At 40.0% G+C, this 127,601-nt stretch overlaps 5 protein-coding genes across 6 annotated transcripts; 1 reads left to right on the top strand and 4 right to left on the bottom strand.

Moving 5' to 3' along the window:
• Positions 1-22,905: 22,905 nt before the first annotated feature.
• LOC146714608 (uncharacterized) lies at positions 22,906-31,451 on the bottom strand. Its single transcript, XM_085451012.1, has 3 exons — positions 31,274-31,451; positions 30,145-30,918; positions 22,906-28,482 (listed from the first exon to the last, which is right to left on the bottom strand). Exons 1-3 carry the CDS (start codon positions 31,320-31,322, stop codon positions 22,997-22,999), a joined length of 6,309 nt encoding a protein of 2,102 aa, XP_085307138.1. The 5' UTR covers positions 31,323-31,451; the 3' UTR covers positions 22,906-22,996.
• Positions 31,452-40,817: 9,366 nt separating this feature from the next.
• On the top strand, positions 40,818-54,961 carry f13a1b (coagulation factor XIII, A1 polypeptide b). The gene is made up of 15 exons (XM_085451010.1): positions 40,818-40,989; positions 45,349-45,573; positions 46,594-46,782; positions 48,398-48,646; positions 48,758-48,876; positions 48,955-49,062; positions 49,149-49,323; positions 49,886-50,024; positions 50,326-50,429; positions 50,603-50,691; positions 50,856-51,009; positions 51,643-51,918; positions 52,122-52,282; positions 52,978-53,114; positions 53,308-54,961. The coding sequence occupies exons 2-15, from the start codon at positions 45,387-45,389 to the stop codon at positions 53,447-53,449; spliced, it is 2,229 nt and encodes a 742-aa protein (XP_085307136.1). The 5' UTR covers positions 40,818-40,989; positions 45,349-45,386; the 3' UTR covers positions 53,450-54,961.
• LOC146714606 (protein mono-ADP-ribosyltransferase PARP14-like) lies at positions 54,820-69,656 on the bottom strand. The gene is made up of 13 exons (XM_085451011.1): positions 69,436-69,656; positions 69,219-69,343; positions 63,535-65,049; positions 63,214-63,450; positions 62,618-62,842; positions 62,477-62,531; positions 62,169-62,315; positions 60,678-60,887; positions 60,417-60,593; positions 59,677-60,303; positions 58,676-58,812; positions 57,437-57,617; positions 54,820-55,464 (listed from the first exon to the last, which is right to left on the bottom strand). Exons 1-13 carry the CDS (start codon positions 69,605-69,607, stop codon positions 55,178-55,180), a joined length of 4,095 nt encoding a protein of 1,364 aa, XP_085307137.1. The 5' UTR covers positions 69,608-69,656; the 3' UTR covers positions 54,820-55,177.
• A 1,954-nt stretch (positions 69,657-71,610) lies between these two features.
• Positions 71,611-85,977, bottom strand: LOC146714605 (protein mono-ADP-ribosyltransferase PARP14-like). 2 transcript variants are annotated; one of them, XM_085451007.1, is made up of 12 exons: positions 84,547-85,977; positions 84,226-84,462; positions 83,752-83,976; positions 83,610-83,664; positions 83,296-83,442; positions 79,617-79,679; positions 79,356-79,532; positions 79,095-79,271; positions 78,353-78,982; positions 76,391-76,527; positions 75,301-75,481; positions 71,611-72,722 (listed from the first exon to the last, which is right to left on the bottom strand). In XM_085451007.1, exons 1-12 carry the CDS (start codon positions 85,759-85,761, stop codon positions 72,436-72,438), a joined length of 3,531 nt encoding a protein of 1,176 aa, XP_085307133.1. In that variant the 5' UTR covers positions 85,762-85,977; the 3' UTR covers positions 71,611-72,435. The 2 variants fall into 2 exon arrangements, with proteins under 2 accessions (XP_085307133.1, XP_085307134.1); XM_085451008.1 differs by having other exon boundaries at positions 78,353-78,973.
• Positions 85,978-95,617: 9,640 nt separating this feature from the next.
• LOC146714604 (protein mono-ADP-ribosyltransferase PARP14-like) lies at positions 95,618-106,233 on the bottom strand. The gene is made up of 14 exons (XM_085451006.1): positions 105,986-106,233; positions 105,768-105,892; positions 102,228-103,742; positions 101,907-102,143; positions 101,305-101,529; positions 101,114-101,168; positions 100,805-100,951; positions 99,995-100,057; positions 99,734-99,910; positions 99,470-99,646; positions 98,724-99,353; positions 98,247-98,383; positions 97,109-97,289; positions 95,618-96,216 (listed from the first exon to the last, which is right to left on the bottom strand). Exons 1-14 carry the CDS (start codon positions 106,155-106,157, stop codon positions 95,930-95,932), a joined length of 4,128 nt encoding a protein of 1,375 aa, XP_085307132.1. The 5' UTR covers positions 106,158-106,233; the 3' UTR covers positions 95,618-95,929.
• Between the last annotated feature and the right edge of the window lie 21,368 nt (positions 106,234-127,601).

Below are 127,601 nucleotides of genomic sequence, written 5' to 3'. Positions count from 1 at the left end.
TGCTGGTTCGGTCAATATTGTTTGCAGAGAGATAAAACAGCTTTAGAATCAGCGCAAAAAAGGGCATAAACGCTGGCTTTTTTGGGGGGGAGATGAAAAAAACAGAACTTTGGTTTTTAGTTTGACAGCAAACCTTTTTTGGCATTATCAGGTTGATTATGAAAGGGGTTCAAAAGTTCAAGAGGTTGGGAAGGGATTCCCCTTTGGGCAGATGTAAAAATCATCAGTAAAGGGACTGCAGTTTCAGGCTGCAGAGCACGAGGATACAAAGTTCAAACAAAGGTCTTCCTTCTTTACTGTGAAAGAAACAAAAATAAAAGCAGAAATGAAAATGATCAAGCCAGCATTCCTCTGCTGGGCATGAATGGAAGGTCGTCAGTGTTCAGTCTGAGCACTCCTGGTGATTAAAAATGCTGAAAACATTTGATAGATTATTCAAAATGGTTTTTTTTTACTCAATTTGTGCTGCAGCTGCTTATTAGTTTGAGGTCACGGTGCGTATTATTTCCACAAATATGTAAAAGATTCTCCCAATAATATTATTGTTTCAATGTTTAAAGCTAGATTTCCCCTTCAGTTTGTATTATTCTATTGAAAAGTCATTATTTTATAACTGATAAAGACCCATAAAGTTCAGTATAGTGATCAGAGCAGCTTTAACTAACAGTACTGACTCAAATGTGAAAATGTGATACGCTGCTTTCTCAGATACAGTAAGAGGAGCCGGGCTAAGATGTTTTTTCTTCAGCAAGTGTGTGATCCTCACCTCCCCTGGCATTCCCTGCAGTGCCAACGCTGAGGTCTGCCACCCTTCCTCTCCGGCTCCTCTTACCGGGGGTCTCGATGTCGGCGGGGCACAGGGCAATAGATTTTGATGCCGTCTGGCATGTCTGGGTTTTCCTGCACTTTCAGTCAGTCCGCGTGAACACACCTACAGCTTGGTGCACGTCTCGTTCCTCTTGTGCGTATAGTTGCAACATGTGGTGCTCGTTTACACTGTCACATGATCTGTATATCAGTAAAACGTGTGGATGCTATGCGTGTGCGGCTTCACACGGTCACTTCTGTCTGTTTCCAGCTTGCGCTGATGGGTTATGACCCATAAATTCAGGCAAGTCAGGTGAGGGTTTCTCCAGATACTTGACCCAAGGTCGACTTAGCAATTGTGATCAAAGTGTGAAAAGAAGTCTGGGCATGAGAAATCAGGGTTGAATCGCACCCTGGACCTGGAGTCTAGCTCCTCTGTTCTCAGGTGTTTTCTCACCTCAGATAATTCTAATGTGCAGAGAAGAGAGGAGCGTTGAGAGGGTGTTTTCATAAAATCGGTGGACAAAGAGACACTGTTAGAGGGCTATTGTTCTCTCACGTTTCTCTCATCTCAAACACCGGCGAGTCACAGATTTCAAAGCAAAGTAAAAGTTTCCCCGGAGACAAGCAGAGTTACATATTATCCAACATTTGTGTGTAACAACTCCAGAGTTGCGGATATGAATATGAATATATGCACCGAAAATGAAGCGCGGCACATGACAAGACAGAAACGTGCAGGGTGAAGATACAGAGCGGATCATGGGGGAGGGTGATGAGCACTGCAGGGTTTCTTTTGAGAGAGGGGGGAAAAGTTTATTGTAGAGAAAGCAGCTTTAATATTTGGTTTGTCCCCACACATATTTAACTTTATAAAAATGACTCAGAGGTACAGCATGTGCACCATATAGATGGTAAAAAGGAAAGAAAAACCGATAGAGCAGCTCGTGTTTCTGCTGTCTTCTACTGTGCTCTCACAGTTAATCAGATGTCCCGACATAACCTGGGGTGCACCGCTACGTCACCGCTGCTGGATAGCCGGTTAATCCACTAGAGGCCAGCAAAAACGACATTTGCTGCTCCTGTTATGTTGCCCACGAAAGTTTAGTTGAAATTAATAGTTGCAAAGATGACGGCTAAAAAGACGAGACACTAAACTCTACATATATATTACTACAGAGCTGTTTTGGTGTAATCTTTTAAGTGCTTGTTGAGAGATAAAGAGTCATCTTAGTGCTCGTGGTGTTCAAAGGTTATGCACAAAAGGACCTCGTGCAAAAGGACACCTGCCATTTGTCTGTTTTTCAGATTAATCTACTGTTGACTTAGATTTGTTCTCAAAAGTTGTCACCCTTCATGCTAAACTAAACTAACCAGTTGATGGTGAAGAGGTTTAGAAAACACCTCATTATTTGGCACAGAACTTTCCTGGGTTTACTCAATCCATTAATCTTTTGGTTAATGTGACAATCAGTTACACAGAGACCTCCAACCGCTGAAGCTGGGTTGGACTTTCATCCAACCCAGCTTCACTGTGTCAGGAACTAGTTACAGCTATACAAAAAAACAAAATTTTCAAAGGAGACCAATTCTGAGAAAAATTAACTGCACACCATAATTCAGGAGCTTGTATAATCACATTTAGCAACTACTTGACGTAACCTGAAGTAATTGTTTCTTGTAAGTCTCTGAGTCTCTCACATCTTTGTAGAGCAGTTCTGTCCCACTCTTCTTTACAGCATTACTTCAGTTCACTGATGTCTAGTGACACTCATTTATGCACAGCTGTCTTAAGGTCCCACCACAGCATTTAAATCAGGCTCAAGTCTGGACTTTGACTGGACCGTTGCCTGTGTTTGGGATCATTTTGCTTTTACATGACCTCACATTTGAATCTAGAATACTTTGGTATACAGAGTAGTCCATGGTTCGAGTCAATGACTGCAAGGTGCTTTGGCTGCAAATAAAAGCCAGAATCATCACCCCTCCACCACCGTGCTTGACAATTGCTGATAGTTGTTTGTGTTGATATGCTGTGTTAGTTTTTTTTCCTAATGTGGCACAGTGCATCATTGTCAAACTTTAACCTCCAAGGACCTGGCGTCCACATATGTGGACATCACATTTTGGGTTATTTAGACCAAAATACTAAATTTTGCTCTACAAGGGCCTGATATCCACTTACTAGGACGTTATACTGCTACTGTTCTATCAAAATTTTAAACGAATATCCTCATATGTGGCTCTTATTTTTCTTCAAAACAAAAATAAGGTAAAAAAAAAAATCTGGTAATTCGTTGTTTTTACATTCATCAGGCCCCAATATGCCCGAATATCAAAGAGAAATTAAAAATGGCTGTGGAAGAGTTCGGGTCTTAGGAGGTTAAAGGACATTGTCGAATACTGTGAAAACATTCTTTTTTACATGATGGTCTGTTTTTATGTTGATGACGTCTTACTCACTCCACCTCATATTATAATCCCAGACATCCCCATTAGGATAAACTATATATTATATGTATTATAGGCTGCTAAATGCCCCTTTTGCCTGTTATCTAAACGTCATTCTAATAGCACCAGCTTTATTATGTTATGACTTTGTAATTACACAATATTTACCCTTTATTACAGCACTATTATGAAAATATTACCCCACTATTCCCAAGTGGGCTCTACTGTAATGTCCTACCAACAATTCCTTTGGTGTTGCTACTCCTATGCAGCAGCAGCTCCATCACATTCTGTTCGCCCGTGCAAATGTCAGAATATCCTTTACCCTCCACATCATCTGCTCCCCGCCAGGTCCCTTCACCCTTCAGCAGCTGCAGAGGAACCGCACGCTTTTATATCACTGCGATTTTGCTCTCAGGCAGTGAGAGGAAATGACATCTCACCTCACCTACACAGCCAACAACACGGGCTTTTAAAAACCTCCCCGGTCCTTTCCTCAGCTGTGTCCTCTCCAATATTACACCACCAGCCTAAGAGCTGTGCTCCCTGCTCTGCTCTGACCTAATGGGCTGTAAAGCATTGAGGGCGGGGAGGAGGGGTAGGGGGCTGGCTATCTCACACCTCTGCCTGTCTGTTTTCTCCTGTGCATGTTCCATCTTTTCATATTTTCGGTTCAGTATTTGATCCTGGCTGTATTTTTCCTGTGAATTTGCTGGTCTACAATTAATCAGAAGAAGAATTCGCCCACAGGCATGCGCTGGGGTGAAGCTACGCGTTTGATGCTTAGAAATCGAACATTTCACATGTTTGAAGAGATCACAGTCAGACTGGGTTCAGCCTTGGGATCATGGTTGGGGAGAGAGTTCATTTACTATTTGCCCCCCTTTTGTGTAGATGTTACCCCTTTGTAGCTTTTTCTCCTCATTAGCAGCTTTAATGTGGGAGATCAATTAATTCACTGCATGACTGAAACAGCACAAACCGATCACGCTGGAAATGCAAGAAGTGATTTGATCCAGGATCATATCAGTCTAAAAGAAATGGAATTTGTTACTTTAGGTGTTTGTGTCGGTATAATCAGCTCATGTAGTCAAATGCAATTAAAAGGAGCAACCAAAACCTGTATGCCTACTAGATCTTTCAAGACCTGATTTGCACTGGTCTGAAACCCTTTGCTGGTCCATCTATTGAACCAGACTGACCTTGAAATCCATCTTATGAAGCTGTCCTATGTTAATATCACCAGACCAGTCCAGTCTGGGCTCTATGATTAGCTTTCTGTCCGCTGGAAAGAGGGTTTGGTTTGACAGCTGTTTGTCGCGCTCTTTAAATGCTGACCTTGCACAATCACAGTACAGGGAAAAGCCTTTAAGTGGCCCTACAAACTAACTGTATTAATAGCAGGACAGCCTCTTCAGTCTTTCTTCCGGCTGGATGGGCAGAGTGGCAAAGATGGCATCATTAGACAAGTCAGCTCAGCCAAAGGCATCAGAAAAGAGATCTCATGATGGATTATAGTGGAACTGAAAGCTTATACCAAGGGGGACTTTTGCCCGCAGGACACAAACAGCAGCACCTCAGTACTGGTCTAGCTCAATGGTCAAAGTTTGAAGATGATGCCTGGTCAAAGGAGCCCTCTCACATTGGCCTGTTTTTGTTAGGCTTCTGCGGGCTAAAATGACCTGACAGGACTTGATGCATTTCGCTGCCCGGAACATAAGCGATCTGAAAACGTGGAGCTATTTTTGCTGATGTTAATTTGCTCTGTGTTAGGGCCCTGGTTCACAGCTCGGTCAGCCTTCCCTGATACTATATTCCCGTTTGTTTCTGTAAAGGTTCTCCCGTCACATTGCATTTAGGTCGAGATGCCTGTGAACTGTGAAAGAACCGCACGGAGGGACTCGGCCACGCTGAGGCTCCCGGGTCCTGACGTCCGCCGAATTCAGGGGAAGGTTACTGTGCTGAGGGAGTGTTTTTATAATCATGCCTGAGTTTGCTGAATGAGGAGTGCAATTAATCCCTGTGTCATTAAAAAAAAAGTAGAGTAGAAATTTTAACATATATGTTTGCATTCTCATTAGATTATAGAGCCTTAAAAAAAAAAAATATATATATATATACTTTTAATAACAGTTAATAAAATATTAACAGCAAGAAGAATGCAATAAAATATGAAGGTGACTGTTTTGTAAATTTAAAAAAAATACAAATTGTTATTTAAAAGCAGATATTTGTATCCAAAAAATATATTTCCACGCAATATTTCTAAAATAATTCTAAACATCATTAAGCACTGCAAGCTCTTTAAGGTAAATAAGCTGTCTTATTATTTAAAAAGTATTGGTTAAAAATAGATAACAACAAGTCAGGCTGTAAATTGCCACTAAATTATAAATTATTATATTTGTTTGAGAAAAAAAAATAATTACCTGATTTCTGTCTCCAAGCAGCAGCAGCAGGAGCATCAGCAGCCTGAATGTGTGTCCTCTCAGAAAAGGCAGTCTCCTGTCTTTATACCAATCTCTCCTCAGTGGGCAAGCTGATCCCTTCATTCTGCGTCTCGTTAACTCTGATTTCATGAATAATTCATCACACAGTCAGAATCACAAATGATAATTGGTTGCCTTTTTTTTTTTTTCAAATATATCACAATCACTATTATTGTTATTATTCCCATCTCTGCTGCGGTGCAATTAAACACGAAATTAAATTAATGTGATGGTGAGAAAAATATTTTTCTAATAGCCCTGCATTAACCCTCTTGTTAATTTGAAAACACATTCTGGGAAATTAATTTCAAATTTGAGCACAGTTTGCGAGGGGAAGACGACAAACTCCAAACAGCTAATTTAAGTATTAATTTGTGTAATAGCTCTGCTTATTTTTGCCAGTGGATATATGCTAATATTTCTTTTCGAGCCAGTGTGTTGGGGAGGAGCCTCAGAGGATTAAATAAAGTCAGCGTGGAGCTAAATATTGAAAACAAATTCTGATCAGCATTTTATGTGTAGGAAGAAAAAAAAATGCCAGAAGTTGTTTTTCTTCAATAGTCACTTAAGGCCCATATTAGAGCTGCTACTTTAGCCCGCTTCCTTCACTTTATGTCCCTTGGTAATTCTTTAATGTCAAATTAGCATTCCAGTGGAGCACTCACAAACACAGAGTCGCATTAGTGTGTATTATGTGAGTGTGTGTGTTCTCCTTTAAAACACCCGACGGCTGAGTGTACGCCTTACAGTGATGCGATTAAACGGAGGTTAACACGTGTTGAGTCTTAATCCAAACATAATTAGGTCACGTTAAGTTCATGACGGAGTAAATATATTTCCTGAATGTACTTTTCTCCCTTCTTTCACACACTTTTATTGTTTTTTTGGGGGGAAGGAGAGGTTCGCACTGACATAAAAAAGACACTTCAGGTTACATTTAAAATTGATGGAACAACTACACTTACTGCTCGATGCTAAAGGCCCAGCTGGTTTACTGCTACTTCCTTTCTGCGTGCACGGATATGGATGCTAGCTGCATGAAACGTTTCATATGTCGCGACCCTGTTGTATTTCTTATTAATTTGAACTTTTATATTTCATAAGATAGTTGAATAAATGATAGTTTACCTTTTTCAGCGTATCACGTAAATCCAAATTCACAACTTGACCACTTTTACAGCTACTACGGTGGGTTTTTTTTGAGACTTTCAAAAGATTTCAAATAAATAAAAATGATTTCAAAACCTTTCGGAGGTTAGTTTCACAATATATAAGATTGCCATGAAATGCTGCGTCACAGGCAGAATAGGGACCAAATGCAGGGTTTTGAAGACGCTGAACTTAAACTCAGCTTTTTTGCTGGAACTGTGTTGAAAATGAAGAGCAGCGGGCAGGAATTCAAAATTAAGCTGGAATCCAGGCAGACTCAGCACTGAGGGAGGACATCACAAAGGATGAGGGAAGAGGCAGACAATAAATACACCAAGTAATGAAAGAAGAGTAAACAGGTGGGAAACACAGCAGCAACAAATAAGGAAATAACAAGGCAGCAGAGGTAAAACTCAAAACAAATTGCGCGAAACAACAGACTACCAAAATAAAACAGGAACTAACCAACAGCAAGACACCGACAGTCAACATCGAACATCAAACATCCGAACTTAACACAAAAACAAAAGGTAAACAAACATGGAGACAAGACTGACTTCTTAGAGAAGATATTAAAGTACAAAACACAGAAACAAGACTGGGACGGAATAGAAACAAATGGGATATCACCAACCTAATCTAAACCACCATCTAACAAAGGTATAAAAATTTAACAAGAATAAAAAGAACTAGGAATGACTACAAAATTAGAAGGAGCAAATAATATTGAACTTGAATTCTCTAGCCCCCAAACCCCCAAAGAATCACAAGTCAGATACCAAGAGACCATGACAGAGATAGATAGATAGATAGATAGATAGATAGATAGATAGATAGTACAACTGACATATATTGACTTTTAACTAAACAAAACACCCATTATATTAATCAATAGTATATAAGTAACCCATATTTTTACTTGTTAGAAGGAGTATAATGATCTACAAACTTAAATGATCCCCTTCCTTCCTGCCTAATCAATCATAGCAATATTCATCTCACTATCAAATGACCTGCCTATGGCCCATATACTCTCAGTAATCACTATGTACTAAAACATTTATGTTGTGTTAATATTTGCTCATTTATTAATATTATCATATTCATTCTGTTATATTGTTTCAGAACATTTTAGAATGGAGCACCTGAGTTCACCTCTATTAAGAACACTTTCCACAGAGTGTTCTTCAGCAGAACCGGGTTAATATATCAAACCCCACACGTATCGTTGTAGTTCTCTGATGTACGGTGCTGCTGCACATGTTCCCTTCAGGAGCGTGTGAATAAGATGCGTTGCGATGTGTTGGAAAAACACTTGTAATAGTCCAGGTGTGTGAGAGGATTGGGGGACCGAGACCTGCAGAGCAGTAGAAAGGCGTCTAGTTTGCGTCAGACTGCATCAAAATGCACCTGCAGCAATGAAAGCACCCCCTGCTCTCTCGTTCTCGTTTTTATCTGTCCGTCAGATGGCGGTGGCAGCCGCAGGCAGTTACCATGGCAACAGAAGCAGACATAGAGGGGTGTTTCCTGTGTGATGAGATTTGAACTCTTGACCTCTGCCTTTAAAAAGAGAGAGAGAAAGAGAGAGAGAGAGAGAGAGGAATGGCAGTAATGGATATGGATTTATCTATGGGCTGTAACTATGTTGCCTCTGACACAGCTTGGCACCCCATATGCCACCGTTTGCATTTTTCATGATGCGGGCCTTCTTACTCGCAAGCATTTAATGATTTACTCTGCTCGCCAGGTTTAAGGCTCCTCTGCAGCGCACGTTCACTCTGCTTTTGGGCTCTTTAGAGTCAAACCTCTGTCCCCTCCAGCAGGTTTTTTGCAGCCATGTTAAATCTCTGGCTCTGCTGTAGACGAGGATCGATGCAATAAATGTAGTGGAAACAATGCACTGCAATCGAATGCAGAATGGCTGAACCTGCTGAATGGGACACTCTCACAAACATACGTGCACAGACACGCACACACACGTCTGAACCCGCTGTAGATCTAATTTGACAGATTGGGATACAAATATAATGGCTTTGGGCACAACGTGAGTCACAGCAAAGCTACAGTAACCATAAGGGCCTTCTTCTGCATGCTTTTCAAAGGAGACAATATGCAGTGTGCAGAGGCACTGTGACATCTTACATACACAGACAAGAAGCTGGATGATTGTCTCTTTTGGTAGCATTTATGTTGTGTATTTAGCAGCAGATTTGCGCTGTATCCTGTAATCATTTCCTACGAGTTCACAGGAGACTTCAGGGATTATTAAGCCATCATTGTTAAAACTGGCCTCAGGCTGGACTCTAGGAAAGAATCCAAAAACTTCAATTCGTCTGTTATAATTTATTTAATTAGGTTTCTTAAAAAATGTAATCCTATGTATTCCTATACAGTCAACTACTTAGTTTACATATAGTAAGTCAGAAAGTAAGTAGTGTTTTCCTCTACTGTTGCTCTGTGATGATCTTTCTCTCTATTTCATGCCTGTTTACTGACTTATTAAGATTAAAACTGCCTAAGCTGCTAAAACGTTAACTAAAAATGGTGTTATTTTCATAGTTGGCCCTCTTATTCACTCTAAATCTGGGTCAGTTCTACAACAAACGCACAAAGAGACAAACCCATTTTTGTCCGGCCACTGAGCTGATTATTTCCCCCACCCATCAGCCTTCCCAGCGCACAGAGGCATGACAGGCCTTATACCTCTTGGTTTAAACTCTCTGGTTCAGGGGGTCTTGTTTTTATAGTGTTTGAGGTAAGCGACATCTCGCTCAAGGACATAATAAAAGACACATCGGGTACTGCAGGGGTTGAGGAAATGATCTCACCATTACAGGATTGCTTCTTTTACCACAAGGTTGCCATACTGGATGTTTCAGATTTGAATGTCATTTGCGTCCCTGACAGTAGCCTTGACGTGGTTGCGGATCAAAGTGTGAGGAAAATATGCGATTCAAAATGAGATGGTATTTGTTTGAAAAAAAGCGACATTGACCCGCGGGTGTGTGGCGCTATAAAACGAATCATTTTTTAAAAACCCCGTCATTTATCGCTTATAAAGTAGAAGGTGCTGGAGACATACCCTGATGACTTCGTATAAGGTCATATTATAATGGTGTTTCAGGTCAAGGTGGGTTGGAGTAGTATGCAAAAGACTATGTTGGGTTGGTGCCAAATTAAAAGAAAATACAGGGAGATATGAAAGAGTTATAGAAACGCTAACTAACTATGAATTCCAGGCACCTAACATGAAGTTAAGGTCAGTGTTTTTCCTTCTTGGAATTCTGAAACCTTGAATTTGTGAGGTTTGCTGTGTTTTCCCTTAAATAAAACTCTGCTGGATGGATGAAATAAAACTGACATCATTTCATAATGATCATCAAGACTGAGCTCTTATGAGGTCATGGGTACTGTTCATAGAAAGCATGGCAGCGTGTGTGACATCCTCACCTTAGATTTTAGCTACAACATAGAAATAATCAGCATCATGTTCAGTAAAATGGCTTATTAATGTTCTGGCCATGTGTAGTTACTGGTATTTATTGTCTCACCATTGTTGATGTATTCAGATTATGATGTGGAAAAAAACAAGGGTGTTTGATGTTTGTTTCTTCTAAAATGCTTCTAACAAAAAACTTGGGGTCAGAGAAGTGGTAGGACAACAGCTTAATCTTGTGAGTCCATTGACTTTATAGGTGTCTGTGAACTTGTGGTTGTTGACTCAGGCATTAAATGTGACCCTCATCATGCGTGCCAAGACATTTTCAGTTAACCAGCTAGAAATTTTTCTGCTTGTGTGTGTGTGTGTTAATATCTTCTGTAGTAAGACAACTGAGGGTGGTTCATTTACTACAATCAGTGGAGTTGGTGTTCAGCCGAACGATTTAGATTTTTAAGACTGCTATTTTTCCTTCATGAACATCAGATGAGCTTGCTTGCGAAACTTGTTTTTGTGCATTTTATTCTTTTATTAATTAAACCAAAGCAATAATAAATCTAGAACATGGGAACAATGAGAAACACAACAATTTATACTCAATTATGTTATCTGAGTAGATATATATGAATGAACAACTGAGCTTTATATAGAAAAAACCTGCTCATCAGATACATGGAGTAGATGTTGTCTGGCGGTGTGATTGCAGCCATTTCACAACTGTCAATGAAAACATTGAATTAAAAAACAAAACCAAATGGATTTGTTTTTCACAGTAATAATGTGTTCAGTTTCTCTTGTTTGAAATTGCTGTCCAATCGTGACCGTGTTTTACTGAGGGAACAATGTTGTCTCGTCTCTTTTCGCTGAGATATTTGGTGCATATACAGGGAGTGCAGAATTATTAGGCAAATGAGTATTTTGTCCACATCATCCTCTTCATGCATGTTGTCTTACTCCAAGCTGTATAGGCTCGAAAGCCTGCTACCAATTAAGCATATTAGGTGATGTGCATCTCTGTAATGAGAAGGGGTGTGGTCTAATGACATCAACACCCTATATCAGGTGTGCATAATTATTAGGCAACGTCCTTTCCTTTGGCAAAATGGGTCAAAAGAAGGACTTGACAGGCTCAGAAAAGTCAAAAATAGTGAGATATCTTGCAGAGGGATGCAGCAGTCTCAAAATTGCAAAGCTTCTGAAGCGTGATCATCGAACAATCAAGCGTTTCATTCAAAATAGTCAACAGGGTCGCAAGAAGCGTGTGGAAAAACCAAGGCGCAAAATAACTGCCCATGAACTGAGAAAAGTCAAGCGTGCAGCTGCCAAGATGCCACTTGCCACCAGTTTGGCCATATTTCAGAGCTGCAACATCACTGGAGTGCCCAAAAGCACAAGGTGTGCAATACTCAGAGACATGGCCAAGGTAAGAAAGGCTGAAAGACGACCACCACTGAACAAGACACACAAGCTGAAACTTCAAGACTGGGCCAAGAAATATCTCAAGACTGATTTTTCTAAGGTTTTATGGACTGATGAAATGAGAGTGAGTCTTGATGGGCCAGATGGATGGGCCCGTGGCTGGATTGGTAAAGGGCAGAGAGCTCCAGTCCGACTCAGACGCCAGCAAGGTGGAGGTGGAGTACTGGTTTGGGCTGGTATCATCAAAGATGAGCTTGTGGGGCCTTTTCGGGTTGAGGATGGAGTCGAGCTCAACTCCCAGTCCTACTGCCAGTTTCTGGAAGACACCTTCTTCAAGCAGTGGTACAGGAAGAAGTCTGCATCCTTCAAGAAAAACATGATTTTCATGCAGGACAATGCTCCATCACACGCGTCCAAGTACTCCACAGCGTGGCTGGCAAGAAAGGGTATAAAAGAAGAAAAACTAATGACATGGCCTCCTTGTTCACCTGATCTGAACCCCATTGAGAACCTGTGGTCCATCATCAAATGTGAGATTTACAAGGAGGGAAAACAGTACACCTCTCTGAACAGATTAACAAAGACTAACACTGAGCAGTGCTGATTTTCTAACACTGGAATATTTCTAACATTTTGAGTTATTTTCCAGTGTTAGAAAATCAGCACTGCTCAGTGTTAGCCTTTGTTAATCTTCAAAACTGACTAGGTTACTTTTAAACATATAACACTGTCAAAAGTGTTAATTTAACACTCAACAGTGTTGTATTTAACACTCAGAGGTGTGGACCCATATAGACACTCTCTAGTGTTAATTTAACACTGGAGATTTTGCTGTGTAGAGTCCTTGTATCTGATTATTTCTTTCTTTGTTAACTATAACTAGTTAACACAGACCTTCATTCAAACATAACATTCAAACATCTACACATAGATAACTTAACAAAGAACAAAACTGAAATTCTATCTCTATACACTTTGTCATCAGCAGCCTGTCACAAAAATACATCATTTGTATTTCTTTAGTTGAATTTGCAGTGATTGTCAAAGATGATGCAGTTTCACAGGAATAAAATAGTATTTTTTCACCAATGAGGTTATTCCCATCTGAAAGTCATCGTCTTAAAACATAGGAAGGAAAATCATTGAGAGGAGGTAAGGAAAGGGATATGGAGGTGAGTGTCTACAGCCATGTGGAGGCTCTGTCATGATTCGTTGCTACATTGCAGTCAGTGGTGTTGGAGACCTTGTCAAAACTGATTTGATCCACCATGTAATACCATCTGGAAGTTACATGTTATTTTCAAAACTTGTTAGAATTATACAATCTCTGCCTTTTTTAAAACTGCATTTTATGTATGTTTGTACATGTTTCAGTAAATTACTGCACCTATTTCTCATCTTTCTAGCAAAACATAAAGAAATACGAGTTGGCTCAAGACTCTTGGACTGTAGTTGCATGGATTTATCCACAACATGCAAGCCACCGATACTGTCTACTTAACATGTAACACTTTTGCACACTAAGCAGTGGAAGAATAGTTCTTCTCAAAGTGACTTCAGCGTACATGCAAAATTAATCTTTAATCTCCTCACCCTCAACCCAGAGCTGTCACTTATCAAAATTTCATAAGAGTAATCGAGATAAAACTAGAAGAAAAAAACCCCTCCTTCCCTGTAATCCCAGAGGAAAGGCGAAAGAAAACGTTTTCAAGGTGTTACATGGTGCCAGACAGCTCTCCAACTTGGCTTTTCTTCCCAGATATGCAGCCACTAAAATATTCTGCAGGGGCCAGGGAAGTGGTCTCTGTGTGTGTATGTGTGGTTCATAGTGCTAAGCCTTTCCCGCGTAGAGGGTGGATATTTTGTTCTAAAATGCAATTGAAATTCTTTATCTTTGAGAGATTAAGAAAGGAAGGAGTTCAAATAAGGTAAAAAGCGTCCTTGTCCTGTTGCAGAGTGGAAAAGAGAGTGAGGGCATGAGTAATAAGTCGTGTAATACCCATTACTCCATCACAGAGATCTGGTTTTTTTTCTGCTCAGTCTTATATAAAGTAGCTACATAAGGTTACCAGGTCATTCGAGGATATGCTGGATTAGGCATGTGGTGTGTGAGTTTCAGTGTGTGTAACTGCCAGTGACGCATCAGTGCACAGGAAGAGGCAGAGAAACCGCTTGCAAGTGATGCAAATACGGTAGAATAAACACTGCCTACAGCTGTACATTCACGCTCGCATCGCTACGGTGTATACTAAGCTGTAGTGCCTCTGCACCTCACTGTACAATACCTTGTGCAATACTTTTTGTAAATAGTCAACAGTGCAATAGACTCAATACTTGAAATGTGCAATTCACTTGTATTTTTATTTTTTATTCCTATTTATTCTATTTATCCCCTTTGTATATTTTATTTATATTTGTCTCTGTATTTATATATGTGTGTGTGTGTGTGTATATATATATATATATAACAGTTCTGTAACTGTAACTTCGGTCGTTGCTGTGCTTTTTTTTGGAAGTCGAATTTCCCAGAGGAACCCACCCGAGGGATTAATAAAGTTCTATCTTATCTTATCTTATCTTATCTTACATCGACAGCCATTACGCAATAAGCGAAACACATTATAGAGCGCACAGACTGTACAGAGCACATACTTGCACACACGGGGATTTGTGCGCTCATCCTCTGTGAATTTTTGACCCCTGCTCCTGGGCATTCAGACAACATCTGTTATTACGTGATCTAACTTTGATGTATTAGGCGAACATGGTAGTACTGGCTTCTCCAAATGCGGACAGAACCTCTGCCAGATGATTAAAGGGGCAACGCAAGCAGAGCCTTGAAGTGATGCAAATTGACAAACTATGAAAGAGAGGAGGAAGAGAAAAGAGAAAGATGCCAACGTGGGTGGAAAAGGGAGAGGGTGGGTGACACAAGAGTGCCAACAGATTCCACGCATAGACGTGTAGCTCTGATGGCTCTCTTCATCTTTCATCTATTTCTACCAAGGTTAGATCACTAAATTGCACTGCTGCCCCCAGAAACCTCAGGGGTCAGGGGACTCAGGTTTAAAATGCTTTATAAGTCAATCAAATAAATAGGAAGAAATGCATCTGGCTCATATGTGGAGAGCTTGGTGGGCATTTTACATGTGAATGTCTAAGGACATACAGCTTTAAAACCCATCCATGCTTTCTTGTCAGACACATCCTGACCTTCTGTTGAACACAACTCACAGCTCCAAGGAGGCCACTCAGACAGAAAGGCTGAATGTCAAACATGGACTGAAAAAGCTTCAGTACATTTCTAATGTCTTAAACTTCTGTTGTCCCCCTTGGTTTTATTTTTTTGGGCAAAATGTAGAAAATATGTCTGAATATTTCAGATAATTTCTCCTTGTATGTATGGCCAAATCAAGCAACCGATTTGTGTGGTGCAGCAGCACGAGTAGCTGGCTTGGCAGTCACTGATGAAGACACTATGAATAGATGGGGATCTTTGTGATGCTAACTTTGTGGCTGTTAGGTTTCCCTCCACCCATTGCCGCCCATATAGAGGCGACTACAGAAGTAAAACAGATATTGAGCAACCAGCCATGACTGAAACATGAAAAGAAATAGTACACGTGAACGAGCTAATTCAGGTGAGAACAGAGAACCATGAGACAGAAGGAGGAACGGTTAGAACAACACTCAGGGAACTAAACTCTAACCTGCCGGTGTCCTGCAGGTTTTAGATCGCACCCTGAGTTAACACACCTGAATCAAAGGATTAGTTCATTACCAGGCCTCTGGAGAACTTCAAGAAATGCTGAGGAGTCATTTAGCCCTTTAAATCAGCTGTGATGGATCATGGACACATCTAAAACCTCCAGGACACCGACACTCGAGGCCCTGATGTAGAGTAAATGGCAACAAGAACTCAAATGCAATAAGAAATAGTGACCAATATTCTGTAACGACAATGAAACAGGAAACACTTTATCTGTTGACTGAGGTCTGTCTGTGTAGGCTCTTTTCGGCTGCAGTTTCCTGTCACAGTCTGAAGACATGCATGTTTTTGAGATACTATGTTTTGGTTTCAGGATCTTAAACAGACCTGAAACACTTCCCTTCCTGTCATGTGTAAATACATAACTCCTTGCACTACACACCTGTTTGTTCTCATTTCTGTGCCCCACACTCCGCCCCCTGTTTTGTAGTTTTCTCAGCATTGTCAATCACTCTCAAATGAGAGCCACTGCTGTCTTCAGTCAGCATCCCGGCTATCATCATTTTCATCAGCATCAACATTTGGTGGTTGGTCTCAGTGGTAGTGAAAGGCTAATTGGCCATAGGTGTGAATGTAAGTGTTGTAACCCTTTGATAGACTGGTAACCTGTCCATGGTGTTCCCAGACTCCTCCGCAAAGACAGATGAGATAGGCTCCGGCCCCACCACGGACCTGAAGTGAAGAAGAAAAAGAAGAACATGGGTGGATAGATTGGCTGATTATAAGACAAACAGAAAATCTTTATTAACAAATAGAAAACCCCAAACTTTAAAGAAAAAAAAGACTGTCACCAAACCCAGTCAACAAGTGGCATTTGTCAGGTCAAGTCAAACCAAGCTTTGAATCTATATCATATTTAAAACAACCTCAGGTGACCAAAGTGTTGTACAGGCTGTGCAAAATATACATACAATTAACAACTGTAATTCAACCAGTACAGAATAAACCTAAATGAAAACATCACCGCATACACCAGTTTAGAAATAAATTAGACTATGCTCACGTGATAAAAAGTCATTTATCTTGCTGAAGAACAAGTGAAAGCCTCCGTTTCTCATCTGTTTTTAAGCCTGGATCCAGGAACGTCTTTCTTCACCACCTGTCAAGACAAAAGTTTCAGTGTGTGTAAAAAAGTTTCTCTTTGACCCAGCTGGCCAGATCCTGTTCAGCTTATTCAAGTCAAAGTACAACTATAAAAACATTTGTAGGATGTTCCACATAAGAGGTTCTGTCTTTAATATGTAAAAACTAAAATATTTTATTCTTGCTGCAATCCCCACTTTTAGGAGTCTCTCTGAATAAATAAAAGCCATATGTACATACTCTTTTTTTTTTTTTTTTTTTTTACAGTGAGTGGAAGTAAATCATATCCTGATGATGTTTTGCAATGTTTTTACATTCAATGAAGCCTTGAAGGAAGAATGAATTACAGCCCTGAAAAAAAGATCCTCTGTGGACGCATCATAACTCATTCAGCCATAAGAGGGAACCGAAACACACGAACGATACAGCTCGCCTGCTGCAGATACAGAGTGATGTACATGTGCATGAAACTGCTTCAAATAAAAAAGCAGTAAACGAATGTTGCCACATTTTTACATCATTTTAGATAATTCGACACTCTCATGTGTTACACCAAAAGTTAATAACATTTAAAAAAGAAAGAAAAATGCAAATGTCTGCCCCACAGAGCACCTGTAGTGTGCAAGTTGTTGAGTTTGTCTATACTTATACTTCGCTTATTTAGCTTCTTTACCTTGTGCCACACTGGATATGAATGCTGTGAGTTTGACTCGTAACACGCTCTGACAGCTGCTCGCGCAGGACTTGATCAGCCAATCATTTGCCTCCTGACAGGTTTTCAGCCAATAGGGTGACATTAAGCCCTCGGGGTGGGTGGGTAGGTGGTGGCGGTGGTGGGGTGTGGGTCTCATTAGCTAGATTCCAGGACCTGGCTGTGGCCCACTGGAAGCGCTCAGCCAGAAAGGATGCAGTCCAGAGGGGGATTCAACATTTGCAGCATCATCTCCTCTTCCTTGTTCTCTCTCTCTCTCTTCTTTTGCTCCATCTTCAGCAGACGAGAAGGAGGAGGAGGAGGAATTTGAACTGAAGCACAAAGGAAAAAAAATGGCAGCCTCTTTGATTTTTTTTTCTGAAAATCATAAACACACTGTCATTTAACAATCATAATCTCCTCATTTTACACATTTTTCTGTTATAATTAGCTGGTTTCTCCATATATCTACATAGCTAATGCCAACAGTGCCTGCCGCTTGTGCTGTTATGTGTTGTTGCACACTAGATCACTGTACAGTTTGATTTTTTGATAACCAACTCTCTCCAACATCCAAAATATGAACAATTCATACACGATAAGTCGACTCTGGTTTCAAGCTCAGCTAAAGTGGCTGCTCTCTGAGACATCTGGCCACCTCTTTACTCCGGCAGGAACATTTTGTGCTTTTGTGGTGCTCCTTTACACTACAACTATTTTGGGTACATACTCCAGAGGGCCAGTGTGGGACCATGGGTGGTTTATGTAACCGTGTGGAACGGTCCCTCTCATTTCAAAAGACTAACGCTATCTAAATGCATCCCCTGGGAGGTGGCTGGGGTGGGGAGAGTCAGTAGGGAGCGCAGATTTGGATCTCCTCATGGTCCATCAGGTTCAATAAGGACCGAGGGATCAGTGCTGACCTTTGCAACCACAATCACGCAGATACCTACATTTCAAACTGGAAATGCAACATAGGAGTCATGCTTTCTAATAAATCCCATTAGTTTCACTTCAATTAATCACTAATGGGCAATTTAGATTTGATTTAAAGATGCAGCTATAAAAACGCTATAAGACCAAATGGATTTGCATAATTGAATCAAAAGCGTGGGGTTTCATGTCAACAGTCACAAAAGGAAGAAAACTGGCTTGAAACTTTAAATCAGTGCGTCATGGTGATAAAGATACGCTCATCCAAAGCATTCGTCACACATGACCAAAGCATCGGATTCTTTGTTGCGACTAATCATCCTCGAGCACGGTGAAGAAATCCCTATCTTGTCTTCCAGGTATTCGATCCTCGCGGTGGCTTTGTGTTTTCTGAATGGCACTTTTTTTTTTTAGCAACAGCAAATGTGCAATCACAACATGAGTTGTCATAAACTGGCACCAGGCTGCCGTGCTAATTACGGTGAATCCGAATTAAACCTGGAGTATTAAAGGCACTTGAATATTAATGGAGGTGTTAAAGCGGAATCACATTTATTTCCTTCCCGGGTCAAGTACCGAAAAGAAAAAAACAGTGCTGGAAAGACCATTATTCAAATGAGAGTGCACAGACCTTAATAGAAATCAGCCAAACCATTAACTTCTGTTTTAACGCAGCCCAGTAATTTTGTTTCCAGCATTTGTGGACGTGATTGACTGAGCTGTTCCTGTCTATTGTGGTGGATGTAAATGTGGCCCTCTTCCATATTTCCCAAAAAGCCTCATTCAGGTCCTTAAAAGGTTCCAAATAAAGATAAACTAGGGTTAGCATTTTGCCTTAATCTGAAATAATGCCAGCTAAAACCGAAATGAGTGCCCAAGAGTTGTTTCATCAAGCACTGTTTTCACCATTCAGTGAGACAATCCTGATGTGGAGCACGTATTCACATTTGAACTCACAGATATAGTGGTGATTTTTGGATGGCGAGTGACCTTGAATGGGAAGAAGAACAGGCGTGATGGATTTCCTGGGGTCACAGTTCACATAATAAACATATTTTATATGCTTCTACTTTTAAAATCCTAAACTTGTAGATTATTTGTTTTTCTCTACTAGGTGAAGGCCTATTTGTGTTTTCTGGAAGGCAAGTACCCACATGTTTGTACACAACCATCTCTTAAGTTTTCAAGAGTTGGTACAAACATGAGAAAATGTTCCCTAAGTTTCCTAAGTGAAAATGCTTTGTTTTTGCCGGAGGTCAGAGAAGAATGGTCAGACTGCTTTCACATGATTGGAAGGAAACAATAATTCAAATGACCACTTATTACAACCAAGGTATGCAGAAGAGCATCGCAATGCACAGATGGGCTGGGGCAGAAGACCGCATCAGGTACTACTGCTGTCAGCTAAGAACAAGAAATTCAGGCTACAGCGGGCACAGGCTCAGCAGAAGTGGACAAAAGAAGATCGGAAAAATGTTGCTTAGTCTTGATTTTTGTTGCAGCATTCAGATGGTAGGGTCAGAATTTGGTATAACGGAGTGACAGACCATATCTATCCATTTACAACCGCAATGTACCCATCTTTTGATGGCTGCTTCCAGAAAATAGGTGCACTTCTTGTCACAAAGCTCCGATCATCTTCAGCTGGTTTCTTAAACCTGACAGTGAGTTCACTGTACTCAAATGACCTCTACAGTCTTCAGAGCTGAATCTTCAGAATCTTCAGAGCTTTTGGGTGTGGTGAAACGGAAGATTCGCATCATGGACAAGGAGCCAACAAATCTGCAACTGTATGATTTTTTTCATGTCAATATGGACCAAAATCTTGAAGGGATGTTTCCAGCATCTTGTTGAAACTGTGTCATGAAGAATTAAAGTAGTTATGAAGGCAAAAGGTGGTTGAACATGGTAGTAACAAGGTGTACTTAATAAAGTGGCCGCTCAATGTATAATCACAGCAGTTTTTAGTCTGTAGGACAACAAAGTCTTATGTCAGTTTGTGAGATCGTTCAAAGATTGAGTGCTTTCAGAACCAAAAGAGCAACAAAGTCCATGATAGAAAGCAAATTTACAGGACTATTATTTGTTTGCTACAATATTTATGTTATACACGCACTAAGACATATGTGGTAAAGCACTAAATGCTGAATCTATCTATCTATCTATCTATCTATCTATCTATCTATCTATCTATCTATCTATCTATCTATCTATCTATCTATCTATCTATCTATGGCTATTACCATTTTTTCAGAAATGCACTCCAATCAATGCAAACTTATAATCAATAAATCAAGTGTTGTGATATTATAAATAATATATGTAATGATAAATCTAAAGGATTTACAAATGAAAAAGAGCAATGCTTGTGGGATATTATAGCTGGGTTTGTGTTGGCTGCCTCATATCTTTAAGACATTATGCTAAATGTATGAAAATTATGTCTCTATCAACTTTAATTTGACAACTTTTTTCTTCCTAATTTCCCCCCAGACGCTTTGAAAGCAGGCCTACCCTGCGGAGATGATCAAAAGAGCAGCGCTCCATCTTGACACAACACCCTCTCATCTCGCCTCTAAAGGCAGCTCGCATTGAATGGACAGATTATAAAAACATTGCTGCCATGTTAGCTACAGACCAGCACTCCCACTACATAATTATTAGCCTGATGATTGCACACAAGTGTTTTTGGATGCTGCATCTGGCTCGGCGGATGATGGAAGTTGTTGTATGTATCCACCCGCATTTTTCTGGTTGTCAAAAATTGCATTCTGAGAAAGCCGTACTTCTCTCATCAAGAGTCATAATTTACTTGTCAAAGCAGGAGTCCTCTCAGCATGTGGGAGGCTCCCTGGGGTTATAATTGCGAGACGGTTTGGTTCTCCTGAAATGCCTCCAGGCAAGACGGAGCACGGGCCTGCTACTCAGGCTTTGTGTACTCTTTCCTTTTAAAAGTAGCCATTTACACAGAAAATTGTAAAACACGGTAAAAAACGAATATATATATATATATATATATTTATATATATATTTATATATATATATTTGAGTAGCTTCACTATACTTTCACCATCAACTCCTTATAATCTGTGACTTTCAACACTGATTACTTTGGTAATCTCTACACTGACACAAGGTCTCCACCTTGTGGATGAAGTATGAAAGTGACTTAAATGCTGCCTGCAGGTCAGCCAAGGTTCATCTAAAAAAAATCATGCTCGATTATCTTATATATAGAAATATGTAAATATACATGTGTACGTGTGAGACCATGTTGGATAATTTTATATGTATATGTATTTATCCATCCAAACATCCATCTTCTTTTGCTTATCCAATTCAGGGTCACGGTTGGGCTGGAGCCTAACCCAGCTGTCACAGGGCGAGAGGCAGGGTGCACGCCGGATAGGAGATATATACTGTGTCTATATATCACTATCTATGTATATATATATATATATATATATATATATATATATATATATATATATATATATATATCCTGTGTGATTGACTATATATATATAGCTTTATTAAGAGATATAAATAGCATGATCTATAAGTTTAACATGATGAAACACATATAGATGAACTTTAGCTGACCTGCAGGCAGCATCCCACGTGTTTCAAACACACCGGTGTCGTGTCGTCGTACATTTTACTCTTACAATTTTTTAACAGCCATAAAGGTTTTAGATTAAGATTTCACGTTTATCCAATAAATGACAAGCTTTTAAAACACTTTGTTCTTTATCGCTAGCGTGACCTCATAAAAACAGGAGACCACACACTTTCACCGAGGCTTAAAATTCCCCTGACGCCACGCTCAGACTGAATCCCTGGATCCAGAAGGATATAAAGGGTGATGAATTTCACAGTCCTCTTAAGAAAATAAAGATATTCCCAAGCGTCCTTGTGTCACATTGATAGGTATTTGTGAAGCTGTGATGTCAAATGTTCAGTTTTGCCTTATGTCACAGTGAGAAAGAATACATTAAAAAAATTCCTAAGCTAAGACCTATCTCCGAAAATATTTCCGTCCACATCCATCCATAACTTTCTGAGTAATCCTGGTAAAAGACAAACTACCAATCATGTAACCTCCTACACACACAGTCAGTTTGTAGTTGTGGCTCTAAATGTCAGCTCAGTCTCATGGCTAATCCTGAGTTAGTCACAGAATGTGGTGCTTGTTCATGTGCGCACACACAAACTGCCTTTTTTGTGACAGTCAGCACAACTTTGGACTAAATGTGTTTCAGTGGGATGTGTTTTTTTCTATGTGTCACATATTTTTTCACATCGCACTTATCTTATGATAAATCTAACCCAGGCGACACAGAGAAAAGATTTTTAAACTTAGAGGCATGAGCTCTATTTTAACCCGAATCATTCTAAACCTGGAGATAAACAAATACCAAAGTATAAATGCAGCAGACCTGTTTGGATCTAGCGGTTAAATGATACTTGCTTTTTCAAACTACAGTTATTGTCCCACGTGAATCAGTTTATCAGTTCATTGTGTGGCCTGACACCCATGAGACTGTGTTATAAATGCAGCAGCTCGATCAAACACTCTAAACTCGAGGCTTGAAAAGGTAAAACTAATCAGACTGATTACAGATTATCTGTAGCAAAAATCCGGATGTGAGAGCTTATTCTTCCTTTACTCACATTTATTCAAATATTTCTACATATTAGGAGGAAATATACATTTTAACATTTTTATTTTTTGCATGATGAATTCAATCAGTTCTGTAAAAGTTTTACACCGGAAACTGCTCTCTGCTGGGCAGGGTAACAATGTCATCCATCTTGTCGAATAAGCCTTCAATCGCGGCGTTATTCTTTTTGCTGGTCAGCACATGGTACCTGCCCCCGCAGCGCTCTACGAGCCCCATCAGTTCTCCGTTCCTGAGGATGTGCTGCTCTGCGCTCTCCCCTAAAATCTCCCCCCATGTGAACAGCACCAGGGCGCGCTGCCAGATCTCCTGTCCGAGCAGGCTCATGTGCTCCTCCACGGCTCGTCTGTACTTCTGCGTGCAGGTCAGGAAGGCCGGCATGAGCAGCAGGACGACGTGGGGACCCGGGTGGCACCAGGAGATGCTGTCGAGAATGCCTTTCAGCTGAGAGGCGTTTGCCTCGTCGGGTCCGTCTCGCCACCTCAGGCTGAGCGGCTCTGCGACGGCGAGGCGCCTTCCGGCTATTTGGCCTTTCCACGACCTGAAACTAGAGCCGCTGAATTTGGGCGCTTCTCCACCCAAGATGGTGACACCAGCAGGGGAGCAGGAAGACCAGGTCTCTCCCAAAACCATCACCCTCAAATCTGACCCGGGAGAGCCTTTGCTGTTTGCTCTTGTGCGAGGTCGAGACAGGAGCTTCAACTCGCCGATCACCTTTGCACTTTCGGCCGCTTCTTGTCTCACTTTTGTCTTCTTTGTCTCCGTCAGCGTTTCGACTTTTAGTGTTTCAAGATGACAGTTATTGCTCTCTGCAGCTGACAAAGTTGTTTTCATCCTCTGATCTTCATTATCTGAATCTTTTCCTCTTCCTCTTTCCCTCCTCTCGCTGACCTCTCGGCACTCTAAAGGCGAGCTGTCTTCCGATCTCTTATCATCAGTCCCGTGTTGTCCGTTCTCCAAAACGCTGTGCTGTCTCCGGTTCAACTCTTCCTCTCGCTCTTTGAGGTTCTGCTCCCACGTGCTCAGTTTTTTCAGCGACTCCTTTAGATTCCTCTCCTTCTTGCGAAGCTCTTCCTTCAGCAGAGTCATTTCCCTGCCCATCTCATTCAACTGCTGTGTTGTGTAGTTCACGTGCTCGTTCTGCATCTGCAGCTCCGACTTCCAATTGAGCAACTCCTGTTCTTCGTTCTTCAAGTAGTACTCCCTGTCTTTCAGCTCTTTCCCTTGGTCTTTCAGTCCTCTGACCTTCTTCTGTAGATCGTGACCGTGAGAGCTTAGCTCCTTCTGTCTGCCCTCCAGGACTTTCAGTAAGCTTTCCAGCTCCCTCTCCATTTTCTCAACATTCTGCGCCTTCTGCTGCACTTCTTGCTCGTATTTATCCTTCTCCTCTCGTTTCTTTTGTTCTTTTCTTTGCAGACTGATTTCCAGTTCTCTAAGTTCTTGTTCTTTACTTTCCAACTTTGCCTGTTTTTCGCCAAGCTCCTCCTGTTGTGCGTCGACGTCGCAACGTCTTTTGCTCAGCTCTTCTTTGCTTCGTAGCAGAACTTGCTCCCTTTCACTCACTTCTTTCTCCCTTCTTAGGAATTTCTCTTCGAGCTCCTCATCCCTCGTTCTCTGTTCGCTTTGTTTCTCCATCATCTGCTTCTCAAAATGCTCTCTCAGCTCATTCATCTGCGCCTTAGTCTCATCTTCTCTCTCCTTCACCATTTCTAGCTCCACTTTTAGTTGGGCACTGGCGTCTTTTAAAGGCCCCAGCTCCAGATCTTTCTCTCTTAGCGTGATTTGGATTTCCTCGTATCCTCTGAGATATTTCCTGACCTCTTCGTCACTCTCCTTCTTCACTTCCTCACACTTAGCTCTGAGGTTGTCAGTCTCTTTTCTCATCATCTCATTTTGCTCCTGCAGCTCCTCAACTCTCTTCTGACTTAACTTGTATTTCTCTGTGATGACTTGAATGCTCTTAAGCGTTTCTTCCTCTAGCCGACTTATGGTGCCGTCCTTTTCCTGTGTGATTGACTCAATATCCTCATCTTTCATCTTGATCTCCTTTTCGTATTCCCGAATCATGGCCGTCATCTCCTTTTCCATTTTCTCAGTGAGTTCCTTCAGCTCTGACTTTGTCTGCTCGATTGTTAGCCTCAGCTGGAAGGTCTCCTTCTCATTTTCCCTGTCTCTTTGCCTGAGGCGGTCAAGCTCTTTCTCTTTCTCCTGCAGTTTTTCTGTCATTTCCGCATCCTTTTCCCTCTCTTGGTCTTTTTGCCGCTGCTGTATCTCGTCGATAGCGGATGTTTTGCGGTCGTTGCTTTCTTTCAGCTCTTCTATTTCTCTTAAGGAGCTCGCACATGTCTGTTTTGCCTCATCAATCTCGCCGTCTCTCTGTGCAAGAAGACTTTGGGCTTGTGTCAGTTCCTTTGTCTTCTTGTCGATGATCTCTATCAGCTTGTTCACCTCGTTCGCCGCTTTCTCATCCTTCACCTTCTGCTCTTCCTTCCATCGTGTCTCCCTGGAGTCGGCCAGCTGTTTGGCGCCTTCAATGTCAGCCTCCTTCTCTTTCAGTTTTCTCTCCATGTCACTTAAAAGCTGCCGTCTCATCTCCTCCATCTCTCGTTCTCTGTCTTGCAGCCGTTGCTCTGCCTCTTTCTTTTGGCTGAGAATGATTTCCCCTCTTTCTTCTTCCTTTCTTTGCAGGATCTCATCAATATCTTTAATGTGCTGTTTTAACTTTTCTATCACTCGGCTGTTTTCTTCCGCAGATTGCTCCATCTGTTTCTCGTGATTTAACTTGTCTCTTTCTCTTTCCTCTTCTGTCTGCTGCAACCGTTGCTCGAGATCCTTTACACGTTCTTTCAACCTTTCTAATTCTGCCTCTTGTTCCTCCAGCTTTTGCTCCAAAGCTTTTTTGTAGTTCAAATAAACATTTTCTTTCTCCTCCATCTGTCGAAGCTTCTCCTTCATTTCCATGAGTTTGGATTTCATCTCCTCTGTTTCCTTTTCCTTTTCTTGCAGCTGTTGCTCAGTCTCTTGCATGTTTTTTAAGTGATCCCTTTCTTTCTCCTGCTGTTGTTGCATTTTTTCTTTCATTTCTTCCACAAACGCTTTAAACTCCTTGATCTCTTTTTCCTTCTCCTCCAGCGTTTGCTCCATCTGTCTCTTGTATCGCTCTTTGTCCTTTTCACTTTCTTCGATTTCGTTTTTAAGCTGACACTTTAACTCCTCTGTTAGCCGATCTCTCTCTTGCAGTTTTTCCAGAACGTACTTTTCATGGTTCTGATTCAGTATTTGCTTTTCTTTTGCATGCTTTAGCTTTATCTCTTCAACTTGGGCAGCATAGGTTTCTTCCAAGTCTCTTATCTGTCTCTGTCTTTCCTGCAGTTGTTTATCTATTTCTTTTGCAAACTGTTGTTTCAGCTCTTCGGTCTCCTTTTGCCTTTCTTGCTCTACGCTCCTTAGTTTTTCAGTGTACTGTTGCTGGATCCTCTCCACATCCTCCTCCTTTTGTTTCACATTTTTATGAACTTCCTCCTGGTGTTGGACACTTCTCGTCTCCATCAGATTTACCATCTCACTGATTTTTAGCGTCATCTCTTGATGCTGATGTTTTAAGGCCTCTATCTCCTTTTCTTTCTCCCTCATCTTTTGTTCCAGTTCTCTTTTGTGGTTTTGATGAATCATCTCTTTGTCTTTGTCATTTTCCAGCATCTTTTCTTCCATTTGTGCACGGCACTTTTCTTCTATATCTGCTATTGCTTTCTCTTTGGCCTCCACACATTCCTTCTTTTCTTTAGCAAACAGCTCTTTCAGCTCTGCGGCCTGCCTTTGTTTTTCTTGCTGTATGTTCTTTATTTCATCACCGTGCTCTTGTGCCATCCTTTCCAAGTCATCAGCTTTTTCTTTCAGCTTCTTTTCATATTCTTGCTGTTGTTGAACTTTTGCTGTCTCCATCATTTTTTCTATTTCATTAATCCTTGTGGCCATCTCTTCCTCGTGCTGCTTCCTTATGCCTTGTATCTCTGCTTCCTTCTCCTGTATTTTTACCTCCATCTCTTTCTTATGCTGTGATTTGATTTCTTCCAATTTCCTCTCCATATCTGTCTCATGTTGTTTTACGTTATTGAGAGTTACCTGTTTTTCCTCCGAGGCTTTCTTCCTCAGTTCTTCCATCAGTTTGTCTTTTTCGAGCACTTTTACTTCCATCTCACTCTTTAGTTTTTGTTCCATCTCTGCCGTCTCCCTGTTTTTTTCTTGTACTGTTCTCTTTAGAGTGTTCTCATAGTGGGTTTTAGTCCGGCTGATTTCTGCTATTAAAGACTCGTGTTTTTCAGTCCAGTCAGATATCTCTTTGTTGAGGAGCTCTATGGTCTGCCTCAGTTTCTCATATTCTTTCATCCATTCTTGTGTCTTTGCTCTAAAAGCATCCTCCCTTTGTTTCGTCTCATGTTCCTTTTCTACGCTGGCACGCTCAAGGTCGAGAAGCTTAATTTGCTGCTCCTCGGTTCTTTCCTGCAGTTCCTCAATCTCTCTCTCTTTTATCTCCAGTTTGTAAAGCAGTTTTTCCCTTTCTTGTTGAGCTTGGCTCAGTGCTATGCAGATTCTCTCCTTTTCCAGGCTCAGATCCTGAATTTCTTTCTCTCTGTCCTCTGTCAGCCATCGCATCCTGTCCTCCAGCTCACCAAAATCGTTCTTCCTCTCGCCGACCCTCATGTCTTCATCCTCCGCTTCTTCCTTTTGAATGTCAGCTTTTCCTGGAGATTTCACCTTCTTCCTTCTATCAAAGAACCATCTGATGCTCTTCATCTCCCTGTCCCTCATGTTCTTCAGCTCTGCCTCCTGACGAAGCATCTTATCTGCCATCTCCTTCAGACGCTGGTTGAACTTTTCGTTTCTTTGTTGGCTCAAATCCCTGACTTCTTGAACCAGACCGGAGAAAGCCTCGCATCTGTTCATTGTTGCCATCTTTTCCACTTTCTCTAGCAGCTCTGTCACCTTACTGGAACCTCTACCTCCTCTTCCTCCACCATCTACACTGCTGATGACGTGGTATCGCCGCCTGCACTTCTCCAGAAGCAACTGCAGGTCCCTGCCTCCACTCTGGATGTGCTGCTCAATATCCACTCCCTCTCTGAGCTGATCTCCATGGGTGAACAGCAAGATTGTGTGTCTCCATACACCTTCTCCCAGAAGTTCCAGATGTTCTCTCACATGTCCCGCTTTCACCAGTGTGTCCACCCTCAAAGTCAGCAGGAGTGCATGAGGACCTGGAGGGCACAAAGATACGCTGCAGACAATCTCTCTCTTCACTCTCTCTGGAGTTGCACCTGCCACACCCGCCTCCCAGCCCGGCGTGTCCACCACAGTCACCAGCCGCATGGCCACCTCCGCTTGTTGACGAATGCACTCTTCTGTTACGGCTCCTGACTGGAAGAACCCTGGTTTTCCAAGGATGGTGTTCCCAGCAGAACTTTTTCCAGTTTCACGCTCGCCCAGTAGAACCAGTCTGATCTCAGGAAGACGTCGAGGGGATTTGGAGAAAGACTGGTGGGCGTCCAGCTCAGAACCCTGTGGCCCATCGCCTGACAGGAAAAAAAGGGGACATTTTCAGTAAAAGAGAACTATTTTAATGCCATAACCCAGCTGTAATCTCCAAATATTTCATGTTTTTCATTTAATTTTTAATTTTTTTTGTAAAAAAAATTGCCCAGAATAATCGCTCAGGCTACATTCACACGTAAACGGGTATTTTTTTCCACCTTAAAATAATTTAAAAGTCATATTGAAAAATATCTCCATCTCCATGGATCTCAAGCACTAACTACAGCATCCCAAAGCAAGAGGTGGGGATATAACACTGACTATACTGGCCAATCAAAAGACAATAATCAGAATGTTGCAATATAAAACTCTGTCTTCTTTGTCTGTGTGTAAATGAAGACATTTCTGAAACACTTGAATGAATGAAATCTCTATTTTTTGTACAGTAAACAAAGCTACATTTACCTGAGTACTCTACGTGTTAGTACAGGCTTTATTTCTTTACAACTTGGGACTGACTTTCTCTGCTGTGCAGGTAACAAGAGAGACGTTCATCAGAGCTTTCAAGAGGAAAATCAGGTAAAACTCAGCCTTACAATAAAAACTGTAATTGTAAGATCCTATAGTAAGACAAAAACAGGCTCTGTAAGCCTGCGGAGATCTGTGTGACTCCCTGTAATTTTGGTTATAGTTAGTAGTGTTACCACTACTTACACACTAGAAAACATAGAGCCACACTTGTGTTTCTTTTCACTTTAAATCTAATAATCACATTACTTTAGTGACTTCAGTCTCTGTCAGCTTCTGAGCTTCATCCTAGCAAATACAACCTACCTAAACACAAATCAGCACTGTTATTTAGAGTTGTATTTCTGGTCTGTGACGTTTTATTTGTGCCAAAATCATGCACAATGTCTATGTCTGAACTGAACACATTGAAAAAACATTTGACAATCACTTTTTCACTTCAAGCTGTAAAGATGGATACACTCTGTGACGACAGTGATGGCTACTTCTAGCAGGATAACAAACAATTGTCACTGGTTTCTTGAACATGACGATGGGTCCACTGTATTTAAATGACCTCCCAGTCACCAGATCTCAATTTAATAGGGCACCTTTGGGATGTGGTGGAACATGAGGTTAATATCGCAGATGAGCAGCAACTGTGTGAGCTTATCATGTCAATATGAACCAAAATCCCTGAGAATTTTTCGAGTACCGTGTTAAATCTGTGTCACAAAGAATTAAGGCCGTGCTGAAGGCAAAAAGGAAAACGAACCTAATACTAGCACTAACTAATGAAACTAATGCAAAACCTTTAAAGTGATGAGAAGTCACTTAGCAGTGCTGTTTCTATGTAAAGATAAACTCTAAATCCTGACTGAAGCTCTTCCTACAAACACATTAGGTCCATTCAAGGTGGGGGTCAAACATGGTGCTAGCAAGGTGTACCTAATAAAGTGGCTGGTGCAGACAGTGTGGATCTCAAGATAATTTTGGCACAAACTAAACTTTGTGTTTGCACCTGATGCTTGTTGAATATCATCATTTATAATTCCTCCATCTTTGTGATGCAGTGACGACTGATATTAACTTTGTTCTGGTCTCGATCAACCTTTTTTCTGGGCCTTCTAATCATATGAAATGATTTCATGAACTTAAGAAAACTTGGGAAGTGTTATAAAAATAAACAGACTTACTAATGAGAGTGGCTTTGATGGTCCCTCTCTGCATCTGCGCCTCCATCTGTCGCTGTTTCTTTCTCCTCTCCCTGGCTCTCCTCTTCCCATCGGCCTCCAGCCCCAACACGACGGTATCCATCTCTAAATGGTTGTTTCCATCCCTCTTCTTATCTACCATCTCCTCCAGCTTCCTTATCAGCTCTTTAACCTGTGTCTCATCTCCTTTGCTCCGGTTATTCACAACATAGTATCTGTTTCCACACTTCTGCAGGAGTCTGTGGAGCGACGGGCCGCTTGACACGATTCGTTGCTCCATGGTGCCCATGCCCAGTTCGTCTCCTCTGGTGAACAGCACCATAGTGTGCTCCCACACGTGTTTCCCCAGCGGCTCCAGGTGTTCCTCAATCTCTATGATGTAGTCATCTGTCACAGAAGCACAGGCCCGCACGGCCAGCAGCACAGCGTGAGGCCCGGGAGGACAAAGCGACACGCTTCTCAAAGTTTCTCTCCTCACCCAGTTTGGAGTGCTATTAAGCGGGTAGTACCACTCCCACCCAGGTGTGTCCACCACTGTGAGTTTTCGCCCCACCACATCAGCTCGCCTTTTCACACACTCCTCTGTGGGCTTCCCGCTTTCAAATCCCCCCACTCCTCCCAGTATCGTGTTGCCTGCGGAGCTCTTCCCGGTTCCTTTCCGGCCAAGGAGGACCAGCCTAAGTTCCTGAAGAGCAGGGGGGCTACTGTCTGAGGCAGGGGGGTGTTGTGGCTTCATGGTGGCCTGCAGGCTCTCATCTGTGAAGAAAGGGAGAAGTACTTCCTCAATGCACCGCACCGGATAAGCTGAATGACACAGACACAGAAATGCGATAATAGTCAGACATCTGCTCACTACTTTACTCTTAAAACTGCACCTGAAGCCCTCAGTTTCAACACCCAGTGTTACCCAACATCTGTAAGAGGACTATTATACTATGCTTGCAAATTATATACTGATTGTAACACATTAAAGCACATCTGCATCATCAAGTGAGACTGTTTATCATTGTCGTTATCAGTCTGTCTTCAGTGTCACTCAAAGGGGCCAGAGTGCAAGCTAAAATAAAAATTACTGTTTTATAAAAAAGTAAAAGATCTACAAGAAACTCACCACCGTTTGTGCTTACGGCCGGACTGCAGTTCTCATTAGTCATGTCCATTGCCCCTGCGTGCACTTTCCTCCTCTTCTTCCTCTTCCTCTTTTTTAGTTCCTGTGTTTTTTTCTACAGCAACGATTTCTTCACCATCATTACGAAGGGAAACACAAAAAAACCCTCCCCCGCTTACTAAATAACTGACCCAAGCTAATGATTGCAGTCACACAAAGTGAACAAAGACTGTCTGAGGGAGGCAGACTCGCTGCCTCACGTGACCTGTCTGTGGTTTTTTAACTTGCTCTCATTGAACACGACAGGAAGTCAGACGGGTGGCACGGTGAGCTTTTGTGACAGTCCATGTTTGCAAAGTAAACGCAGGCAACACGTCTCTGCTCCTGCATGCCGCACACAGATGCAACGGTTCACACATGTATGCACACGGTGAACATACACAGAACATGCTTCTGCATGCACACATGAGCAGATGCATGTGTTATCTTGAGAACTGCAGAGCTCCTTACCGTCAAATGGTGCTCTGTGGTTAAGAGTGTGGAACTTCGGTTTCCTCTACCCATGAGCGACAAGAGACGACTCGAAATAAGATAACTGTCATCGCCACAGAGGTTTTTCATACTGAGGAAGCACATGCAAACTTTAATTTAAGATCCCGTTTTATAAAGCACAAAGGATGAAGACAGGTTTGCATTTATTTAAGATGCAGAATTTTAATGTTTGTTTTCTACTTCAGAAACGTGTTGCTAACTGAAACTAACTGTGTCGAAGAAGGAAGAGCACGTTTCATCACGTTTATCAGAGCACCACGATGCACTATGTTCCTCATTTTACTGACGGCTACACTACACTAAACTGAAGCCGCCAACCATCCTACAATCACTTCCCCATATTTACATCATGCAAATTCAGAGTGAACTCGGAAATGGCAGCTGAGAGAGAGGAAAAAAAACAACTAAAAAGAGCAAATGTTTCCGCTGTTAGTGAGTAAGGTTTTATTTAAATAGCGCTTCTCAATAACGACATTCACAAAGTGTTTCACAATACAGAATAAGATGCAACAATTAAAATAGCATAAACAGATAAAACTAAATAAAGGCAAGCCTCTTTCTTTATTTTAGAAACATGAACAGCTTCAATGAGTCTTACGTCCAACGGAAACAAGTGCCATGATTTGGGGCCCACAACCTCAAAACTACAGTTTTGGATGTTGGTACAACCAACAAATATTGATCAAACCTTACAGATCTAGACCGGTGGGTCAAAAATGAGGGCCAGCAAAGACTTCAACCTGCTGGACAGCTTTGGAAAAGGAGGCCATAAATCTTTGGACTTTTAACATCAAGTTTTATAGACTAAAGCCAGTTATGCTACACCAAAGTAGTTAAGTAATAAGTAATTAAATGACAGAGCTGAAAACCAGTTTCTGTTTTTCACTGTCTAAACATCTTTACACTGACAGAAAGTGCAGTTTCATTCATCCCACTCCAGATCAAAGTGCGCTGTGTGTGGACCTCAATGTACCATGAGTGTGACATCCCTGATTTAGACATGGTGGGCTCCGATGACTAGTCTTCAAACAGCATAGAGAAAAACTATGATGATTGTCATGACAGCTGAACAAGCTGTTGATTTAGATACTGACATACAGAGCCATGAGAAAGACTCTGCTCCAACTACAGTTTTCTTTAGTAAACTGTTTTTGGAACCATTTATTTTTTCCTTTTTTCAGCACTGGCACAAACTCACTGAGTCGTAAACTTTATTTATAGTTAATGAAGAATAACTTCCATCACTGTTTAAAATCAACTGTGGACTACACATACAACGCATGTCTTGAAATAGTGTTTATTATTAGCTGTTTTCTGGTTTCATTATGCTTCTGTGTGGTTTTGGTTTCATTTATTACTTTAAATGTATTTGTATTTAGTATTTGTACCCTTTAGGCCCTGCGACAGACTGGCGACCTGTCCAGGGTGTACCCCGCCTCTCGCCCTATGACAGGTGGGATAGGCTCCGGCGCCCCCCGCGACCCTGAAAAGGATAAGCGGAAGCGAATGGATGGATGGATTTGTACCCTTTAGTCCTTGTATTTTAGTTCCGCTGGCTTTTTGTGTTTATGGAGTTTATTTAGTTGTTAAAGCATTTCCCTTTGTCTTTCTGTGCTCTCTGGTAGTGGTTCATTTGTATTTAGCATTCAGTATTCTTCCCTCCTCCACATCCTCTCCCCTCTGTTTGATTTCACTGTGATTCTATGTTCTTAGTTTTATGTCTGTTTTTTGTTGGTGGCTCGGGGTTTTGATTTTTATCTTTTGTTATACTTGATTTCTAGTTGCTGTTCATAAGTTTTTTTTATTTATGTATCTCTGGGGCTCCTTTTGTACACTGTAGTCTGTCTCAGTATTAAGTGGTCATCTCTTGGGTATTTTCCTGTTTTTACTTTGTTAGCAAGTAGTCTCTGGTTTCTTTTTTACAATTTTCTAGGGATGAGTTTGGTTTTTTTTAATTTTCTGGTGCTTGGTTCTTGTATTTATAGTAACAGTAATCCCCCTGCTCTCCCATATTTCTTCCTCTATTGATTCACTTATCTTTCTACATTATGTTGTTTTAGTTGTTTCCATGTTTTAGTTTTACTTCCTCTTCTGGCAAGATTTGGCACAGCTGTGCATCTTTACCCTCTGGTATTCCTGTTCTCAGTGTTGCTTTGTCCATTTATCCCTGGTTATTTATTTTCTGTGGTTTTATGGATCTGAACATCTTGACCTTAAGTTGTGTCCAAACTAGAAGTGACATGGTGACCGGGTTGCACAGAAACTGAATGACATTCACAGCATCGAGCAACTATGGGAAAATGAACCGCTAATGTTGAAGAACTGAGATAAATTACAATCAAAATCCATGTGAGCGACTGAAGTAAAAATGGTAAATGGTAAATGGCCTGCATTTGTATAGCACTTTTCTAGTCCCTAAGGACCCCAAAGCGCTTCACACTACATTCAGTCATTCACCCATTCACACACACATTCACACACTGGCGATGGCAAGCTACATTGTAGCCACAGCTGCCCTGGGACGCACTGACAGTAATTCACTTCACTACCAATTACAGTGAAGAATGGCTCTGATATATGACCTTGTTGTAAATACCAATTTGCTGACAAATTGACATCTGGTCACACATTCCAGACTCTCCAGTCGCTCACCTGGAAGTTGAGAAGTTTATCTTGGCTCTCACCCACTTCCCATTACCAACACTTATTTCTTCCTTACTTGCAGAATCTTATTCACGTTCTGTGGTTTCTGGTTTCCATGTTGCTTCCAGTGAAGCTTAAGAGCCTCCTCTAGGCAACTGAACTCGTAATGTCTACAAGTGACTGTCCATCAGCTTCAAAGTGATGTTTGACCAACAAATCAAAGCTACAGCCATACTAGGAGGGATTCATAATGATATGAACACCAGAAACTACAAAGAAAAATGGTGGCATGGTGACCGCGCAGGTCAAATACAGTGGCTTGCAAAAGTATTCGGCCCCCTTGAATTCCACGTGAAAGACCAATACAAAGTGGTGTACATGTGAGAAGTGGAATGAAAATCATACATGATTCCAAACATTTTTTACAAATAAATAACTGCAAAGTGGGGTGTGCGTAATTATTCAGCCCCCTGAGTCAATACTTTGTAGAACCACCTTTTGCTGCAATTACAGCTGCCAGTCTTTTAGGGTTTTGCAAGCCACTGTATTCCTATAACTTCCAGATGAGTGAGTGAAGCGATTGCCAATGAGTGTAGGATAAAGACCTGGTAGTAAAAGACATTGAAGGATTACCTAAGCAACCGTGTCCTGAAATATCCAGTAGCATCCAACCACCTTCAAGTGATGGACAACGATTTTGTGGGTCTTTCGGGCTAACTGACAACAAACTTAGGCGATATGATAGAAAAGCTAGAACAGCTATTAAATGGGCCTCACAGAGAGATTATGTTCCCAGTTACACAAAAAGCAGGAGAAAAGAACTGAGATTCTGAGATGAAATATTGAAATAATGGACTGAACAGAATTTTTCCCATTTCTTCAGTTTGTTCATAGGCAGACATATTATACATGCTGTATATATTTTATTTTTACTTAAATATAGTATGAGAGAGAAGCTAGATTAGCACAGAGGAAAATAACAATTTAGCTTTACCCCAGGTCAATCTGAAATACGGGATGCATTTATTTCCTAACAGTTGTTGTATTGTGTCCCTGCACCTTGGCTGTGTGGCCTCTCTGGGTATACACACATGGTACACCATGTTCTCCTGTCCTGTCCAGTGAGCACCATGAAAACACACACAAATATTAGATCATGTTCTTTATGATTCAACCTTTCCTCCAGCACTGCTCAGGGTTAATAAAAACAAACCCTGTTTATGGAAAGGACTGAATCAGCCATATTGATTTGGCACCATTAACCCAAGCGGAGCTGTTTTGAGGTCTGTTAAGTGTTCTGCGAGTATTACCATGATGGATGCCTTTTGACACGCGCGCTGCTTTTTGTAAATGTCAAATGAATTACTTTTATTGGACTTCCTGCAGCAGCGGCAGCAATCCCATCCAAATGTGAGGCTGTCCAGCATCTAAAAGAGTCCATATCATGAATAAAAAATCAGCCCGAAAAATTCCACCATCTGTGCTGGAGCTCTCTTTAATGTATCATGTAAATTTCCATCGGCATTTGCTGATTAGTTTGCCCCTGAAATTAACTGGTCAATGGAGAAGATAAGTGCTAGTGGTGGAAATGGGAAACACAGAAATGTACAGTGCCATGTTCCCTCTGTAATTTTAGTTGAACCGTGAGGCTTGTGGGGTTTCATTTTTAAAGTAAAAGAACTGCGGCCAATAAAGTTTCTTTTTATGGCTGATTTAAGAGTGCACGTCTTTCCAGCTCTGAAAATTAAACCATATTTTATGGTTTGAGTACCACTGATGGAAAGTCTTTCTCACGTATTAATGAAAGAGATATTTTGTTCATGTACTAACCATCCACTCCTCGGAAGTTTTGACTTCTATTGTTTTTGGACTCATTTGTTGCTCTTTATTAACCTTTGACACAATATCAGTGCCAGTATGGAAAACTGTTTACATCTAGTGACTCCACAGCAACATGTTAATGCTAGAGCAGGCTAACTGTGACTGCGAGCAGCCACAGATGTAGCAGTGTTTGCAAAGGTGGTAATACCATATTAGCAAAAATAGCAGTGGTAACATTAGCAGAATACAAACTGGAACATAGTGATGTGTCGGTTGCGAACGAAACGGCTCTTAGAGCCGGATCTTTGACATGAACGACGCGAGCCGGCTCCTTATCGCGAGCCGTGGGTTTTTTTTTCCTTCTCTCACCCTCTCTCTTGCACTTTTTTTCTGCTTTACTCCACACGCGAGCCTTGTGCTTTGCACTGGGAAGAGGGGGGAGCGGCTGATAGGTTTGTAGCATAAACCTATTCACTGGAACGTTAAGGACAATTTAATTACACAGCAAAGCAAGACACGAGTAGGCAAAGTTCTTTATCTTTCTCGTGCACAGGAGAGAACTGGAAAAACGCCGTCCCTTCGCTTGACCCCAGTCGCTCTCATCCGCTCCCCTGTAACACTGCTCTTTTATTGAGGTTACATGAATATGCATAGGTTCATTGACATACGACGTCTACATACACACAAAGAGTACCTTACCTGTGCGTTGTGTAAGTGTGTGTGTGTGTGTGTGTGTGTGTGTGTGTGTGGGGTCAGTGTGTGACCACATAAAGACTTCCCTAAACCTGCTGGTCTGGAAGTCCAGCAGTTCATCTAAACAAAAGGCACTTAGACTAAAACAGATATAGATACGTTTATCCTACCACAAAACAATAAGAGAAGGTACGACCTCTCCCATGCTCCTAGGATGTGGGTGTGAATGCCAGAACACTCTGGAATGCACACAAAGTTGCAGACTACTAAAGTAGTCTAACTACCCCTAACCCCTAACCCTACACATCCAATCACTAAACAATCGATTATACACCTCTAAGCATATATGGTTAAATATTTCTTAATACAAATGACAATAATAAAATCTAAACCCATCAGAGGCGGTAGTTACACTCGCAGTAGCACAGGAAGAGAGCGGGAGGGAAAGAGAGAAAGAGAGCCAGGGATAACAACGTCACTGTCACAGTACGGCTGTGTGCAGGCAAGAGTAGGACCCAAACGCAAACTCACAGAGTCAAAAGGTAAACTCAAAAAACACAGCTTTATTGCTGGCGTGAAGTGGGACACGAAAAACAATACAAAGTAAACTAACCTGGGAAAACTAAAGCACAAGGCGCCACAGGGAAAAATCACACAGCTATGAGGGAGGACGCAACACTGACAAAGAGAAACTTGGGGCTTAAATACACTGAGGGATAACGAGGGGGAATGAGCCACAGGAGGAGAGCACAGCTGAGAGTAATTAAGCAGGACGAGGCAAGGGAAGCAAAACTAGAAACATTAACATAGAACAGACTGTGAAAGTAAAACAGGAAACACACTGACGGAACTCAAGACATGTGAACTTAACAGGCTGGGGGAGACAGAACATAGGGATCTGAAACATGGAACAGAAAGGCACAGAAGATCAACATGAACATAACAACGCCACAGGGGAAGAGTAAAACTGAACACGATGAACACAGAAACACCAGACCTCTTCACAATAAAACAGGAAACATAATGAGACGTAGACAAACTTCACAATGAAAGACGCAGACATGAAACACATGAAGAGCAGGGGAGATTTACCATAGTTGGAAACACGAGGGGGAAATAATAACTAGAACACTTAAGCATGATAACAAATGAACTTAGGAACCTGAAGGGCTTACATAAACTAAAACATCAAAATGAACTAAAACTCAAAACACTGGGTCATAAGACCCAGGATTGTGACAGTCACATTGGAAAGGTATAGTAATCATCCACAACTATTTTCAGTTGCGGATGATAAAGGATTCAGAAAGTTTATTCATGCAGGCCCGTATGACAGAGAATGTGCATCTTCTTTTTGTTTTCATATTTTAATTTATATTTAATTGTGTTGTGGTTTGCAGGTTTAGTTAAAAGTTGAACTGTGACCAGTTGGTTTTTGTATTATATGATTTATTTATTACATTTTATGTGGAGTGAATAAATAAAAGTATATTTACGGTGGCCCCAACAGACAAAACACGTAAAAACTTAGAAGCACATAACAACTCCGAAGCACCTACAAACTCAAAAACACGTAAAAACTCCAAAACACAACAGAAGTACTCCAGGATGCTGGGCGCAGTGCTGAGCTTTTGTTACCCAGAGGCTACACAAGCCAGCAAGTACCAACGACCGGATTTGGTGTGTGGTAGTAACAGGTAAATGAAAGTTTTTTTTAAATTATTTGAATATATATGAGTGCTTGTGTATAAATACACAAGCACTCATATAGTGCTAGAGCACTTTCCTGTGTGCAGTGTGTCTTGTTTTGCTTCCCCTTGTCTCGTTAGGTCTGATTTGTCCCAGCTGAGGGCCCACCTGTTCCCAATCCTCTCTTTATCTTTCTGTGTATTTAAGTCCTCTGTCCTCCTTTGTTTAATGTCAGGGCGTCTGTTGTCTTTTGCGCCATGTCTATGTCATATCAGGTATCTTTGTATCCACGCCAAGTTTCATGTTTAGAGTTTTTCATGTTTTATTTTTAGTTTCCCCAGTTTAGGTCATTGTTTGTTCTCGTCTTTGTTTGACATATGCATTACTTTGTATTTTTCCATCAGCCATATTAAACGGCTCTTTTTTCTTGTTGACTCAATTACGTTCTACGTTCTGTCTGCACTCGGGTCTACTGTTCATACTTCACACAGTCAGCTACTCAGCCAGACAGTAACAAAAAAAATGTATGCAACTTGAGATTCAACAAGTGTGAGGCTGAAGCAGTGTAGAAATGTCCCAACAAGTAAAGCAAGTACTTCCTTAGTTGCCTTAGTGTTAAAATAGGAATTTTCACCCAGTGATTCCAGTGGATCATTGGGCTTTCAAGAGTTAAAATGTTCCCATGAGCCAGTTTTAGAAATGATAGAATAAATAGCTTTGCCATACCGTCTAACCTTAGCCTTTTTTAAAAACCCCAGACCACGCGCTTACAAACATAACCAGGTATGTTTTTCTTCCCCCAAGCTGACCAGGCTTTAACCCCAGTTTTTCACATCAGGATTTTTCTTTCACATCTGATATGGTTTCTACATAAACTTTGAATTCCTGCCAGCAGAGAAAATGTTAGGCTTTTTTCTTGGAGTCATTTGACAAACCAAGAAGCTTGATTTGTGAAGCTATTTATTATATACATACAAATATACTTTAAACACAGCACAAACAGACTGAGATGGCAAATACTTTTTAGTGGCGTAGCAGAGTTATCATAACCTTGAAATAATAAAAAACCAAAGCCAACACTTTCAATAAAACTAGCACATGAGCAAATAGCAACAACAAACAGAGTCACCGCTATTAAAAGTGAATGAACATGCAGCACAAAGACCACATCTTATACTGAGTAAAAGGGTTATATTTAAAAAAGAAAGCTAAAACAAATCACATTTAATTTATAAACACACTGAAATAGACATCCTCCATCAAAATGCTTTTGAACCAACAATGAACCGACATAAGTGGGAGGAAACTATAAATAATTTACAATGCTAAATTAATACATAACAAACATAACACAAGGTCGACAGCTACTTTTTGTGAGTTAAATTTACTATTAATTTCAGAAGCACTTATGTTTAAGTCTAGAGTGAACCTTCTAGGTGTACAGTACTGTGCAAAAGTCTTGAGCCATTCTCATTTCTTTATATTTAGCTTTGAAAGTGGGAAAAAGGTGCAATGATTTAGGGATAGCACACAAAGTGTCTCATTCTGTGTGTTTTTCCATCCAGGTATGTTCTTACTGCTTTGACAGTATGTTTGGGATCATTGCCATGATGAAAAAGGAAGCTTGTCAATCAGACAAAAATGTATAAATTTTCCTCATTTTTTAAAGATCACACTGCCTAACAGAAACTGTAATAATACCTTTTTGATACTATTGTTATATGTTTTAAACTGCATGATGTGTGATGTAAAATGAGCTAGAAAAAGGTGGTTTTATTTGAAGCATTTCTGAAAACAAAATAAAATAAAAACATTCTGAATTGCTACTCTGCAACGTACTGCATCTACTTTTATGACTGTAAACAGCAACATTTAAGAAGTGTTGTGTTTAATAACAGTTTCCGCAGTGTTCAAGGTAGAAAGAGTTAAGTGCAGGTTTATTCATGTGAGTCCTCAAATATCTCAAACCAGAAACTTAGTCAGTGACTTTATGTGCCTGAGCCGCATCCATCTGTGGGTTGTATGAAGATGGTACATTCCACATCCTGTTTCTAAGCTGGACAGCACAGTTACACGTCTTTCTCTGCAGATGTCTCACACACACACACACACACACACACACACACACACACACACACACACACACACACACACGCTCTTTTCCTTCCTTCAGTGGGGTATATAAGGAGAAGCAGAAGACTCCTGCATGGGGCAGCAGCAGACCGACTCCAACAAACAACAGCTTTCCTCTACAACTTCAGCTGAGGTGTGTCTGTGTCCGCTCCACATTTTGAGCTCTTTCCATATACGAAGATTGACTGGTAAGTAACAGCTTTGGTGAAACTATTTTACTACACTAAAATTCCTTTGCAATTTGGCAAATGTTTGTTTATAACTTCCAGATGTGAAGAAATGTATTTCCATCTGAGAGTCATTTAAGAACTGTTGTTGTGCAATCACAACAACTCTGAGTGTGTCTAACGAAGCTTCTAGCACATCACTATATGCCCTATCATCACTCTTACTGATACACTTTGTTGCATTTTAATTTAGTTATGTTTAGTGGGTCACATTTTCACATTTTCCACCAAATTAACTAAATGTAATAACCAAGTGGTTATAACCTGAACATTATCAGTGGGCAGTAACTGTGAGAAAATGACCAGAGTTATTAATATATGTGCAAATGAAAAAACTATAACCAGAGGTTAATCACTAACTATGCACATGCTGCGTCTACAAACCCTTTTATGCATCCCAGACTTAGTCTGCTTAAATAAAGGCTTTAACGAGAGTCTTTGGCTCTTTTCAGGGTTTTATTGTTTTACCTGCAGGGTTTTTTTTTTCTGTGTCAGCAGTTGCCCCAAAAACACTGAAAAAAACAAACACATTAAGCACTCCAGTGTTATTCGAAAACAGAGAAGTAGTGTTGTAAAGTAACAAAACAGGTTTAATTATGATTACAGCTATTCAGTTTATGACAGTTTTGCAGATTCACTTCAGCATTCACAGTGTCATACTTTATCCAATCCACTAACTTTTTGAGTTAGGTTAATTGTGTCCTTTTTGCTTTAATATATTCATTTGGTGGGTATTATTACTCTCCCAAGTTAATATTTTACTAAATATGACCGTATAATAGCTCAGCTGCAAAAAGAGAAAAGGTAATGACCACTGTGGTGACTAATCAAACTGCTGGATTCAAACTTGGCCCTAGGTGTGAATAAACCAAAAGGATGCAAACAGACACAGTTGGTCTACTCAGTGACTCATTAAATCCACAAAACAAGAAACAGGACAAAAATGACATCAACCCTTCAGCCCAGATGGGGGTTACCAAAACCCTGCTTGCAACAGGCAGAGTGGGCTGCCACTGCCGTGCAGGAAGGCGTGCAGCTAGTGCCATAAAGATTACATAAGTATAGGAAAGGCTGATTTAAGCATTATATACACAAGTGCTGCTTTCATAAGATGCTTGCAGGGTGCACACTATGTGGAGTCTGTGGTAAAAACACCTGGCTCAGAGTAAAACCCACTGTTGTATAATGTGGGGGTGTGTGCTGGATGACTCATCATACAGCACAGTGAGCGCTCTGTTTTCACCTGAACCACCAGTGGCACAGATTGCCTCATTGGGATGCCTTGGAAAGACAGAGTGATGCAAAGTATCATTAAGCCCAATATAGCCTACACAATTTGAAATATCCCATGCATTATGGCACAAAACGTAATGTGGGAGGACCTCTTGGAGTGGGCATGCTGGTTGAACCTTTCATCCCCAGTAAGAGGAAATACATGTCAAACAGCTCTGCTAAGTTATACCTCTGTTTGTTTTTTTGCCTTTACTCAAGTCTCAAGTCTAAAAGCAAGGCTCTTAGCAACAGTAGTTGCATGATTAAGCCAAAAACAACCCGAAGCCTCGAGGGCGTGAGGGGTGTGACTTTGACATTAAATGGATTCAAAAGGTCAAACATGCAAGTTATCTCTTTATGCATCATAAAGCATAAAGCACAACCTGATATTCCAATTCATCCTCATCACAGTTCTTACTCTGATGACTTAACCTCTCCAAGCAAAGAGTAATTTACTGGGAACTTCCAGGTGAGCCGGTGGATATCCAATCAAATAATTCCTATCCTGGCCACCATCTATTGTTTATGAATGCAGGTCATTTTAAAAAGCTAACAAAAGGCACATTATCATCAGACAACAACCACTGCATTTGAGATTGGAGTTCAGCAAATGCAATCCTCATTTTACTCACTGTTTACCAGCATGCAAAAAAGCCTGCTCTGATGTGATTGGCTAATAAAACACAGACCACAAGTGGCTGCTGAGAGAAACCACACATTTCCAGTAATGAAAAGCTTCTCCTTTGTCCTTAGATTATGTATGTGAATGCAAAGAGTAGCAAGCTTACCACCATAATCAGAGAGCTTACATTGTCAAAAACAATGGGCGTCCCAGGGGGGCTCAACCCACCAGCTCTTTGGTTGAAACAGAAACAGGCTGAACTACGGGGCTGCAGAGTGTGCTGTGTCTTCCTGTCTAATGGGCCTCTATTTGCTCTTAAGTTATAGAAGCTGTATCTTTACATCTTTTCTCTCATTATTGATTAAACAGCCAGGCTCTGTTAATCCACAGCTTTATTTCCTGAGTTTTTGTATGAAGGTTTTGATATCTGAACTAAGAGTGACTACACTGCTAAAGCAGGAAACTCTCATGAGTGGGCTCAAACCACAAAGGTAGCAGCCGAATGTGCTGACCTATTACCAAAGAAACAACCGCAGTTTGAAAACACTGAGGTCACAGTGTGGCTCACTATTAGCACCACGAAGACACCTCTATACGTGGATTAACCATGAATTAAAAGCAAAAAGTTATCGATTTTCACCAGTGGCATTGTGCTTTATGTCACAACCTTTATGTAATCTGACCCGATGTTAGCAAAAAACAACTTTGAACAAATACAGACTGTTCCCTTTTCTATAAACTCAAACAGACTCAACCTTTTGACCACCAGTGACAGATATGACTGGCTCAGTAAGTTAGAATATGTAAGATATGGATATAAAATGCCCCAAACCACCTAAAGATTCAGATTTAAAAGTAAAAAAATATATAAATATCACAGTAATAAAAGCATGCAGTTACATTTCAAACATTTGGGGAAAAAACTACTGCCACTGTATAACATACAATCACTGGTACTACTAGTAGTAATAACACATACCCCCATTTTTAAATCTCCTCGTAATGATTTCAGGAGCTTTGCTTTTGTTTTCTGCCACAGCTCAGCTTCATGTACCTTTATCACCTACAATGTGTTGTCTGTCTTTCAAAACACTTTGCAAACTGACATGTGAATAAAGTCTATTGATATTATTGCCAAACTAAGTAATCTTACTTCAGTAAACACACTGAAGTAAGATTCTTTGTGGTTTCCATTCATGACTGGAATAAGTCCTTTTCTTTTAGACATGATAAATGCTCTGTGCTGAAGCTTATGTCATTTTTTCCACGTTCTGTAACCACAAAAACAAACATTATTTGTGGAGTGAAAATAAATCATAAAACACTAAAATTGTCTTTCATGACCAGGAGCTTGCAGGAATGGGAGTGACTATAAACCAAGTCTCTATCCAAGCCACAAACACACATGCAAGCCATGTGTGACATAAAAGATATAACCCGAAAAGTATTTATCGAGGCATGTGGAAGGTTTGGTTACTGTCATGGTCCTGGGCCATGTTGGCCCAGTGTTCTTAGTTTCCTTGTATGTTTGTATTTTATTCCATGCTTCCCCTGCCCTTTATGTCTAAGTTCTCCCCGTGCTCTCTCTTCCCCCTGTGTGCCCTCTATGTATTTATGAGCCCTCGTCCCCTTTCGTGTTTATTCCATGTCTCCCCTGCCTGTTACGTTGGTGTTCTACTCGTGCTCTCTCTCCTCCTGTACTTCCTGTTTCACCTCTCCCGTCAGTGTTCAGTTCACCCCGCCCTGTCTCGTTATGATTATCAGTGTCACCTGTGTTCCCCGTGTGTTCCCACTTCCCTCGTTAACCCTCTGTGTATTTCTGTCTGCGTCTCCCTCTGTTCAGTGTGACGTCGTCCCTCATGCCGTGTGTGGATCTCCCTGTGTCTCTCTAGTTTGTGGTTTCCCAGTTTAGTTTAGTTTGTATATTTGTTCTGCCAGCGAATAAAGCTGAGTTTTGAGTTCATTCCCTCGTGCCTGTGAGTCCTGCGTTTTGGGTCCTACTCCTGCCTGCCGCACGGCGATTCGTGACAGTTACACCCCAACTTCATCTTAGCGTGTGATCTTTTTGGACTTTAATCTATCTATATATGTATGAAAATCTTTCCCCAATTTTCCAGAGGTGGAAGGCAGATCAATTTGAAAACAGGCCTTTAGGAGCTTGACAGATGAATTGGAAAGAAAATAATTTTACCAACAGTAAATAAAACAAGATGGTTGTAGTTGTTGATGGTAATGGTGTCGGTCTTTAATTCTGTTATGGAGGTGAGCACATTCTTCTTCACTTTCTTTATGTTCTTACAGATTCTGCTTCAGTCTGTGGCATGTGCCCAGATTTGGACTTGTTTAAAGTTGCATGACACTGACTCTACTATTTCACCCAGCATTGCTAATAATTTAGTATTCACACATCCTCTCTTCCCTCCTAGTTCCTGTCTGAAATCACCCACCCTGAGCAATCACTATCATGTCTGATGAAGCTACCATCGCGGCTCCTTCTCCTGCTCCTCCCGCTCCCACTGGACCTCCTCCCAAAGTGACAAACCGTGGCCGCGCCGCAGCTCCTGCTGCCAGCGCCAACTCTGAGACAAGCGACATCCCCGAGTATGAGTACTTTATTCAACCAGGCCCCAGGGGATACCCTCCTCTGACAGGTGAAGGAGGAATTTCATGTTTATGTATGTGATACGTTTCTTGAAAATATGCATGCATTGAAGTGAGAAAAAAGTTCAGTAAACCCAAAGGGGAAGACGCTTGTCAGATCATGTAAAGAACTGGACGAGTCTGTTCTTCTCGACAGTAAGCTGTTATTTATAGAAAATTTAAAAAAAAAAGTTATTTGATGACACAGTGGGTCTTCTGTGGAGAAGATAAAGCCCCTTTCCTGTCAGTTTCCAGTACATTTTACGCATGACTGACACATGAATGACGTCCAAAGGGGATAAATTCTGCTCACTTCCTGCTGCATGTCACTGCACTGCAGTCTGAATTACCGTCAAAGAGCTGCACACACAGAGATATCCAGATGTAACAGGAATTTATGAAAGCAATGACTGGAATTACATCAGTAAACAACCGCAAATGAACAGTCGATTGAATTTCCCTATTGGCGCAACACTTATGTTTTTAATAAGGAGAGAACAGTTCAGACTGTGTTCCCAAAAGATAGCTTTTCATCACATAAACTGTTGACTACGACCATCCAAAGGCTTTCTGTGGGAGGCAAAGCACAAAATAAGAGTGACCTTTTCAATGCCGAGAGCAGGACTGGGGAACCACTGAAGTGTAATATTAAGCCAGAGAAATAACCAAGTTAAAGTTTTCAGATAAGGTCATTTGAGGACTTTCAGCTCAGCCGTCCCCACTGCAAGTGAATAAGCTTGATAAAGTTTTGAACTTTTGAAGAACATACTGGGTTCTGAATATCATGTAGGTCAGAAATAATAAAAAAAAAACTAAGTTTTTCTAGAAAATACAGTTTTTTTCTGGAAGCATGATCAGCAGCATCTGATATCCACTTTCTCTACAGATGCTTCTCTTCATTTTCTGTCACTCATCTGATTTCCTCCAAAGTGGGGCGATCACTGTCCTCTTGTGGTAGGAGACAAAAAAAAGAAACATTGAGAATTTATGCATCCTGTGTCTTCTCTCTTTGTTTCTCCCTGTCTGTTCAGAATATCTGGACATCAGTGAGGTGGACATGATGAAAAGGCCCGATGAGAGCAACAAGATAGCTCATCACACCGCGCTGTACCACTCTGACTATCTAATCGTGCGCAGAGGACAAGAGTTCCAGGTCAAGATCACCTTCAGTCGTCCCTACAAACCTGCTGAAGATAAGTTCGCTTTGGAGTTTGTCATCGGTGAGTTAAATCCACTAAGTACTACTCTTATCTGTGGTCCCCATGGAGCAGGTGGTAACGTAGTTTTAAAGTAAACAACTAAGGGCTTAAAGGTACTTTTTGTAATTACCCTTTACAGTATTTAACTAAAAACACTACCAGGGGACAAAATTTTACCAGATAGATGTGTTGCAATGCAAGAAACTTGATTCAGATGCAGATCAGATTCACTTTTTAGGATTTCCTTACCTGGATTATTTGGCATGCATCAAGCCGGGGTGTCGACATTTTCACATCTGTGCTTCTCTTCAAGTTTAAATTTTTCTTTTCAACCAGCCTGATCTGTTTCTCTCCTAGTGAGGCCTTAAATTTCTTCCAGGCCACTGTGACAAATAAAAATTCAAGGTGTTCTTTAAATGAAGATTTCACTGATTCGCTGCACCATCTAGTGGTACAAAGTGGTATTACATGCAAAAGTCAACACGTCTCTGTCGCCGAACTGCAGAGCCCCCCCTTCGGATGATCTGATATCCTCGTGTTGGTGTTGTTCCCAGACCATCATGAAAATGTTGTTCCAGGTTCAACATTGCAAGTGACCAATCACATTGTTGTGACGTTATTCCTTTGCGCGCCAAGCCATTCGTGCATTTATGAAATTCCAATGTTGCAAGGACAATATTAATTCTGCTTACTGTTTATTAAAGGGTTACGGTTAGGGTTAGGGTCAGGGTCCGTTGATCGGCGGACAGAGGCGGTTTCACGCAGCTTAAGTACAGTTTTTTGTTTTACGCCGGTTTTTCCCGAAGTCGCAAAGGTATGACGTCACAACATTCTGATTGGTCACTTGCAATGTTGATCCTGGAACAACATTTAGTATGATGATCTGGGAACAACACCAACACGAGGATATCAGATCAACCGAGCTCCTTCAGTGACAGACTGCTGCATCCTAGATGCATGAAGGAGCGTTTCCACACGTTCTTTCTCCCTGCAGCTGTCAGACTGTACAATCAAAACTGCTCCCACCAAACACAGATGTTTACATCAGCGCTGTAATTTTATCAACCGATTCACACTACAACCTGGGTTTGCCTCTTATCTGTATTTAATTTTATTTAATTTTAATAACGGTACAATACTCTGTTTTTTGGTAACTATAGTCCTTGATGTAAATATATAAAAAATTGTGTATGTTTCTATTCTGTGTCCTGTTTGTTTGTATATGTGTCTTTCTTGCTGCTGTTACAACCAAATTTCCCCTTGTGGGACAATTAAAGGATTGTTCTATTTCTATTCTTGGTGCTACCTCAGTTTTGCATCCTGTTAATAATGTTAGTTAAGTTTGGAGTATTTCTAAATAGTTTTAGACAAAAGGCTTTATGTGTCTTTGACCCAACACAGCTGATTTAAATGGCTACATTACCTCCTCAACATGTCTTGAAGTTCTCCCGAGGCCTGGTAATGAACTAATCATTTGATTCAGGTGGGTTGACCCAGGGGGGATATCTAAAAAAAAGAGTACAGTTTTTTATTATTATTATTGCTTTAGGAACAATCAGAGCAGACCTGCATAAACATAAATCACCAGAATATATTTACTTAAAGGTGATGATGTAAATGTTTGCTGCTCCCTCAGGCTCCAGCCCTCAGTTCAGCAAGGGCACCTACGTCCCTGTCTTCCCCACAAAGCAGCGTCAGACCACTTGGGAAGGCCGCATCACAAACACCTCTGACAACGTGGTCACCATGGCCATCACCCCAGCAGCAAACTGCATTGTGGGGAAGTACCAGATGTACGTTGCCGTGGTGACACCTTATGGCATCCGCAGGACCAGGAAGGAAAGCACCAGGGACATGTACATCCTCTTCAATCCCTGGGTGGCAGGTGTGCTGTGTTGTTTTCTTTTTTTATGTGTATGTCTTTGAAAGTCTGAACTGTAACATCCCAGTTTGGCTTTCGTCCTACTCAAGCACCCCACATGTTGTCTTCCCTCAGAGGATGCTGTGTTCCTGGATGATGAGACGGAGAGGCAGGAGTGTGTGATGACCGAGATGGGGATCATCTATCACGGCTCCTATGATGACATTGCTGAGAGGGACTGGAACTATGGACAGGTAGGAGAAAACAAGACTGAGGCACTTCAGGGCTTATCAGTTAAGTCTTGTGACTGACCTGAGGGTTTTTATGCCTAGTTCAACTATGGAATCCTGGATTCCTGTTTGTACATCATGGACCGGGCTGAAATGCCCATCACCAACAGAGGAGACCCCATCAAGATCGTCAGAGTAGCCTCTGCCATGGTGAGAGCAATGCTAATATGAGTGCTGCTTTCCCGTACCCTGTGTTTAATCAGTGAATATCTAAAGCCTTGTCTTTTTCCTTGCAGCTGAACTCTCGGGATGATGAAGGCGTTTTGGTGGGGAACTGGAGTGGTGATTACACCTATGGAGTGGCACCCACTTCCTGGACCGGCAGCACGGACATCCTGCTCACCTACAACAGCAGCAAGATGCCTGTCTGCTACGCTCAGTGCTGGGTGTACGCTGCTGTTTTCAACACCTGTGAGAGCTTTACTGGATCTAAGTAGCTCAAAAATGACTCTCCATTTCAAACTATTTATTTATTTATTTATAAGAACTCTGTGGGGAAAAACAAATCTGTTAAGGAAGGTTCAGCATAAGATATATATATATATATATATATATATATACAGCATAATGGCCACTACTCAGTGACTGCTCTGGTTGGAAAAAGAAAAGGGAAAGCCCTTTGGCTCCCTTCATCTTTGACCTCACGAAAAATGTCCATAATGAGTTTATGGTCTCTAGTTCCTTTAGATTCTCAGTCAGGTCCAACCCTGTCTTGGTATGTCTGATTTTATTAAAATACATAAATAAATAAATAAATAAACAAAAATATAGACTAAGATAACTGCCAAAATCCTCAGTTTGGGGGTTTAAACATGATGTCTGCTCATCATTGGTTGATGTCACAGTGGGTGCCTTTTACATACAGTCTCCTTTGACTCTGCACCAGCTCACTCAGTTTAGAACCACATTTCTTAAGCTCTTGACTCCCGCCCTTGTTTTTGATTTGACTGTAAATTCTGCCTCTGCATTTCAGTCTTACGCTGTCTGGGCATCCCATCTCGGGTCGTCACCAACTACTACTCAGCTCACGACAACGATGGAAACTTGAAGACTGACATAATCATGGATGAAAACGGCAAGATTGATCGAAACAGAACCAGGGACTCCATCTGGTACTGAAACTTTCCATTTAACAGATATCCTGAGATTTCTTTACTTGCCTTGGTCTACATGTTTTGCACTCCTGTTGGTAGGTGTCTGTTAACACACTTCAAATGGTAGTACTCAGAATCAGACTTTTTTGTTCTCCAGAGAATTGCAACAAAATTTACTGAGAAATAAATTTACAGTATTCTCGTAGGAGCACCAGATAATCAAGATTAAGTAATTGATTCTGAAAATATACCTAAATTAAATTATTAGATACAAACTAAACTGGATTATATATTTACCACTGTTTCTTTTTTTTGTCAGGAACTATCACTGCTGGAACGAGTGCTACATGTCCAGACCTGACCTCCCTCCTGGCTTTGGGGGCTGGCAGGTTGTGGATGCAACACCACAGGAGACCAGTGATGGTGAGCAAAAATTTAGCAAAAATTTAGTAATAAGGTTAGGGAATTCTATAATCTCCTCCCTTGGTTTTCCCAATGCTGTAGGGTTAGGTCAAAGCAATGTAAAAGGAGAGGCAAATGTTTTCTGTGCTTTGAGTCACACTGATTTTTTGATTTTTCCTTTGTAATCCATAAAGGCATGTACAGATGTGGACCTGCGTCAGTCCAGGCCATCAAGCACGGACAGATTTGCTTCCCATTTGACGCTGCGTTCGTGTTTGCCGAGGTGAATGCCTTTGAATTACTCTCTTTCTAGAATTACTGAGAATGTGTTTGTATTTAATGACGTCGCTCGCTGGTTGTTGTGTTTTATGACCAATAACCAGGCAGTTTGATGACAGAAGGCACACAGTATTTGTTTTTACAGTGCCTATTTCTTTCCTTCTACAGATTAACAGTGATGTGGTGTTTCATTCCCGGAGGAAAGATGGAACCCTGGAGCCAGTCAGAGTGAACCGAACTCACGTAGGCCGCCTGGTTCTGACCAAATCTCCAGGAGATGTGACCCGCCGCGACATTACAGATCAATACAAATTTGCTGAAGGTCAGGGACTACATCGAACACAAATGTCAGTGTTTCAGGAAGCAGCAGATCTGTTTTCTGTGCTGGAGCCTGAGCTCAGAATGCCACAGTAAATGAAGGAGCAGCTTTAAAATGTGCAAAATGAATGCAGTCACCTTGACATCATGAAATAATGAAAAAAAGAAAAGAAAATGGAAACACTTGAGCAGAAACACACTGTTAGGCTTCATTTTTACAGTGATGGATTACCCTGCTCTGCCAGTCTCTAAGTCAGTGTTTAAATCCTTGGAGCTGAAATGCCAGGTGGCAAGTTCAAACGGGAGAACAGCTCATTGTTGGCACTCTTGAATGCTGTCGGGCATCATGAACTCCAATACGGTTGCCAGATTAGGCAGTGTTTTTAGGAAAACACTGTGAATTTGAGTTATTTTCATTTGGAAATCAGCTCCATTTGGCATCGTGCTGTATTGTTTTTATCCACAGTTGGTACTCTGGACTAAAAGACTCCTGGTGCTTCATTTATCACAAACTGGGCAAAGATTAGACGATTCTGAGACAAGACCATTTTAAAAATGCAAAGCAAATAAAAAAGGACGTCAGAATTTATTCTGTTAATATACAAACACACTAATGTTTTTCAAATGCCCAACACAGGCAGCACAGAGGAGCGGACAGTCCTGGAAAAAGCAGAGGAGTACGGCTGCAAACGAGAGAAGTCCAGCCCTCCCGCGGCTGATGTGGACGTGGTCCTGCCCAACCTGGAGATCAGCGTGGGTGACAACTTTGAGCTGAACGTGGAGTTCGAAAACAAGAGCGATGAGCGCCGCACTGTGGACGCCTACATCAGCGGGAGTGTGGTGTATTATACTGGAGTTGCCAGCACCGAATTCCTGTTCCTGACCCCCAGGGTGGTGATTGAACCCAAAATGAGTGAGTCATGTGTACGGCATGGAAATGAAGAGGCATAGTCATGAAACCACAGATGATTACCAAATGTAGACAACTGTTTCAGTGTAATCCTGAGTTATGGACAAATGTCTGCCTCGATGAGTATTTAATCTTTTATCTTATCTCTAACTTTGATTTAAGGAAATATACACACATCAAAGTAGAAATATTTTTATATTTAACAGATAAGAAGGAGGTGGCAATTGTGGAGTCGAAGAAATATATGAAGCGTCTGGTGGAACAAGCTAACCTCCACTTCATTGTTACGGGGAAGATCAGAGAGACCGGTCTAATCATCACCGCAATGAAAGTCGTCACCCTGCGCAACCCCAAACTCATCATCGAGGTCTGAAATGATTCCTTGTGGTGGCCCCCGAGAGATCAAACACATTGCGTCTTAAGGAAACGCTAGCAAATAGAAAAATGCTGGAAAAGCACACAAACACAATGGAAATTGAATAAAAAACAACAGAAGCAAAACAAGGAAATACCACAAAATCCAAAAATAAATAAATAAATAAATAAATAAAATCACAAAACAAAATGAAGTGTTTCACCATTATGTGATGGAACAGCTGTGAAAGTGACAAGCTAACAGTAAACGGCTAATAGCAAACATATGACTCGTGTGGTTAAAACACACGATACCTGTATCCTTTCTTTCCTCTCGACAATGATGAACCCTCTGCTTCTTTTAAGTGAGCCTCAGTGTAACACTGCACGTTTCTTCACTGCTGCAGTTCGTCCGTCATTTTATCTTGTCCCTAGAAACACTTTGTTTCACAATTTATTTATTTTTTGTCCTTAGAGTTTTTTTTTCTATTTCTGATGTGTTTTGTGTGCTTTTGCAGCATTTTTCTCTTTGCTGGTGTTTCTTCAGTTGCAGTGTGCATCCTACATCACATTAAAGACAAACCTGGTTCCACTCGGGCAGTTTACTTTGCTTTTATTACATGTTTGATGTCCTATCCAGCAACTGTTTATCATATACAAAGTTGGATTTTGGGGGTAGATTTTTTACATTTCCTGTGTGTACTTCAGGTGTCTGGTAGAGGCAAAGTGAGTGAAGAGATGATAGCAACTGTGGAGTTCACAAACCCCTTCAGCTTCAACCTGGAGAACGTCTACATTCGCATGGAAGGACCTGGGATGATGGAGCCAAAGTCCAGGTATTACAGGTGAGTGATCATGAACAACTGTTTGTATAAAATATTTCCACATAAAACCAAAAACTGGTTTCAGTTTCATCTTATTCCTTTGGATGAGATTTTATAACCTCCAAATAGTAGCAAAAGGAAAAAAAACAAAACACCTATTTCAAAGGATTCTGCGTCTTGCTTTAATATTTTTGACGTGTTTGTCTTTTCTCAGGTTGGTCATAGGAGGCTCTTCTCTGACCTGGACTGAGTATTTCACTCCGCAGAGGGCCGGGACAAGCAGGGTGATCGCCACTCTGGACTGTCCTGCTCTCCGGCAGGTCCAAGGCCAGGCGTCTGTCACCATCAACCCCTGAGAATTGCTACGTTCACAAACGCCCAGCATTATTTAGCCTCAATTATTCTTTTACCACATATAGGCCTATATCATTGTTATGCAACTACAGTTTTTCAGCTACATAGCTTCAGCATTGCTGATATTGTTTTCAAATGCTGCACAGATAGTAGTCAAATTAATAGCTAGCTGCTAAATGGCTTATATTTTATATAATATAATCCGGTTGTTAAGTGATGACGTGACAAATCCTACTTCCGTGCCTAAAGTAGTCTGCGTTTAATATGGCTTTTGTGTTGTTAACATGTTTAATGTTTTGTATTTTCTTCTATTTAATCTCAAAAAGCTCCTAAAACAGTCAGTGATCAGTGTTGACCTCCCTCGGCTTTTATTACCGCTAATCATTTATTTAAGCTCAGTTTTTAAAACCTTAGGATGTAACTACAGCCCAGCCCATGCAGCAGTATATGAATGACTAACCTCGTATTGTGGATGGATTATCTCAGTTGTTGTCCTGGCTGAAGTTTGGTCCTTTTACAGCATCCTGCCATGCGATTACATTTGTTCCTGACCACCGAGAACACTCACGTTAACTTTTATCGAGTGGAAAAAAAGTTAGCTTGTTTACATTATGCTAACATAGCTGTGTCGCTAGCGGTCATGAGGAACATCATTATATACCAGCTAGCCAAACTTCAGTAACCCTACAAACGTCACTGCTGTTTAGTTTTCTGTCTTCATTTATGTTGGAAGTGATAACAGAGCTGTACGTTTTAATTTGTTTCCAAAACCCCACAGTCAGGACATGCTATATTGTATTTAGATAGAAGCTAGCGAGCTAACTTCCTGCTAACTTCTAACTCCGTTAAATGTCATAAATTCCGTTTTCATGGATGCCTGGATGTTAAACTCAATTGTTACACCTGGTAGAGCAGAACGCTGATCATTTTATTAAAGATGAAAGAGTTTAGACAGTTTTTCAACTCTCAGTAATGCCATAGTGATCGTTTGATATATGGACCTGCAGCGGAGTTTAGGCCCAGACACGGCTAGTGACGTCAGACTTAACGAACGGATATATATAACAGATTCAGTTTTGTAGTAAATGAACTCCAAAGGAAACATATAGAGCCCTTTTCTTGTAAAACACATTTAGCTGTGGACAAAAATGCCACAGACAAGAAAGATTATCATCCCACTGGAGCTTTTCTCTCTTCACTCATGTTTTTAACTCTCATTTTAACACAGTTAACTTTTTTAACTCTTCTACCAGATGGTTTACTATGTTTAACAGTTACTTGATTATGAATTCAAATATTTTTTAGATGTTGTTTGCATAATGTCACCACAATTCAAATGAAATGTCACAGTTTACGAATGGACCAGGCAATCATACAGTAAATCTTTATTAGAGTATTGTGACATGTTCTTGGACTAATTAGATGTGATTCAAAGTGCTTTACACTTTACAAAGTGAAGATGTAAGATGCAAATGTCAACCAAATCAAAGATTAAAAACTGCATGATTGTGTAACATGTTTCCAGTGTTTATGTACACATATGTAACTTTTCTAATTCAGTGACAGGTCAATAATTAAGCTTAAAATCAGACATAATTCTATAATTCAAACTCGAAATCTCACTGTATATAACTGTAGTGTGAAATGTGCATATTAGTTTTATTATTTTTCTTTTTGGATTTTTCAGACACCTTTGTTTGTAAACAGTGGAAAAAACTTTTCCTTTACTCTCACTTGAATGTGATGAGGTAGTCAGGGTACGCTTGGTTGTCATGAAACACAACATACATGCTGGGGTTATCTATTCTGTCTACCACACTGTCATAGCGGTCGTGAGGCTGCTGGTGGTTTCTAGGTGGAGGCACCTTCATATCATGTCGGCCATGAGTGCAGACGCCTGTGAGGACTCGGGCGACGAACATTAACTGAGAACCATCAGCAGCTGGCTTGGAGTAGGTGGGCTGAGCCGAGTAGTTGGCATTTACAGCAAAGTAGGTCCCACGACCGTATGAAGTTGCTGAGGGTAGGAAGAAAAGAAAAAGAAAATTAACAATAGCTGATCACATTTACACTGTAGTGTCTTGAAATATAAATCACATGATACCCCTCAGTCTTCTAGCAGTAGATTCTTTAGGTGTCACAAATACCCTGGAAGTACAAGCTGTAGAACACAGAATTACTAGTTCACTAAACCCTCCTTTGCTGCTACTGCTACTTTAATATCTTCCACCAGGTGTTTTAACTACACTGTTGATTGTAATTGACATGTTTTATTAGTGCATGCAGGAACATGAAAATCTTTCCTTTCAGCCCAATAAGGAATCAAGCGCTGTTATTGTACTAGACCTGAAAACACCTCCACAATCACTTAAACCCAAGGTTTTATGTGTCACGAAAGCCACAAATGCTTAACAAGATTAAAAACAACAACAACAAAGCCTTGCCTTTCATATCACCCTTGAAACACCAAAGTCACCAGAAGAGAAAATAATTTATTCAGCCTTAATATATGAATGCTCTCATAATCACAGTGTATTTTTACCTGCATTGTCCTGACAGTATACAGGAACAAGCAGTGGTTATACTGGATTGCCTGTTACTTGTCAAAGGTCTATTTAAACACATTAGCTCTCCTCCTTTGTAATTAGTAACAAATACTATAGTAAAAACTTAAATCGATGCACCATTAGAGTCAATTCTCTGAAGCGGGGATCATCATGCCCTGGCCTGAAAATCCATACAGTTATACTTACACTCATATAACAGGAAAATACTTATTACCATTATGAAAATTCACTGAATGCAAACTGTGAAAAAACTGAATGTCACCCTAAAAAAGATTGAAGCAGGGGTGCTGACCTTGAGGTCAAGGCTAATGAGATTTGAACTCAAACAAGATCTTTATTAGCGACACCTATGGTATCGATTTGAAAATCCTATGTTGCCTTGTTTTGTGTTATTTTGTTTGCAAAGTTGGTCACTTATGCCAACCAATGCCCGCTCGATGGACTGATGGGGTAAAAAAATCCCCCCAAAAACCCGAAACTCAATACCTTAATAATTAAATCATCTTTAGCAGCAATAACTTTAAGTAATCATTTCCTGTGTGGCTTTATCAGTCTCACACATTGTTCTGGTGACATTTCAGCCCACTCTTCTTTAGCGCGTTGCTTCAGTTCATTAAGGTTTGCAGGCATTCATTTATGCACAGCTCTCTTAAGGTCCCACCACATCATTTGAGCAAGGACACTGGGCCATTGCAGCATTTGCAGCTATTGTGTTGTAGATTTGCTGCTATGCTTGAAATCATTGTGCTTTTACGTAATCCAGTATTGGATTTTTTTTAGCTGTCAGCCTCACATTAGACTCTCTAGAACAGAGGTGCTCATGTTGACTTGTGGTTGCAAAAAAAAGAAAAAAAAAGAAGCAACCCTTACAAACAACACACAGTCAACAGACAGTCTGTTTTTAGTTGTACAGTCATAAACTTTAACATTTAACATGCTAACGACACCTGCAGAGTCTGAGATGTAGCTCTTGGGTGTTTTGCAATTTCTCTGAGCATTGCAAGATCTTGATCTTGGGGCAAGTTTGCTGGGACGTCCACTCCTAGGAAGATTGTGGTATTGTGTTGACACACACCTGAATGCTCTCGACCAGTAGTAGTGCCAAAACTTCTGTTTTTATAAAGATGCTCACACACATGTAAGCATTAAGGGGACACTTTGGCTTTCATACACTGCTTCCTCCTTTTAGCTTAATTTTTGTTAAATGAATAATGAAACTTAATATACCACGTTTTCCTATCATCTGAGGTTTTATTTACTTAATTTTAGACTAGACTGCTAATGACAAGGTTACTTTTATTTTGCCCTGCAACAGAAAACCTGCAACTCTAAGAAGACTCTGGTGTTGACTTTGGTTAGAACATGTTATGCAAATTATTGGCACTGACAGTTTGCACTTGTGGATTATAAAAAGATTATCACCATTTTGCCCAGCAAAGCGCCTGTTGAATCCAGTTTTCATTATGGAGTTGCAATTTTCCTGGGTCGTCCCGTGGTACAGAAGTTTCTCCCCTGCTCCTCCCTCCTGTGCATTCTTATCAGAAATGTGCTTCTTCTGTGCTTCATAGGCGCGACGCAGGTGAACGTTCTGCAAACGGTCAATCTGACAAGAGAGAAGATGGACAAAGGATCAACAAGCTGCCAAACAAGGTAATCAAGGATATTAATTACATCTGAGGGGTAGTTTTATGCTCATATTCTGAGGGCCATAAATTGAGGTGTGCATCTCAGGTATGAGAAGATTCTGTGTTGTAAACATCGATCAATTAATTACCTTAAATCTGCAAATCTGAAAAACTGAAAACATGATGATTTGCAGGCAGGTTTTACAACTGTATTGAAACTTTCTTTGTATTGTGAATGAGAAAATTATGTCATCATCAATTCAGTGGACTTCAGATATATGAAACTAAAACTAAAATCCAGAATGAATGAATACAATTAAAAAATAAATAAATACAATTGAATTAAATAAATCATATCTTTCAAATGGTGAATTTAGTTTGTTTATATAATGTGACATTGACTGATTTCTTGTAACTTGGAATTACATTGTGATCTTTTTTACTCTTCCATTTTATCTATAAATTTATTAGTTAAATATCCTTTATTTACTGATAAATGAAGTTTTTGCATCTATGTTGGGAGTGAAGCACTGGAACAGACTGAGTGAGGAACTGAAACAATGTCCCAGCATGACCACTACAAAGATACGGTTTGCACTCGCTTTTTACACAAACACTGTGTTTATATATGTGTATGTGTGTGCACATGTATATTTGCATCAGTATGTGTGTATATGTATGTATATATCTCTGGGCATGTTACTGGGGTTACAAAACCAAATACACGGAACAAACTTCGAGGTAGAATTTATGATAGGATATGTCATAAAAAGGAAGCAATAATAAATAAATAAATGAATAAATAAATAAATAAATAATGGGAATTACTGTAAATAATATACCTAAATATACATAAATATTAAAGCAAATAAAGACAGAAATATTTTTTACACTTTACACTTCATTAATAACATTTAATATCATTGGTTGTACTGACTACAAAAGAATAAAGTAGTGATGAAGCAGCATGCATATAATAAAACAGGTAATACAATTAGAAACTGAAACGTTCCTTTACGCAAGGAGAGCCACCCACCTTCATCACAGTTTTGGCGACGGTTCGTTTGAAGGCCTCCTTCACTGTTCGGTACTCTGCAGAAGAAGACTCCAGGGGAATGACCATCATATTTTCACTGGCAGCCATGCTGTCCCAGTACAGAGGGAAAGTAAAGTCTGAAAGAGACAAGCATATATAGCTTATACAGCATACAAACAAGAAGACACAGAAAGAGCTTATGCTAAGCTTTATTATTTGCCATTTACTACAAATTCTTGTAGTAAATTCTCATTCCCTCATACAATGCATCAACCATAGATGTAGTGTCTTGATGGAGGGTTGTGGGTAGCGTAGGTCACAGTGGGTAGAGCCATCTTCCTAGACCCCTGTTTCACAAACCCACACACGTCTGCCAGCTACTGGGCAATTCTTTGGCACCTTGAGCCCGGGAATTTGAGCTTGGCTCACACTAGGGTGGCCAAAGTCTAGGAGGGTCGGTTGACTGTTGCCTCTAGCCCTCTGGGACTCCCACCCCTTGGCTCTGAGCTGCCCATTTAAGGGCCTCCTTTCTTCTCCTGCTGGCATGGAGGCACAGATATCACTGAGATGTGTGGCCTCAGGTCTTTGGTACTCTTGGGGGCTTCAAATGGTTCTCCTGGATCCATCTCTATCATGCTCTGGCTCCTGAGAGGTGTTATTGCAGCTTCCCACACTCATTTTCATGTATATTTCGTGACAAAGACGCATACACATACTCTTCTCTCTCACTCTCTCTCTCTCTGTCTGTCACACACACATGCACACACAGATATTTATGTAGCTGTGCATTTTTAAAGTTTTGTGTTCGAGGTGTTGTATGATTGTTTTTCTTACAGGTGCGGCAGGTTGCAATATATTATGCATTTCTATTTGTACTCCATCCTTTCATTACATCTTATACACTTTAACATTTGTTTCTTTTGAGTTTGTATTACTCTCAAGCATCAAACTCCAGTATCAGTCGGGCTCATTTTGTAAATCATTGAGAACTATCTTCTCACCTGTGAGATTCTCAAGTCGTTTCAGCTTCGTTGTCTGTCTCAGTGATTGTGTGGCCACCATTCTCTGTAGATTAACCTCCCATGTGAGTCCCTGTGCATCTGTTATTCCTTCTGTTAATTCGTCGCTTTCCAGTTGGTGATTGGCTGTTCTGGGAAGTCTTTCCCAGTTACCGTTATGTGCCAGGATGCACCAAACAACTCGAAGGTACAAATCCTCCTCCTCCCTGACTCTTACCTCTCTAGCAAGAGCCATTAACTGACACTGATTCATTTTCTGCATCACCCGGGTGACCCCGTCTTTTAGCCCGCTCACTGTTAGGGTGCCAGCCTGATCTGTTTGCATGAATAAACCCTCAGACTCCACCAGCTCCTTCAGCTCCATCATGTCATCCTGGTCGAGGGGTTCCAGTTCCTCCTTTGAGAAGGTGTTACTGGAGCACTGCGTCTGATATTGATGCTTCAGCTTTTCCATGGCATCGTCAACGTCCTTTTTGGAAAGACCCAGGAACGTGAAGACAGACTGCTGACTTGTAGAGCTGATTTGGAGACTGCTGAGGTATGCACTCACAGAATGAGGAGGCTGTTGTTGCTGTACTTGAACTGGAAGTACTGGAAGTACTGGAAGTACTAGAACAAATCAGGAAAAGTTTTCAGTAAAATAATTTTGAATCAGTTTTTATTTTAAAATTCATTACACTAAATAACTACACAAAATGTCAGTTTGTGAATATTTCTATCACCTCTGTTGATGACAGCTGGGGAATACATCTGCATCGCTTCCTCTTTAAAAGTCAAGAAGACATCGATCTTAATCAGGATGAGACGGATGTCAGTGAGGCTGGTCATGATTGATGCAGATGACTTGATCCCTCGAAAAATGGCTCCTGCCACAATCGCAGGATCCAAACCTCCAGCTCCTGCAAAAACACCCCTGCCTCTTAGGTGTGTGTGTGTGTAGCACAACAAACAGAATAAATAGAAATGCTGAACAAAATACTTACCAGCACACATGGCAGGAATTGCCACTGAATTATATTTATGTGATTCACAGTAACAAATGATATCACACACAAGTTGTTCAATGAGGACTTCATCCTGTTCTCCATGCACATGTAAAATAGCTTTACTGAGGAAGTTTCCAGACTGGGTCACGAAAATTTCTCCTCGATTCACTGTTGCTGCCGCCTGTGGTTCAGCTAAAGTTGAGATGTCTTTGCATAAGCCATATATAGAGAAAGAAAAAATATATTTTAAAGGATGTCAGTGAAGGCAAGTTTGTGCTACATGCTAATCTTGTGCTAGTTTTAGCATGCTAAAAAAGCTAATCAGCACCAGGACTGATGATTCTGATGATGGAGGTTACCAACCTTTACATAACTATTGCCATTTATTTTGGTAAATGGTAAAAAATGGTAAATGGCCTGTATTTGTATAGCGCTTTACTTAGTCCCTATGGACCTCAAAGCGCTTTACACTACATTCAGTCATCCACCCATTCACACACTGGTGATGGCAAGCTACATTGTAGCCACAGCTACCCTGGAGCGCACTGATTTTGTTAGTAACATGCCAAATTTTGCTACTGTAATATTTAGGGTCAGTTGCACAGTTGAGTAACAAATACATTTTGATTTGTTAGCATGTAATAAAAATCACAAATACCAATCTTATGGTAACATTAAAAGAAAAACTGGGGTTTCAAAAAGAGTAAGATAATCTTAGTAAAATGAATGTCTAATGCCTATTGGTAAAATATATTTAATAAATGTATTTAATTAGTAAGTACAGCTTTGGAAATAGCAACAATAATAATAATGCCACAGTTTCATCTTAAGTTCCAATTTGTGTCACAGTTGGATACGTTTCCTGAATAGTTACTCATCAACCCTATATTCCCAAATCAATCCACATGCATTTATGGGAAATGGTACTCAAAGGTAAGTCAAAGGCTAATCCCTGCCAAACCTTCTTGGCTGAAGATCAAACATTTCTCATGCTGAGTTGACACCACAGGCAGCGTACCAGTTCACCTGTTCATCTCTGTTCCCTGCCAGACTGTCACTGAGTCACTTGTCTGTGTTACAGTTTGATTGCTTTCCATCACCTACGCCTGAGAGTTTTACATTTTGCCATCCACTAAGCCTGTTCCTGCTGAATGTGCCTAATTTGCACTAGATTTCATTATGTGAAACTATAACCATGATAGGTATGAGATCCAAAATATAAGAAATTATCTAGTTTTACAGCTCCATATACATTAGAAATTAGTGGCTTTCTAATACTTATGATGTTCAACCATGACTATCTGTTAAGCTCTTCATAATTATATGCTGAGGTTTTTAGCTAATGTAAGTGACCTGCTGATAATGCTAGATGAAAACTTTGATCCTCAAAGATTATATTCATATGGGCATCCCCATTTTTGAGCAGATATTCATGAACAGCTGTTTGACTTTGCCATAGTGATCCTCCTGCTCACCAAGGTTACTTACCAAAGTTAAAACTTTGGGAGTCTGTTATGTTCACCACAGCATCTGTAGTCTCATTAGTGATGTCACCAAACACCACATGTAGTTTAACTCCACTTCCCACTGTTATGACGATGTCATCTAGGTCGCTGGTGAGGGACCTGAAGATTGCTGAGACGAAGAACACCACACATTGATTTTGTCTGATATTTAGTCTGATGGCTGAGGGTGATAATGAAGATGGTAAAATATAACACTGGCTGAAGGCTTTTTATCTGCTCACTATTCATTAATCTCACATAATGAAGACAGTATGAGTAGTGCTAGTTTACCTTGGCCTCCCTGGTTCATATTTAAGCCGAGCTGTTTGTAGACATCGTGGTAGCACTGTAGATAAAAACACAGAATAACATGATGAAAGATGGATGCCTTCATGTTACATATCAGATCAGGACATATCAACTGACACTGACCTCCTCAGAATCAGGGTAACCAGGTTTAATCACAATGTGGATGTTTGTAAGAGATCCAGAGGATGCAGATAATCCAAACTGGTGAATGATGTCAGTCAACACTTGAATAGCTTCTCTCAGCGGGTATTGTAAAACAATTCCTGGCCCAATGATTGGAATGGCCACTGAACCCAAATTCAGCTGTGCACAAAGCTCCAGACACCTCTTCAGACCGTTACCAAGAGCCTGCAAATCAAAAGTTACATATTTTTAAACTATGTTTTCAAACTCTTGGATTGCACACTGCAACTAACAGAGCACACATGGAAAACAGTGAGGCTTTGGAGGATAAATCCTCCCTTGCAGTTATAGGTACAGTTAATTGACTAGTTTGTGTGTTAATGCTTTTACTTTTCAGTTAAATATTTTATTATCTTTTCTTTTGTCTGTTCCTCTAGTTTTGAGTATACATGCTTAGATATCATCTGATTATTCAAATTAATACTTTCATCTATGTACAGCTATAAAGTGCATTTCAATGGTTTTCTGAAGGTAAATTAAATATGAATTAGCACTTTTCCATCACCAGAAGTGTTAATGAAAGTCCTTAATTTTACCTGAACACTCTGTCCTCTTACTCCATCCCAAGGCAAGCACTCAATGAAGAAAATCCTGGAGCAGCCCAGAGATGGAGGTGCATCAACCAGCTGAACATCACCAGGGGCGAGGGCACAACTGGCTAAGACTGAATCAAACTTTAACTTTAATATATTCCCAGCTTTGGCCAACAAACTTTTGCCAATATTTGTAGAAGTCAGCTGTTTGTTGAGCATGGGGACCACCAGAACATCCACCTGCAGAAATCATTTTGAATAACATGAATGTTGATATTTTATTTTGAGACTATGGGAAATAGAATTGAATGGAAATAATCAAACCTGTTCATTTTCTAAACTGCTGAGTTTGATCTTCAGGTTTGTTCTGTTGATTGCAGAGTTTCCAACTGTGCTGTACATGCTGCTGCTGTAGCTGAGAGATCTAGGTGTATCACTGAGTCTGCTGGTGTTTCGTGGTCTTTGCACGTTTGGGATGGCTGCAGTTTGCTTCTCTCGGATAATGACGTGACAGGAGCTCTCTATCAGCTCTTTAGTCACTTTACCCTCTTCCTGGAAGTACTGCTGAGCCCCTGGTCCATCTAGAGTCAAAGTGTCTACTACAACACTGTCTAGAGTTGATGTTAGGGCCTCCTTGGCCTCCTGAACATGACATCGAGGACCAGACACAAACACACAAGGATTTGGAAAATGTGAGGCTTGTAAGGTCACCTTGGTCTGCTTCATGCCAATCAAGTCTAAGATTTTATTAAAACAGTCGACCATTTCAGGATGAAGCAGATTGATGGTTTCTTGACTTGAAACTTGATTCAACTGGAAGTCATGAAGAACTTCATTGAGCTTGGCCACATTTTCACTGTAGCCCACCAGTTGGACGTTGGTTGTTGAGGTTCCCCTGGCGCCTGGCATGTAGCTGATGTCCACTCTGAACTCTCTACTGTTTGCCTCGTTCTTGGCTTTCTTCAGAATTTCTTTCAACCTGTTGAGATCTATTGCACCCTGCAGCTGTACAGTGGTCACTTTAAAGTCTCTCATTACTGCTGCCTCGGCCATTTTTAAAGCATCAGAGGACAAACTGGACAGAACCAGATCTGCACCCACCTCAAAGAAAACAGGGTTTCTGAGCCTTTGCTGGAAGCGAGTTTGGTATTTTGGGATGGCATCACTGGTCTTCATGAAGGTTAGCAAAGCTGTAGGGAACTTAACGCTCTTCTCCTTTATGTTCTTAATCAGTTCAACCAGTTTTGTAGCTCCTGACTGCACCTCTTTGTCAGGGCCCTCCAAAGTGATCATGGCACTACCTCTGATGATTGTAACCTCTGGACAATTAGCACGCATTTCTCGATTTAAGTCTTCTTCTATGAGCTTGAAGTTCCTCTCCACAATTGGCACTTCCTTTTTGGTGGGTAGGCGTTTTTCCAGAATTGCAATCTTTTCCTTCACGGCATCAACCTCTCCTACAACCACAGCATAGCCACTCTCTGTGTAAACTTTGATATCATCTGTCTTAAAGGCCGAGTCCTGCAGTATCATTTTCACCAGTTTTGGCTCAAGCACATGATAGCAGAGGTAGGTCTCGGTAAGCCGAATAAAGACCCGATCCACTTGGCACTCCCATTTCTCTGCAGCGCCACCAAAACCACCTCCTGGCCCCTTGTCAACCTCTCCTCTAACCAAAACCTCCTCTTCATCGAAATTTAGCTCCACTGTGCAGCCGATTGATGACAGTTGTTTTTCAAAAATTGTGTATGCTTTACAGTTGTCTCTCAGGAAAAACAGCAGGAAAACATCTATCCTGAAAGTCTTCTCAAGACCTTTTATGTTTGAGTTTCTAGAGCTCTGAAAGAGGGAAAGAAAAAAAAATCTGTCAATTTATGATATACGATAGGCTACTTATTGTAAACAGTGGGAGTGTACCACATAGGGTTGGACATTAAGTAATACATAACCCTTATTCAAAACCTCTAATCAACGTAATCTTTGCCATGTCATGTATTTTATTTCTTTTCTCTTTAAATCTGTTAATAATTCATCCATTATGTACTATGTTAGCTATGTCCAGTCTACAGCATACACGAGATCCATCATGGAGTAAACATGAAACACTGAGCCCACTGCTAAATTAAAATTCAGTGTTTGTTGTTTGGACACATCAATCATTCAATCATCATAAACTAGTTCTACAAAAAAACAAACAAAAAACAACAACATTGATTTTATGGCAGTTGCCCCAATTCATACAGTCCTTTCTGTTATGTAGGTAAAACCACATTAAATTAATATTTTTGTTTATATGTTTTTCTTTTTGATTGCTATGTCTGACTATGACACTGTGTTATAAAAGAAATATGCTACAGGCCTGTTTCTAAACCAGTCTGGGTATTTGTGTACAATGTAAATGAAAGCAGAATGCAATGACTGGTGAATAATCTAAAACATGATGTTGAGGTTTTTTTTTTAATCTGTGTGCAAACGAGACGCAGTGTCCATGGATTCCACAAGGAATTTAAAATTTTGTGTGACCGAACCACACAGACAAACAATCTCTGGCCACTATATTAGGTACACCTGTTTAAGCTTATTAATACATATGGATAATCAACCAATCACATGCCACTAACCATTTAGACATGGTCAAGAGGATCTTCTGAAGTTCAAACTGAGAATCAGAATGAAAAATAAATTTGAGCTGCTTTAATTTATTTATTTTCCCACACAACCATCTCTAGGGATTACAGAGAATGGACTGAAAAAGAGAAAATATCCAATTCTCTGCATGAAAACGTCTTCTTGATGTCAGAGGTCAGAGGATGGCCAGACTGCTTCGAGTTGATAGGAAGGAAACATTAACTCAAATAACATCACAACATTATAATAAAAAATTAACAGCAAAGATTTAAAGCAGCACTGAAGTCTTCTCTGTTACTCTCAAGGTGTACCTAATAAAGTGTCCAGTGAGAGTGTTACCATCTGGCTTTTTATGACCTATGTTTTTAAAAACAGTATGTCACAAAACGGCTGTGTGAGGGAAGGAAAAGGACCCAAACGGAAACTCACAGAGATGAAAAATGTGAACTGCTTTATTGCAGGTGTAGAGGTGATACAAATAGAAATAAACTAAACTGCGACAACCTATAAACTCATGGGGAGACACAGGGAGAGTCACACAGCTATGAGGGAGGACACTTACCTAAATCCACAGAGGGATGACAAGGAAGTGAGAACACACGAGGAGTACAGCTGATACGAATAACCATAACGAGACAGGGGAAGCTAGACTGAACAGAAAAAACACGGGACCTTCACAGTAAAACAGGAAACATGATATGGGTGGGAGTGGAGGAGAGGCAGGTGGGAACGAGGGAACACAAGGGAGAGCACAGGCAGACGGCCTGGGGAAACATGATGGAACACAAGGCACAAGGACTCACACAAAGAAACAAACACAGAGGGAGACACAGGGGGTAAAGACACGAGGGGAATCTAATAATCAAAAAGCAAAGCAGAAAAACCAATTATAGAATAAACACAGTGGACGTAAAACACAAATAATAACACCAAGTGACAAAAATACAAGCGAACTCAAAACACTTTGTCAAAAGGACCCAGGACCATGACACAGTATCTTTGATGGTATGGACGTGGAGTAACATACAGGGAGTGCAGAATTATTAGGCAAATGAGTATTTTGTCCACATCATCCTCTTCATGCATGTTGTCTTACTCCAAGCTGTATAGGCTCGAAAGCCTATACAGCTTGGAGTAAAGCTACATTGTAGCCACAGCTGCCCTGGGGCGCACTGACAGAGGCGAAGGACTTGACAGGCTCAGAAAAGTCAAAAATAGTGAGATATCTTGCAGAGGGATGCAGCAGTCTCAAAATTGCAAAGCTTCTGAAGCGTGATCATCGAACAATCAAGCGTTTCATTCAAAATAGTCAACATTACTAAATCTCCATTTGCACTATTTGCCTATTTGCACTACTCTGCCTGGTTTACACTCAATGTCATTTACCCTTACCTGAATATTGTATATTGTATATTGCATAGCTTTCTTGCTAATTTGTATTGTATTTATTTATTTAAATTTTTACTTTTTAATTATTTTATTTGCATTTTTTAATCACTATCTTTATTTAAATGTTCATTTGCTATTTCATCTAGGGTTTGAGAGTAACGGAATTTCTATTCTCCGTATGTCCTGTACATGTGGCAGAATTGACAAATAAAGTTGACTTTGACTTTGACTTTGAACAGGGTCGCAAGAAGCGTGTGGAAAAACCAAGGCGCAAAATAACTCCCCATGAACTGAGAAAAGTCAAGCGTGCAGCTGCCAAGATGCCACTTGCCACCAGTTTGGCCATATTTCAGAGCTGCAACATCACTGGAGTGCCCAAAAGCACAAGGTGTGCAATACTCAGACACATGGCCAAGGTAAGAAAGGCTGAAAGACGACCACCACTGAACAAGACACACAAGCTGAAACGTCAAGACTGGGCCAAGAAATATCTCAAGACTAGTTTATCTAAGGTTTTATGGACTGATGAAATGAGAGTGAGTCTTGATGGGCCAGATGGATGGGCCCGTGGCTGGATTGGTAAAGGGCAGAGAGCTCCAGTCCGACTCAGACGCCAGCAAGGTGGAGGTGGAGTACTGGTTTGGGCTGGTATCATCAAAGGTGAGCTTGTGGGGCCTTTTCGGGTTGAGGATGGAGTCAAGCTCAACTCCCAGTCCTACTGCCAGTTTCTGGAAGACACCTTCTTCAAGCAGTGGTACAGGAAGAAGTCTGCATCCTTCAAGAAAAACATGATTTTCATGCAGGACAATGCTCCATCACACGCGTCCAAGTACTCCACAGCGTGGCTGGCAAGAAAGGGTATAAAAGAAGAAAAACTAATGACACGGCCTCCTTGTTCACCTGATCTGAACCCCATTGAGAACCTGTGGTCCATCATCAAATGTGAGATTTACAAGGAGGGAAAACAGTACACCTCTCTGAACAGTGTCTGGGAGGCTGTGGTTGCTGCTGCACGCAATGTTGATGGTGAACAGATCAAAACACTGACAGAATCCATGGATGGCAGGCTTTTGAGTGTCCTTGCAAAGAAAGGTGGCTATATTGGTCGCTGATTTGTTTTTGTTTTGTTTTTGAATGTCAGAAATGTATATTTGTGAATGTGGAGATGTTATATTGGTTTCACTGGTAAAAATAAATAATTGAAATGGGTATATATTTGTTTTTTGTTAAGTTGCCTAATAATTATGCACAGTAATAGTCACCTGCACACACAGATATCCCCCTAAAATAGCTCAAACTAAAAACAAACTAAAAACTACTTCCAAAAACATTCAGCTTTGATATTAATGAGTTTTTTGGGTTCATTGAGAACATGGTTGTTGTTCAATAATAAAATTATTCCTCAAAAATACAACTTGCCTAATAATTCTGCACTCCCTGTACATGGCATTGCTTCCTTGTCTACAAAGGCATTAATGCAAAATAGTATGTGAAGTATTTGCATCTGTATCTGCACACTGTGCCATCCACATGATGTATTTTTCAGGGAAGGCTTTCTTATTTAAAAAATGCTGAACTAGACTGTATATTTACACTCTGTATTAACAGCAAGACTCAGAAGTGAAAGAAACCTGAGAACTGTCAGCCACTGAAAACACTGAGGCACAATGAAATGAAAGCTATAAAAAAGAGGGCCCAGCAAAAGTGGAACAAACACATAGTTCTCTATATTTGTCCCTGACGTCAAATTTAATGATCGTGTATCTTTTTTTTAAAAAAGCACTGTTTTACTATTTAAAATGTATTCTTTGCAGTACTTACAGTGTCTTTGAAATATTTTATAATCATCTGTTTTTTGTCAATATTGTCCTCAGCTGTCCAACTTCCCCTGGAGGCTAACTCATTCCTCTTAAACTGATTTGGCCACATTATTCTGACACTCAGTTTTTACTGTAACCACAAGTCATGTTTGAAAGTGCAGTAAACTGTACCAGTGATTGGCTTGTCGATGGCTGGTCAGAGGTCTGTGGTGAACTTGTCCGGCTCACGGTCAGCCGCACTTCTCCACTCGGAAGAGTGATGGTGTGAAACTTCCTCTGCAAAACTCTGTCTTGATCTGGAAAACATCCATAAACAGAGTCACTGAAACAGCCTGAATTTAAACACAAATCTAAAAAAAATTTTTTTACAAATGATCGACTGTCCTACCCTCTTTTAACTTGAAACAGATTTTATAAACGCTTCCTCCGAGTTTTTCAAGATTTCCGCAGTCGCCACCCCCGGAGTCTCGCCTTTTCTGAAAGTATCTCCTCACTTTCTCCTTCTCTCTGTCTGTAAAGTCAGTGGCTTCAAAAAACAGTGGATACGGATATTGATCCATTTTATCTGCAATTCTACACTAACACGAGAACTTTCAACCCGTCAAACACTCGTTTGTGCCGCTCTGTCACGGCCCGTTTTTGTTTCAGTTTCAGTTTTCAAGAATCGCATCCTCGTGTTTACACGCCCACACAGCAGTAGGAAAAGTGCACATTTAATTCTAAGGGGCTTTTCTCGTCTCACCTGCTCTGCAGGTACTTTAAAGGTGTTTCAGCTGTCAGAGTATAACTCTAAATTATATTCATGTCTTAATATGGTTTTGAGAAAGACATTTTACCAGTAATTATGCTGACAGCAAATAAGGGTTTGAACTTTATGTTTTATCTGATCCGATAGAAACATTTGAGAAAATCTGAAACAACAACAAATATATTTCACATAAACCCATCCATCCATCCATTCGTCCTCTTGCGCTTATCCCTATCTGGACGCAGTGGAGCTGGAGCGTATCCCAGCTACCATAGGTCTGTAGAGGCGGGGCACACCCTGAACATACAGGAATCCCTCCGTGTAAAACCTTCCTTATAACCCTTACCACACCAACCCCGACTCAACGAGTGTCAGAGGAATGAATCTTAAAATCTGGACATCAGTCCCAGGTTTTGTACCTGTATCTTTCATTTTTCTGTCTCAAAGAGTTTATTTTAAGAGCAAACACAGTGTATCTAAAAATTCACAGGGCAAAAAAGCGTTATTGATTTAATAAATTTTGAAACAGTTTAAAATTTTCATGAAGCTACTAAACAAACTCAACATCCTTTATTATTCACTGCTCAGGAAATTAAACATCTTTCACTTTAGTGTGAAACACTACAGTTACTTTTGTGCTCTCATAAGTCATCAGTTACAGATTTTGTCTTGATCTTCCACATTCTCACATGTAGTTTCAAGTAGTAATCTAAAAATATCTAAAGCTCAGAACCCAAACTTTAGAGTCCAATTGAAGTAAGCTTAGTTTATTATGCATGAACAAATAAACAAATTTTTCAACATATGGTTTGAATAACATTGTTGAAATGCTCATATTTTAGGTGTAAATTGTCAGAAAGACCAGAAGTGACCACACATAAATTGTATGTCTCAACATCAGCAATGATCTGTGCCTCTTTAAATATGTCCTTCCCATTCAAAGGTGCTTCAGCAGCCCCGCCTACAAGGGCTGGGAAAATCCGCCTCTTCTATTTCCATCTCACTCTGCTAAGTAAGGACCCAGACTGCACTGTGGCAGAAGCAGTTACACAAAGTAAAACTTGTGCTGTCATGAGCAGCCAGTTTTCTTTAAATTTAAGTTCAGGAATTTAAACACAGAGATGTTTGAAGATGGATTTATGTGCCGTTAATGTTGTGTAGTTGACAGAGTGACTATTTGATTGGCTGCTCAGTTAATAGTAAGTTATATAAGAAGATAATAACAACAACAACAACAACAACAACAACAATAATAATAATAATAATAATAATAATAATAATAATAATAATAAGATCATTAGAGCAAAAATGTTGTTCAACACAAAACAGACAGCCCCCTATGAGCAAACGGTTTGCTTTGCTTTCATTACATGTTTGATGTCCTGTTTATCAAAGTTGGATTTTAGGGGTGGATTTTTACATGTCCTGTGTGTACTTCAGGTGTCTGGTAGAGGCAAAGTGAGTGAAGAGATGATAGCAACTGTGGAGTTCACAAACCCCTTCAGCTTCAACCTGGAGAACGTCTACATTCGCATGGAAGGACCTGGGATGATGGAGCCAAAGTCCAGGTATTACAGGTGAGTGATCATGAACAACTGTTTGTATAAAATATTTCCACATAAAACCAAAAACTGGTTTCAGTTTCATCTTATTCCTTTGGATCTTTCCAGATTAACGATTTTAAGATAAGATAAGATAAGATAAGATAGAACTTTATTAATCCCTCGGGTGGGTTCCTCTGGGAAATTCGACTTCCAAAAAAAGCACAGCAACGACCGAAGTTACAGTTACAGAATTGTTTTTTATATATATATATATATATACACACACACACACACACATATATATAAATACAGAGACAAATATAAATAAAATATACAAAGGGGATAAATAGAATAAATAGGAATAAAAAATAAAAATACAAGTGAATTTTATAGCCTCTAAATAGTAGCAAAAGGAAAAAAACCCACTTTTTGCTTTAATATTTTTGACGAAGAAGAAAAGAAACATCTCAAGACACAGACAAGAAAGATTATCATCCTTTGGAGCTATTATCTCATCACTCATGTGTTTAACGCTCATTTTACCACAGTTAACATTTTAAACTACTATACCAGATGGTTTGCTATGTTCAGCAGTTACCTGATTATGAACTGAACAAGTTTGCATATGTGTTTGCTTAATTTGATCACAATTTAATTAAATATCACAGTTTCTTTTTAAATGTTGATCACCCACGTCCTCTAATTTTTCCTTTTTCAAGAATGGACCACACAGTCATACAGTAAATCTTTATTAGGGTTATGTGCCATGTTCTCAGATTAATTAGGTGTGATTCAAAGTGCTTTACACTTGGCAAAGTGAAGATGTAAGGTGCAAATTTTTGCCAAATAAAAATTTTAAACGGCATGATTGCGTAATATGTTTCCAGTGTTTATGTACATATATTTCTACTTCAGTAGCAGGTCAATAATTAAGCATAAAATCAGACAGAATTCAATACTTAAGAAATAAACTCGTAATTTCATTAAATATAATTGTTTGTAATGTGAAATGTACATATATAAGTTTTATAATTTTCTTTTTGTATTTTTCAGACACCATCATTTGTCAACAGTGGAAAACACTTTTCCTTTACTCTCACTTGAACGTGATGAGGTAGTCAGGGTACGCTTGGTTGTCATGAAACACAACATACATGCTGGGGTTATCTATTCTGTCTACCACACTGTCATAGCGGTCGTGAGGCTGCTGGGGGTCTCGAGGTGGAGGCACCATCATATCACTTTGGCCCAGAGTGTAGACGCCTGTGAGGACTCGGGCGACGAACATTAACTGAGAACCATCAGCAGCTGGCTTGGAGTAGGTGGGGTGGGCTGAGTAGCTGGCTTTTACAGCAAAGTAGGTCCCACGACCATATGCAGTTGCTGAGGGTAGGAAGAAAAAAAGAAAGTTAACAATAGGTGATCCTCTTTAAACTGTAGTGACTTGCAGCATCAATCACATGATACCGCTCAGCCTCCTGGCAGTAGATCTTTAGGTGTCACAAATACCCTGGAAGTACAAGCTGTAGAACACAGAATTACTAGTTCACTATACTGTTAATTTCATATCTTTCACCAGGTGTTTAGACCACACTGTTGACTGTAACTGACATGTTTTATTAGTGCATGCAGGAACATAAAATATCTGTTCAACCTGATAAGGAATCAAATGCTGTTATTGTACTAGGCCTGAAAACACCTTCACAGTCACATAAAACACCAGTTTTTATGTGTCCCAAAGCCACAAATGCTTACTAATGTTTAAACAAACACCCCCCCCCCCCCCCCAAAAAAAAAAAATCCCTGCCTTCCATGCCATCCTTGAAACATCAGTGTCACCAGAAGTGAAAATAATTTATTCAGCCTTAATATATGAATGCTCTCATACTCACAGTGTATTCTTACCTGCATTGTCCTGACAGTATACAGGACCAAATAGTGTAATACTTGATGGGCTGTTACTTGTCAAAGGTCTATTTAAACACATTGACTCTCATCATTTGTAATTAATAACAAATACTGTAATAAACAAATAAATCTATTCACCATTAGAGTCAGTTTTGTGAAGCGTGGAACATCAGACAACAAGATTTTTAATAGAGACGCCTATGGTATCTATTTGACAATCCTATGTCGCCTTGTTTTGTGTTATGGTGTTCACGAAGTCGGTTGCTCATGTCAAACAACGCTTGCCCGGTGGGCAAATACAGTAAAAAAAAAACTATTAATACAAAGTGGGTTTTTTTTCATGTGTCACTTCATAAGGTAAAAAAACTGATCAAGCTAAGTCTCATACAGGATGTTATTATTTATTTAACAAAAACTAAACCAAAATGCAGAAGCAGTGAATAACAAAACTAAGTACAAGCTATGACTCAATACCTTAATAATTAAACCATCATAAGCAGCAATGACTTTAAGTAGTCATTCCCTGTGTCACTTTATCTAGCTCTAACATTGTTATGGAGAAATTTCGTCCCGCTCTTCTTTACTCTTGCTTCACTTCATCGTGGTTTGCAGGAATTCATTCATGCACAGCTCTCTTAAGGTCCCACCACATCATTTAAGCAAGGACACTGGGCCATTGCAGCATTTGCAGCCATTCTGTTGTAGATTTTCTGCTGTGCTTGGGATCACTGTCTTACTGCATGATCTATATTGGATATGCTTTAGCTGTCAGACAGATAATGTCACATTAGACTCTTTAGAACAGAGGCGCTCATGGTTTACTCAATGACTGCAATGTGCCCAGGTCTTGTGGTTGCAACAGTTGACACACACCTGAATACTCTAGAACAGCGGTCCCCAACCTTTTTTGTGTCATGGACTGGTTTATAACCGACAATATTTTGTGTGTCGGTCCGTGAAATACAACAAAATAAAACCAGTACTGGTACCCCCCCAAAAAAGAAGATTTATTCATAACACAAGGGAAAAGACCCAGGGAAACCAAGTTAATGATAAAAAAGATAAAAAATTAACGATAAAAACGATTGCCAAAACTTCTGTTTTTATAAAAATACTTTATAAAGGGGTCACTTTGGCTTTCATACACTGCTTCCTCCTTTTGGCTTAATTTTTGTTAAATGAATAATGAAACTTAATATACCTTATATATCTTCCTGTCATCTGAGGTTTTTATTTACTTAATTTCAAGACTGCTAATGACAAGGTTACTTTTATTATGCTCTGATAACTAAAACCTTTTAATGTAAAGACAATGTTTTTTCTTTCAACATTTAATTGTAACTCTACTTGTTTACTTTAACTGCCATAAATGTAAATTATTTCAATGTGTTTAATTTATTGTGTTTATGTATGTTTTCTATTTCCTTTATTTATTGTTGTTTCTTTTGGGGTAGGTACTATGTTACTTTCTGTGTTGCGCATAGGCTCCTTTAAGAGACGCAAAGGGAAGTTAAGAAAGCATGTGCAAAGAAGCTAAGTTGTAAGCTAAACATGTCACAAAAAAGATTAAATAATCTGTTTCAAAGTGAAGCGAAGTGTTGAAAGAAGAGGTGAAAGAAGTTGGGGAGTGTTTTTTTGTTAAGCATTGTTTAATTCCCCCATGGTTACATGCAGCCAGCGAGGTACAGTAACTGTGTTTTGTTTATCGCATATTTGTTAACTTTGATTTAAATGTTTATTTGTAATATTTATGCCTGGTCATTCTTTACGGTTATGTAATGACAGTTTGACTGTGGATTTTATGGTGGTTTGGAGGAGAAGTGTGACGGAAGAATAAATCCATCTGTGAATGAAGAACCATGGAGTTGTGTATTACCTGGAGGGAGTGATATTTAGTGTTTTGCAAATATTTGTGCAATTGTAAGAAGACTCCGGTGTTGACTTTGGTTAGAACATGGTTTTGGCACTGAAAGATTGCATGTGGTACTTTCCAAAAGCTTAAGAGATAAATGCTGGCATGTTCTGTAGTTGTGGATTATAAAAAGACCATCACCATTTTGCCCAGCAAAGCGCCTGTTGAATCCAGTTTTCATTATGGAGTCGCAATTGTCCTGGGTCGTCCCGTGGTACAGAAGTTTCTCCCCTGCTCCTCCCTCCTGTGCATTCTTATCAGAAATGAGCTTCTTCTGTGCTTCATAGGCGCGACGCAGGTGAACGTTCTGCAAACGCTCAATCTGACGACAGAGAAGAAGGACAAAGGATCAACAAGCTGCCAAACAAGGTAGTCAAGGATATTAATTACATCTGAGGGGTCGTTTTATGCTTATATATTCTCTGGGACATAAAATGAGGCGTGCATCTCAGGTATGAGAAGCGTCTGTGTTATGAACAGCAATCAATTAATTACTTTAATACTGCAAATTATGTCGTCATCAATTCAGTGGACTTCAGCGATATGGTGGACTGAAACTAAAATCCTCCTAAAATCCCAAATGAATGAATAAATAAATACAATTGAATTAAATAAATCATATCTTTTAAATGGGGAAATTAGTTTGTTTATAAAATGTGACATTGACTGATTTCTTGTAACTTGAAATTATATTATGATGTTTTACTCTTCCATTTTATATGTACATTAATTATTTAAATATAATTTATTTATTAATAAATGAAGTTTTAGCATCTCTGTATGTGGAAGTGAAGCACTGGAACAGGCTGAGTGAGGAACTGAAACAAAGTCCCAGCATGACCACTCTGACCGGTCGTTCTCACCCACTATTTACACAGACAGTGTGTATATACATGTACGGGTGTGCGCATGTATGTTCATGTATATTTGTGTCAGTATCTGTTTATATGTACATATATCTGTAAATATGTATATCTCAACAAACTGTGAGGAAGAATTTATGATAGGATACGTCATAAACATGAAGCAATAATAAATAAATAATGGGGAATTACTGTGAATAATATACATAAATATTAAAGCAAGTTAAAACAGAAATATCTGTGTTCCACTTCACAGTTGCATAATATTTCATTAATAACATTTAAGAAGAATAAAGTAGTGATGAAGCAGCATGCGTATAATAAGACAGGTAATATAAGTAGAAACTGATGCAGGGAGAGCAACACACCTTCATCACAGTTTTGGTGACAGTTCGTTTGAAGGCCTCCTTCACTGTCTGGTACTCTGGAGAAGAAGACTCCAGGGGAATGACCTTCATACTTTCACTGGCAGCCATGCTGTCCCAGTACAGAGGGAAAGTAAAGTCTAAAAGAGACAAGCATATATAGCATACAAACGAGAAGACACAGAAAGAGCCTATGCTGAGATTTATTTTTTGCTATTTACTACAAATCTTGCAGTAAATACCAATCAACAAACAACAAATCAAAAAATCTATATTTTCATGGGATGGTCTGTGAATAAAACCAAAATGAAACATGTAATAGGGCCTGTCTGACAATAACATAACACTGCTTCTAAGTTAGACATTTAAACATGAAATAACAGGGCAATATGATCCTCAGTTATCTGCTGGTGTGGGATTTTTATATTTCTTGTTTAAAAATGAACTGTTTATGCTTACTTTCATAATGACTTTTGCAACCTTCTTTACTTCAAACTGTTTTTTATCACTCATACACGTAGTGTCTTGACGGAGGGTTGTGGGTTGCGTTTCACACGCCCCTGTTTCATACCCCCACATACATCTGCCGGGTACTGGACAATTCTTGGGCGCCTGGAGCTCAGGAACTTGAGCTTTTTTGCTCGCACCACAGTGGCTGGCCTCTAGCAGGGTCGGTTACCTATTGCCAATAGTACTCTGGGACTCTCAGGGCTCTAGAGTGTGACCAGTTTGGTTGCATATGCACCTTAGTTTTTCCATGGTGTGACTAAAAAAAATCCTAGGTCGCACCGGTGTGACCAGCCGTTCAGTACAAAAAAAATAAAAAGTGTCCGCAATTCCGAAAGTCTCCGTGTGGTCAACAACAGACACACATTATGCCCATATTGTGGTCTAAATCAATCAGAGATAACCGGGCGGGACCTCTGTGATTGGCCGTGGTCCAGATATTCCTGTAGTCCTTTACGTGTATGCGTTTGAAAGTGCAGGTGAATAGAGGTGAGTAGCTTGAAGGGATAAAATGACTTCCGACAAGAAAGCCTCATTTCTGCTGTTTAATAGTGAAGAAATTTTAACTTTTTAAAATTATGCCAAATTGTGAAACCCTTAGATTATGCCAAAGCACTTTAAGCACAAGCACTTTTTCAGTAACTTATCTTTCTTGTAGAAATGTGCACCAAATAAAGAACTTTGTGTTGACAAGATTATTTACAAATCAATACTGTCTGTATGGACAGCAAGTTAAAAAAAAGTGAACATGTAAAATGGTAAATGGCCTGTATTTATATAGCGCTTTACTAGTCCCTAAGGACCCCAAAGCGCTTTACATATCCAGTCATCCACCCATTCACACACTCGTGATGGCAAGCTACATTGTAGCCACAGCCACCCTGGGGCACACTGACAGAGGCGAGGCTGCCGGACACTGGCGCCACCGGGCCCTCTGACCACCACCAGCAGGCAACGGGTGAAGTGTCTTGCCGAAGGACACAACGACCGAGACTGTCCAAGCCAGGGCTCGAACCAGCAACCTTCCGATTACAAGTCGAACTCCCAACTCTTGAGCCACAATCGCCCCTAACTGTGGGGTTAAATGATGTGGTTGAAAAATTTGGGTGCGCTTAACTTTTGTGCTGGTGGACCTAAGAAAAAAAGTTAGGCGCACCAGTGCAACTGAGGCAAAAAGTTAATCTAGAGCACTGCATTTATGTACCTGTGCATTTGCAAATTTCTGTGTACCAGCTGTTGTATGTTTGTTTTTCTTACAGGTACAGTAGTTTGCTATACATTATTCATTTCTATTTCTACACTGTCCTTTCATTAAATCTTGATTTCATTTCATGGAAATCTCTTTAATAAATCATTAAATCAAAATCTTAACAATTGTTTGTTTTAACTTTATATTGCTCTCAAGCATCAAACTCTAGTATCAGTCAGGCTCTTTACACAACACTGAGATCTTCTCACCTGTCAGATTCTCAAGTCGCTTTAGCTTCATCGCCTGTCTGTTCAGTTGCTGTGTGGCCACCATCATCTGTAGATTAACCTCCCATACGAGTCCCTGTGCATCTGTTATTCCTTCTGTTAATTCGTTGTTTTCCAGTTGGTGATTGGCTGTTCTGGGAAGTCTTTCCCAGTTTCCGTTATGTGCCAGGATGCACCAAACAACTCGATGGTACAATTCCTCCTCCTCCCTGACTCTCACCTCATTAGCAAGACCCATTAACTGACACTGATTCATTTTCTGCATCACTCGGGTGACCCTGCCTTTTAGCCCGCTCACTGTTAGGGCGCCAGACTGATCTGTTTGCATGAATAAACCCTCAGACTCCACCAGCTCCTTCAGCTCCATCATGTCGTCCTGGTCGAGGAGTTCCAGTTCCTCCTTTGAGAAGGTGTTACTGGAGCACTGTGTGTGATATTGATGCTTCAGCTTTTCCATGGCATCGTCAACGTCTTTTTTGGAAAGACCCAGGAACGTGAAGACAGACTGCTGACTTGTAGAGCTGATATGGAGACTGCTGAGGTATGCACTCACAGAAAGAGGAGGCTGTTGTTGCTGTACTTGAACTGGAAGTACTGGAAGTACTGGAAGTACTAGAACAAATCAGGAAAAGTTTTCAGTAAAATATTTTGAATCAGTTTTTATTTTAAAATTCATTACACTAAATAACTACACAAAATGTCAGTTTGTGAATATTTCTGTCACCTCTGTTGATGACAGCTGGGGAATACATCTGCATCGCTTCCTCTTTAAAAGTCAAGAAGACATCAATCTTAATCAGGACGAGACGGATGTTGGTGAGGCTGGTCATGATTGATGCAGATGACTTGATCCCTCGAAGAATGGCTCCTGCTACAATCGCAGGATTTAACCCTCCAGCTCCTGTTAAAACACCACTTGCATTTAGGTGTATGTGTGTGTTTCACAACAAACAGAATAAATAGAAATGCTGAACAAGATACTTACCAGCACACATGGCAGGAATTGCCACTGAGTTGTATTTATGAATTTCACAATAACGCATGATACCACACACAAGTTGTTCAATGAGGACCTCATCCTGTTTCCCATGCACGTGTAAAATAGTTTTACATGGGAAGTTTCCAGACTGGGTCTCGAAAATTTGTCCTCGATTCACTTTTGCTGCACAGAAAGTGACAGAGGATGGATGAGTGAGAGTCAGATAAGTAAGATGAGAAGGTAAGTAGCAGCTTCTCTTTTTCTCACCTGCTTTCAGTTTAGCTTCCACCTCTGGTCCAGCTACAGTTAAGATGTCTTTGCATACTCCATCTGTAGATGACGAAAAATAAGAAAATATATATTAAAGGTCTTACAATCTGTCAATAAAGGCAAGTTTGTGAAGCTGTGCTAATGCTAATCTTGTTCTAATTTTAGCATGCTAACACAGCTAATCAGCACCAGGACTGACTGGTGATGATGGTGGCTATTGACCTTTACATAACTATTGCCATCCATTTTTTTAGTAACATGCCGACTTTTGCTACTGTAAAGTTTAGGGCAAGTTGCACAGTTGGTTAACAAATAGATTTCGATTTGTTAGCATATAATAAAAATCACAAAAGCCAACCTTTTAGTAGCAGGAAAGGAAAAGTTAGGAGTCCAAAAAGTCTAAGATAATCTTATTAAAATGAATATGTAGTGCCTATTGGTTAAATACTGATATATTTATATATTTAATAATTGTATTTAATTAGTAAGCACAACTTTGGATCAATAGTAGACAGCAACAACAATAAGACACTTGATGCCACAGTATTATTTTATGTTCCCTTTTGTGGCACAGTTGAATACTTGCAGTGTAGTATCAGACATTCTACCCATTTAATTTCTTAGTCTTGCTTCCTGCTTACAGTTACTCATCAACCCAATTTCCCCAAATCAATCCACATACATTTATGAGAATTGGTATTCTAAGGTATGTAAAAGGTTAATCCTTGCCAAACATGCTTGGCTAGAAATCAAACGATACTCACGCCGAGTACACACTACAGGCAGCATACCTGTTCACCTTTGTTCCCTGCCGGACTGTCACTGAGTCACTTATTTTTTTTACTGTTTGATAATCTCAGTCCTGATTGCTTTCCAGCACCTGTGCCTCAGAGTTTTGCATTTTGTCATCCACTAAGCCTGTTCCTGCTGAATATGCCTAATATGCACTATGGGCTTTAAAATGTGGGCCGTCAGAGGCCTGTGGCCAAAGTTGGAGACCTATTTGACAAGGACACCCTACTATGTTTTAATGGCTTGACACAGAAATTTGGCATTCCAACCAAACATTTCTTCAAATCAGAAGCTTCATATCAAAAACTCAAAAATCCCTAACATTGCCCACTCTAAACTCATTAGAGGACATAGCAATAAACCATCAGCTGAAGAAAGGTTTAATATCCCGTTTTTACAGCAACCTCAGAGATGGCTCTCAAACATCCTCAGAAAAAGAAAGACTCGCATGGTGTCAAGACTTAGAGTATAGAATAACTACAGAGGAATGGCAAAAAGCCTGCTTGAAAGCCCAAACACAATCTATAAACACCCAATTTAAACTAATCCGGTATAAATGGCTAATGAGAACATATATCACCCCAACATTATTAAACAAATTTGACCCCAAAACTCTGGACATATGTGTTAAATGTGGGAAAAAAGGCACACTGATGCATTGCCTGTGGGAATGCTCAGAAATCCAAAAGTTTTGGAAAGAAGTTTTAGATGTAATTGCTCATATTACAAGTGTCAAGCTGAATCTATGTCCTAAACTATGGGCGATCGTGGCTCAAGAGTTGGGAGTTCGCCTTGTAATCGGAAGGTTGCCGGTTCGAGCCCTGGCTTGGACAGTCTCGGTCGTTGTGTCCTTGGGCAAGACACTTCACCCGTTGCCTACTGGTGGTGGTCAGAGGGCCCGGTGGCGCCAGTGTCCGGCAGCCTCGCCTCTGTCAGTGCGCCCCAGGGTGGCTGTGGCTACAATGTAGCTTGCCATCACCAGTGTGTGGATGACTGAATGTGTAAAGCGCTATATAAATACAGGCCATTTACCATATGAATCCTAGGAATTTTCCCCGCTGAAATTCGGGGATTGTGGGTTTTTTTAACCACAATCTTCTGCCTGTTACAGGCTAAATATAGCATAGCCACATCATGGAGATCCATTAGTAGACCACACTTGAGAACTTGGTTGTCGACACTGTCAAAATCCCTTGCTTTGGAGAAACTTACGTCTATGATAAAGGGTAAACATGCTTCCTTTAAAAAAATGTGGGGAAAGTTTTTGTTATTTTTGGAAAGTGAGGAGATGATCGATAGTGAACAGAAATGACTATATCCATTTAACCTGTATGGGAGAAGTAGTGTTGCAGCTGTTAAAGAGAACCTGGGGGGCCTGCGAGTGCTGGGCCTGTTCAATAGAAGGACAGGAGAAGAGATGTGAAATTAAATGGACTGGAACTGAAGAGGACACAGCTTATCATTGCAACCGTTAGGTCGGATGCCTCTCTAACTAACTTGACACCCTTGGACTAAACTTCAGCCCGAAGCCCTGGAATAATGCACTTAAACCTAATGTCTCACTGTGCTATACCTGTTTTTTTCTGGAGCACTGTCTGTTAACCCTTGATTTTTTTTTTTTTTTGGGGGGGGGGGGGGTTGTTTTGTTTTTGTTTCTTTGGTTTTTTTGGTTTTCTTTGGGGGGGGGGGGGTTGTTTTGTTTTGCTTTGTTTTACTTATCTATATATTTTTTTTTCTGTAATAATATCTGAATGATCTACATGGGAGAGTATGTATAACTATATCTATGTGTTTCCCCAACACTGTTCATACACGATGTACATACATTACTATTATACACTCAAATTTTTTTTTTATTAATTTCCTCCTCTATTTTATGTAAATTCTCTCTTCCTGTTGGTTAAAATGTTGTTGGAAAAGCAATAAATAAAAAATAAATCTTTGACAAAAAAAAAAAATGCACTATGATTTCACATATATAGTTTCACACATATAATATGTAGCTGCTGGGATGATGACATTTTTTATATAATTTGGATCATTTTTTTTTATCTTGTCAGGGTCTGTGTCATTGTTGTAAATTGTTTAAGATGTAGATTATTTATGTTATGTTATTTTATGTAGTTAAAGTTATGGTGCTTTTATTGTGAAAGTCAAGCTTGTTTACAAGTCTCGCTTTTTCCTTTCTGGAAGTCGGGGAAACACCTGTAAGTGTGGAGCAAGAATGAGCCCGTAATGATCTTTATTGAAAGTCACGTTAAGTACAATGAACTTTAACTACACGCTTAAAAGGAAACCTCTGAAGAATGGTGACTAATTCCTTTTCTGCAGCCAACGAGGTATTTATTGGTCTATTTTGTTTTGTTGTACAGTGTTATTTTAGGCGCTGTGTCTTATGTTGAGTCTTTATGTTGTTAATGCTGTGTAGTTTTCACGGTGGCTTTGGAGAGCAGTCTTCAAATAAACCAGTGACAGAAAACCAATTGCGTTGGTCTGTGCTTCGAGGGAATTATATAATATGTGAAACTATAACCATGATCAGTACTAGATCTCAAATACAAAAAGTTATCTAGTTTTGCTGGCCCATGTGCATTAGAAAGTAGTGGCATAATTACTTATGCTGCTGGACCATGACTATCTATTGTATTTTTGCTGAGTATATATAATTATATGGTTTTTAGCTAATATACGTGACCTACTGATAATGCTAGATGAAAACTTTGATCTTCAAAGATTATATTCATATGGGCATCCCCATTTCTGTGCAGATATTAATGAACAGCTGTAAAGAGCTATGCTACCATTGTGGATAAAAAAATATTTTACAGATGCAACTGGGTTGTCCTGCTCACTACACCTTCATGTATTCCCCAGTTTCACCTACCAAGGTCAAAACTTTTGAAGTTGGTTGTGTTCACCACAGCATCTGTAGTCTCATTAGTGATGTCACCAAACACCACATGTAGTTTAACCCCACTTCCCACTGTCATGATGATGTCATCTAGGTCGCTGGTGAGGGACCTGAAGATTGCTGAGACGAAGAAGACCACACATTAGCTATTGTTTGATATATTTAATCTGATGACTGAGGGTACTAATGAAGATGGTAAAATATGGGACTGGCTTATTGAATGTTTTTATCTCCTCACTATGCATTAATATCACATAATGAAGACAGTCTGAGTAGTGCAAGTTTACCTTGGCCTCCCTGGTTCATATTTAAGCTGAGCTGTTTGTAGACATCATGATAGCACTGCAGATAAAAACACAGAATAACATGATAGATAATTGATTCCTGCATGTTACAGATCACATACAGGACATATCAACTGACACTGACCTCCTCAGAATCAGGGTAACCAGGTTTAATGACAATGTGGATGTTTGTAAGAGATCCAGAAGATGCAGATAATCCAAACTGGTGAATGATGTCAGTCAACACTTGAATGGCTTCTCTCAGCGGGTATTTTAAAATAACACCTGGCCCAATGATTGGAACGGCCACTGAACCCAAATTCTGCTGTACACAAAGCTCCAGACACTTTTTTAGACCGTTACCAAGAGCCTGCAAATCAAAATTTACATATTTTTAAACAATGCTTTCAAACTTAACTCTTGTATTGCACACTGCAACAGAGCACGGAAAACTGTGGGATCCACAAAAAAGTTCAGTTTGGTTGCATAAATGTTCCTTTGCAGTTATCTGGTTTGTGCATTGATATTTTCGCATTAATTTAGTATTTTATTATCTTTAATTATCTTTTCTTTTGTGTTTTCCATCACCAGAAGTGTTAATGAAAGTCCTTAATTTTACCTGAACGCTCTTTCCTCTTACTCCGTCCCAAGGCAAGCACTCAATGAAGAAAATCTTGGAGCAGCCCAGAGATGGAGGTGCATCAACCATCTGAACATCACCAGGGGCGAGGGCACAACTGGCTAAGACTGAATCAAACTTTAACTTTAATATATTCCCAACTTTGGCCAACAAACTGTTGCCAATATTTGTAGAAGTCAGCTGCTTGTTAAGCATGGGGACCACCAGAACATCCGCCTGCAGAAATAATATTGAATAACATGAATGTTGATATTTTATTTTGGGATTATGGGAAATAGAATTGAATGGAAATAATCAAACCTGTTCATTTTCTAAACTGCTGAGTTTGATCTTCAGGTTTGTTCTGTTGATTGCAGAGTTTCCAACTGTGCTGTACATGCTGCTGCTGTAGCTGAGAGATCTAGGTGTATCACTGAGTCTGCTGGTGTTTCGTGGTCTTTGCACATTTGGGGTGGCTGCAGTTTGCTTCTCTCGGATAATGACGTGACAGGAACCCTCTATCAGCTCTTTAGTCACTTTACCCTCTTCCTGGAAGTACTGCTGAGCCCCTGGTCCATCTAGAGTCAAAGTGTCTACTACAACACTGTCTAGAGTTGATGTTAGGGCCTCCTTGGCCTCCTGAACATGACATCGAGGACCAGACACAAACACACAAGGATTTGGAAAATGTGAGGCTTGTAAGGTCACCTTGGTCTGCTTCATGCCAATCAAGTCTAGGATTTTATTAAAACAGTCGACCATTTCAGGATGAAGCAGATTGATGGTTTCTTGAGTTGAAACTTGATTCAACTGGAAGTCATGAAGAACTTCATTGAGCTTGGCCACATTTTCACTGTAGCCCACCAGTTGGACGTTGGTTGTTGAGGTTCCCCTGGCGCCTGGCATGTAGCTGATGTCCACTCTGAACTCTCTACTGTTTGCCTCGTTCTTGGCTTTTGTCAGAATTTCTTTCAACCCGTTGAGATCTATTGCACCCTGCAGCTGTACAGTGGTCACTTTAAGGTCTCTCATTACTGCTGCCTCGGCCTCATTCAGAGCATCAGAGGACAAACTGGACAGAACCAGATCTGCACCCACCTCAAAGAAAACAGGGTTTCTGAGGCTCTGCTGGAAGCGAGTTTGGTATTTTGGGATGGCATCACTGGTCTTCATGAAGGTTAGCAGAGCTGTAGGGAACTTAACGCTCTTCTCCTTTATGTTCTTAATTAGTTCAACCAGTTTTGCAGCTCCTGACTGCACCTCTTTGTCAGGGCCCTCCAAAGTGATCATGGCACTACCTCTGATGATTGTAACCTCTGGACAATTAGCACGCATTTCTCGATTGAACTCTTCTTCTATGAGCTTGAAGTTCTTCTCCACAATTGGCACTTCCTTTTTGGTGGGTAGGCTTTTTTCCAGAATTGCAATCTTCTCCTTCATAGCATCAACCTCTCCTACAACCACAGCATAGCCACTCTCTGTGTAAACTTTGATATCATCTGTCTTAAAGGCCGAGTCCTGCAGTACCATTTTCATCTGTTTTGGCTCAAGCACATGATAGCAGAGGTAGGTTTCGGTGAGCTGGACGAAGACCTGATCCACCTGATACTCCCATTTCTCTGCAGCACCACCAAATCCTCCTCCTGGACCCTTGTCAACCTCCCCTCTAACCAAAACCTCCTCTTCATCAAAATTTAGCTCCACTGTGCAGCCGATTGACGACAGTTGTTTTTCAAAAATTTGTATGCTTTACAGTTGTCTCTCAGGAAAAACAGCAGGAAAACATCTATCCTGAAAGTCTTCTCAAGACCTTTTATGTTTGGGTTTCTAGAGCTCTGAAAGAAGGAAAGAAATCAAACAAATTTGTCAGTTGATGCTTAAAGATGGGCTACTTATTGTAAACAATTTACCACATAGGGTTGGGCAGTAAGTCAAAAATGAATCATATTCTTCATCCATTATGTACTATCTCTGCTATGTCCAGTCTATGTCCAGTCTGTGGCATGCATGACCCCCTTCATGGAGGAAACATAAAACACTGCCAAATATAATTACCATTTCCATTGCTTGGACATATATGTGGCTATAGTAAAGACAACATCAAACAAAAAGAAGACAACTATGCGAAAATACCAAAACTATCTCAGTTTTAGTGGTTCAGTATATTTACAGCACAAACCTAGTTTTTGTGTGCTTACTTTACAATCATAATCATTCATTATTCGAACCTGAGGAAAATGTTTAATTAATCACAATTTTGATTTAACGTCCAACCGTCCAGCCCTAGCTCCACAATGTCCAACACTCAAACACCATTTTAATCAGCAACTCTTAAGAGAAAAAAGACATGTCTTAGTATTTGTTTCTTAACCCTTTAAAGCTGGTCGGAGTGGGCACACTCTGTTTTGCATAGCTATTTTTAAATCCCGGTAGCGCTGCAACCAAGTAAGCTAGCGCAATAATTTTTTTGTATATGAAGCCGGAGGAGTTGTACTTACATCTTATGCCATCAGCTTGTCCTAGGTCACAGTTTCCTTCCACATATAGCTTTGCAAAAACTGCATAAAAAGCACTTGCAGCAAGTTGATTTATTTTCGTTTTTCCTGCAGTATATAAAATTTGGTGTATTTCAAAAACAAAACTATGAAGACACTTAAAATAAATTTCCTGTGGTGGGAAACTATTTTGTGCAACTTTTTTGTATTTACAGTTTTGAGGGATAAGCCTCTTAAATTTTTCTAACTAGAAATATATGTTAAAAAAACAAAAAAAAATTTGTAGTTTATTGCACTTTTTTGCAATTTATGTAATTACTATGCACTTAATGCATACATATTATTAAAATTTGGGTTGTATTGATGTATAGAAACTTGAAATGCTCCCAGAAATGGCACTACAGCATGTAAAAATATAATATTAGCTCTGGCGGACTTGGTTCTATGGTAGGTCTTAAAGGGTTAAATAAACCAGTTCTAAAAAAAGTTGTTGAGCAGTTGCCACAGCATTTGCCACTGTGGAATTAAAGAAATTATTTTGTGGCTACAATATATTCTGCATCATTAATGATATAATCTATAGTATTGATACTGCATTAAGATGTTTATTAAAACCTGCTGACTTTATATTAACCTTTTTATTACAGGTACAGCTAAGACCATTTTATACACATTGCATTTTGTGCTCAGTAAAGAGTTAAAGCTCAGTCAATTAAAGGTCTCAAGCTTTGTTTGGCACAAATGTCCAGGCAATCTATTGTGTAGGTGACTTAAGAGCAACAGAAGGTTAAAACTGCATACACACTTACAAAACACATATAGTACATATAATCTAGAAACAGGCTTGAGTGAAGGCCTGAATGTATTCAGCTTCTTGTTACAACCTGTGGCATTTGAGTTTACTTAGTAACAGGTGACAGAAGATGGGTCAACAGGAGGACAAGTCCACGGGGACCTCCAGGGACTGAAATCATCGCCATATTTGGGAAAAGATGTTAGAAAGAGGAACTTCTGTGTCTGACCGTAGCTCTAAAAATCATCTCATTGTCTGTACAAGATACAAATGATGTCCTTAGAAATACAAAAATATGTTATAGAACGCATGAGGGGGTGTCAAACCCTGATGATATATAAACCATTCTCTGTGTATTTTTGGGCAGAAGACATATGCTGATGTGATGCTGTGTACTTCTTCCTGCATGTGTGTTCTTAATAAACTCTTCATCTGATTGCACTCTACTGGGGCCTCCATTGGTTTGTTTTTGTGCCACTTGTCGAATTCGGGACAGATTCATACAGTCCTATGTTGATAAAAACACATTAAATTAATATCTGTTTATATGTTTTTGTTTTTGATTGTTATATCTGACTCTGACACTGTGTTAGAACAGAAATATACTACAACCCTGTTTCTAAAACGGACAGGATATTGTGCACAATGTAACTGAAAGTAGAATGCAATGACTGGTGATAATTTAAAACACAATATTATTTCATTTGTGTGCTAACGGGATGCAGTGTCAATGGATTCCACAAAGAATTTAATATTTTGTTGTATTTCAGATATATATATCTACTGGGATTTTCCCACACAACCATCTCCAGGGATTACAGAGAATGGAATGAAAAAGAGAAAATATCCAATTCTCTGCATGAAAACGTCTTCTTGATGTCAGAGGTCAGAGGATGGCCAGACTGCTTTGACTTGATAAGAAGGAAACAGTAACTCAAATAACACCACAACATTATAATAACATTTTAACAGCAAAGATTTAAAGCAGCACTGTTACTCTCAAGGTGTACCTAATAAAGTGTCCAGTGAGAGTGTTACCATCTGGCCTTTTATGACCTATGTGTTTTGGGTTTTTTGGGGTTTTTTTAAAACAGTATCTTTGATGATATGGAAGTGGAGTATCATACATGGCATTGGTTACTTGCTTGTCTACAAAGGCTTTAATACTAAATATTATATCTGTATCTGCACAGTGTACCATGATGTATTTTTCAGGTAATGTGTTCTTATTTAAACAATGCTGAACATGTATTTTACACTCTGTATTAACAGCGAGACTCAGAAGTGAAGGAAGCCTGAGAACTGTCAGTCACTGAAAACACTGAGGCACAATGAAATGAAAACTATAACAAAGAAATTGTTGTCAATATTGTCCTCAGCTGTCCAACTTTTCCTGGAGGCTAACTCACTCCTCTTAAACTGGTTTGGCCACATTATTCTGGCGCTCAGTTTTTACTGTGACCAAAAGTCGTGTTTGAAAGAGCAGTAAACTGTACCAGTGATTGGCTTGTCGATGGCTGGTCAGAGGTCTGTGGTGAACTTGTCCGGCTCACGGTCAGCCGCACTTCTCCACTCGGAAGAGTGATGGTGTGAAACTTCCTCTGCAAAACTCTGTCTTGATCTGGAAAACATCCATAAACAGAGTCACTGAAACAGCCTGAATTTAAACACAAAGCTAAAAAAATATTTTACAAATGACCGACTGTCCTACCCTCTTTTAACTTGAAACAGATTTTATAAACGCTTCCTCCGAGTTTTTCAAGATTTCCGCAGTCGCCACCCCCGGAGTCTCGCCTTTTCTGAAAGTATCTCCTCACTTTCTCCTTCTCTCTGTCTGTAAAGTCAGTGGCTTCAAAAAACAGTGGATACGGATATTCATCCATTTTATCTGCAATTCTACACTAACATGAGAACTTTCAACCCGTCAAACATTTGTTTGAGCCACTCTGTGAGTGCCCGTTTTTGTTTCACTTTCACTGTTTTAGGTATCGCCTCTTCGTGTTTACACTCCCACACCCAGCAATTGAAAAAGTCCGCATTTAATTCTCAGGGGCTTTTCTCGGCTCACCTGTTCTGCAGGTACTTTAAAGGTGTTTCAGCTGTCAGAGTATAACTCTAAATTATATTTATGTCTTAATATGGTTTTGAGAAAGACATTTTACCAGTAATTATGCTGACAGCAAATAAGGGTTTGAACTTTATGTTTTATCTGATCCGATAGAAACATTTGAGAAAATCTGAAACAACAACAAATATATTTCACATAAACCCATCCATCCATCCATTCGTCCTCTTGCGCTTATCCCTATCTGGACGCACTGGGGCTGGAGCCTATCCCAGCTACCATAGGTCTGTAGAGGCGGGGCACACCCTGAACATACACGAATCCCTTCGTGTAAAACCTTCCTTATATCCTGCAGTATTACCACACCAACCCACTAGGTGTCATTATAGACCCAAAACTGTGTCGGTGCAGTGAGATGTAATAGTAATCCAGGGAAATTTGATATTCAAGTTGTTTTTATTCATGTTTTGCTTCATGTGACATTTCGGTTTAATTCATGATGTGGCCTCCAGAGTGAAAGAAAACACATGTAATAGCAATGGAGTAATTTCTAAAATGTTAATTCGTTAATACAATGAATGAAAAGATGTTATTTAAAATGTTTATAGAAACTATGAAGCAGTTTTAAGAAGTAAAGCACAATTATTGATGTACTGATAAAATACATTTATGCAGGTGTTACACTGTGTGTTCATTAATTAATTAATCCATTCATTCATTAATGAAACAGTTTAAATTGATGTTAGGCAATGAATGATCTAGCTAAGAAAGACAACAAATTTAATTTGGATGTTCAGACACACACGGCCCTGACTCAGTGAGTGTCAGAGGAATGAATCCTAAAATCTGGAAATCAGTCACAGTTTTTGTACCTATATCCTTTATTTTTCTTTCTCAAAGAATTTATTTTAAGAGCTAAAAAAGTATATCTAAAAATTCAGAGGGAAAAAAAAATCATTGTTGATGTAAGACATTTTAAAAACACTTTGTTTTTCATAATGCTACTAAACAAACTCAAAATCACATATTATTCACTTCTGAGGAAATTGCAAATATTTAAGAACCCAATCTTTAGAGTCCAATTGAAGTAAGCTTTGTTTATTATGCATTAACAAATAATGACATGGTTTTTCAAAATATGGTTTGAATAGCATTGTTGAAATGCTCATATTTTTGGTGTAAATTGTCAGAAAGACCAGAAGTGACCACGTATATATGTTGCACTGTCTCAACATCAACAGTGATCTGTGCTTCTTTAAATATGTCCTTCCCATTCAAAGGTGCTTCAGCAGTTTTTCCTTCAGAGTGATTATTTTTATGGCTGCTCAGTTGATAGTAAGTTAGATCAGCAAACAGTGACAGCGTTGACTGAGAGTGGGAAGGAAAAACTCCCTTTAACAGGATGAAACCTTTTAGCAGAACCAGACTCAGGGAGGGGCAGCCATCTGCCTCCCCGCAGCTAAGAAAAATACATCAGTTTATAGAAAATATTTTAACAGTGTGACAGTAATTTGAAAAGAAAAACAAACTACAATATCTCTTAAAATACAACAGTGAAGCCATACAATAAACCTGAACAGAACCGATACAAATATTAATCATTTTATAACCACCCCCAAAGCCAGATTTACACAGGATACAACATACTCAAGTACCCTTTTGCACCAGAGGTAGTACTGTGAAATCACTGCTCAATCATAATGTTAAACTTCTACCTTCATCTGCTTGCATGGTTGCATTGCTCCAATTGTGACTTGGGGTGTTTTCACACCTGCGCCGTTTAATCTATTTAAATCAAACATGGGTTAGTTTTCCTCCTTGGTATGGTTCGATTGTCCAGGTGTGAACAGTAATTGTACTTGGTGTGGACCAAAACAATGCCTATTTGGTCTTACTTTGATTGGCATGGCCAGGCTCTGGCAGATGGTCTCGGTACAGTTCCAAAACCCCACAGCGGTTTGTTTATGCTGTGGACGTGATCCAACCCCAACTAACAGGTGTATGTTACAAGTTTAAACTAAAGAAAGAAACTCCTGTAGCCGTGTAGACTTTGTATTCTCAATCCACGGAGGTGCTGTAGATGTACAAAGATCTCTACAGAGTAGCAGCTCGCTGGAAAATGAATATAAATTTTCAGTTTTCTCTCCCAGCACTTTCTTCTTGTATTTAAAGTAGAAAGCTCAGGTCATAAAGGTACTTTATGTAATTACCCTTTAAAGTATTTAAATACAAACTTTACTGCAGGGGACAGACTTTTACTATGTGGATTTGTTGCAATCTCAGAAAATTGATTCAGATCCAGATCAGATCCACTTCTTTGGATTTTGTTACCTGGAATTTTCGGCATTTGTGTGTCAAAATTTTCAAATCTGTGTTTCTCTTTAAATATTAATATTTCCTTTTAACCAGCCTGATCTGTTTGTCTCCTTGTCAGGCTTTAAATTTCTTCCAGGCCACTGTGAGAAATAAAAATGTAAGAATGTGTTCTTAAATGAAGCTTTCACTGATTCGCTGCACCATCTAGGGGTACAAAGTGGTATTACATAAAAAATTCAACATGTTTCTGGTTCTACCTCATTATTGCAATCTGTTAATAATCTCAGTTAAGTTTGGAAGATTTTTAGATATTTTTAGACCAAGGGCTTTACAATAAGCACCTTCAAAGCTACTTTATGGTGAATTAAAGTAAAGCTGCACCTTAGAACACACATGCATCAACACTACAATGAGCGGGTTGAGGGAGGTTTGGAGTCTTCTCCCACCCCCATTCTCTGCGGCCTGCTGGAGCGGGAGGGCTAGGTGGAGTTGGCCGTCCGACTGCGGTCTGGAGTGTGGGGCCTCCCTGCTGCTACGGAGTCGGGGTGGTCTGCCTCTCCCCACCGCAGGGAAAAGGGTAACACCACCTGGGTCTGGGTGCAGTTCCTCCCTCCAGGGGCAAGGGTACCTAGACCTGGTTTGTAGAGTACGCTTGGGGAGTGTGATCGTGTGTACAGCGTCTCTTTATGTCTGTCTCCACGTTGGTTGAGTGTGGAGTGAGTGCATATGAGAGCATGAGGGTGGGAATGGATGTTTGTATCTGTGTGTGCCTGTATGTCTGTGTCTATATGTCAGGTTGGGTATCAGACGCCACCTCTCTGGGGACACCTCAGGCCCTCCAAGGTTTGGAGGCCTATCTCCACCCACCACCACTTCCCCTGCCGGTGGCGGACTCCCTCAGGTGTCGGTGTGTTGGTGGTTCTTTGTGTCTGGGGATGGGCGTCCAGGTACACACCGGCTCACTCCTTGGCGGCCGCTTATTGGGGCCTGGAGCCTGGGGCTCGCTCGGGCCCCTTCGGGGATGGGGTGCCCCCGGCCTCTCGGCCTGGGGCTCGGTCACTCAGGCACAGCTGGCAGCCGGCGGAGCTCACGGGCGCGTCACTGCAACTCCCCCTGGCTTCTGCTCCGCGGCTGCTGAGTGACCCCTCATCTGGGACTCTCCTCAGCTCTTACTGGGACAGTGGCGCGGCTGCCCCTCTGTTGGTCTTCCATGGTTTCTTGTGTTCTGGGGGCCTCTGGATGTCTGGAGTTTTGATCTCCTCCATACCTGCTTCACACCCTGGAGGACGGGGCTGTGGCCCCCCCACACTCCCTAGCAGATCGTTACATGGAGAAACCTTTGGAATACAAGCACGCTGATCCACACAGGTATGCACACGGGTGTTCACTGCTCGTAGACCCAAATTACACCTTTCTTGGCTGCTACTTCGAAGCACATCTGTCCTGCGTGCTGCACAACAACATTGAATATTTAGTATTTACTGCTGTTTACACTTAGCTAGATTAATGCGATGGTGTTGTGTTTAGTATGTTGCTTTGTTTTTTTTTTCTGCTTGTTTTCTATTCTTCTCTCAACAGGTGATCCAGGAGATTTTTATTTTTTTTCTCCCCCCCTTTCTCTCTGTCCCTCTCCCCTTCTGTTTTTCCTTTCCTTCCTCTTTCTTTCTCCCTTTCCTATCCCTCACTCATGTCTGTCCCGTCTGTAACATCTGTAAATAAAATATAATAAATAATAAAAACAAAGATCGACCAAATGGACCAATACGGCAATGCCACGATGATCCATTTGGCAAAGTAAATCCATTGGGTATCCTTGTTGGTCTTCAGACAACAATTCTGATGGCTAAAGAACCAAATGGGACAGGCGGAAAAAAAAAAAAAAAAAAAAAAAAAAGAATTAAAGTAAAGCTGCGATGCTGTGTCTTCTTAAGTAGAGACTTAAAGGTGCGCATCACATTATAAATTGAAATGTCCCATATGTGAAACTTTTAGCCTGCAATTACAACAATAATAAAAAAAAAATCTCATCAGGATGTTTGGGTATCCTCTGTTGTGTTGTTTTAATTTTTATGTGTGTGTCTTTTAAAGTCTGAACTGTAACATCACAGTTTGGTTTTTGTCCCACTCAATCACCTGACATGTTGTCGTCCCTCAGAGGATGCTGTGTTTCTGGATGATGAGATGGAGAGGGAGGAGTGTGATGACCGAGATGGGGATCATCTATCATGGTTTCTATGATGACATTGCTGAGACTGACTGGAACTATGGACAGGTCAGAGAAAACCAGACTGAGGCTCTTCAGGACTTATTTACCAGTTGTCTTGTGACTGACCTGAGGGTTTTTATGCCTAGTTCAGGGGTCGGCAACCTGCGGCTCCGGAGCCGCATGCGGCTCTTTAGTCCTTATAGTGTGGCTCCGCGTGGTTTGGGAAAATAAATTAGAAGTATTTAGCTGAAGTGTATTTTATTTATGTTAGTTCTTTTTTAACTTGTAGTTCTAGAAATATAAAAATACAATTCTATTCTATTATTTTTTCATCGCTCAAAATAAGCGTCATACCCGCCGAAACGACATGCATTTATCGAGACTTTCAACCCCAGGTAGGCCAGTTATGGATCTTCGGATCCACATTATGTCAGCAGCTATTCTCCTCCCTGAACTATGTTAAAAACAAACACCGCTCACGCCTCACAGATGACAGCTTACAGTCCTGCGTAAAGATGAAAGCCCTGATTTGCAGACGCTGTGCGCAGAGGTTCAGGAGCAGAAGTCCCATTGTAAACACATCACGGCAGACCCGACGATGTTTCCATGAACACGCGTTACAGCTTCTCTTTATTGACCACTTTTCACACACAGTTGCTGTACGCATACAGCCAGCTGTAGCTTTTCAGCTCACAGCCCGACACACACCAACAACAGCATAGAGAGCACAGACGTTAAGGCGGCGAGGCGTGATTGCGGGTGCCGCTCAGGTGCGTCCGCCTCCCCTGCAGCAGCGCTTCAGACCACGCCCCGCCACACACATTAACCAGGTAAAATACATATTTAGGCAGAATTTTGCAAATATCAATTTTCTTTTTTTTTTTTGCAGCAAAGTGCTTTTTTTCCAATTATTTTTTAAAAGTCAGGTCAAGGCTCCAAAAGCCCAAAGGTGATATAAGGCTGGCGGCTCACCACAGTTTTTGTTTGCTACATGGATCATTTTAGTTCAGCTGGGTGTCTTTCCTTTTGTTATATTTCTTTAAGAGTTCAAAATGTGTTCATTACATAAATAACATGTAAGTTTCTCTGTAGCACTTCATGGATTTCATAAGCAACACACCTTAGTTGTTCACACAAAGCATAAAAGTAAAAAACAATATATACAGTGTTATCTTCATTTTAGATGTCAAAAAGTATTTGCGGCTCCCAGTGTTTTCTTTTGCTTGGAAACCGGGTCCAAATGGCTCTTTGGGTGTAAAAGGTTGCTGACCCCTGGCCTAGTTCAACGTGTTCATTTCCCATTTAGAGTAAGATAGACAATAACGAAGGTGTAAATTAGAGCTCGTGTCCCTGAGATTCTCAGTCAGGTCCAACACTGTCTTGGTATGGTCTGGTTTTATTAAAATAAATAAATAAATAAAATATAAACTAAGATAACTGCCAAAATCCTCAGCTTGGGGGTTTAAACAGGAAGTCTGCTGTTGATTACCCACCTCTAATTTCTCAAGAATGGACCATTGTCAGTCAGTAAATCTTTATTAGGGTATTGTGCCATGTTCTCAGATTAATTAGATGTATTCAAAGCACTTTACACTTGGCAAGGTGAAGATGTAAGAAGATCAACCGAATAAAAGATTAAAACCTGCATAATTGTGTAACATGTTTCCAGTGTTTATGTACATATATGTAACTTTTAATTTCATTTGAAGCAGCTGCTGTTTAGCTAGGTCGGTGACAGTGACAATTCAATTTGTAACTTTTATATTATTCATAATTGATTTTTCAGACACTTTCATTTATAAACAGTGGAAAACACTTTTCCTTTACTCTCACTTGAATGTGATGAGGTAATCAGGGTACGCTTGGTTGTCATGAAACACAACATACATGCTGGGGTTATCCATTTTGTCTACCACACTGTCATAGCGGTCATGAGGCTGCTGGGTGTTTCGAGGTGGAGGCACCTTCATGGTAGCTTGGCCCTGAGCGAAGACACCTGTGAGGACTCGGGCGACGAACATTAACTGAGAACCATCAGCAGCTGGTTTGGAGTAGGTGGGTTGAGCCGAGTAGTTGGCATTTACAGCAAAGTAGGTCCCAAGACCGTATGCAGTTGCTGAGGGTGAAAAGAGAAAAGGAAATTAACAACAGATGATTGTATTTACACTGTAGTGACACAGAACTAGTTACTAGTTCACTAACCCTGCCTTTGTTACAAGTACTGTTTATTTCATATCTTTCACCAGGTGTTCAAGATTTTAACCATGCAGTGGATTGCAGCATGTTTTATTAGTGCATACAGGAACATAAAAACATGTCTTTAAGAAATCAAGTGCCGTTACTCTACTAGGCCTCGTTTTTATTGTTAACTCAGTGTCCCTGGGTCTTGTCCCTTGTGTTATGAATAAATCTTTTTTTTTTTTTTGGTACCGGTACTGGTTTTATTTTGTTGTACATATCTGCAACACCTTAAAGGCCGGTCCGTGAAAATTCTGTTGGACATAAACTGATCCATGGTGCAAAAACGGTTGGGGACCGCTGCTCTTCAGGTCCCACCACAACATTTGACTTTGGGCTATTGTAGCACTTTTCTTGTCTTCTTTTAGCCATTTTTTATTGTCCTATTGACCCAGCATTGTATAATTTTGAGCATTTGACTTTCTAGAACAGAGACGTTCATTGTTGACTGAATGACTCTAAGGTGCAAAATCGTTTAACGCATTTGGCTGTTAACTCACGGGCTGCTGATTTCAGACGACCCAGGGATGTAGTCTCTATGCTTAGAAGTCAAGCACTATTCTATTTTCACAGAGTTCTAGATATCTACCAAAGCAGGTGGAGGCATAATCATCCAGAGAAGAGCTGCTTTATAACAAGCTTTAAAACTCTAAAACCATAAAGAACACCAATCTTTCCATTAAGGAATATAAAGAATATAAGAAGTAAAGAACCATTTATAACACAAAGTTTTGGTTCAGTAAATGTGGACTCTATAAAAAGATTATTACCATTTTGTCCAGCAAAGCTCCTGTTGAATCCAGTTTTCACTATGGAGTCGCAATTTTCCTGGGTCGTCCCATGGTACAGAAGTTTCTCCCCTGCTCCTCCCTCCTGTGCGTTCTTATCAGAAATGTGCTTCCTCTGTGCTTCATAGGTGCGCCGCAGGTGAACGTTCTGCAAACGCTCAATCTGACATGAGAGAAGAAGGACAAAGGATTAAAGAGCTGCCTAACAAGATAATCCAGGATATTAATTACATCTGAGGGGTCGTTCAAAGTATGTCATCATAGTGATGGCATAGTTTCAATGGTGGATTGAAAGTAAAATCCTCCTAAAATCCCAAATGAATGCTGAAATAAATAAAGAAAATTTAATTAAATGAATCATCTTTTAAAAGAGGAAATGAATTTATTTGTAAAATGTGACATTGACTGATTTGGAATTAAATTTTAATATTATTTTATTCTTCCCTTTTCTATATAAATGTGTTTTGTTACTGATAAAAGAAGTTTTCATATTACTGAATGTGGGAGTGAAGCTGTGGAACAGACTTAGTGAGGAACTCAAACACTAAGTCTGTTCCACAGTTTGCCTCCGTTTCTCGTCATGTTGTCAGTCTTCATGTCCTACTGCCATGTACCCCCCATGTGCAGTTTACTTCATGTTGCCACGCTGCTTAGTTACCATTCCAGGAGTTTTGTTTTGTACTTTCAGTTTGTAGTTCTCAGCAATAAAGCTGCATAAGTTCATGTTTCGTCTCTGGAGTGCTGCATTTGGGTCCAACCTCTGCTTGCCACACAGCCAGACCTTGACAAACCCCCTTTTAACATGTTGTTACTGATTATGATTATTTAGTGTTAAGCCCCAATAGCAAAAACAACCATAACAATACGTGGACGCATAAGCAAAATCATGTTTTCGATGACATTGCCATTGCAGGATTTTGTTTTTTGCTAATAGTCAAAAAACAAAACAAAAAAAGCCAAAGAATTGAATAAACAACTGTTATATTTAGTGAATCAAAATAAATAAACTGTTCTATTGACTAAAGAAGAATAAAGTAGCGACAAAGCAGCATTCATATTATAAGACAGGTAATATAAATAGAAACTGAAATGTTCCCTTACACAAAGGACAGCCACCCACCTTCATCACAGTTTTGGCAACAGTTCGTTTGAAGGCCTCCTTCACTGCCCGGTACTCTGCAGAGGAAGGCTCCAGTGTAACGACCTTCAAGCTCTCATTAGCAGCCATGCTGTCCCAGTACAGAGGGTAAGTAAAGTCTGAAAGAGACAAGCATATATAGCATATACCACATGAGAAGACACCTAGAGCCTATGTTGAGTTTTATTTTGCTATTTACTGCAAATCTTTAATGAAGCACGTAAAAAGAAAAAAAGATTTTAATAGTATCATGAATGAATACAACCAAAACTTGCAATGGAGCCCGTCTGACAATATTATAACACTCCTGTTAAATCAACATGATCCAACCTTATCAGCTGATCTAGGATTTTCATACTTTTTGTTTAAAAGTGAACAGTTTATTGTTGCTTTCATGTTTCACAATGACTTTTGCAACCTTCTTTACTACAAGTAGTTTTTTAGTTTCTTTCTTCTCACCTCTCAGATTCTCAAGTCGCTTTAGCTTCATCGCCTGTCTGCTCAGTTGCTGTGTGGCCATCATTGTCTGTAGATTAACCTCCCATACGAGTCCCTGTGCGTCTTTTATTCCTTCTGTTAATTCGTTGTTTTCCAGTTGGTGATTGGCTGTTCTGGGAAGTCTTTCCCAGTTTCCGTTATGTGCCAGGATGCACCAAACAACTCGGAGGTACAAATCCTCCTCCACCCTGACTCTCACCTCATTAGCAAGACCCATTAACTGACACTGATTCATTTTCTGCATCACCCGGGTGACCCCGTCTTTCAACCCACTCACTGTTAGAGAGCCAGACTGATCAGTTTGCATGAATAAACCCTCAGACTCCACCAGCTCCTTCAGCTCCATCATGTCATCCTGGTCGAGGGGTTCCAGTTCCTCCTTTAAGAAGGTGTTACTGGAGCACTGTGTGTGATATTGATGCTTCAGCTTTTCCATGGCATCATCAACGTCTTTTTTGGAAAGACCCAGGAACGTGAAGACAGACTGCTGACTTGTAGAGCTGATTTGGAGACTGCTGAGGTATGCACTCACAGAATGAGGAGGCTGTTGTTGCTGTACTTGAACTGGAAGTACTGGAAGTACTGGAAGTACTAGAACAAATCAGTAAAAAATTTCAGTAAAATAAATTTGTAATCAGTTTTTATTTTCAAATTCGTTTTAAAATTCAATTGCACATAAGATGTCAGTTTGTGAATATTTCTGTCACCTCTGTTGATGACAGCTGAGGAATACATCTGCATCGCTTTCTCTTTAAAAGCCAAGAAGACATCGATCTTAATCAGGGTGAGACGGATGTTGGTGAGGCTGTTCATAGATGATGCAGAAGCCTTGATCCCTTGGAGAATGGCTCCTGCTACAATCGCAGGATTCAACCCTCCAGCTCCTGAAAAAACACCACTTGCATTTAGGTGTGTGTGTTTGTGTTTCACAACAAACTGAATGAATAGAAATGCCCAAAAAAAATACTTACCAGCACAGATGGCAGGAATTGCCACTGAACTGTATTTATAGCATTCACAATAGGCAATGATATCACACACAAGTTGTTCAATGAGAGCTTGATCCTTTTCTCCACATACATGAAAAATAGCTTTACAGGGGAAGTTTCCAGACTGGGTCACATAAATTTCTCCTCGATTCACTTTTGCTGCACAGAAAGTGACACAGGAAGCATGAGTGAGAGTCAGATAAGTAAGATGAGAAGGTAAGTAGCAGCTTCTCTTTTTCTCACCTGCTTTCAGTTTAGCTTCCACCTCTGGTCCAGCTACAGTTAAGATGTCTTTGCATACTCCATCTGTAGATGACGAAAAATCAGAAAAATATATATTAAAGAACTTATAATCTGTCCGTGAAGGAAAGCTTGTGAAGCATACAGTGAGTCATCAACCCTATTTCCCCTAATCAATCTAAATGCATTTATGGGAAATGGTACTCACAGGTAAGTCAAAGGTTAATCCCTGCCAAACCTGCTTGGCTGGAGATCAAACATTTCTCATGCCAGGTTGACACCACAGGCAGTATACCAGTTCACCACGTCACCTCTGTTCCCTGCCAGACTGTTATTGACTCACTTGTCTTTGTTATAGTTTGATCATCTGATTGCTTTCCATCGCCTGTGCCTCAGAGTTTTGGATTGCCATCCACTAAGACTAATGTGCATATTATGCGTAATATGCACTTTATTTCACTATGTGAAACTATAATCATGATAGGTATGAGATCCAAAATACAACAAATTATCTAGTGTTGCAGCTCCATATGCATCACAAAATGTCAAACTGTCAGTTATGCTCTTCATAAGTATATAGTGAGGTTTTTAGCTAATCCAAGAGGCTTGTTAATAATGCTAGATGAAAACTTCAAAGATTACAATCATATGGGTATCCCTATATCTGTGCAGATTTTCATGAAGAGCTGTTTTCCTTTGTCATCCATAGAGAGCTATGCTACCATTGTGGTTAAAAATAACTTCAAAGTTACATCATGGGCCTCCTGCTCACTCCGCCTTCCTGCCTTTATATGCATCCTCGGTTTCACCTACCAAGGTTAAAATTTTGGAAGTCTGTTGTGTTCACCACAGCATCTGTAGTTTCATTGGTTATGTCACCAAACACCACATGTAGTTTAACTCCACTTCCCACTGTTATGATGATGTCATCTAGGTCGCTGGTGAGGGACCTGAAGATTGCTGAGATGAAGAACACCACACATTCGATTTTGTTTGACATTTAATCTGATGACTGAGGGTGCTGATGAATATGGTAAAATATGACACTGGCTGAATGCTTTTTATCTGCTCACTATTCATTAATGTCACATAATAAAGACAGTCTGAGTAGTGCTAGTTTACCTTGGCCTCCCTGGTTCATATTTAAGCTGAGCTGTTTGTAGACATCGTGGTAGCACTGTAAATAAAAACACAAGAATAACAACATAAATAATTGATGTCTGGTCAGGACAGCCCTGTTCTTGTTTTTTAAAGTGTTTTATAAATAAAGTATGATATGCATATCAGATCAGGACATATCGATTGACACTGACCGCCTCAGAATCAGGGTAACCAGGTTTAATGACAATGTGGATGTTTGTAAGAGATCCAGAGGATGCAGATAATCCAAACTGGTGAATGACGTCAGTCAACACTTGAATAGCTTCTCTCAGCGGGTATTGTAAAACAATTCCTGGCCCAATGATTGGAATGGCCACTGAACCCAAATTCAGCTGTGCACAGAGCTCCAGACACCTCTTCAGACAGTTACCAAGAGCCTGCAAATCAAAAGTTACATATTTTTAAACTATGTTTTCAAACTGTTGGATTGCACACTGCAACTAACAGAGCACACATGGAAAACAGTGAGGCTGCACAAAAAGTTCAATTTGGTTGTATAAGACTGCTCTTGCAGTTATCTGGTTGGTACATTAATGCTTTCGCTTATCAATTAAATTAAGAAATATTTTATTGTATATTTTTTTGTCTCGATTCTACTTTTGTACATACACGTAGATATCATCTGATTATTCCAATTAATACTTTCATCTATGTACAGCTATAAAGTGGATTTCAATGGTTTTCTGAAGGTAAATTAAATATGAATTAGCACTTCTCCATCACCAGAAGTGTTAATGAAAGTCCTTAATTTTACCTGAACACTCTGTCCTCTTACTCCGTCCCAAGGCAAGCACTCAATGAAGAAAATCCTGGAGCAGCCCAGAGATGGAGGTGCATCAACCAGCTGAACATCACCAGGGGCGAGGGCACAACTGGCTAAGACTGAATCAAACTTTAACTTTAATATATTCCCAGCTTTGGCCAACAAACTGTTGCCAATATTTGTAGAAGTCAGCTGCTTGTTGAGCATGGGGACCACCAGAACATCCGCCTGCAGAAATAATATTGAATAACATGAATGTTGATATTTTATTTTGGGATTATGGGAAATAGAATTGAATGGAAATAATCAAACCTGTTCATTTTCTAAACTGCTGAGTTTGATCTTCAGGTTTGTTCTGTTGATTGCAGAGTTTCCAACTGTGCTGTACATGCTGCTGCTGTAGCTGAGAGATCTAGGTGTGTCGCTGAGTCTGCTGGTGTTTCGTGGTCTTTGCACGTTTGGGATGGCTGCAGTTTGTTTATCTCGGATAATGACGTGACAGGAGCTCTCTATCAGCTCTTTAGTCACTTTACCCTCTTCCTGGAAGTACTGCTGAGCCCCTGGTCCATCTAGAGTCAAAGTGTCTACTACAACACTGTCTAGAGTTGATGTTAGGGCCTCCTTGACCTCCTGAACATGACATCGAGGACCAGACACAAACACACAAGGATTTGGAAAATGTGAGGCTTGTAAGGTCACCTTGGTCTGCTTCATGCCAATCAAGTCTAAGATTTTATTAAAACAGTCGACCATTTCAGGATGAAGCAGATTGATGTTTTCTTGAGTTGAAACTTGATTCAACTGGAAGTCATGAAGAACTTCATTGAGCTTGGCCACATTTTCACTGTAGCCCACCAGTTGGACGTTGGTTGTTGAGGTTCCCCTGGCGCCTGGCATGTAGCTGATGTCCACTCTGAACTCTCTACTGTTTGCCTCGTTCTTGGCTTTCATCAGAATTTCTTTCAACCTGTTGAGATCTGTTGCACCCTGCAGCTGTACAGTGGTCACTTTAAGGTCTCTCATTACTGCTGCCTCGGCCTCATTCAGAGCATCAGAGGACAAACTGGACAGAACCAGATCTGCACCCACCTCAAAGAAAACAGGGTTTCTGAGGCTCTGCTGGAAGCGAGTTTGGTATTTTGGGATGGCATCACTGGTCTTCATGAAGGTTAGCAGAGCTGTAGGGAACTTAACGCTCTTCTCCTTTATGTTCTTAATTAGTTCAACCAGTTTTGCAGCTCCTGACTGCACCTCTTTGTCAGGGCCCTCCAAAGTGATCATGGCACTACCTCTGATGATTGCAACCTCTGGACAATTAGCACGCATTTCTCGATTGAACTCTTCTTCTATGAGCTTGAACTTCTTCTCCACAATTGGCACTTCCTTTTTGGTGGGTAGGCTTTTTTCCAGAATTGCAATCTTCTCCTTCATGGCATCAACCTCTCCCACAACCACAGCATAGCCACTCTCTGTGTAAACTTTGATATCATCTGTCTTAAAGGCCGAGTCCTGCAGTACCATTTTCATCTGTTTTGGCTCAAGCACATGATAGCAGAGGTAGGTCTCGGTGAGCCGAATGAAGACCTGATCCACTTGGCACTCCCATTTCTCTGCAGCACCACCTAATCCTCCTCCTGGACCCTTGTCAACCTCCCCTCTAACCAAAACTTCTTCTTCATCAAAATTTAGCTCCACTGTGCAGCCGATTGAAGACAGTTGTTTTTCCAAAAATTTGTATGCTTTACAGTTGTCTCTCAGGAAAAACATCAGGAAAACATCTATCCTGAAAGTCTTCTCAAGACCCTTTATGTTTGGGTTTCTAGAGATCTGAAAGAAGGAAAGAAAAAAAATCTGTCAATTTATGATATACGATAGGCTACTTATTGTAAACAGTGGGAGTGTACCACATAGGCCTGGGCAGTAAGTCAAAAATGAATCACAACCGTCATTCAAAACCTCTAATTGACGTAATCTTTACCATGTCTGGTTTTTTTTTTATTTCTTTTTACTTTAAATCTATTAATACTCCATCCAATATGTGCCATCTCTGCTATGTCCAGTCCGTTGCCCCAATTCACACTGTGTGACACTGTGTTAGAACAGAAATATGCTACAGGCCTGTTTCTAAAACAGTCTGGGTATTTGTGTATAATGTAAAGGAAAGCAGAATGCAATGATTGGTGAATAATTTAAAGGTTTTTTATCTGTGTGCTAGCAGAGTGCAGTCTCCATGGATTTCACAAAGAATTTAATATTTTGTTCACTCTGGCCACTATATTAGGTACACCTCTTTAAGCGTATTAATACATAAGGATAATCAGCCAATCACACGCAATTAACAATATAGACATGGTCAAGAGGATCTTCTGAAGTTCGAACTCAGCATCAGAATGAAAAATAAATTTGGGCTGCTTTGATTTATTTCTACTGGGATTTTCCTACACAACCATCTCTAGGGATTACAGAGAATGGACTGAAAAAGAGAAAATATCCAATTCTCTGCATGAAAACGTCTTCTTGATGTCAGAGGTCAGAGGAGAATGGCCAGACTGCTTCGAGTTTACTTCTTCCTGCATGTGTGTTCTTAATAAACTCTTCATCTGATTGCACTCTACTGGGGCCTCCATTGGTTTGTTTTTGTGCCACTTGTCGAATTCGGGACAGATTCATACAGTCCTATGTTGATAAAAACACATTAAATTAATATCTGTTTATATGTTTTTGTTTTTGATTGTTATATCTGACTCTGACACTGTGTTAGAACAGAAATATGCTACAACCCTGTTTCTAAAACGGACAGGATATTGTGCACAATGTAACTGAAAGTAGAATGCAATGACTGGTGATAATTTAGAACACAATATTATTTCATTTGTGTGCCAACGGGATGCAGTGTCAATGGATTCCACAAAGAATTTAATATTTTGTTGTATTTCAGATATATATATCTACTGGGATTTTCCCACACAACCATCTCCAGGGATTACAGAGAATGGAATGAAAAAGAGAAAATATCCAATTCTCTGCATGAAAACGTCTTCTTGATGTCAGAGGTCAGAGGATGGCCAGACTGCTTTGACTTGATAGGAAGGAAACATTAACTCAAATAACATCACAACATTATAATAAAAAATTAACTGCAAAGATTTAAAGCAGCACTGAAGTCTTCCCTGTTACTCTCAAGGTGTACCTAATAAAGTGTCCAGTGAGAGTGTTACCATCTGGCTTTTTATGACCTATGTGTTTTGTTTTGTTTTTAAAAACAGTATCTTTGATGGTATGGAGATGGAGTATCATACATGGCACTGGTTTCTTCCTTATCTACAAAGGCTTTAAATGCAAAATAGTGTATAAAGTTTTTGTATTTGTATCTACATACTGTGCCGTCTACATGATGTATTTTTCAGGGAAGGCTTTCTTATTTAAAAAATGCTGAACTAGACTGTATATTTACACTCTGTATTAACAGCAAGACTCAGAAGTGAAAGAAACCTGAGAACTGTCAGCCACTGAAAACACTGAGGCACAATGAAATGAAAGCTATAAAAAAGAGGGCCCAGCAAAAGTGGAGCAAACACATAGTTCTCTATATTTGTCCCTGACGTTAAAATATAATGATCGTGTATCTTTTTTTTAAAAAGGACTGTTTTACTATTTAAAATGTATTCTTTGCAGTACTTACAGTGTCTTTGAAATATTTTATAATCATCTGTTTTTTGTCAATATTGTCCTCAGCTGTCCAACTTCCCCTGGAGGCTAACTCATTCCTCTTAAACTAGTTTGGCCACATTATTCTGGCGCTCAGTTTTTACTGTAACCAAAAGTCGTGTTTGAAAGAGCAGTAAACTGTACCAGTGACTGGCTTGTCGATGGCTGGTCAGAGGTCTGTGGTGAACTTGTCCGGCTCACGGTCAGCCGCACTTCTCCACTCGGAAGAGTGATGGTGTGAAACTTCCTCTGCAAAACTCTGTCTTGATCTGGAAAACATCCATAAACAGAGTCACTGAAACAGCCTGAATTTAAACACAAATCTAAAAAAATTTTTTTTTACAAATGATCGACTGTCCTACCCTCTTTTAACTTGAAACAGATTTTATAAACTCTTCCTCCGAGTTTTTCAAGATTTCCGCAGTCGCCACCCCCGGAGTCTCGCCTTTTCTGAAAGTATCTCCTCACTTTCTCCTTCTCTCTGTCTGTAAAGTCAGTGGCTTCAAAAAACAGTGGATACGGATATTCATCCATTTTATCTGCAATTCTACACTAACATGAGAACTTTCAGCCCGTCTAACACTTGTTTGTGTCGCTCTGTCACGGCCTGTTTTTGTTTCACTTTCACTTTTAAAGTATCACATCCTGGTGTTTACACGCCCACACCCAGCAATGGAAAAAGTCCGCATTTAATTCTCAGGGGCTTTTCTCGGCTCACCTGCTCTGCAGGTACTTTAAAGGTGTGTCAGCTGTCAGAGTATAACTCTAAATTATATTTATGTCTTAATATGATTTTGAGAAAGACATTTTACCAGTAATTATGCTTACAACAAATTAGGGTTCCTATTTTATGCTTCATCTGATCTGCAAATATATTTCACATAAACCCATCCATCCATTCGTCCTCTTGTGCTTATCCCTATCTGGACGCACTGGAGCTGGAGCGTATCCCAGCTACCATAGGTCTGTAGAGGCGGGGCACACCCTGAACATACAGGAATCCCTTCGTGTAAAACCTTCCTTATATCCTGCAGTATTACCACACCGACCCACTAGGTGTCATTATAGACCCAAAACTGTGTCAGTGCAGTGAAACGTAATAATAATTACATTTAAGGTGTTTTTATTAATGTTTTGCTTCATGTGACATTTCGGTTTAATTCATGAAGTGGCTTTCAGAGTGAAAGAAAACAAAACATAATAGCAATAGAGCCAGTTTTAAAATGTTAATTTGTTAATACAGTGAATGAAAAGATGTTATTTAAAATGTTTATAGAAACTATCAAACCGTTTTAAGAAGTAAAGCACAATTATTGCTTGTACTGATGTACTGATAAAATGCATTTATGTAGGTGTTATGTGTGTATTCTTTAATAAATAAATAAATGTTCAGGATGTTCAGACACACACGGCCCTGAGTGTCAGAGGAATGAATCTAAAATCTGGAAATCAGTCAGTTTTTGTACCTGTATCTTTGATTATTCTTTCTCAAATAGTTTATTTTAAGAGCTAAAACAGTATATGTTAAAATTCACAGGGCAAAAAAGCATCACTGATTTAATACATTTTTAAAACACTGAAATTTTCATAAAGCCACAGCTACTAAACAAACTCAAAATGCCATAATATTCACTGCTGAGGAAATTACACATCATTCACTTCATTATTAAACTCTGCATTTACTTATAAGTCATCAAGTGTTTTCATTTTCACATGAATGCCTGTTTACACTTACAGATTTTGTCTTGATCTTCCACATTCTCACATGTAGTTTCAAGTAGTAATCTACAAATATCTAAAGCTCAGACCCCAAACTTTAGAGTTCAATTGAAGTAAGCTTAGTTTATTATGCATGAACAAATATTGACATGTTTTTTTCAACATATGGTTTGAATAACATTGTTGAAATGCTCATATTTTACGTGTAAATTGACAGAAAGACCAGAGACCTGACATAAATTATATGTTGAACTGTCTCGACATGAACAGTGATCTGTGCCTCTTTAAATATGTCCTTCCCATTCAAAGGTGCTTCAGCAGCCCCGCCTACAAGGGCTGGGAAAATCTGCCTCTTCTATTTTCATCTCACTCTGTTACATCAGTTACATCGATTCTTAATGTATTTTTAACATTACCATGTTTCCCAGAAAAGCTCCTATTGAATCAGTTTTTTATGATGGACTCACGGCTGTCCTGACTCGTGTCGTAATATAGAAGGTTTGGTTTTGCATTTCCTCTTTATAAAGGAAGTGCAAAACCAAATAACCTTCCCTTTTGTAGAGCTGAAACTAGTCCAAATTAAGGCTAGACTGAAACTTCAAAGCATTTTGCTGACTGTGGAACTGGCAGTGACTGGTTTTATACACGAAATACCATGAACTTTATGTTTTGTCTGTTTTTCTTACATTCACTTTAATTGGGCCGCACCTCGCAATCTTTAAATTCTGGCGTTTTCAGTCTCATTGCCACAGGTGTACAAATCAAATGCCTAGCTGTGCAGTCTGTCTTTATAAACATTTGTGAAAGAAATAGTTCTTGGGTCGCTCTAAAGAGGCCACTGAAGTGAGCATGGTGCTGTGACAGGATGTCACCATGCCAACAGGTTCGTTTGTGACATTTCTTTACTTGTACAAATTCCACTATCACCTCAAAGAGGTGTTTTTTTTTTCAAAGTGGAAACATTTAGGAACCACAGCACCTCAGCCACAAAGTGTGAGAACATGTATACCTACAGAGTGGGGCTGCCGAGTACATATGCTGATAGTGCCTGAAAGCTATTAACTGCAGGGCTCCAAACCCCAACTGAGATTAATATCAGCACAAAAACTGTGCACTGGGAGCGTCATGGCATGGGTTTCCATGGCTGAGCTGCTTCATTAATGTATAGCATAGCCCAGTTTCAGCTGTTGTGTTTAGTGCTAATGGTTAATTGTTTGCTTAAGTTTGCTAATGCTCATTTTGTGCAGCAATAGACATATTTACCATCAGCAAATCGCTGACCAGATTGGGGAGGGATTCACGAATACAGGATATGACAGCTGGACTTCTTTTTGGCTCATGATGAATTTTTACCTCATGAAGAAGATTTTCATAAAAATATGCTCTTCGGTGAGCAGTCACAGTTATATATGTTGGGTCTATGCTTCCACAGGCCCTGCTGGTTTAGAGACTTATTCCCATTAACGACAAGGAAGCAAGACGCAAGAGAAGGACCTTAGAGCAGCCCTCCTGCCCTCGGTCAGACCACTTCGAAGAACCAGCTGCCTTTTATTGGAAACAGTTACAGTACACACAAGCACCACCCACTGTAAACCCCCCCTATGGTTCTAAAAGACAAGGTACTATGTGTGTATGTGTGTGCACGTGTAAGCACGTGTGTCTATGTGTGTGTATGTGTGTGTGTGTGTGTGTGTATGCATGTATGTGTGACCATCTGTATGTGTGTGTGTGTGTGTGTGTGTGTGTGTGTGTGTATGCATGTGAGTGTGTGTGTTTGGGGGTGCGTTTGTGTGACCTCCTGCCCACAAAAGGGTCATAAAAGCAGGAAGCTTACTAAACAAGAAAACAGAACCTTCTCATAGGATGTGCCTATAATAAAATACAGGCTGGGGAGGTCAACAGAAACAGAAGAATGTCTTTGATCATTCTTACAAATTTAATAACACAATGACAATATTTAACAATTTCAACCTCACAATATATAAGGTTTTAACAAGAGATCTGGGCCCTATTTCAGGAAGCCGGTTTAGAAAACTCAGAGTGAAAAACGATACTCAGGGTTGAGTAACCCCGAACTGTCCAACTCGGAATATTCGGTTTCAGAAAGGCTGATAACAATTAGTTCAGTCAACGCGGAGTTGCTTTAACCCCAAGTTAAGCGCGCGCACGAGGATACATAAAGCCCTGATTAGTGGAGCACAGATTAAGCGAGTCACCATGGAGACGGAGGGAAAGAAGGCGCGGTCAATGTATCTTACAGCGCTTGAGGCCGAAATTCTGATGGCAGCATATGCCGATAACATGCAAATTTTGCGGAAAAATAGTAACACAGCCTCAGCTGCAAAAGAAAGGGAGCATGCATGGCAAAACATAGCCGACAGAGTCAATGCATGAGTGTTAATTTAAACATTGATCTAGGGATTTCCACCCATATAACACGTTATTTTATTATATTTTATTTTATTTTTTATTTTATACATTTTAGTTTGCGATGTGATGTGAGCGCAGGTGCAACCCAACAGGCCCCAAACGTTCCTGGCAGCAAGTAAAAATGAAATATAAAAATATAGTCCAAACAGGTAAGGTGTAATTGTATTATGAGCCATAGTGCTTGGTCTGTTTGTCCCATGTAAATCAATTGCAGTTAGAGGCTACATTAATTTCCCCTCTGTAAGCACTTATTGAAATTATCTGAGCACATTACAAGTACATATTTGCTTACTCTGTATGCTCAAATGTGACCCGTTATAGCCAACAGAAAAAAAGCGGAGGCCCGAAAAACAGGTGGGGGTCCTCCACCACCACCACTCACAGAGGCTGAGCAGTTGGCTTCCACATTTGTGATAATGTTGGCAGCATCACATATGATCTTCACAGTGCAGGGAACACAAATTAGCATCCATTACTATAATGAAATCATTTGTTAGTTTGAAATGCTACAGGGAGCTATGTACCTGTACATTAATGCTGTGGAAAGACTTCCTGTTCACATAGTCGCCTTCATTTACTGAAGGAGCAATGATTGGAATGTGAGTGCCATCTATACAGCCAATCACGCCTGGGAACCGTGAGAATAAATGTAAAATTTAAGTAGTAGTTCAAATATCACCACATCATGAATTAAGTTTCGTTCATCCTGATACCTGCAATTTTGTGGCATCCCTCTTTGATAAATCTTGTGGGTCTATGACCGGGGAACACCACAAACGAGTACAGGAGACGTTTCAGTGCAACTGTAACATTCCTGACTGCCCGACAGACGGTAGCCTTGGAAACGTGCTCAGCGTCACCAATATTATACAGAAAGCTCCCGTTTGCAAAAAACCGAAGTGCAATACAAATAATATGTACAGAACTGAGACAATGTCCGCAATGTGTCACATGAGCAATATTAGGCCTGAGGATGTTATTCAAATAAATTATAGATTGTGCTGAAAAACGGTAACGTTCACACAGGAAATCATCAGGAAATGATAAAATGTCCAAACACGCTCTAATCACTCTCTCCCGGCGGAGAGCTCTGTGGAGAATTTGGGCTTCAACATCTACTGGCTCTTCAAGGAAGGAGCACGCCATGTCTGACACTTCCTACAGTCAGGTTTCTGACAAAGAGGCGGAGAAGGTCAGGGTTAGTTGAAGTAAACCTGCTAGGGGGCAGGTTAGCTTCACGGAGTGTGTTGTCATAGTAACTCACTCAGAATTAATCTAAACTCGCTTTGTGAAACCGAAAACCCAGAGTTTTCGTTAACTCAGGGTATACTTACTCAGTTTGCACTAAACCGGCTTCCTGAAATAGGGCCCTGAAGTCTGCTGAATCAGTCCAATGTTTGTTTGTTTGTTTGTTTTAGCTATAATAGCTATTAGCTATAAACCACAGTTATAAACATGCAAAAATCCCTGTCTTAGGCTGCTAGGTCCAGAAGTGGGCCAGTGAAGTCACCACACACTAGGAAAGCTGACTGGGAGCCCACCAAATCCTGAACTTATTTATGTTTGTTTTGCAATTTTCCATTAGGGTCATGTGCAGAGCTGTGGGGAGGGCCTTGAAGTTGGGAATGCTGACGTTAGTGTATGTGTGTGTGTAGTGTAAAGGTTTGCTTTGGGGTATGTTCTAGGGTATAGAGCAGTTCATTCAACTTGTCACATCTTAATATAACTCTACAAAGTATGTCAGTGTTGAAACTACCAGACCCCACTGCACACAGGACACAAGAATAAACAGTGAAACTTAACTGGTCCTGAACCCCACAGCTAACAAAAATATATCAGCTTATAGACAATATTTTAACAGTGTGACAATTATTTAAAAAGAAAAACAAACTACAACCCACATAGCAAAATTGGTATGGCCTGGATATGGCCCACACAATGTGCTTACACATGGCCCACATACCGCAAAGAATGACGGCCCTTTGGTGGCCCAGATCAGGTTTACCAGAGGTGGCCCACACATGGGCCAGCACAAAGCCAGTTGGAGACACAATGGTGGTCCGGTGCTGGCCCATGTGTGGATTACCTCTACATGTCAGGTGGTGACCTGCAGTATCACCCCCCGCCCTCCAGTTGGAGTCAATTCACTATCTGTCCCTGTGTCAGGGCAGTCTCTTCTCACGTCACACTCTAATCAAACCCTTCCACCTGCCTCTCACTCACTTCCTGTCCCCATGTCAGTCTGTCTCTCTGTTAGTCCAGTTTCTTACTCTATGTCTCACTTTATCCATCAAGTGAGTGAATGGCATTCCGACGGACCACCCAGGTCCCGCTGTAAATCTCTGAAAAAGTCTCAAACCTAATCATATTCCTCATATGCTACATATACATATGCTATTCTACATGCTTTTAAACCATTTAAAATTACAATTCATAGTTTTATATGTAAATTACATAATGTTAAATTACTATTAAACAAATGACTGACTAAGTATTTTAGACTTTAGTTTACTTCAGCCATAATCCATATAAATCAGGTATCATACAAAAATAAAAATAGCTTCAAATACAGTCATGACAATAAAAGAATATGACTTTAAGGACTTAACAACATTACTTCAGTTATAGTACACCAACATCTCTTATACATTAGCACTAAGGGAACACTGAATGACCTGGTGGTTTTTGTACATAAAACTACTCATCTAAGATGAATATTATTCTGTGCTTGATGTGCCTCAGCTTTGGCCCTGGCTCTTCCTCTCTAACTGCACTAGGACATATTGCCACCTGATAAAATAACACATTGATTCGTGCCATATAAAAAGTGAGACATGTCAATTCAGATTCTCTGTCAAATGTACACTAATGAATCAATTTACATCAGCAGCCTAACAACTGTCATGATAATAAATACTATTTAAACTATAGCACCAAATCATCAGTCAGTCACCTGTGACCTCACCTCTGAGCTACAACATGGCAGAGCTGCCTCTGTCACCTGATAAATAACAGTGAGACATTCCAAATACATGCAGTCACACATGTGCTTCAAATAGTCATGAACCAACAAGTCATCAGTTTTAGATCGGAGCACCAGGACCGCCAGCTCTGACTGGTACCTGCTCCACAGACCACTGAACAATATGGACCCCATGGGTTAAGGTTCAGCCACCAACTGTACTACCCAGCCTGACTCCAGAGTAGGACCCAATTAACCATGCCCCAGGCGTGGTACGCTGGACCTGTGATTTATTATGCTGCATAGAGGTTGCCTGAATCACTTTGTCTGGCCCCTCACCCAAGATCTGCACGGGTGACCCTACCAGGGGCAGATTGCTCCTGACAACTTAGTTCCCAGGATCACTGGAGCGCACAAACACCTCAACCTTCATAAGGTGGCGGTTCGAGATCTGTTGTGATGAAGAGAGAGTTGAGCGGAATTTACCGTCAGTCTACATTCCTACCCTTACCCTTAGTAATATAACTAGCAAAAAGTGTACACTTTTAGATTATATGATGACTACAGGTAAATCCTGAGTTTGAGCCACAGGGAAGCTACTTTTTTTAGCCAGGCAAACACACAAGAATGAATTCTGATTTAGTGTTGTACCACGACAATAAAATGCCTTTGCTGGAAATGGTAAGGTCTGAGAACAGTTCATTAAAGTGTGATTTACTCACAGGAATTACAGCTGTTTCTAGAAAACATGCTGATTTCCTTTTTCAGTTCTCAGCCACTGGAAATACTTTATGGTTTCCTGCAAATCATTTTCACAGCTTGTTATTTCACACGTCAGACAGCCTCTTATTCATTTTTCACATGCTCCAATGAGAAGCAAAAACTCGAGGGTGAGTTAATAAGAATCCGACAAGCTAAACATGGCAGCCCTTTGTTATTTACAAAGAAAAAAAGTGTCATGTATCGGTGTGTGGCAGGCAGGAAATAGGACCCAAACGCAAACTCACGGGAAAACAGAATTGAACTCAAAATGCAGCTTTATTGCTGACAGGTGACAAACAATAACAGAGATACAAAACTAAACTGGGAAGAGCTAATTGTAACACATACCAGAAGACAAGGGGAGAATCACACACAGCATGAGGGACAACACGACACTGACTCAGAGAAACACAGGGTTTAAATACACTGGGAAGTAACGAGGGGAATGAGACACAGAAGGAGGGCACAGCTGGGAGAAATCAGGACTGACGAGACAAGCAAAGCAGGACACATTTACATAAGACACGGACCTTCAAAGTAAAACAGGAAGGATCACACAGAGATGCGAACTTGACACAGTGGAGACAGCAACTAAGAAACACAGAGACATAAACCATAAGGCAGAGGACTCTAAGAACAGAGGGGACACAGAGGGGAACTCAAACATGCAGACACAGACTTACACAGAACAGAGGGGACACAGAGAAACATGAAGGGCAAGGGATCGAAACTAGAAACCATAGAATAAATCACACACATAAGTACAATAATACAAAAACCACAAAGAACTAAAAACGCTGGGTCAGGAGACCCAGGACCGTGACAAAAAGAGCTTGCCTGGTACATATGCTTTTATATTTTCTACCCTGTGGTGCAGAAGCACACGCACACACGTGCTAAATGTGAACAAACCTTTTTTTTTGTACATTTTTGGAACATGAACAGAGCATTGATGTTCTTTATTAATGTGACCAGAAAGTCATTAAAATGTATTATGTGGTATTTGTACTTATTCACAGTTTTGGAGGCGAGAGACGTGCTGAATGAGAGCCAGGTGTCACAGGCTGGGTCTCTGACCCAGCGCTCTGAGTTCATGTTTGTATTTGTCTCATTTTGTTATGTGATTAGTTTTTGTGTCATTTCCTATCTGTCTTTAGTTTGGGCAGTTATTGTTTATTGTTCCTCTGGTTTTCTATGTTTTGGGTTCTTGTATTATTCATCACGCATTAGGTTTGTTTAGTTTGTGTTGTCATGTCTAGTTTTAGTGTTTCCTGTTTTATTCTGACAGTGTCATGTGTTCTTTGTTCATTGTATTTAGCTTTCCTCTCCTGGTCCTGTCATTAGGTTTATGTCAGTCAGCTGTTCCCCCATGTGTCTCCTCTTCCCCTGATCACCTCATGTATGTATTTAAGCCCTTTGTTTTCTGCATGCCATTGTCGGGTCGTCTGTTTATTTTGACCTCAGTCTTAGTTAGGTTTCCTCACCCTCAGTCATACTTATGGTTTTTGTCTGTCAGTTCTACATTAGTCTTAGCCTGTTATTTTCCACCACAGTTATAGTTTTTGGTCTTAGTGTTTTGTTTCTCAGATGGTTCCCCGCTGTAGGAACCCCATCTTCTTACGAACCTTTTACTTGTAAGACTTTATCCAGTTGCTCATCAATTGCTGTTATTTTTGTCAATTCCTGTTATTTTTGTCAATTCCTGTTATTTTTGTCAATTCCTGTTATTTTTGTCAAACACAAATGCAAGAAGAATCATGCCACTGTGCGATGTGTTCACTGCTACAGATACACATGTGGTAAATGCAGACTACAGATACCATTAGTGATGTGACGTTCTGTATCGAGGCTTCGGAGCGTGTGTCGAGTAATGGAGGGGGCGTTTCGAGGCTTGCTTCATTTATGGGAGGAGCTGAAAATGATGACGTCCGAAGCCTCGCTGCCCGGCTCTACCACGTGACTGGTTCATGAAGTGGTTCGAACTTTGCCGCGAGCTATGACAGCGATATAAACCCCTCAGACTTCATTCAAAAATGTGGGTGTTTGATGGAGAGTTGCGGTTAGTGAGAGTTTGGAGACAGTTTGGAGGTTTATGAGAGTGAGGAGAGAAAGTCAGGAGAGAATGGAGCCAGCTAAGAAGAGGAGGATGTCCTCCCCTGTGTGGGAACATTTTGATCTTATTCCTCCCAACAAGGTATGTAAATTTCTACAGAAGATGTATTTTCATGATACTGATGGTGCAATACAATTTATGTTGAGCTGTCTTGACTTTTGTACAAGGTGAAGTGTTTGCTATGTGCCAGGGAGCTGGGATATAACAACAACACCTCATCCATGCTTAGGCACTACAGAGCTTTGCATGAGAATAAGGGGGACACCGAGGTGAGCCATCAAATGCAATGATAATATAGCATGCAGTAATGTTACTAAATGATATAACAATATTATACAACTGTTATAAGTTACGTGTGTGATATTTATATTTGTGCTTTATCTTTATTGTCTTTCCTCAGGAGAACAATCTCAAATAGATGAAGACCTGGTCAGCATGGTGATTGAGGACTCACAGCCATTTAGCATTGTGGAGGACAAAGGATTCAAAAGATTTGTTAAATCATTAAATCCCAGCTATGTTCTCCCCACTAAAAAGGTCATAAAAGCAGTGAAAATTTAGTTTTTACAGAATAAAATGTGAACAGGCAGGACTGAGGCTCAAAGCCTCAGTGTGTAGCTGTTCATACCTCAACGTTACAAAAGCACAACTACTGTCCACACCCCAACCACACCTCACCTCACAGTAAATGATCATTTCCATTTCAAGCATTTCCAAATAATCATTTTCCATACTGCCAGTATAAATATACACAGTATACTGCCATCACTACAATATACATGTTTTACACACTCCTTTTGTTGTTGACATTTACAGGCTGTGTGCAAAATGCCACACTCTTCAAATTCATGCCAGCTATTATTTTTACGTCCAGTAGGTGTCCTGCTAGAGCAAATGAAGCTTCATGAAGCTTCGCGTTGGGGTGAACCAATTGGATGAAAAGCTTCAGTGCTTCATGGGGCTTCATCTGCCCATCACTAGATACCATGGCAGTGCCAGGATTGTGAGTGATTGCTGAAAATGTTGAAATGTACTCACTCTTAAGTAACACTCAGCAATATATTCTCAAGTAGCACTCCATGTAGTAGCATGCCGTCAGCGGGTTAGTTACGACGTCGGGAGCAGTTAGGAGAACAAAATGATACAGAGACTGTTCAGGTTGCTTTCCCAAAATCAACTCAAAGTTTTATTCTTTTGTGCAGCGGTATTTATAGGCAGAAAGTTTGTGTGTCAACAAGTTTCAAGTTAAAACCATATAAGGAAGGTCCCCCAGCTCTGAAAGAGGCCTTCTACAATCGTATCTCAACATACCTTTGACAGGTCCGTTAAACACTAGACAGTTGGAATCCTTTGTTCTACAATTGTAGTAAGATGCACTCTCAAGGCCTATAAATCTTATACAGAGGTCTCCTACATCCGTGAGTTCTGACACAACCCAGATGGTCTACACTTAAACATCTTCTGCAAGGGAGTGATAAGTAAAAGAGTGATTTGTTGGTGTTTTCCCTCCAACCTTAGTATCTACTTTCACACCATAAAATCTTGAGTTGACAAAGCAAGAGAAAATGAGGTTAACATAAAGAGCCTTGTTGAGTCACAGAATCTTCTGTTCTAATATCATCAAAAAAAGTACCCAGTACATGCTCCCATAATACTAAAATATCTAACAATTATTATTTGTAAATATGTGTACAAATGGTTGGGGTTTTTTTGTACTGTTTTTATCAATAAATCTCAGCAACAAAGGACATACACACAATGTGTGTTGATTTCTCCCTAAGATGGCAAACTGAAACACTCCAAGTTGGTGACTTTTGGAGATTTATTTCCCTGGATGATTGAGAATGCATCAGACGAACACAAAAGGAAGTTCACAGCTTTTAGCAGCTCCCCCACCCCCTCATTCACACACCCCCACTCCCCTCCCTCCAGAATTCCCAGGTAACAACCTAATATAGATATGAATGACTAGCCAATTTAGCTTCCACTTGGCTGAAGCTAAAGCCTAGCTAAAAGCCATTTGGCTGGTAGGAGGGTTTTAAAGGTAGAAAAGCCAAATGGCTGCTCTCTGGGGCTTTAATTAATACCTGGTGGGCCGGTCTGTAGTCAAAATGCCCGATTTTCTGTCCCGGTCCAGCCCTGCAGGTTAATACTGGCAGTGTTACCATGCCAGCTGACTGTATTTCATCATCAGCCAGTGTTGTTCTTGATCAATATTACCAAAGTTTACCATAAGGCAGCATAGAAAGTATTTACTTGCTTTCAGGTTTTATTCAAATGTTAGTCATTTCAGTTGTTTCCCCACTTTTTTCCTGTTTCAAAATCAAACACCAGTTTGTGAGAAGATTATCTTCTTTTTTTAATAGGCAGATAAAGTTTACAAATGTTCGTATTTTAATATTCAAAAATGTTTTTGCCCAAAACATATGTGCACTATATGTCAGTAAAAGTACTATGCAAATATTGCTGTCCTTGAATGCTGAGTAAACACTGACAAAGCACTGATTGTATCTCTTGTACTTCATCGACGCAGTATCTAAAAACTTTGCACCGTAGTGGTTAAAATCTCATTCTAATAAGAGTTAAAAGCGCATTCGGTTATTAGGTTTACAGGATTATTGAATTATGGTTAATGGTTGGTATCATTTTTTTTTAACATTATCTGCCAATTACATCTGCCACTCTTCTCCAAATCTGTGCCCCTACCTGCCCCCCCCAACAAAAATTTTCTAGACACGCCACTGGTTATAAAACGGCAGAGAATTGTGTCCTGGCAGTGCTTGTGGTCGTGAAGTGAAAACACACACGCAGTGACTCCATCCCAAACAGCTTCCTTAGTGGTAATACAGCTCCCGTGACTCCTAGTGACAAAACACACATACAACACAATGACTAAGCAATCTTTAGCGTAAGGAAAGCTTTCACACAATAACACATCCGAGCAATACTACCGAGGTTCACACAATGTTCCCACGCCGACTGAAGCCCGATCACACCGTTAAATAGACGGCCCCAAAGATGGGAGATAATAAGCCACAGCTGCGATCAACTGCAGGTGCGGCAGGTGCGGCAGGTTTCAGTGCGGGAACGTTTTCGGTAGTACTTGTCTCAACTTGGAGGTAAGCAAACCCGTCAAGAGAGAGAGAAAGCGAGGGAGCGAAATACAAACATCGACACAACGAGCAGGCAACCCAGCGGGGCTGTCAGACCATGACAATTTTCACATGAATGTCTGTTTACACTTACATAATTTGTCTTCATCTAATCTACAAATCTCTAATAAATTAATAAATTTTATAAATTTTATTTGGGACAGTGCATGTTAATGAACATACATGTAAAATAAGAATTTACATGAATGTAAACATACCAGATTATAGCCAAAGGCTAATTTCCATCTGTTGTCCAAAAACATATTAAAAATGGACATAATAATTCATGAAAAGTTCATAATTCATACATAATAAGAACTCCATCACCAAACTCACACATACAAACCATTCTATTCCCAAGTAAAACATTAAAAGTATACAACTTATACATGATCACACACTTGATTTGTCCGTAACCAGTTTTTAACCTGTGCCTTAAACAAGGTGAATGTAGAGCATTCTCTAATGAACTGAGGAAGACTGTTCCACCAATGGCCACCCTGGACAGAGAGGACGTTCTGCCCAAATGCTGTCTGTCTGTGGGGTATAAACAAGTGTCAGCGGGTTGTGGCTCGAGTGGTCCTGTCTAAGCTTTCTTTATGCCTAATGAACTCCTTTAGTGGTGGTGGAGACTTTATATATTAAGCACACTCTTTTACATTTCACTAAATTATTGAAGTTTGATAATTTATGTTTTTTTAACACATGACAGTGGTGATAGGAAGTCGATTTTTTGTCAAGTAATTTTAAACTTCTTTTATAAATATTTTCAATAATTTTAAGTGTTGTTGGACAAGCAAGTGACCAGGATGTCAAACAATAATCTAAATGAGAGATAATCATTGAGTAAAAATATGTTTTTGCAACATTCATATTTAATCAGCTTCTAAAGCTCAGAAGCCAATCTTTAGACTCCAATTAAAGTAAGCTTAGTTTATTATGCATTAAGAAAGAATGACATGGATTTTCCACATGTGGTTAGAATAACATTGTTGAAATGCTCATATTTTAGGTGTAAATTGACAGAATGACCAGAAGTGACCACACTTCTTACATAATTTATATGTTGAATTGTCTCGACATCAACAGTGATCTAAGCCTCTTTAAAAATATTTTTTCCTATTCAGTGCAAAGGGTGGGAAAATCTGCCTCTTCTATTTTCATCTCACTGTGCTGAATAAGCAGACAGACTGTACAGTGGCAGAAGTAGTTACACAAAGTTACACTTATATTGTCATGAACATCCAGTTTTCTTTTTCTCTTTAAATTTAAGTTCAGGAATTTAAGCACAAAGACTTTTGAAGATCGATTTATGTACTGTTTAATGTTGTGCAGTTGAGCAAATAATTACTTGTCCAGTTCTTCCTACAGAGTGACTATTTGATTGGCTGTTCAGTTAAAAGTAAGTTAGATAAGAAGATTCCTTTTATCAGGAAAAACAAAATGTTGTTCAACAGAAAATCGCAGCTTTTCAATTCAATCCAATTTTATTAATATATAGCACCATATCAAAACAGTCAAAACCTTATATTGCAAGGTAAAAATAATAACACAGAGATACACAGTAACCCCCAACAATCAGACAACCCTTATGAGCAAGCACTGAGAGCGTAACCGAGAGTGGGAAGGAAAAACTCCCTTTATAACAGGATGAAACCTTTCAGCAGAACCAGGCTCAGGGAGGAGCAGCCATCTGACATGACTGGTTGTATGTTTAAGGGCGGAAGAGAGGGGGGGAAAGACAGACTGTGGAAGAGCCAGAAATTATAATTAATGATTAAATAACAACAGTTTATAAACACATAGAGAGTGAAAAAGATGAGTGAAGAAGAAACATGCAGTGCATCATGGGACATCCCCAGTAGCAAAGCAAAGTAGGTCCCCTGACAAGAGAAAATAAAAGAGAAACATTTAAAGTTTTAGAATTATCAGACATATATATTACTTCTCCAGTTAGGTGCCCTTTTATGTTTGAATGATTCATAGATCCGTGTTAGGTGGTTTAACTTCTGTTGAGGGGACTACCAGTGTGGAAATATTCTGTATGCAAGATAGATGTTGTTGCTCAAAGGTTAAAAGAGCCAGACATTGGGGGTATGAAATTATGTGTAGGCTAGTGGAAACGGGAAAGAGAATGAGACAAGTGCTGTGGATTGTATTATCACATATATACCAGTATACACTACATATGTAATAACAATCACTCATAAATTCTGTGCAATCATATATACTCATATATACTATGCACGCTTACTATGAAGTGTCTTATATAGTGAAGTTACTGTGTTAAACATTTAACCTGCATGTTCAAATTACATGACCCATATATTTAGGTCAACTATTCCTACCACTATATTAATGAAAAGTTTGTGCCATTTGTTGTATGAACACATGCTGATCAATACTGTTTGAAAATGTAACAGTGAGGATCAGTAGGAAACCTTTGATAGTGGTATAGCCAACTGTGACTAGTCGAACATAGGGTTAATTCAGCTTGGCACTGCTAAAGTATGCACACAGGACCCCTTCGAGGCATGCAGCTGCATTTAATTGTACTGCTTAATGGTGTGTGCAGCCTTTTAGAGCAACAGAAGTACAACAGAAGCATGCAGCCGTTTAGATGGCTGTAAACCAAAGGCCTGCTGCCCTTTAAATGACTGTACGGTAAAAGCCCTTTGAATGTGTAACCAACTTTAATGATATAAAGGAGAATTAAAGTACAATAACTAGTGATGTGCGATACCACTGATTTCCTTTCCGATCCGATACCAAGTAATATTCAGGGTGGTATCGACGATACTGATCCGATACCGATACTTTGTACAAAAACGTATTTTATTTATTGTATCTCAAATTATAGCATCATAATGATTACAGGGCATCAGATTACTTGTTCTTATCACTTAATAATGCAGAGTTCATCATATAGAAATAAAAAACCTGAAGTTGTGCTATTTGAACACGTTGCCTGCCTGCAGCACTAAAGGACTCCGTGAGAGACGTCTGTCTCGCCCTAGCAGCACCTGTCCCTCTCCTTCTCTTCAGTTCGTCTCAACATACGCTCGTCATATTCTGTGATATGATTTACTCTGAGGTGTTTGACAAGGTTAGTGATGTTGCCACAACCATACATGCCAACCTTCCCGATTTTTCCGGGAGAATCCCGAATTTCAGTGCCCCTCCCGAAAATCTCCCGGAGCCACCATTCTCCCGAATTTCTCCCAGCTTTCTTTAGACCGCAAAGGCCTCAGGTGGAAGCAGCCTCTGAATTTGGACACCCCCGCTGTTTCCGGGCCAGCCAATAATAACGGTGACATTTAACGTATTTTGTCCGATAAATAAACCCTGTAAAATGTATTTATCCCCCCCCACACACAACAGCCCTTTTGAATGTCTCCCAAATTCTGAGGTCTCAAGGTTGGGAAAGTATGGCCACAACACCTCACTCTTGGAGCACTTTTTTGCCACATGTATCGCAAACCACGTCTCAGCTGTTTGTGGAGGTAAAATACGTCCGCACATGACGCTCAGCCATTGTTGTGAGTGCGCACGCCAAGGGGCTGCGAGACATTTATACAGCTGTATTTCACACATGACTATGAAAGACAGAAGAGGAAGTAGTTCCTTTGAATGTAGACAATCCGAATGTTATAGTTTCTTTCCACTGTGTTCCTGTTAATGATAAACTACAAATTTACTCTAAATTACTAAAATATCGATATTTTAATGTGAGAATCGATTCTAGAACATAAATGACTGGTATCGGAGGAATCGATATTTCAGGATCGATCCGCACATCACTAACAATAACTACTTGGGCTCGTAATAAGACCCTGGCCAGAATCAGAAGACACCAAATTCCTATGGAGCCAAAGTATTGAGCAGCAATAATGTCTCGGACACCATGTTAACTTTTGAGTAGTAGCCACTCTTGTATTGTTACAATGCATAAAAGATATGGTCCAATTTGTACAGGAAAAAGTATAAAATAAAACAGTGTGCACACTGCAACAAAATAAAAGTACTCGCTAGGGCCCTTTAAGAATTTAGAGTTATGTTGACAACAGCCAACTTGTGTATGTGTATCTCCTTCGTGGTGATTTGCCCTCAAAGGCTCGCCATCTATCTCGACCGGAATCTCATCCTGGTCCATGGACATTCCTGTCCTCTCCAAAAACCTGACCTATAACCCAACCCATAAAACATGCATTCTAATCAGTCCATCTTCAGATGCTTTGCTTAAAGTTTAAATGTAAAATCAAAAGGAAAGGTGAGTGGCTAGCAGTGTTGGTCAAGTTACTTGAAAAAAGTAATCAGTAACTAATTACTGATTACTTCCCCCAAAAAGTAATCCCGTTACTTTACTGATTACTTATTTTCAAAAGTAATTAATTACTTACTTAGTTACTTTTTAAAAACACGATTTACAACCTGAATAGGTGATAAAGCGATAGATCTTTCAGCCCAATTCTACTTTTTCTACATAATCCATCATACAAAATGTAATCAAATGGAAAAGTCTCTTTTTCTAACTTGTTTTATCAGTTTTAATCTTTTAACTTTATGCATCCGGCAAAAATTTAATTATATGCAACATTCTCTGACTTGAATAAATTAGTTTAACATTTAAACCTATTTTCTATTTGCTCACTAGAGCCTCTGAGAACACATTGTTATCATCGTTTTCCGGCAAATCATTTTCAGAGGTTTTTTGCTACTTAGGTTAAACATGATATATAAGTCACTTAGATAACTTAAAAATGTTATTGTTTGGCTTTTTTCAGTGTTTTATTTGTTCCTCAGTAAATCGGTTATAGTTTTCACACAGCTGAATAAACGCCAAACAGAAAACTGATTAAACAGAAGTGTGAGCTTATATTTTAGGGAGCAAAGATCAGATGGCTGAGTTTATTAAACTCCACTGAGACAATCTGCAAATTTTATTAAAAGTTTAATAAACAATTATCTTGTCTTTATTTTTAGTTAGCACGTACCTTAAACACTTAAAGCTGTAAGCTAATGATAGTTATATATATATATATAAGGGTTATATAAGGGTAGATGCATGCTGGTGCAATAAGCTATACGTTTTATACCCAATGGATGATGATCTGATTAGTTGACTAATCGCAAAAATAATCGGTGACTAGTCGACTATCAAAATAATCATTTGTGGCAGCCCTAATCCAGAGCATCCCCACCCAACCCCCACACCTTTCTCACTTCCATTGCCACCAGGTGCCCCCTTTACATTGCTGTCTGCCCCCTCATATGCCCCAGGTTATTGGCATTTTCTTATCTAAACATTGGTGACTTGGAAACTTAAAGATTAAGAGAACAACATCTTTTTCTTTTTCCATCAAACATTTCTTTCAGCCATTTGTGCTTATCACTGCTACATGTGACTCATTTTTATGCAATAACTACAAAATACACAAATACAAGATTACATATTTTATATATTAAAGATACATGATTACACATACATAAAATGAACAAAGTTTCTATAGCAAAATTACAGAGTGTAAGAAAAAAATGTATTATTATGTTGTGCTTGTTTAAAAATAAAATGAAAATTGCACATACTTTCAAAACAATTTGGTTCTGGTCGATGGTGTCTCTCAAGATATCTCAAAATATCCCAAAATATCTCAAAGTGCAATGTTTCAAGTGGAACAAACAGGTGACTGTAGTAGCAATGCAAGGGGACCAGCAACACTGATCACTGCTGATACAAAGTGATGCCGGCCAGTAAAGCAGCTGGTCAGGACAGGCCTTAAAATCGGTTATTGGTCCACCTCTCCCTGTAATTGATTGATGGTCCATTGAAGAGCACCAGATACAGTTAGATTTGAAGAGTTTCAGTCAGGTTTCAGAGCTCATCACAGCACAGAAACAGCTTTAGTGAAGGTTACAAATGATCTTCTTATGGCCTCTGATAGTGGACTCATCTCTGTGCTTGTCCTGCTAGACCTTAGTGCAGCGAATCTACAAAACAAAAGGAGAACAATGCCGGTCCATAAAAAGACAGACTCGACGAAAAGACAAAGAAAAGATACGAGGAAAAAATCAAAGGAGTGAAAGGGTCAGACCCTTACGAGCACACAGAGTGGACAAAAGACGTTAGCGTGCTGCCCAACTTTCACCACGCTCAGATTTATAATTACACGGTTCTTGGAGTGAGTGCATACACTCGTGAAGTTTACTAACTTCAGGTCACTGCAACAAGCCCAGGTACAGTTTACTGACGGATGGGTACAGGACCTTGAAATGCACCGTGTAGAACGAAAGACCATCGTACGAACAAAGGTAAGTTTACCAGTCTCACAAATCGTCGTCATAAATACAAATTCGTTAACCGTTTATTAATATAACCTTTGAGCTCAATGGTAATTAATTAGTAGTGGAAATAATTTCTGGCAGCATTACAGAAATGTAGCAGTGACAATAATATTGTATGTTGTAATCGCACTGGACAATTAGTGATACAAAACAACTGTTTTATCCTGTGAATAAAAGTATATGTTTTTGTCAATGTACCATGGTAATAACAGAAGCGAAACGCAATATTGTGTCAGGACAATTCACTATTTATGCACAATAAACACAATAAACAAAGGAGCATAGCGCGACAATTTCTGTTCAGCGCCAGACTTGCTTGTAACCTATATCACCAATTATGTTAAGAAAAATGACGTATTAACGACTAAAAACTCTGACCTTTGTGGGAATGCTTGGAGCAGACTAACATGTGAGCTGGAGTGTTCTGGGACGTTATATTTGGTATATCCAGACCATCCGTCGGCTCTTACTTCGGAAACATGGCTTAAAAAATTTCTCTTCAACGACGTAATCCGATAAAAAAAAAAAAAAGATCTCTTTACCCGTCGGCTTCCCGTGGCTGTCATGTGACCGCCTATTGCAGTTAATAATACAACAGCTTCTTGCCATTTTTTGGGTTTCTTTTTATCGCTGTGTAACTGAGTTCAATTGAAAGCCTGCGTGCGCTAGTACCTCTTGCCACAAGTTCCCAGAATTTGCGGTTTTACCCCTGAATGACGTCACATTTTCAATCTTTATCCTGGTGGGCCGGTCTCTAGTCAAAATGCCCGAGCCGATTTTTTGTCCCAGTCCAGCCTTGTTCCCACATCATCATGAAAATGTTGTTCCAGGATCAACGTTGCAAGTGACCAATCAGAATGTTGTGACATCATACTTTTGCGACTTTGGGAAAAACCGCCGTAAAACAAAAAACTGTACTTAAGCTGCGAGAAACCGCCTCTGTCCGCCGATCAACGGACCCTGACCCTAACCCTTTAATAAACGGTAAGCAGAATTAATATTGTCCTTGCAACATTTGAATTTCATAAATGCACGAATGGCTTGGCGCGCAAAAGAATAACGTCACAAGAATGTGATTGGTCACTTGCAATGTTGAACCTGGAACAACATTTTCATGATGATGTGGGAACAACACCAACACGATGATATCAGATCATCCGAGACAAAATATACACAAGAGGGTGATTAGGAGAAATGGGACACATGGGGAACAACATAGCAGAAGTGAAGGAAACAAACAAGACAAGGGAAAAAAAACTAAATGTAATGCACATGAAATGATGGACTATCAAAATATAACAGAAAGTAACTAATACAAAGACTAGGACCTGGTTGCTATGGTTACTCAAGGGGGCAGCCTTGTTAATATCTTATACCCTTCATACCTTTGGTCAGTGCAGGAAGAATGCTTAACTGCAGCTATGAATATTTTCTTAAATCGATAAAACACTGCCATTGTTTATTCTAATTGTAATATTTTGTTTGGTAGGATGCTAGGTTGGCTAGCATCCTACCTGGTCTTTCACTATGCATATAAAACACTTTGATTCTTCAAAAGCTGATGTTCAACTATGTCAAAAGGAGGTCTAATTTAGGCTGGAATTCCACCTGTTTATTATATAATTCAATTTTTTTAATCCTTGGATTACATACTATTAATTTATTAATTGGATTATGTTTTTATTTTTTGTATTTATCTAAAAAGAGTTTTTTGCCCCCACAGAAAGACTTTGAATGTATCCCAAATTACCAGGCAACAGGTTTTTTTAAATTCTGGTTTGAGAATAGACTAATTTCTGGAAAGCTTGCTGGGCATAGGTTTGCACACTTTACCTCGACTACCTCCCTGAACAATAACTAAGTGAATGCTGCTCTCTCTCAGAATCCAAGAACATGTAAAATGTTTATTCTTTTCTTTTTTCCACAATACTTGCAATCTTGTCGTTTCTTCTGGGTGTGTTACAAGTGTGTGTGCATATGTTCTCTGGTTAAATTTAATAAAAAATATCTCTGAGGAAAAAAAGAGTCTGAACTGTCAACTTTTGTCCTCTTCTTTATGTGACATTTAAAACTGCTGATAATGGGTTTTAAAGAAGCTCTTACACTCAGCTCCTATCAGTGTCACACTGTGTTTCTATTTGCTTTAGTCGTGTTTGGTCTTGATAATCTGTCTTTACGGGAAAAAGATTTGTTTTTCCTTTTGGGGGAAGGGAAGGGGTGCTGTTTTGAGGCATGTTTAAACATAATACCGTCCAAAGGTTTATAGATTATGGAAATTAAAAACAAAAAAAATCTGTTTTTTAGCATCTGATATTTTCTGACAAGAAATCAGAGACTTTTTTTTTTTATCAGTGAGCTCAACTGGTGCCCGTGAGAGTATCTCTAAATGAACAGTACAACAAACTGTGAAGCTGATAGGCTACAGCACCATAATAAATATAATCCTTAAAACCAATATGTCCACAGTGTTCAGCAGGGGTTAATCTGTGTGGTGTTTC

The sequence above is a fragment of the Copadichromis virginalis genome, linkage group LG3 (assembly GCF_057382275.1).
Source record: "Copadichromis virginalis isolate Kocher_CV1m ecotype Utaka linkage group LG3, C_Virginalis_male_GT1.1, whole genome shotgun sequence".
Classification (NCBI taxonomy): Eukaryota; Metazoa; Chordata; class Actinopteri; order Cichliformes; family Cichlidae; genus Copadichromis; species Copadichromis virginalis.
The sequence above is the reverse complement of the archived record's forward strand: the minus strand, read 5'-3'. Positions and strand labels throughout refer to the sequence as shown.

Coding starts and splice junctions, on each gene's coding strand:
- LOC146714608 (XM_085451012.1), bottom strand. CDS start 31,322: ATGGACATGACTAATGAGAACTGCAGTCCGGCCGTAAGCACAAACGGT. Junction 30,919..31,273: donor GGCCGTAAGCACAAACGGTG/GTGAGTTTCTTG, acceptor CTTTCTTCACAG/ATGAGAGCCTGCAGGCCACC. Junction 28,483..30,144: donor CATCAAAGCCACTCTCATTA/GTAAGTCTGTTT, acceptor TTTTCCTGTCAG/GCGATGGGCCACAGGGTTCT.
- f13a1b (XM_085451010.1), top strand. CDS start 45,387: ATGTCTGATGAAGCTACCATCGCGGCTCCTTCTCCTGCTCCTCCCGCT. Junction 46,783..48,397: donor CGCTTTGGAGTTTGTCATCG/GTGAGTTAAATC, acceptor CTGCTCCCTCAG/GCTCCAGCCCTCAGTTCAGC. Junction 50,430..50,602: donor ACCACAGGAGACCAGTGATG/GTGAGCAAAAAT, acceptor TAATCCATAAAG/GCATGTACAGATGTGGACCT.
- LOC146714606 (XM_085451011.1), bottom strand. CDS start 69,607: ATGGATCAATATCCGTATCCACTGTTTTTTGAAGCCACTGACTTTACA. Junction 60,594..60,677: donor AATTCCTGCCATGTGTGCTG/GTAAGTATTTTG, acceptor GTGTTTTTGCAG/GAGCTGGAGGTTTGGATCCT. Junction 58,813..59,676: donor ACGACTTGAGAATCTCACAG/GTGAGAAGATAG, acceptor TGTCTCTTTCAG/ACTTTACTTTCCCTCTGTAC.
- LOC146714605 (XM_085451007.1), bottom strand. CDS start 85,761: ATGAAAATGGTACTGCAGGACTCGGCCTTTAAGACAGATGATATCAAA. Junction 84,463..84,546: donor GCAGTTTAGAAAATGAACAG/GTTTGATTATTT, acceptor TTATTTCTGCAG/GCGGATGTTCTGGTGGTCCC. Junction 83,665..83,751: donor GTTACCCTGATTCTGAGGAG/GTCAGTGTCAGT, acceptor TTTTATCTGCAG/TGCTATCATGATGTCTACAA.
- LOC146714604 (XM_085451006.1), bottom strand. CDS start 106,157: ATGGATGAATATCCGTATCCACTGTTTTTTGAAGCCACTGACTTTACA. Junction 99,354..99,469: donor CTCAGCTGTCATCAACAGAG/GTGACAGAAATA, acceptor GATTTGTTCTAG/TACTTCCAGTACTTCCAGTA. Junction 97,290..98,246: donor TTGCCAAAACTGTGATGAAG/GTGGGTGGCTGT, acceptor CTCTCATGTCAG/ATTGAGCGTTTGCAGAACGT.